The sequence below is a fragment of the Zootoca vivipara genome, chromosome 5, assembly GCF_963506605.1.
Source record: "Zootoca vivipara chromosome 5, rZooViv1.1, whole genome shotgun sequence".
Lineage (NCBI taxonomy): Eukaryota > Metazoa > Chordata > Lepidosauria > Squamata > Lacertidae > Zootoca > Zootoca vivipara.
Window position 1 is genome coordinate 64436722 of NC_083280.1, and position 144179 is coordinate 64580900.

The following is a 144179-nucleotide window of genomic DNA, read 5'->3' on the forward strand; positions in this document are numbered from 1 at the left end:
CTACCTGCATTTCCCAAATGATGAGATTATACTTCAAAAGACTGCACCATGTCTACTTGGATGTAAGCCCCAGTAAGTTCAATAGAGCTTGATCTCAGGTAAGTGTGTAGTCTAGGATTGCAGGCTGACACCCAAATTGAGACCTAAATCACCAATATAACAAATGAAGAGCCAAAAGTTGTTAAATTTCTTTCAGCTACAATACAGCACAATCATAAAACACTTGTAAAGGTAAAGGCGGTGAAGGGACCCCTGACCATTAGGTCCAGTCATGACCGACTCTGGGGTTGCAGCGCTCATCTCGTTATTGGCTGAGGGAGCCGGCGTACAGCTTCCAGGTCATGTGGCCAGCATGACAAAGCCGCTTCTGGCGAACCAGAGCAGCACATGGAAACGCCTTTTACCTTCTTGCTTGGAGCGGTACCTATTTATCTACTTGCACTTTGACGTGCTTTCAAACTGCTATGTTGGCAGGAGCTGGGACCGAGCAACGGAAGCTCACCCCATTGCGGGGATTTGAACCGCCAACCTTCTGATCGGCAAGCCCTAGGCTCTGTGTTTTAACCCACAGCGCCACCTGCGTCCCTAAAATACCTGTACTGAGTAGCAGAATATTTCCAGTTATCTGCACATTTCACCACTAGCAAATAATGCAGGCAGAATGCTTACTTGCTCATTGCTGTTATGCAGGTCAACAGCTAGAAAGAAAATGAAGATTAGTTCATAAAGCATGAACAACCCAATAGTAGGAAGAGAGAAAGAGGATGTGCAGAACAAAATGCTTACGTACCTTATCCATCTGTCACTACTCCTTTTGATGCTTGAAATACATGCACTGTGTTCACACTGCAGCAGGAAAATACTAGCTTGGTCTACAATTTAGGACAAAACTGCACATTACACCTACAGGTAAAGGCAGTGAAGGGACCCTTGACCATTAGGTCCAGTCGTGGACGACTCGGGTTGCAGAGCTCGCTTTATTGGCCGAGGGAGCCGACATACAGCTTCCGGGTCATGTGACCATGACTAAGCCGCTTCTGGCGAACCAGAGCAGCACACGGAAATGCCGTTTACCTTCCCACCGGAGCGGTACCTATTTATCTACTTGCAGTTCGAAAACACATTACACCTAGCTGGGCACAGTTTTTATTTTTCAGTGAGAAGCAGCCTCGGGAAACCAAATTTAAGGGAGGAAATGGCATTACAGAAAATGTTTCCCTGCTAAAAAGTTGGGTTTCTTTCCATCAGCAGGAGTAGGGAGGGATATTCGGAGCAAGAAAATAGCTGATGGAAAAGAATTAAGCAGCCTTCCTTGCCTCACGACTTCCCCACTTAACATTTAGCCCGCATGTCATTTAAAAAGAGAAAAAGCATCAGGGCAGTTGTTTATAATGTCTGCTTGGGCACTTAGGCCATACACATAAATTTTTGGTAGATGCTATGATGAATCCCTGTTGCTTTTGTGATACTAGGCCCAATACAGGAAGAGTAACCTTATAACTGTACAAACTATTGTGGTGTGGGGAATCTCAATGTAGGGGGGAGAGGGGAAAAATGTTAATTGCAGTCACTTTCTCATACCCCATTTAATAGACACATTAAATTTAAAAATGAACATAAAACGGTGGATTGTGCTTTGTGGGAGTAGATATCCATGCACCACTGTTTTTCAACACCTGCTTATAGTTTATATCAGATAGGTGATATAAGAACAGAACGATTGGCCTGATCTTTTTCTTTTTAAAAAAGGTTTATATATTGATACAATTAAAATACTTTTCTAGAATCAATTCAGATTCATGTCATTTTAGAAAAATCATCCATTTCCAATGAAAATATTGTACAATATTATACATAAACTCAAACCTTACAAACCATATTAACTACAGCCATAAACATGGAAGCAGTGGTCCTAGGATTCCAAAGTACAATGCTGTTCATTAATTGCTTCTTCATTCCTGGAAATCCAGCATCCACAATAAAAAGACCCACTTTATTTAAATTATTTGTAGACCAGGTCACTATTTCTTTCATGTATTTAGTTCCTTTATATAGATTGCAATGGTTTGTAATATACTTAGGAAACTGGCAATCCCTTTAAGTGTTTTGTGAAATCCAGGGCTCCTTGTGGAACAGGCCTTCCAAAATAAACCTTAAACAATTCATTCAAGTCTTCATTCAGAAATGATGCCTCTTGTGAAAATTTACCCTGAAATGAACAAGTGTTACAGCTTATGAAGTAAAATCAAAATGTTGCATTTTCAATCATTGTGTGTGATATAAGAGAATGGTGCAAGGCAGTACCTTTTTCCTGGGTGCCACTGATGCAACACGAGGATTAAAAGTCATTCCTTTCATACTGTAGGCCTCAAAAAGTTCTGTAGGCAACCTATGATGGATACAGGTTTCATTTTAATATACTATTTGCAAATAAATAAATAAATTGTGTCCTAAAGCAAGATTGGAAAAAACCAAAGACCCTAAATTTTTTGTATCTGTATTGGAGAGTTGAACAGCCCTGCTAAGCAACTTTAAAAATGCAAAAAAATGAGGCAAACTAAGAAATGAACACAAAAAAACTCACTGAACAGAATAATGGAGCAAGACTGAAGTCTTCTTATGCATGCAGACATTTCCCTCCTTTCCCATCACTAATACTGGAATCCAGGATTAGTGTATAAAACGCTTGACAGTAAACATTACACAGTTACATTTTTTAAAAAACTGTAAAAAAATTAAAAATTCATGTTCAAGCTAATATTAAACAGTAGTAATGTACTTTCCACTCAGAAAAAGAACTCAGTAACTGGATCCATCTACCAATGACAATTAGACATGGTAGCTAAGTAAAGCTTCCAGGTACAGGGGCAACTGGCCACTGAGTACCAGTTGCTGGGGAAAGAGCTATTGTGCACACCCAATGAGCATCTGACTGGGCACTGAGAGAAAAAGGTAACAGATCTTGTCCCATCCTTGTCAGGGGGGGAAGCAGACCCCTCCAGGGAGAAGGACTGGAGCTTCCGCTCCTCAGCTAGGGAGCGGATTTCAATCCTGCTCACCCCACAGCTGAACTTTGGCAAGACGTATCAGCCATGATGTCATCATCATGACCTCAGACAACTGATGAGGAGCTGCTGCTACCCCCTGTCAAAGTTGGGCCACAGGGTGTGGGGTGGAGATAAAGATCTGGCCACCAGGTCAAAAACTTCCCCCACCCCTGTATACATACGTAAGCTGATGAGTGTTTGGTTCTGTACCAGAAGACTGCAGGGTTTTCTCCGCTAAACTTCATTCATATAATTTATTAATTGCTTCCTGTGAAGCATTCCAAAGCAATATAATGATAAAAACAATTTCAAGTTCTATACGGATACAGACCAATACAAAATTCTTCACTGAGAAGGTTTGTGGGGAAAAGAAGGTCTTCAGCAGGAAATTGAAAAGATAATAGACAGTGCCTGTGTGACACATTACGGGAGGGAGCTCTAAGGAGGAGGTACCACCACACTAAAAGCCTTGCTCCTAAATTGTGATTTTGAATCTATACACACATTTTTCAAAGCAAACACATTTCTCTCACCTCCGACTAAATTCATGCCCAAGAGATTCTGATCCTTCTGCTGGAGCACCAGCAACAAGGTGAGCTGCAAATTTCTGAACGACTGGGTGATAATGTCTCTGTGGGTTAGGGAGAGAGCATTAATGAGACACTGGAGTGTAATTTTTTCTATATTAACGTAATGCATTTCACTATTTGAACAAAAGGTTACCAACAAAATTATATTCTCTCAGCTTTAGGAACAAAAACTCAATTGGATAAACATCCCATGAGATGCAAGACAATTATGACCGGGTAATTGTAAGCCTTTTCCAAGAAGAGAGCTAAAGCATCTAGCAGTGGGGATCAATGAAGTGGAGAAGATGGGAAGATGCTGGGTGGTTCGCATGCACCACTGCTCATTACTTTCTCAGTAAAGAAGATGAGGTAGGAAGAAGAAAAGTGCAAAGCAGAACGATGGCACTAAACAGCCTAATTAAAAGAGTGAAAGGGGTTACTGAAGTTCAAAATCAAAATCATTGCCACTGAAGAAAAATAGCAATATAAAAATGTTGTAAATAGAATTAGAATACTCAAGAACATTCATTCCTGTAGATTCTGACTTTAAAAAAATGTCTTCTGAACAGAAAAAGAGCTTCCTGGGTTACTAGTGTAGATTAAGGCAACAAGACATTAGCTTCCGTGACACTCACCCGCAGAGTATGCAGTTCCCACAGTGCCGTGTTCTGAGCATTACAGTACTCTGGTTCATCCAGCTCAGGATGGTAAAGTCCACTCCCTTGAGATTCATTGTCTAGGAGAAGGTCTGTCTTTGGGAAAGTCTTCAATACCATCCAAGAAAAGAAAAAAGAAAAAAAGAAGAGTCCCACGTGAAATGAAATATTACAAAGTTGTTACCATGTTTGCCTCAGAAAACAAAATTGCATCTCCCCGAAAAGATAACTACTGATGTAAGAAACTTAAGATCTCTGAATAGGTATATGGCCTAATGGAAAAAGTCTGTGTTTTCATTTAAAACAAAATGAACCAAATCTGGAGAACTCAAATCTGCTGTAATAGTTTTCAAAACATATTAAGAATATTTCACATGTGGACCATTTTGTTCATTGTGTTGGAAGGGGCATTTTATTTGTAGCCTACCTCAGGGTAGGTCGCAAGAAGAAGAAAAACCTACAAAAGTCAAATACAATTGCTGCCTTCTCACCGAATGCTAAAACCACAGTTTAGCATTAAATGGATGAGCCTCCACAAGTTGAAGCAAATGCAACTGGGAGCAGGACTTCTGCCAAACTGAGTATCAGTTTCAAACAAGTATTACATATGTGCTAGAGACCCTGGTTTAAAGAATTGGTTAGTTTAAAAAGCCAGTTTCAAATAACCCATGGTTTGAATTTGGCTTCTTAAGAAAGCTAGCTACTGTTTGTTTTAAACCAGGGTTGTATGAAATGCAATGTCAAGATTCTTTGAGAGCTAGGGAAGGGCACAAGCCCAATGTTTCATTCTTGCTCTGCCACATGGGGTTAAATCATGATTTAGTGCAAACTAGGCCAATATGTAAGAAATTCCGATTAACAACCAAACTATGTCATTTTAAGATCAGAATCCAAACACCATTTTCTAACTGCAGCAATTAAAACACCTGCATCTTAGTGGAAAAGCAATAATCAGCCTCACCACCCAAGTTCTTGAAATATAGTACAATTGTCTTTACTGAACCTGCCAGTCATCAAGCTTACAGCCCCTTTATACAAAGTATCTATAACAGACACCCCTCAGACTGTTATAGGCCAACTCCAGTGAAAAGGTGACCCTGATTCTCTGATTGACCGCATGGACTCAGTGGGAATTTCCTCTCTAAAACCTAAGTCCAATGCAATGAAAGAGCTAAGATGTTGATGCCCATAGAAGAAAGAATAACTGAAGAAACAAGGCAGGAAAGCTGGAGAATGTAAAGTAAAAACCCGGAAGACCCCAACATTGTTGAGATTTTTTTAAGGAAACCACTAAAATTGTTGAGGTTGAGGTTTTGTTTTTTGGAAAACCCAAAAGTCGTTGGGCTTTTTCTTTTCTTTTTACAAAAACACCTTTCAGAAATTCCCCCCGGATATTAATTCCGCCTTTGAAATTCCAGTAATGTCCAGGAAAATCGAGGCACATGGCAGCCCTAGGAGAATGCTGGAATAACTCCATCTTTTCTGTCAAGAATGAAAACTTGGCTTGGCACAGCTAAAAGTTAAATGGAACTCTCTATGCTGGTGTGTGTCTGCACACGTGTGTGTAGATTTGTGAAGGTATGACATGTTTTAAATATGATGTAGGAGTTTCAACAGAATGAGTTTGAAACATCCAACCGTTTTAGATCCCAGTAGGACTATAGCTAAAGGGTCTCATTAGCTATGTTTCTAAGAACTTACATGCATTAATGTTCTGTTGGTTGCCAAGATACCAATGCAGGAGTCTGGAAGGAGATGGAGGGCTACTGTGGAGAGGCGCTTTATGAAAGCAAGAGCTCTCTGCTGGGACACCTGCTTCCTACGTTTGGTGAGCATCGCATCCAGGCACTGCAGCACTATCGCAACATCTTCATTTGTAGCACCTTAAAACAACACGTGTAGTTCAAAACCCATTTGAATGCAGGAACATATTTCCAAAAGAACGCCAGAAATATTGAAGGCACTCGCTATTTCCCGATTGCACTTTTAGTTTATTCAAGAAAGATTCACCAATCAAGAATCACACCGGCTATTTAGCAAAGAAACACTGCTGAACACAGCTGAAACCCACTGATGGGTTATTTCTGCAGAGAAAATACAAAGACATACGATTTCACTCCATCTACCATAGAAGTATATAAAAGACAGTACTTGAGCTTTGTTATCATGAAAGCATTCTAATTGTCAGACCACCGTAGTCTGTGGTATTTAACAAGCAGCGCCAGTTCAAATATCCAAAACCCATTAAAGGAATTCTCAATTCTCACTTAAGAAATACCAACAATATTCAACACATTGAAATAATGAGTTACCTGCATGAAGTTTAAGTAGTATCTTGTAAAGGTGTGTGTAGAACTTCAAAGGGTCAATGTTAAGGACATCACCTACGCAAAATAATTCCAGTTAAGTAGGTTTTTTTGCTGTAACTGTAAAACAACTTACAGTACTTCCTCAAATGACTCTGCTTGTATATTTGTAACTAAAGCAATATATTACAGATTCAACCAGTCTCCAGCATGCACTTGGCTCCAGAGGAAACTAAATCCCAGAGCAGTGTTTTTCAAACTTGCGTCGTCAGCTGTTGTTGAACTACAACTCCCATCATCCCTGATCACTGGTCCTGTTAGCTAGGGGTGATGGGAGTTGTAGTCCAACAACAGCTGGAGACTCAAGTTTGAAAAACACTGCTCTGGGGTTTAGTTTCCTCTGGAGCTAAGTGCATGCTGGAGACTGGTTGAATCTGTGCAATATACTGCTTTAGTTACAAATATACAAGCAGAGTCAATTGGAAGAATTCAGATTCCTTAAAACAAACAGGCAACATTGATCCTGGTTCAGATCCAAAACAAAAAGTGTCGTCTCGCTGTCTCTCTAGTCCTTCCTCAAAGTCTATCACATTTCCTTGGATGGAACTTTTTGTTAAATCTTTGATCACTCAAGCCCATCAGACAAAACTAGCAATGGTCCCATTCACGCTAATCACAAAAGCAATGCAATATGAAAACTAAATTGTACCTTGACCAGACAAAATGTGGAAAGCAGAAAGAATACAGTGCAGACTCTCTCTGTGGCTTAACACCTAAAAAATAAAGGAAATGCATCAGAAAGCTATAGACCAAAAGTCTTGTATATCTTTAGACAAAGGATAAACTTACCCCTGAGACCATAAGAGAATGTAGAACAAGCAAAAGGTCATCAAAAAATTCCAAATTTATGAGGTGGGCGAACCTAAAATCAAGGAGTTAGATTTGTGAATTTACAGAAGATTTATCTGTTAAACTCAAAGCATGCCATTGCAATTATAGTTTGTTTTATAGTGCAACTATCTTAAGTAGTCTTCTCTTTTGCAGTATGATCATTAATTACACACTACTTGTAATCCAAAAAAGAACAGCATTCCTCCATCTGCCAGCTATCATTTTGAAAACAAAACAGGATGCTATACAAGCAATGCATGAAACAGATTAAATACATACCAAACTTTTTAGCAATGTTATTTTAGAACTGCATTGAATTTCAATTGCTTTTATTCTACCCTGATTTTTATTTAATTTTTCTGAGTAATTTAAAGCAAAGTGTTTAAACAAATTTAAGCACTGGGTTGCATTTAACTTAGTTCTACCCAGGGCCACATTATTTTCACACACTTTTCAATGAAAGTTTTTATGTTGATATAATGTGCCTTGTTAGGAACTTTTATAAAGAATGGTCACTCCAAAATTGCTTTGAAATTCTTACTTTGCAAGGCCTTCCAACACAGCAGGCAAAAGGGGAGACTTCTGTGCTTTTTTCAGTATTCGGAAGTAAGTTAAAAATACAATATTCAAGGTTTCTGTGTGCTGTAGAGAAAAGACACCCACAAATGAACACATATGGAACATTCCAAGTTCACTGTATTTAATTTCTGTTCACACTTGCCTGGATTTGAAAGCCATTAATCAAAACCCACTTTGAATTTCCTAGGATTACTTAATTGCTAGCAAGATCAGTTCCTAATTACTGGTTTGGATCATTATGAATCATACAAGGGATAGCTGTGGATAGAGACCACTATTGTAATATATAATGCCCTAAACCAGTAATTATTGAATTGCAAGGAAAAAACAGACCACTAGTCTGATATTGTACTATTTATACTCCCTCAACTATTGTACTGAGCAAAAACAACCAGTAATAATAATTAACCACAATGAGGGATAAATTTGTGCTTATAGTATCAGTCTTTTGTGTTTATATTGCATATAGCCCACCCACATTTTATGACTAGAAACTCATTTCTAAGCAACCACAGAACCAAAGCAACTGGAAACAAATATTAGAATTGGCAATTTCTGGTCTTATTTTACTTGGGCATAACACAAAACTCAACAGTACACCACACTCATGAATATATACTTACCAGTTTCAATTTTTTCTCTGTGCTTTCTGAGGCTTCTGCTTCTAAGAGTTCTCTTTCTAGTTTCTCTTCTGCTTTCTTCCACTGAAAATGTACAATGCTTTTAATAAGAAAACACAAGATTCTGGCAGAATTAAGAGAATTACTTTGCAGTTGTTGGGTCAGTAAAGATATAATGCCTCTGACCAGGAACATGCCGCATGCTCCTTCCTCCTCTTATGGATTATGAGTGGTCAGATAGTTACTTCTTCCTAGTACAGGCAACCTAATTGGCTTTTCATCAAATGCTTGCTCTCCAAACCAGAACTGCAAATTTGGATTGGAACGCTGGCCATGTTTGAAAAACTTCTAAACCACTGCTAGTTCCCAAAGAAGCTGGCTTATTTAGCACCTAACCACCATGATCTCCAACTTATACACAATGCTAAGTAGAGATTGAGGAAAACACAACCAAAACCATTATCCCAGTTATGTGGGAAGAAGTGAGTGTTAGGAGTTGTCCTACTCTTGTGTAGGATCCTGGCAGAGACACATGCCCGACTGGCATGTTCTCTCCCTCCTGGTCAATTGTTCAGGAGCTTCAAACGCTTTCTTCTGCCCAAACATCACAGCAACTGATGCCAACAGACATCAGCACACTCAGGGATCCAGAGAGTGTTCGCAGTTCATGTAACAGACCTCAGCAACTCAGCATTTGGCTAATCTACTTTAGTTACATATAAACACACACAGAGACCACTGCAACATGGCTCCCTCTCTCTCTAGCATCAGACAGCAAAGAGAAAGAACAAAGGACAATAGTCCCACTTCACAGAACACAGTAACACAAACATCCTGTCTCTGTCACTTCCCATTCTGTGGAATGAAAACATACACCATCATGTGATAGACAACAATCCCATGACTGCAGACACGGGAAATGAATCTCCAACAGTGAGGTGTGTGTGCGAGCCCAATGCTTTGCTCTGTCTCATGGAGGTTTGCCCATGTAGCTCTAAACCATGATTTTGATTATATGTGAACTGACCAGGATGTTGAAAGCAACATGAGAAACAGGGGTGGGACTATTTTCAGCTATACTAAAAGCCTTTCAGCAGCAAAAGCATGATGGGATCACTTTAACAAAAAAAATCTTCCCATACATAACCAGTAAGAAACAATCTGCAGATCTGTGTTTTGCAGTGTTCACATGGCCACAAAATGAAAGTCCTGAGACATGAACTCAAGAGCTAATTTAGGGGCACCCAAAAATTTCAGCAAGCTCAGCTGAGATTTATTGTTTTACACTTTCTCTCAAACAGCAGCTGCTTCCTTGCCAAAGTTTCAAAAGGAGCAAGTCATGAGGAACTGTTTTTTCAAAATCTCCTTGGACAATGGAACTCACTGGTTAGATATCTGGATCCAAGCCAGAAACAGTTCCATTTTCTAATAAAATTCAAATTATATGTGTACACTACAGCGTAAGAAGTACCTTTCTTTGCATCCTTGACAGATTTTTCCGTTTCTCTTGATAAGACATGAACCTCTTCTTAGGCGTGATGTCTTCTGCATCTTTTTTCACTTCTACTTCCTTAATTCTTAGGTGAATTAGTGTCATTAACACCTAAATATAATCCAGTAACATTTATTTCTCAAATTCATTAAACACACAGATCTTGCAAAACATAAAACTGCCTGAGACCATTTCTGTCTCTTTTATATACATGTACATAGATGCCATCCTTGCCAATAACTCATGAAGAATGGAAAGAGTAACACTGAGGGGACAATTGGTGTGGTTTTTGTTTGCGATAATATGCCATACTACTTCAACAAGGATAGAAAATATTAAAAGTCCATTTTTAACTATTGCTCCACACTGGAGAGGAAGGAGGGAAGGAACTTACCTCAGGTCTAACATCATAATTCCTGCTTTTCACAAGGCCAGAAATTACCTTCACCACACCAAGTGAAGCATAGCCAAGTTTATCCTGCTTGAAGAGGGTCTTTACTGCACCACAGCACATTTCAGAAATCTGGAAAGTTGGAAGTTTCAATAATCAGTTATCAGTGTTTATTCAACCAGCACTGCTTTCTGGATTTTAAAAAAAATGCAAAATGCCATGAACAAAGATTTTTACCCTTCCAGAAAGTGATTCATATTTACTTTGAAATGACATGCAATCTTTCAGTATACTATTAACCACTGTCATGCCTACCTGTTTTGAAGCATCGTTCATGAGTGGCACGATGAGTACAATAATATTATTGTGGAAGTTGAAGTAAGGCAGGGCCACCAACAGCTCACACAAGCACTTCACAGCAATCTCTGCAAGGCCTTTGTATGCTTTTAGTGAAATCACATTGCTTTTCTTCAGCTTCCTTTGCTTCCAATCTAAGTGAAATATTGCATAAAAGCCTGAGTATTTTGCCATCCCAGCTTCTGAAATTACTACTATTATTTCCATGTGGGGGGGGGGAATATATTACTTGCATATTTCCTGCCACAATGACACATAGGGCTTAAAATGAAAACACACACACAAAGCCATATCCTTAAAAAAAACAACTAGGAAAAATACTTTCCTAGCCCTGGAACTCAGGATCAAGAGTTGAGATTCTAGGGTTTAAACCAGGGATCTTCTCCATGCTTTGTGTTAGGGATACTACCAATAGCTGCTTATTTCCAACAACAAAATAATTTTAGCGCTCAACATTTAAGAGCATATCCCCATCCTCAGCCATCCACCCTGCCTGCTGTACCTTTCACAGATTGCTCCAGATTTTCCAAATAAAACTTGTACTGGCTGACAATGCCTTCTTCAAATTCTCTTAATTTCTGAGTTTCTTTTCTAACCTGTTGATAAACAAAGAAACAATGGAAAATATATTACCATAAATCTACTGGGTGACAACTGCAACACATTTTAAGTTTCAGAAGATGTCACCCTCTGCAGTATCTATTTTGAAGTCTTTTCAAGAAGTTATTTGGGGAAATTTGTTACCCAACAGTTTTGCGAGAAAAGTGTACTCTTCATTTTTGGTACCCCAAATGCCAACATTTCAACAACTAAGCTTAAAAACTGTGGGCTATTTTTAAGAAAAGAAATAATTTCGTAAGATAAAAACTCTTAATTTTTTCTTCCATTCATACAAGTTGTCTTACCCGCCCAACTTGACATTAAGCTACTCTGAAACATACTATAACCTCACCTTTGTGTTTTTCTCTTTCTCAGTTAAAGGTCTGATTTTGTAAGATGGAGTAATGTCTTTGAAAAGCTCCATCAGAGAAATCATCACCAGCTTTCGCACAATCACAGCCACATTGGGATCCTGTTCCATTAACATCGCACGCAACTCTTTCAGCTTCTTTATCTGCTCAAGCAAGGATGACATAACCATGAAATAGAATTGGCAAGTACAGGTAAACCAGACAAAATTTATGCATACCTGTACACTGTCATTGTAATGTGAGGAGCAACAACTACTGCCATCTTCAGAGAACATACACACAGAATTCAAGATCACAACACATTCTAGATACTCATATGGGTGCAAAGTATTTTAGTAACGCTCTATCTTTATGCCATCAATATCTGTGATATCACCCATTTTTCAAATGAAGCTTTAATGGATTTGTATCAAGTGAGGAGGTTCTAGGTTTTCAAAAAACTGAGGTCATGCCCCCACTGATTTTTGTTTTAGTTTGTGCGGTGGGGTTTTAGTTTAACCAAATAACTACACCTTCTGAGACAATATGAAAACTGCCAAGTCTACTTCCCAATGTACCCTGGAAAGAATAAAAGACACAGTCTCACAATTGGCAAGGACCAGTTTGTTTTCATCAGCAATCACAAAACAGTAATCACAGTGGCTACATTTCAAATGGAAAATACCTGGAACCCATGGGCTCTTCCTGTCTAAGCTTTTCAGTTTGCAGTTTCACACTGCCAACCTTTCCACTTCAGGGTATGAAAGCAGTTTTAATCTCCCCCCAGATATTTTTTTTTGGGGGGGGGGTGACAAGTCAAATTCTTAAATTGAAGTATAGTACTTACTGCCTGTGAAGCAGTTACAGAACATTGCTTTTAGGGAACAACCTCTCAAAGGATGGCAAAAACGTTGAAAGGAAAAAATAAAAGCAAGGTTAATGGTATTCATTTAATTCCATGCATAAAACTGTTTCAACAGCATCCAAGAGAAATACTGTAAAAAGAGCCTAAAGGAAAGGAAACTATCCCTTCCAATCCAGAAGGCAATCACACAAAATCTGTGAGATGGGAGCATGAACAACAGCACATAACCCGTGAGACCTCACTGTGCCAAGCCATTAAAAGCCAACATTTGTTTCCGCACTAAATATGATGCATCTGAATCTTTGGTGTGTAAAACTCATTCTCATTTTTTATGGCATGGCCAGTTTCAACTGAACTGAAATGTTACTTACATTATTTTCTGGGTCAGACAAGATGGCAGATGCTAAGGCAGCTATGTGCATCTTTTTCTCTTGTAGCTTCTTTTTCCTATGAACTAGCAGTTCTTCGGCAGTGAGAAGAGGTAATGGTTCTTCAAGAGCTGGTGAAAAAGAAAAAATGCTGTTCATGACTTAGAGCGGGGTTCCTCAACCTCGGCCCTCCAGATGTTGAGACAACAATTCCCATCATCCCTGACCACTGGTCCTGCTAGCTAGGGATCATGGGAGTTGTAGGCCAAAAACATCTGGAGGGCCGAGGTTGAGGAAGCCTGTCTTAGAGCATATGTGTGCATGTGTGTGTGTGCCTCCATACCAGAGCTGGAAAGGGTGGACATTTGAAATGGAGGCTAGAAACTTCTGTTGGCATCCTCATCAGCCCCTGCTCAAACCTTTATTCAGGAAAACAGACCTTTTAGGAGTTGGTTGGGTTTTTCAGGGGGTGGCATTCAGATGTATTCAGCCAAGACTTTCAAATAATAGTTTAGGTTTCTGTTCTCCTTTGTGAGCTACCCTAGTCAGGTTTCTGTTCAATTTAGGCTGACTCCGTAAATGCAACATCTGGAAACACTTTAAGAGTAATTCATTTCTTTGGCAGTATTATACTTATTTTAGTTGCACTATCCAGCAACTCAACAATGAGGACAAACCACAAAATGTTCTCTGAACCAATGAAGTAATTTACACTAATACACTTCAAGAACAGTGACACCATTTGAATGTCTATTAATATTTAATCTGTAAAAAAATCTTTTTTAAAAAAAAAGTCTTAAATACCTTGTGCCTCTTCCATTTCTTCTATTCCATCCTTTTCTTCCTCTTCCTCTTCCTCTTTAACTACAAGAAAGAGCAAGCTCTTTAAACATTCAGCATTGCAAATGATCTAGTTCTTAAATCAAACTGACAGCTTGCCTGGCAATCTTGATTGTGCCTCACCTGGCTTTTCCATGGTCTGTGGAATAATTCCACGTTTGTCTTTGATGGGAAGCAGATGAATAAGTTCTTTTTCAGGCTCAGTCTGCATGCGCCTTGGCTTTTTCTCATATTTCTCAATCACACTCTCATTCTTACGTTTCTTGGCATGAACAGGTTCGCTATACAGTGAAAGACTTGTCAGACTCTCATATGGATAATATATAACTCTTACATTTAAAAATATTATTTTCACAAACAGAACTACAAAGGAATAGTTACACTGAAAACATACGTAACAATTTTCTCTATAATGCCACTTAATTTGACTTTAAAAAAAGATTAAACTGGTCAAACTATCTGCCATTGAAGGCTTTTCCAAATGCTGTGGTTTACCAATGGGGACAAATGAAATTGTCACTGTCCAGACCCTTCTGCCTTATTAAGTGCTTCCATTACATTACAATTTCTACAAACAGCTAGCCCAAGCTTCTGCCAAGCAGAGATTCTTTTCACGGCAAGTAGAACAACAGCAGGTGCCTAACTGTGGGGTTTGTGATTCCATTAATATCACAGGTGCCCTGAACTTTAAAGAGCAATGGAATTCTTCTACAAACTACCCATGCTATTGTGAATGTACATCAAACTTCTGCCTTTGCCCCCCCTCCTTCCCTCCCATATGGAATATGTGAACTCATTCTCTGCAACACCTGAGCACATACTTAGAAGGGGATATTGCTTGGAATTGTAAAACACTCAAGCAGAGAAGAGTTAGTCATGCAGGAAAAAAGCCTATTCTGTTAAGGCCTTTTGTATTAAAGGTCTGGGGCAAACTTAGATTCAACATAAGCTGAATAAACTCTCAATGAACAAATAGACAACAGAAGTGCTGCAACGTCCGCTATTCCCTAGTTTGCAAACACCTACTTGGAAGAAAGATCTCGTGTTATAAAAGATGCCCTCTGAGCAAGTTCCTCCATTAATTTCATATCATCTTCATCCATCATATCAAGAGGAAGAGCTTCCTCTTCTTCTTCTTCCCTTTCTGCCAAGGCAAATAAAATCAGAATAACCTCAGAGGCACTGAGAAACACTACAAAAGGCAGGTGGAAATACCTTTTACTTTGATTTTCTTAAATGAGGGGCACAACTGTGGCACATTAGTTTAACGAGGGAGGAGAAAATAAAAGAACACTTGTGAGTAACAATTACCTTGCATGTACAGGGTGAGTCTTTTAAAAGAGGCATGGGGAACATGTGTATTCTGTATCCACGGGGCCTCTTTTAAAGGACTCCCCTGTATGTAGAATCCAAGTGTATTTTTCTGCCTCTATACTGCTCTCTGTGGAGCTCATGTGTGCCTGGTAAAATGTTGGTTTCTAATCATGGCTTCCAGGTAAACTATACTTCAGCTGTTCAGAAAATTCTGCAAGCTATGGTTTGCCTCAAACCTGGACCGGAGCATGGAAGGGAATGGCCATGTTCAAGAGGGAGCATGATCTCAATGTTCACTCACAAAATGCCAAAGATTAATTTGGCATTACATCTTTGCTTTGAGATTTGGCATTACATCATTGCTTAGCTCCTGAGTGATCACTTAAACCGAAGACAATGTGGACTTATGTATCATCAATGATATCAAGGATACCATCCACTGCAATACTACTTCACTCCACATAGCATTTCCACGTTCCCAAAGCAACAATATTTTGCAGTTTGAACACAGTCGCTGAAACAGAAGCACTCCTTGAGTAAAGACATCTGGATTTCATACAATTAACTGAGCAACTCTCAATTGTTGCACTAAAAATGGATTACCTTGGGAAAAAACTAGGTCTATTAAGACTATCTTTACTTACCTTTAGCCAATAATGTGATAACCCCAACTTTTAAATGAATAATTCAAAACATTACTCATAAGTGCTGTTATCTACCACAGGACTTCTGAATTGGATGGGCTAGAAATTTGAGTAGAATTAAACAACAACTACTAATCATAACAGCAAATTAATATTATACCTTGAAATGCCAAATATTGGAGCAAAAAAACAACAACCCAGAGAAGAGCTGGTTCTCATCATGCTCTATTTGTAAGTTACCCAGAGGTACCCAGCTGTCCAGGTGGAAACAGAATTATGCACTACATAAAAATCTACACATTAAAGCACAATCCTATACATGTGTATTAAAATTAAGTCCCATGGGATTGACTCCCAATGTAAGTTAGTATAGAATTCCAGCCTTCTTATAGCCCAAGCTTTTTTTGGACTCAAGCCCATTTTTTCAGATGCAATGGATAACCTGATGTATCAGAATCCCTGTTACTTACATTTATTCTATGGGTAAGGTAGCTTCATTTTGAGAATCACTGCTCAAAAATATAATCAGTCCCTAGAATTAGTTATCAAAATCAAAACATTATGAGAAAATGCTCTAGTAGGGTGGGGAACACCAAAAGATGGTGCAACTTCTGTAGGCTGCATCCAGCCTGTTAACTGCCAAGGTTTATTTCATTAACCTGTATCGCTCACATGCGAACTGCCTGATTTGAGATATGTATAACATTTTACAATATGAAAAGCACTTCATCACATAGTCACAATCTAAAAGGGGACCTCATATTTTGTGCCATAGTGAAAACCTCTGGGTACCATGGAAGCCTTTTACTATTATGTCCACACCACACACGCGCACACACCAGTCTCACCTGGATGCTTTTTCTTATTATCCTCCAAAGGCATTGGCTTCTTGGATACAGCATCTTTGACAGCTTGTCTGAGCTTCCTTTGTTCTTTTCGGTATTTCTTGGCAGTACTCTGCTGCTTGAACTGTTTGTTTTTTAACTTGTTGTCAAGTTTTATTTTACTTGTTTTCAATAGCTTGCGGAAGCTTGGAACCCGCTTTTTGTTTTTTCTCTGCAGGCGATAAGGGCTGAATTAGTTGACCGTACACATCTATCCATAATATTCCTAAGACCTTTTAAACTTAAGCCTTATAACATTTAAGCAGCAGCAGCAGCAGCAGCATAAATGACGACAGTTTTCTAAATGCTCGAGGTGGAAATATTAAGCTACCGTCACACGAGAAAGAAGAATTGGGATAGATGGAAGACATGCTATTAGGAATGAGTTTGATTAAGGCACAATATCTACTTTTAAGAACGCAATTGATTGATCTGGATTAAGAAAAATAAACAGAAATAAAGGCTAAGGAACCCTAGAGTAAAAAGCCAAATCATGCGAGCAAGATGATCTGCAAATAAAAAACAAAAGCTATCGCTGAAAATTCCAGTTTCCAAATCACACGCGCACCCCAGAGGAGCCACTCTGCACACCGATACGGTGCCTTTTTTACCCTGGGTCCCCAGCAGTTGCTGGACTACAACTCCCAGAATTCCCTGTCAGCTTTGCCAGCAGGGAGGGACGACGGGAGTTGTAGTCCAACAACATGTGAGGTTGAGGAGGGGGTTTAACGTTGACGACGAGGCTGTTCCCGGCCGCGCTCCCTCCATCAAACCCACCTGAACGAACCGCTACGGCGGCGGCGCCTTGCCATTTATCCCTCCGCTCCACCTACTGTTGCCCTAGCGCCGACCAGCAGCCCCGTCAGGATATCCCGAAGCTTCCTTCCCCCACACCCAAAGCAGCCGCCCGCCCCCCAAATCTCAATCCCCACCCCAATTCATTCTCTCTCTCTCTCTCTCTCTCTCTCTCACCGGCTTCATGGCAGCGGAAAGCAAGCAAGGAACACGCTCGGCTTCGGAGCAAACCAACACGCCTCAGCCACGCGAGGCGCCGGAAGTGGTTCTCTCTGGGCAATGAGGCCGGAAATGCCATCAGGAGGTCCGGCGGTTCTTAATTCCCCACAGCGACCTCTGTCGGAGAGGTGGAGGAAGGCAAACGGCATCTCTCCCTGCAAGCCCAGCGCCGGGAAGCGACCACTCTCACTTTCTCAGGGTTTTTATGAGCCTGCCTAAACCCACAGGAGCGGTGGGCGCACAAAGGCGTGGGTTAGGCTGAAATGGGGCTCGGTACCAGAATATATGGTCGCAAAGGGGAGAAGAGACATAAAATGAGACCAGGAGGAGCTTTCTGGGGTTTTTTTTTTGCTCAATTCCCATGCATGGACCATCGCTGGTTCCCTGGATGTAGCGGGGGGGGGGGGGGCAGCTTCACACCCACCCACCCCATCAAGTAAGTAAATAAAAATACTTAAGTAGAAATTGTAGAAAGATTTGGATATTTTTCCCCTGAGCACTCGGGGTCAAAAGAAATTTAGAACTTTTTGTCAAGACATTTCATTCTGAATCTGCTAGACAAGAGCCAGACTGAAGATGATGACAGTTGGGGTGCCTTGCCCCACCCCCCCACCCCAAATATAAATCCTGGCTACACCCATGACTGGTTCCCCCACTTAATCAAAACGGCAACATGGCTGAGGAAAGGTCGGCATCATCAAGGTGTATCTGCATTCCCCCCCCCCCAAGACAGACTTTAAGATGCCTAAACAAAAAAAGGTTAGGAAAAGATGAAGTTTAACGCCTCCTACCCCACCAGAAATTGTCCACTATCAAGCATTCTCAAATTGTGGCAGGCTTCATTTTTGTGCCTCTTAAAACAGAAAAAGCTTCCCCCATCTGCCAATAAATGGGACAATGAGGAGACTAGATCCAATACTTTCAGCAAAAAAAGTGGCTGCATCTGAAGGGGACAGAGAGCAGTTGTGATTGTGGAGGTGCACATTATCAAGGAAGAAAGCAAAGTTTATTTTAGGAGACAGCAGTGCGGTCCAATCTAGTGTTCACCTACATTTGTCCAGACATGTAGCCTGCCTGCTACAGCCTGATTGGCCCGGGTACAACATCTCACACGCGGCATTAGAAACCCAGAGATTTGCACATAGGGTTTTAAAACACGGATTTCACTTAACCAAAGGTCTTGAGTGCTTCCTTTTCCCCCCGTAGAAGGGGGTACAAAATAGCAGAGGGTAATGTGCTATGGCCTAAACCACTGAGCCTAGGGCTTGCTGATCGGAAGGTTGGCGGTTCAAATCCCCACGATGGGGTGAGCTCCCGTTGCTCGGGCCCAGTTCCTGCCCACCTAGCAGTTCAAAAGCACGTCAAAGTGCAAGTAGATAAATAGGTACCGCTTCGGCGAGAAGGTAAACGGTGTTTCCGTGCGCTGCTCTGGTTTGCCAGCAGCGGCTTAGTCATGCTGGCCACATGACCTGGAAAAACTGTCTGGACAAACGTCAGCTCCCCTGGCCAATAAAGCGAGATGAGCACCGCAACCCCAGAGTCGTTTGCAACTGGACTTAACTGTCAGGGGTCCTTTACCTTCCCCCCCTTTTTTTAAGGTGCTCACATGGATCCTATGCAGTCATGAATAAATTCTGTAGCAACAGTTTAAGCTTTAAAACAATTATAGGCAAATTACTTGCTTGGCATTTTCTAAGATTAGCAAAAACTGCTATAAGCAAGCATGTGGGTTTGATGCAGCTCAGCTCTCCGTGCCAATATCCTGAAAAATTACATGCTAAGCATTTAAGGGGGGTTTAGCCAGAAAGGGACATGTCAGAAAGCAATTACTATTGTACTTCAACTCAGCATTACATAGCAGAAAGGTGGGTTCTAGAATGCAGATGGCAACAAGTGGAATAATTTTCTTAAAATTGTTCTGCTCAGGTACCTATCACTGTTTTAAGCCTCAGCCTGCTTCAGATGAGCAGGTGGCCTAGGTTTTCACAAGAACACCGCTTTGGAATGAATTCACAGATCTTCCACCTATCAGACCTGGCTCATCTCATGCAACTCACTCATTCAATGGGTGTACTTATCAACGAACTTATCTCTCACAGTCCTGACCTCAGTTTCGGCTCCAAAGGCACAGCAGCAAAAGTGCCCTTCAATAGAACTACTCTCCATTTACATAAAACATCATAGAAAATCTAAGTGAAAATGCTTTGATTGCATACCCCATGTCTTCCACACTGAGGCTTGCCTTATTCAAGAACCTCAAATCATGGTGCCAGCATTCTCGGTGTATCCCATGTCAAGGCATCCAAACTCTGATAACCATGGGATAAAAAACGCAGAAATCAGTACTCTTTCCTAGTCTGTGTGGGGAATCTTGAAAAACCTGTTCATTTGTAATGATGCTATACAAATCTATCCGAATTTTTTTTTAAATTACTTTGCATTTGATGCTGTAGGCAGCTGCCTTAGGTTTGTACCAAACTACCACATTTAGGAACTAAATGGGACAGGTATTTGCATATGAAACAGGGATGGGTAAAAAAACAACAACCCTGCGGTTTATGTCTGAGCTCTGCTTCTCTGGGTTCTGCTTCTCTGCCAAGTCATTCCCTGGCACAGGGCCAACTGTTCAGCCACTCTGTTTAAGGAAAAATAGTTTTGCACAGACTTGTTCCAAATTGAGTTAATGTTTGTGAGAAGGATTGTAATTCCCTGTGAAGTTTCAACCAATCATAACCTTTTACCGAAAACTTTGTGAACTTTAAAATGTCACCCCTTAGAATCCCAGCTTCCATTATTGATGGGCTCATGATGTCTGAAAAATAAATCTGTAGAAGTTACTGAAGTTTCAGAAGTTTTCAATATCCCTTTGCATCTGAGCGGGAGAATTAAATGAAGAGACATCACTCATTCTGCTTACAAGTTTTATTTACATAGGAATAGTTACTAGTGGTCTTGAATGAAGGCAAAATACCTTCTATTTACAATTTATATACATGTGTATACTTGAAAAGTAAGAAAACTGTACAAGAGAACCCAAATAGAGGACATACACGGGAACCAAGTAAGTAAATACATAAGAAAAGAAAGACATTTAACTTCAAATTGTATGTTGTAAGTAATATAAAGTGTAGTTTTAAATCTGATAACGATACATAAATATTCCAACATACTGTAACCCAAATCTTTAAAACCGGTTCTGCAACTTCTTTTAACACTTGACAGCTGAAGTAGTCTCTCTTTTCTTTCAATTTTTTAATGCAATGATACATTTCCACTTCATTTCCACGTACGGGACCAGGTACAAAAAAAATAAATCATAATGCATTTTTATTTACATTAATACTATCAAAATGGATTTAGAAAGAACAAGCATTAGCTGCTCAGAGTTTAAGAGGTATCCTTTCCTTTCCATCTCCCTCCAGTTCAAATGTCATTTTTAAAATGTTTTGGAGTGTGAAGGAAGTTTAAGAGCTTCCATAGATCACATTTACAGTACAGTGCTGATGTTAGATGTGACTGACAGTATGGATTTAGGGTATTAATTATTGTACACATTGCAATTCAAAACTATTCCATTTTGCATTTAAGTGAGAAAGGTTTTAATATACAGGGACTCAAACTTTCACATTAACCTTGCTTAAAATGTGCAAAAGCATTTGTCACTAGCTTATTAATTATACTAGTGTTTATCATCAAGTATAAGTCACTTTGATTTAAAAAATAAATCAAGAACTGATCCGATTTTCATGGAATGGGAATCCATTTTTTCTGTAATGTAAGCAAGCTACCTACCAAGTACTTCAGGAAGCAAAATTCCAGAAACCCATCAGTTTCTTATACAAGCACACAGTTAAAATAGTTCTCTTAACCACTGCCACCTTTAGGCCAAAAGACTTTTTGCCAATGACTTTGCGGCAAGACTTGATGCAGCATACTGTACTCTGTTCCACCTTACATACATTCATTTAACCGAAGAGTGAAGCTGCAGTTTAAAAGGAGTTTAGCAAGACATATATAAAGCCTCCTATTATCTGGCATGTATACCAAAGCAAAAAAACTTATTTGGTCCTAAGAATTTCACTGGTTAATTTTGGAGGTATTTGTACCAAAATGTTTGGTTCAGGTAGCAGTTTCGGGGCCTTACTTTTTAAATGCCTGCTTTCCTCCCAAAGGTGCCTTTGTGATCATCATAAAAAAGGTATCCCTAAAAATTTAAAGTACCAACAAAAGTTATTACAAATTTTATTGCATTCAACTTTAAATATTAAATATGCATTAGCCACTTTCTCAGTTTCATAAGTTTTTTTATTGTTTTGCTTCCTGTGAAAAGTGCTCCTCCCACAAAAAAGCTCTTTAATACTGGCAACAGGGTGAACATTTCATCAAATTCCACCACTGTACTCAGTCAAATACTGTCTCTTCCTTAGGTCTTCCCAAGCTGCTTCTTCTTAGTGGTTTTCATTGATAAGATGTTTAGAATCCTTTAACAAGCAAGTGGTTTCTTTATTATTTCCAATAAACTTGAAATTAACTTTTTAGTGCTGGACTATGGTTTTTGTCTCCTTCTTTGCTATCCTTCATTAATGATGCAAACACCTGCAAATTGATTTTTAAGGCAAGTGTTAAAAATCAGAAATTATTCAATCTCTCATTAACTTTTATAAATACTGATTCCACATTGCAGGTTCTTTGCATCCATCATAATCACTGAAGATTATTTCATTCCCATTCCATCTCTTCCCCCCCCCCCGAGTAACCCAATATACAAAGTATCAATCCCCAAGTGATTAATGGAAAATAGGGAACGAAAAGGCACCATGACTCTTGAAAATGGTCTGCCTTATAAACACATGAAGCCCGTCTTTCTGCTCTTCAGTCAACAAGGGTTATCCACAATTTAAAACAACACAGCTAATTTTCCATTTTAGCCTACATAAGGGTTTAATATGGAAAGATACACTGTTCATTTTACACCACCTGCTCTTTTGGGACTCTTGTAGAGCAGGAGGCACACAAAGAAGGGCCTTAGATGACGATTGCGGGGTCAAGAATTTACAACAGAAATACTGCTGCACACTGTAGCTGTGTAGTAGTTCGCCATGGGGTTAAAATAGAAATGCTTTGAGTTTAAGGAAGTGTAGCTAAAGGTATTTCTCATTTAAGAAGAGTTCAGTACACCACCCATGAAGTAGCAGAACACTGCAGGGGCCTTGAATGGTTTCTCTCATCCTGACAGCAGCATCCCCCACTCCCCTCTGAAAATGACAGGTAGGCAAGTTGTACTGCCTCCCCATGCACCCAGCACATCTCCCCATGCACCCAGCACCAGGGCCCTCATGAGACCTTCCCAGAACCTGCTAAACAAAGCGGGAGATATTTAAGCCCTCTGTTTACCAGCCTCTGGGAAGACCCTGCAAGGCTCCTGAGATCTTGCGTGGGGGGCAAGGCCCACTCAGCACGGCGGCTTTGGACAGATACGAGATGCGGGGGTCCTGTTCCAGGGGCATTCCTGATTTTATGTGATTTTGCCTTTGCACACAGATCCCCAGAGCCTATCCCCCATGTAAGCTGTGTGCTTACTGTATTTCTGCTGGTTTAATATTATTTTATGTGTGTGTGTGTATGTAGAGAGAGAGAAAGTATGCTCATATATTTTAATTGTTTACTGCGTTTATTCTCACTAAGCTGTCCTAGGCAACATGTTTTTGAGGGGAGAAAATCAACAGCTAACATGACCCAATTCATTTATAATAAAAATTACGGGTAACACTTACCTGAGCCCATTTTTTGTTACTATTCTGCATCTGAATAGTTGTAATACAAGTAAAGAGCTTCTCCGATGTGATGTCTTCAGGTAGCTTTGTTAGAAACTGTGCTATATGAATGAAGTCCATCTGCAAGAGGATATCTTCATACAGCCGAAGAATTCCTAATCCAGTTCTGAACAAAAACTCTTCTCCGTCTCTACAAAAGACATCCCAGACGCGACAGGCCAGATCAAGGGGTAGTGACTTGCTGTACAGGGTGAAGATCCTGGGGGGTGGGTTTTTTTATTTTTGGAAATCAGAAGTATCAGGAACATGAGGACAAAGTACATGCCATCAATTTTGTGCAGTGAACTCTGAGCTCCTTCACTGTCAGTGGTATTTTATTTAGAAGTCCATTAATACTTTGGATCTGGGGAAGACACACCGATAGGTATCCCACTCACACAAGCTGACTCTGCAAAATTTCACTGATCTTCCCCCTCCCAATCCACTGCAGCCCCCCATACCAGGCTTTTCCTGGCTGAGGGAGCATGGTACAAGAAGCTGCAAGAGAAAAGGAGGGGTGGGAAAGCTATACTGCATGAGCAGGCATTCACTCGCGCAAGTTTGTTTAGACACCGACAATCACAGCTAGATGGGAATTATGTTCCCAACTTGCCCCAACAACTGCTCACCACCCCCACCCCCACAGAATGGAGGAATTTCTAGAGCGCGCCCATTATCTGTATTATCAAACTTTAGCTGCAAGTTTATCCATTTAACATGGAAAGCAAAACAGAACCTATTCAACCAATCTTCCAACTTACCAGTCTATCAAGTATATGTCAGGGGTAAGTTTGTAGGATTTAAAATGATGAAACAATTTGGGGAGGTTTTCCTCAAAAAATACTTCAAATGCTGCAAAGTACTTCAGCATCTGTAAAGAAAAAGAGAGAAAAAAACTAATAAAAGTCTGGTTCGGGGGACACCCACCCACGGGGTGCCATAAATAATGAAGCCTTCAAGGAAGCTATACCCTTGTCTACAGGACATATTCTGCTGGTTTTAGTGAAGAAAGTGCAGGTGTCTCATTTAAATAGTAAAACTTCCAGTGCAGTTGCTATGACAGCTGTAGTACAGTATCTGTACTTCTCCAGCAACAAATTTAGCCAACTACACTTACAACAGAAAAATGAGTTAGTCTGTCTCTTTTTCACTGCTATCTTTCCATCCTGGCAAAGCAAGAAATTGGCTGCAGGGTAGTCATTAGCCCATTGTTTCAAGAAAATGAATTATAGGAGAGGAAGCTACAAGAACCGAATTCTGAAAAGGGATGGTCAATTTTAACAAAAGAAATAGTTGCCGATTTAATTCGAGACACTAGTGGCAAGTATGAATGGAAAGCACTGTTCTTTAGGAAAGTAGAAATTCTGCTGGGTGTAGACTGACACCCATTTCCTGCCTGTTAAAAAGATTCTAGTAGTCAAAAAATGGTTTAAGTGAAATAGTAACAGAGACATTGGAAATTGTATATACCATGCTGTGATCCACGCGGAAAAAGGCCAACTGGCATGGCTTGTTCAGGAGGTTTGCAAAGGCAATGAACGCATCTGCCTCTTCCAGATTGAGAATAAGGACTGCAGCAATGAAAGACATTCCCTGGACCTTCAAAAAACAAAAGCAGTGAAAGTGCATTAAGTAAACAGTCTCATTTTTATATTAAGGTAGGGCTCTATAAGCTACAGTATTAGTAAAGGCTAGAAATCAACCAAATTTATTTACAGTTGTGACAAAAAAACAGGACAACTTGTTACAGAAATGCTAAATTCAGTACTTAATGAGCACATTTGCCAGTTATCATTCAAATGTTCAAAGCAGTTAAATGAATAGGGCAACTCAGACCTGCTTCAATCATTGAAGTTTCCACTCATAGATGTATGGGTGGAGTCTACAGCATCCTGGGGTAAGGCTGCTAATGTATTTTTATAGCTTCAGTAGGAAGAATTGGCAGGTGGTTACCAGACAAATATAAGGTGGTAAAGCCAACACATGAATAATCTACATTCAGGGATTTTCTCCCCTTGCTTTTCTAGGGGCTAATGCCATAGGGAAGGAACATCTATAGTAGAATTTGTAAGCTAAGTCCCAATCACATGTCAACAGGATTTACAGACCCATCTCTGCAGGCTACAGTTGAGCCATTACCTCTAGACCAGGGCTTGGAAACATTTTCCGCTCCAGGACAGATTCTTAGCTTCCCCACCCACAACAGGCTACATCACTATGTCAGGTAACAGCAAAGGGGCTTGTCATCAGCACCAAACAGCTAACCGGTACCAGAAGAGAGCTCTGCTTTGTCCATTTGCTGGTGCAGTTTGACTCCAAACCACATCTGCAAACAGACATTCATTCTCTGTGTACCAGCAAAGCTGTCCACACAGCTGGTCAGTAGAGGGAAAACATCCCTTTGCTGACACAGTTTGAATTTAAACCACAATTGTAAACATACAACTTCAAAGCACCAATCAGCTGAGTGATGCTATCAACAATACCTCCTTGTCAAAGAGATACTGGAAGTGTACTTCAAGCTCCTTCCTTCGCTGCGACACCACATCTGATGTCAGGTGTGGGGGCAGGTGGGTGTGTATTGAGGAACATGGTCCTGTGAGCCAGAGTAGGACCCCTGCCAGATCCAATTAGGCTCATTGGCTGGTGGTATCCCACCACTCCTCTAAATGCAACAGAGCAATTCAATTAGCTATCAAACTATCACCCATACATGCATTCCCATGCAGGATTTGAAATATAAGCAATGGATTATTGAAAGAATTAATGGAATCAGGTTTAGATAATAAAAACATGTGTTTTAAAACAGCTAATAAAAAGGAGTAATAAAATAAACATCAGGAAAGGAGGGATAGGAAGTCAAAAAGAAGTTATGTATGTACGTACATACGTACGTATGCATGTATTAAAAAAACTATCATAAGTGTTTTGAAGTATCTATGGAGACGTGTGTGTGTGTTAGCGCACGTACACACACGTGCGTGCAAATATGAAAGAGAGACCCACCTCTTCTACTGGTGCTACACAGTGAGATAGTTTACTCAGCGAAAACTATTCCTTTAAATGTCAAGCTAATATTTATATGAAACGTCATTATAATGCGAAGAACGGCAATGTTGTAAGGATACTTACATATCCTACATCTGGTCTGTAACATGTATATGCTCCCAGGACACTGTGCAAAAGATCATGATAAGGGCCACCCTGAAGTGAAAACAATGGAAAAACTATAAGTATATGTTAACATTTATTTTGTTTTTCTAGATATGTTTTGAATTCAGAAGACTATTTCCACTGGATCACAATATGTTCAATCTATACAAAGTTAGACATGGCCAGAATCTTGGCTATATATGTGTGACAGCAGCACTGAAACTCCTACACATACATTTGTTCCTGACTGCATGGAACTGTAACAGCTCTAAAAAGCTAAAAAAAACCACCTCCACCCATTACCTATGAACACATGTGCGAGCGAGCGCACATTTTCTCCATTCTATTGTACTACCTCCAAGCAAACAAGGGACAGTGAGCGAAAGAATGTCAACACTTAGGAATGCTGGCAGTCACCCCTGAGTGTGAACTTGGTTAGTAGTATCCCAGTTCCAAACTGTACAGACAAAGTGCATTGTTTTCTCCTAATGTTCTCTGGACTATACGTACTGCCAAGAGCTGTTTCAGTGCTGACAAAATGTTAACTCTGAATTCACAGTTGTGACCCAGCAAGCGTTTTTAGATGCGGAGAAAGCCTTGCATACAATGAATTGTGTATTTTATTCCACCACTATCACCCTGTCCCAGATTGTGAAAAAGTAATTTTAGACAGATTCTTGGTCGTTAATACTTTATTCCTCCTCCTCTTTTTAGTGGAGACATTAGGTCAGAGGTCACCGACATGCTGCCCACTGATACACTGTGCCCACCTGTACCTCCTACAGTACCCACGAAGTGTATCAGTAACTATCCCCTCAAATATCCACGAGACACTGTTTGGTCTTCCTGCTCAGTTCCTGCTTGCACTGACTCAGCTTCCCCTAAACTGAACACACTCCCTTAAACATGTCTGCATTTCCCTGGATGCCAGGATTTGACACCTACCCTCTCATCTGTTCTGAATAGAGATACAAACAGTTTCTCATTGTAAGCAACTGCAGCAGTGGTTGATATTTGCACACACACCCCGCCCCACTGATGAGGTGGCTGATTGGGGTGGGGGGGTATGACAGCACCACATTGGGGGGGCCTGTCCTTTCTTCTGTGCTTTTAAATGTGGCAGCCATTATGCCAAACTCCAGATAGAAGCCACTGCAGCTCAGAAAGGTTGGTGACGCTGCATTAGGTTATCATATAAATGAATATTACAGAAACTTTTTGCAATTTAGTAGTAGCAGGGTGAGGTTAACTAAACAAAACAGAAAGCCTCACACCTGAACGTTCATTATTTCCTCCTTTAGTACCTCATATATCAGAGCTGAAAATTCACTTTCAGGTTTGTAGGCTGTTCATTTAGGAATGCAAATTGGTTACGCAAACAAAGAAGGGAAACTATCCAGACACAAAGTTTCAGGTGATGCTTGAGCAAGGCAAACTAACTCTGCAATAGACAGCTCTCTGGGGTTTTTTATTCTGTCTAGTTAGAATGCACTTTCGGTTTCACCAGGAACAAAAGAGGAAGACCACTCAAAACTCTTGAGTAAACAGCTCCTATTTTAACTCTGGGGATTAAAAGCTTCTTTGGGTCAAGGGACCTGCTGTTTTGCTTGTTACACTGTAAAAGCATACACAGAGATGGAACTATATAAACAACTGTGTATAAGGACTTCTTCTTACATGGCATTATAGACTGGAATGCCAATACTGTACCAAAATTCCAAGTCCACAAATGTTAAGAGGGGCAGGCACTGTCGTTTTTCTATTAAAACATATGCAGAGGTCTGACATATACTTGAAAAGGGGGGCGGGTGAGTATATTTTTCTCTTATACTACACCATTCATTTAGTTATTTGAAATACTATCAAACAGCCCTCTGAAATCTGTTTTGTAAGATGCCATTTTTTTCATGTTTTTTAAAAGCCAAACACTTAACACTTGCAGATTTGTACGCTTGTCTTTCTGCCAGAGTATTGTTATTTGAACAGCCGTGGTACAGTACTGGCTTACCTTCCCAGTTGGCAGTGGTGAGCAAGCATAAACTCTAGCTGACCAGGTGATCTTTTGTTTGCATTATGCCGCACCCCCCAGAAACAATGGCTTAAGTCCTGTAAGACCTCCTATGTTTGCTCAGTGAATGAAGGCAACGAGGTTTGCAAGCTGCTTTTACATTCTATTGCTTTAGTTGGACACATCAATCAATCTCTCCCCAAACCCCAGCACTCGCCAGCCTAGAAAATGGATTTCAGCTTGCTTACTATAGCTGCTTTGCTCCCTCCTGCACTCCACCCTGGCAAGCACGTAAGGAAAGTCAAAGATCTAACTATTCGACTGCAGGGAAACAGATGCATAGACAGAACATTTGTTAACCTCGTCACGTAAAACACTCCCTCTAAGTATCATGCCAAGAAGATGAAGTTATAGAGTTTATACCTAAAACCCAAGTGCCTTTTCAAATTATTTTTGAGTCACACTACTATTAATGTAGCATCGAATTATTCAGCTGCATGAATCCATGGCAAAAAAATTCTATTAAAAACCCCCACAACCTTTCATTGACAGATTTTTTTTTAAAAAAGAAAATCTGCCACAGCTGGGAAAATGACCTCATGTTTAACATGTTTGTATGTGAACAAAGTCAAAAACATTTTACCTTCTGAAAAATATAGAGGGATGGAAATGTGCGGGATATATCCAATTTTATTAGCTCCAAACTAGCCTCCCGATCAGCAACTGATACTCCAGCATCTACAGAGATTAAAGCATGCAGATTTATATATATGTATATGTCTGTAGAGTTATTTATACAGTAACGTAAGACTATGGCCATCTTCTACATAGTCTGACTATTACTTCCAATCAGAAATTAAGAAAATACTAACTTAATTTACAGAAAGCAGGAAAAGGTGTAGAGAACAGGACAACTATTTCATTCAACTATCATTTTAACCTATGGGTTGTGCAAAAATAATTTTTAAAAGGTTTTAAGAGGTGATTTAAAAATAGTTTAACTCAACCGGGCAAGGATGTATTGCCACAGTCCTCCCATTTTGTCCCCTCACCTCCATTTCGTCTCAGAATTTCTATACTATAGTTGGCAAGGGCTTGGCAACCCAGGGCAAGGATGTCAGACTATCTGGACTGGGCACTACCCTCTATTGACCTGGGGAAAAGACTTCCTAGCCCTAAACGTCCAGGAGCTATAGACCTCTTGGACTCGCCAAGTCAAAAGCAACTGCATCCTAATTTAAATTTGGACAATACCCTGCTACTCATTAAACTGGCAATACAAAGATCATCATGCCCTTTTGATACAATGGAACCACACCATTCATTCCCTGTTTCAGAAAATAGCCAAAGCATATCCACCCTTTTTGTTCCTCTGGAAAACACCTTTCAGCAGACTTCCTGTTTCAATTTTACAAAACTAATTGTTTTTAGAATTCTGGGGAAAGGACATCTCCTGAGAGCAGCCCTGCAAGCAGACACAGTGTCCAACTCATTCTGGGAAGGTAAAAGCTTTACTGTGCAGTAAAAGCTCTATTGTGTCCTGTATTTTTACTTTACTCCACCAAGGATCATTCTCACCAGTCCTTCCTCTGTGATAGGGAAAAAACCTCACTTTCAGTAGTTCTCTTCCTCCCTTTCTGCCTGTTTTTTTTTTACTTGCTGCTTCTTCCTCTCCCTCATCCTTGCTCTGCCTCTACCCTCTCCCTTCAACTAGAACACAGTTGTGCAATTTGGGCTTGTGGTCACTTGTCTTATTCTTCTCCCTTCTCATTAGCCTTCAGCACTTGACTTGTGATTTGGGCATCATCATCATTTATTATCATCATTTAAAACTCCCTTTTTCAGGGTTACATCCTGAAGTCTCAGTTGTTTCCCACTCCTTATGGAGTGTTCCACTATTCAGGCCAAAGACCTACGCTTGTGCTCCTGTTTATTTTGCAAGCATGGTAGATTTTAGGCCAGCTCTTCCAGGCTGACAGCAGCCTGCTCTCCAGCACAAAGAGCTGGGGCCCATAGAGCAAACATATAGAGGGATGGAAATGTGCGGGATATATCAAATTTTATTAGCTCCAAACAATACTATATTCCCTCGTCCATCTATTGTTCCTGAAGGGGTTATTCCCCAAACATGAAATCAGGTTTCAGACCTCTTTAGAGACATACTGTACTTCCAAGCAAGTGTGCTAAGATATCATCACATCATAAATTTATATTGGAAAAGGGCTTCTCCCCTCACCCCTCTAATTTTGTACTGCTCATAAGGTTGGATCACAACTGGCCAGACTTACTCTGAACTGATATTGCCAGTTCTGTTTGTTAAATTGGTATCCTCCCCACAAACCTACAAATGCAGTTGTTAGTTGATGATAACATTAGCTTTCTATGTGCTAGTATGAAACGTTTGATCTTACAATGAATGATATAGTCCAAAGAAGACTGTGCTACATTTCTGAATGTGTCACTTGGCTAATCATGTGCATTCTACTTAGAAGAGTATAAAAGCAGCAACAGGTATCATGGTAACCTACCTTCTGCATCATTCTCAGCACCCATCTCCCCAAAACTCTTCCATCGTTCCTTGGCTCTAGATAAGAAGATTTCATAGAGTTCTGCAAAACAGACAGCAAAATGGAGCCAAAGGGCAAATTTACAGATAAGAACTTTATCTTTAGCTTGAGACATGAACAAGCCTTTTGGCTGCCTATATAGCCCCCGTTGTACACACAAACAAACCACTAGGTACTCCATTAACAAAATTTAACCAACTTCAAACCATGGCTTCATATTCCAGAACTGTTGAACATACATTCCTACTTAACATTAACCAGGAAAAAATTGTTAATGGAAGCTCATGTAAAAGGGCTTCATGCTCAGCTAAAATGCTCCTTGGTGTATCTGGGTATTAATCCAAGAGGTGATTGTCCAGACAGGTACACAGAGATCTAGGCATGCTCCATACAAAGATTTGTGAACTCTTAGAATCTTTACGTTGTTCCAGTTCTTAAACCAGCTATATTGATCTTTCTTGAAAGAGATGAAACTGAAACATGCTAAAATCTACTAACCAAGTGATCTCTTCCTAAAAAGAGTGAATCTTCTTGCATATTAAAAACAGTCTCTTGAACTAAAATATTTAGTCAAGTCCTGTTATTTAAAGGCTGTCCCCCCCCCCCAAAAAAAACCTATTAACAAGCTCTAGCTTTTTGAAAAGTATTTGACTGCAAGAAAAAGTTGTCTCTTTCATTATCATCTTTAAATGGCTTCAATTTAAAACACGTATTGGGAGACCATGCCAGTTTACCTTTCCTGTGCGAAGCAAAATAGATACATTTGTGAAATTCTGTGGCATAAATTAATCTCTTCTAAAAGCAACTTCTTTCTGCATCAATAAAAGCTATTGCAAACTTAGTGGAAGAAATGTTGGGTTATTTCTTGAGACCACCACCCTTCTGAGATAAGAGTTTGCATGTTTATAACACATACCAGGAGTAATATTCAGTTCATTTCCTACAGCAAGACTCCACACCTTCCCACGAACACTTGGTGGTAACCCTTGCCACCACAATTCTCGAACTCTCCTTGTAGAACGCCTTAAAAAGGAGAAGATGGGTTTTTTGTTTTGTTTTGTTAAGTACAGGTAATTTAGCTGCCATTCCTGGCATTTCCAGGTTGCCCCAGAAGCAAAGAACATCAGCAAGCTTTGGAAAGACAGTGTTTTCCCTTATGGAAGCCGGGTCACCTGAGAGGGCTACTGATACAGCTTTATCCCATTTAAGCCAACAGTGCCTTATGGTTTCTCCTAGATGCCACACCCAAGGAAACCCCCTGCCCCTGGAAGACTGCAACTTCGCACAGAGTGAGAATTTAGGCAAATTGCTAATGACAACAATTTATTAAAGAGATTACTGACTAGAAAAAGTAATTCTAGACCAGGGGTCAGCAAACTTTTTCAGCAGGGGGCCGGTCCACTGTCCCTCAGACCTTGTGGGGGGCCGGACTATATTTTGAAAAAAAATATGAACAAATTCCTATGCCCCACAAATAACCCAGAGATGCATTTTAAATAAAAGGACACATTCTACTCATGTAAAAACATGCTGATTCCTGGATCCCGCGGGCCGGATTTAGAAGGCGATTGGGCCGCATCCAGCCCCCGGGCCTTAGTTTGGGGAACCCTGTTCTAGACTATCATGAGCCCAAATACATGTTTGAGAACAGAAAGAAAAACATTCAAGGCTTTTGAGGGATATAAAAGCCTTGAAGCTTATATTTAATGCATTTTCATCCTGCTCCTCAGTCAAAAGGGCTTCCGTGGCAGCTAAAAAGTATCAGTAATAAGGCTCCTGATGTTACAAAGTCATCTATACTTACATGCTCTCCCAATTAGGCAGTATTTCATTGACCCAAATCACCATAGCGCTAGCTATGTTCTCCTCTTGCTTGAAGCGTTCTTTCATTATTTTCTTCCTTCTATGTGCGTCCTTAATTTCTATTAAATCCAGAATAGTCAGTAATTTTAATTTTAAAATGTAATTTTAAAATCAACATTTAAAAATTTATCAAGATAGAAAATGTTCTGGGGGTTACATTCTCCAGATTAAGTCACCTGCCAATTTTCTTGCATATCGGCGGTGTTGAGATTAGCTCTCGACAGAAATATGAATCTCCCAATACTGTCATTTCCCCATTTCCTCTTCCAAGTTTGCAAGACATAGTGGATGTCTGCAATTGTGTATATCTAGTAAGAGGAAGTAGGGCTGTACACTGACTAAGAAATGTCTCATATAATGTTTGAATAAGCTATTCTAGAGGAGCTTCATAAGAAAGCACTTGCTGCATGAACCATGACAAGCCAAGTTCGGACAGGTGTTATTGGATGACTAATTAAATCTCAGAAAACGGAGAGAGTTGTGTAATAGTGGGTTCTAAGGGAAATCAGAGAGAGCCAGTAGTTTGGAGCAGAGGCAAAATTACTGATTCCAAGTAGAATGACTGGAGTAACAAAGATTTTTATTTTTTAAGTAAGAGATTACATTTCCAACTCCAACATTTACCCCCCCCAAAAAAATAATAATCCACCTTCTCAAATACAATCAGTATATAGAGGCAAAGATGAAACACAACAGCAAGTCAGTTGTTTTAGTCTCCAATCCTGTATTTTCCTGTATCACGTTAGAATTTGTGATATTTATAGAATCGTAGAGTTGGAAGGGACCCCAAGGGTCATCTAGTTCAACCCTTGCAATGCAGGAAGCTCATGGAAATCTGCCTTGCTTTCAGGACTGTTTCAAATGTTACTGGTTTTTGTACACAGGTATGAGTGACCTCTACAATTTCTCCAAACCCAATTAATCCAGAGGGGTTCACTGAAACCCTGGTGTTGCTACTGCCTGCTTGGGACAGGGAGAATAGGAGGGGTAGGTCTTCCAAGTACCCACCACAATACAAGGCTGGGGGGTTGTGTTTGGCAAGGTAGGTCATGAGGTCTACAGATTTGATGTTAAGAAGTGTCTATACCACACTATACACCTTTATACTTTCCCTTACGTAAAGAATCCAATTCATGTAAGGAAAAAAAAGCAATTTTATTTGACAGGCTGTTAAAACAAATTGTTGACTGCACTGACCAGCTGACATAAAAAGCAAGTTGCCTTTGAGAAAATATTTTAATTGACGCTGGAGTGCTAATCTATTGCTATCATGGGTAAGCACTTGCAAGAGTGTAATAACGTTATGCACAAACATTAATAAACACGCAGAGTGTTATGGTTTCAACACCGGCACGAGCTCTGAGGGGTAGATAAGCAAATATGTCCTTTGTAAGGTCAAGGCCTAAAGTCTTTTAACTTGCACACAGTCTTGGTGCAGGATAACGACAGGATTTAGGCTGAAGATAGAATCCACTAAATGCCATCTGCTGAAATGCTGAAGTTGAAAAGGCAGTGATCACCTGCATTTCCATATACACTAACTGCACTGAATACCAGTTCAACAGTGTAATATAAACAAATGGCACATATCTAAATTGTGACCCTCTTTAGTGGAACATAAGCTACCAGGCCACTGCTTTGGCTTTTTCTGCCATGTTAAGCTGCAGAGGTGAGTGTAACAGTGAAATAGATGTGTTGTGTGTGTTAGAGAGAAATATCTAGCTGTGCGTGCTGTGTGTGTACACCCACAAAGCATTAATGAGTGTCTGTCTTCAGAATCCCAAGTACAAAGTAATGTATGGAAGTAATGTGAAAGTTTTAGTTCCACACAGAGTGTGCTAAAGTGTTATAATTGCAGCTATACTTTGAAGGACGAATTAACTTCATTTTAAGACTGTACCTCTGTGTTAAAAGAAAGAAAGAAGAGTTTTCTTTTAGTCCAGGATAATTTGCATTCTATTTTTTTATATTCCCACATTTTTGTTTTTAGAAAATAGCATTATGAGCAGTAAGACTAGCCATACCTCTCTTTTTTGCTTCTGCCACCATTTCATCATATTCTTGTCTGTGACGTAAAGCCTCTTCTACAGATTTTGCAGGAAGGTTCCTGGGGGGGGGGGGGAACGTAAGCAAAGGTAAGGCTAGATGAATCAAATTAAAGAGTTCTGTTTTATTTCATTTCTGATACAAGGGAATAAATTATTCCACTCTGCTTCCTCCCAACAGGACCTTCCCTTCTGAGCCTGCAAGATACCATAATTACCTTACTGAAGGAAAGATTTATGCCCAATATCTCAGGAGGCAGGCAGACTATAAATAAGGGAAAAGGTAAGACTGACCCACATTATACAATATTTATAGTACAAACCTTCATCGTTTGTTTCCGGGCATAATTCAAGTTGCTGGGATGGATCTAGGAAGTCATTTACAACTTGGGGCAAGGATATCTGAAGGGCTACCTGAATGAACATTTCTGTGCACCACAAAAAACCATATGATCTTCAGGAGGAGGTAGGCAAATCCTTCCAGGCATAACTTTGGTCATAACATGAAACTTGATACTCTGCTTTCAAAAGAACTCGTAGCAACTTACGATGGTCGATCCTCCAAAATAAGAGCAGTAGTTGAAAGTGGCTCAAATTCAAAGTGTCTACGTCTTGTCGCTTGGGGTGCAGGTTTACATGTTTTTCCTGTTCGTGCTTCATACTCCTAAACAAGATTGAATGATATTATTTTAGTTTATCCATAGATGGGACAAATGGCAACAATTTAAGCTTCTATCAATGAAGCTATGAGTTGCCTAGATAACAACAACTTCAGAGTCAGGTGAATATTGCTAGCAGTCATGAACAGTATCAGCTTGAGACTCAGGACAGAGTGAAAGGCGCTGCATCTAGTAATTGTGTTGTAACCAACACAAGCTAAAAGAGTAAATGTTCTGCAAATTACAGCTTGTGGAAAATCCATATAAAAGGCGGAAGCAAGGCAAGAGAAATAATCTGCTACTTATTGGAAGTTACTGGTCCCACTCTGATGTAACCTAGTGATAAACAATGGTTTACCGTTATGATTTGAAGTTCACAAGTTTCAACTAACCATAGTTAAGTTTGTCCTGATTTAGACATAACACTTAACTGTGTTTAGTCTAAAACAGAAGTAAGTGCATTTGAACTACAGTCATACCTCGGTTTATGTATGCCTCGGTTTGAGTATTTTCAGTTTAAGTACTCTGTGGACCTGTCTGGAACGGATAAATCCAATTTCCATTACGTTCAATGGGAAAGTTCGCTTCAGGTTAAGTACGGACTTCTGGAACCAATTACACTCATACCTTGGGTTAAGTACGCTTCAGTTAAAGTACTCCACGGACCGTCTGGAATGGATTAATCCACTTTCCATTACTTTCAATGGGAAAGTTCGCTTCAGGTTAAGTACGCTTCAGGTTAAGTACAGACTTCTGGAACCAATTGTGTTTGTAAACCGAGGTACCACTGTACTCTTCCCAATCACACAGGAAGGACAGAAGGGGGATGGTAAAGTCCACAAGCACAAGGCTTGCTATGGGCTCATTCCTGTAATGATAAACCATGTCTGAACGAAGCCACTGTCTTTACTATCTCAGTTGCCAGGAATATGGTAATCTGAATGTATACCACCACCCTGCTATCAGATAAAAATGTTGATCAACTTAGGTGTGATATAGCAGCTGTATTATACAGAAAATAATTATAAAGCATTTTTCTTCCTCACCTACACACACCCTTGCTGATTGTATTTAAAAGTGAGGTGAAACATTAATTGTGGCCAAACCATAGTCTAAAAGGTTTGTATCAAAGAACTGTACCCACAGTGGTTTTGAAGTAACGACTACACTAGAGGTTTGGCCACTCTTTAGTATAAAGGAGATCAGGGCAAAATACTGCCATATATTGAATCACGTCCCCGTCCCCGTCCCCCCAAAAATATCTCAAATATACTGCTAAATTTCACAGACCTAGCCCATTTCAAAACATAAAAAGCAACAAATCAGTTGAACTGAAAAAAATATGCTGTTCTAAATAACTGGATTTGCAGCAGCTACAGAGGTAAAAATTATATGCACAAAGAAGTACAAGCAAGTACACTAATTTCCTCATGAAAACTTTATCTTCGCCTTTAAAATGCATGACTAGAAACTAAGAAGAGCCCTCCTGGATCAGATCAAAGGTCATTTCGTCCAGCATCTGTTCTGACTGTGGCCAACCAGATAAAGCTCCTTAATTAATTTGATACACTTAAAATGTAAAAAAAAAAAAAGCCACCCCCCAAACCCTCAACTATTCAGAAATCCCTTCTACCAAAATATCGATACTATATGAGGGCCTAACAGAGTATGATCTTTCATAACATAATACTGTAAAAGCTTGGTGCCACGTTTTAAAAGGAGTTTGGCTATTTTGGACACCGTTTGCTAGCATTCAGAATCGGAGCAAGGCACAGGAGGCTTGTGGCTTTGCTTTTTCAAGCATGTTGGTTGTAGAACAAGAATACCACTTCATTTAAAGCATCCAATCATGGCAAGTTACTGTGGCATCAAATTCATCAGTTATGGTTTGGTCAGACAGGGTTGTATGGACTGCAGCACTTATTTGGCATCAACCCACAGCATTATTATTGCATTAGAGAATGCTGCTGGGACAGTTACAGCATAAATGAAAAGGCCACAGCATTTACATTACCATGTTTTTGGCACTACGTTAAATCCATTTATGGCAACTGCACAGATGATTTTTTTTAGCCTAACATAAATATTCAGAAATATAATTTACATATTTCAAACGTACCAAATATCCTAATCTCAATTACTTGGGATGAAATGACTCACTAGAATCAGCAAGATTCAATTCTGCCAAACATGGCTGGCGTTACCAGACACTACCCATAGTATTTCCAAGCTTGTCTTCACAACTACAAGGGCTAGAAGACTTCAACAGACCCACTATTGGGAGCTACAGTCCTCCAGACATGGGAAAGGTAACTGACCTTTGGATGTTTTCAGCAGGTCAAATTAAGAGGCTGTGAAAAGCATCTATTCAGAGAATGTTAGAAGCAATCAATACATTTTTATAAGTTATGCAATGGAGTGCAAAAAAGATAAATGCTGTGCCAGTGAACACATAAAAGTATAGATAGATGCTTGCCAGGCTTATTAGTCAGTTAGGGCTGTGTATACTTTATGCTGTTAAAAGGTTTGTGCCAAGATAATGCAAGATCTGCACCCTGCATAAATTCTGTTTGCTCACTCTGCTTAAATGTCTGCTAATCGTAGATAGTGGCAGGAAACTCTTCAGTACAATAAAGCTTCACCCTGTGACCATTAAAAGCCTTGCCCTAGAAACCCTACCCTGCCTCATCTGTTTTGGTTGTTGTTGTTTTAATTTTTACCAGGCACTACCCACAATATTTCCAAGTTTCTCTTTCCAGCCACAAAGACTAGAAATTATCAAGCTACTGAATTCTGGACCCAATACCAGTTTCTGTGCCCGCACAATGCAAACACCAGCTACACTCAGCCTTTGCTAAAGCACTTTTAGATAGGCTAGCTGAGACAGGTACCTCCTGCACACAGCAATTTCTTGACAATTGCTACTGTCTGTAAGACAGAAAATCAATTAAGAATGCCATTTTGGACACAAGTTTCCTTGTGCCAGTACTGAATGCATAAAGGGCAAGGAAGGGACGCAAGACTCTGAACACTTAACTCCTTGTTTATTTTGTGATGTGACAAACTGAAAGCAAGCTTGTTTGAATGCTTTGCCATTTGAGCAATAGTGTGCATTTCTGACTGTGTAAAATTTAAGTTAACACTGTTGCCCTGTGACTTGTTATTGGCTATAAACACCAGCCAAGGAGATATCAAATATGTTCATGAACCTCAACTGCCTGCGTAGCAATCATTTCGAGACAGTACTTTATGTGCATGAATCAAAAGTAAAAAATAAAATAACTATGTTCCTAACATTGAGTTTCTGGATTGCCAATTGACAAACCTTATTTGACATAATGTGAGGTATGGAAGGAATATCAGATAGATGAAATGCAGTGTCTCTTATGAAGATAACCATGCATGGCAAGAAACTGACTATACCTACCGTATGCCTTCCTTAGGGGAGCTTTTTCCAACCTGGTGGCCTCTAGAGACTTGGACTATAATAGTTCCATCATTCCTGACTTCGGTCATGCTGGTGGGAACTGATGGGAGTTGTGGCCCAACATATCTGGAGTGCCCCAGTTATTAACCATATCAGACTATTATGACAGCTCCAAAAATATGTAATGCATCGGTTTAAAGCATATCAATCACATGTTATATGTTTTCAGGGAGAAACACTAGTGTAACAGTGTAATCATTGCATAATGCGTGATGCTGCCCCAAATGTTCAGGTGAGAAGCATGTAACAGCATCCTAAGCAGCATTCCCGAACCTGGTGCCCTCCATATATTTTGAATTAAAGCTCCCATCAGTCCCAGCTTGAATGACCACTGGTGGGCACCAGGTTGGGGAAGCCTGATCTTAAAGCGCCCCAACTCCAATAATATTTTACTGGGTTGGGAATTTTTCTTCATTAGAACTTTAAACATCTGATAGTTCTATAAATATTCCCTGCTCCATCGCTTTTTCCTCTTGTGCTATGTCTATTAAATCATAACCTTTCAGGCAGCAACTCTCTTTAAAAAAAAGTGTGTGCTTTGTAAGCCTGATAAAATACTATTCCTGGCCCTTGCACTGAAGAAAAAAATAGATTCCTAGATACCCAGTCAACTGAACAGAGTTCTCCAACTCTGTCTAGTCTCTTGATAATTCCGACCATCCCCCCAATAAATTGAACCAGGATAATCTATAAATGGAGGTCCCAAGATAACTGAGGGAAGCAAAGAAGAAAACCCTTTGTCATAGTGTTGTGAAAGTGTATTTTAGAGTCTATCTCTGGTAGGGGCACCATGTCACTCACCCCCCCCTTTGCTGCAAGTAGCATCATTCTCTGGGATATGAAACAAAGACTGTGTTCAAATGAAGTGCAGAACCCACTACATGTTATATTCAACAAACTGAAACCCAAGTACTTCATTGTTCTTGACAAGTCTACCTTGCCACAAACAAAAAAGAACTCCAAACCTAAGGATTAGCTTGTTGTTGTTGTTCCAAGGTGGGTTACAATAATAAAAGCACAATGTTTTAAAACAGTTTAAAACAACTTAAAATTACAGAATAAGCTGGGTCCTAAAAATACATCAAATGCCAAAAGCCAGTGTATAGAGAGGTGCAGCGTTTTAAGTTCAGGAATTTGCATCAGAGAGAGGAGTTGTTGATACATTCTAGCAAAAGCAACTCGGAAGATATTAAAAAGCAAGCCTTATAAAGAGGTTTAAAGCAATTTGAAAAAGCATAGAGTGTGAATGGCAGCAGATATGGCAACAGACATACAATTACCCCAAGAAAGGGAAATTGGAGAGAATGAAAGATGAGAAAGCAGAGTCAGCCTATCAGCATTTCCCACTCTCTCTAAAGAAAACAGTATCATTTCCAGTGCTACAGATGATCAAGTTCCAATAGATTCAAGTGTCAGGATTCACAAGGCACCGCAACTCAATGCCATCCTGCCTCCCGCCCCCGCCCCCACAGCAACAAAACAAACAGAGGAGGGGGAAAGGGTGTTCCATTTTTTTAGGGTTAACATTTGCGCTTTTTTTTTAACCCTTAAGGTCTTAAGCAAATAATAATAATAATAATTCAAAGAAAGGCACTCAAATATTTTAAAGGCAGAAAAGCACCAAGATAAACAGGAAGAAAAGGGGGGAAAGGGACTAGCTCCAGCAATCTGAGCTCTCTTACATCTGCCAAAATATTCTTTTATTCTCTCAGCATGTGTCCAATTATGTTACTAACAGATGGGGATCCTGACACTTTGATGTAGTAGTGTATTTGACGAAGAGGAGAAAATAGGACTCCTATCTGACATGACCCCATTCAAATGCCAATATTCTTACTGCAGGCTGTTCCCTATTCAAAGCTACTAACAAATGAATACAGTAGTTAGAAACTAGGGGATTAAATGGTTGAAAGAGGAAATAACATCTAAATGACTCATTAGTCAAGATGGCCTGAAAATCGGCTTTTCAAATACATACTACTTTAGACTGGGTTGGGATTAAGGTTCAAGATACTAAGAGAATTTAGTTTAACATGTTAATAAGCAGTGATCTACAAGCACCCTGAGTTTTGAGTGAACAAGAGAACAGAGGGGTACACATTTTTTAAGTAGATCACACCCCCAATTTAGATGGCGTATTCATTATTTAATCATTTATCTAGAAAAGCACCAAGGCTTGTTGCTCATAGATAATAGTGGCAGAACAGAGAGAATAGCTGGCCTTAATACAATGGAAAAGTATTGCTCCGTGGATAAGAGCTTACTATGATTACAGCTAGTCAAGAAAAAAAACGAGTCCTTTGCTTTAAACGAAGTTCTCCTCGGACTATAATATAGCTGCAGCCTTTGCCAAGCTCAACTCTGGCATATTTTCCCTTCTCCAGTCCACTTGGAATGGCAACCTTTAACATTGGAAACTGTGAGAATTATTTAATTTCACTATACAGCCAGACGTCAGTGAAGTTGCTGAAAACATTTGTAGACTATTGCTTAAAAATTACTGAAAGCCACATGCTAAGTGAACAAGAATGAATATTTCATTCAACTGCAACAATTAATATGGATACATTTTCAAATGAAACAAACAAAACAAAGAAATTCATATCAAATTTGCAAACCGTGAACAAGGGAAATGAGTAAAACTTGCTTTTCAATAATGGTATTCAGTGACTTGATGAGTTAGTACTGTTAACTCATGCTACAATTATGTGATATGCCATCTAATTCAATGATTGCTAAAAAGATCCCATGCATGGCATATAATGTGATAGAAAAATATTAAATTTCATACCCCTGTGTTTAATAGATTGAGTGTAGATACTGATGCAACACTGCCAGAACTTTCATCCTAATGAGAAAAACAGAAGTAAATCCTTAGAGAAACAATTGACAACCATTAATATACAGCAACATGCATGCAAACTTTATGTTCTTTTTTACAGTTTGTATGGACCACCAGTGCGTACTGCTTTTTCAAGCCTGCTCATGTTCAATTCCAATGCAGACTGAGATTGAGGCACTGGACAGATTTAGGACATATACCCATACTCTATATTAAAAGCTAAATTTCAAAGCTTCTATCAGAAAACCACCGAAACTTTAAGGCACAGATTGTATAATATGTAAAGACGGCAAAAATAATAATCTATTACGGCCTTCATAACTATGTCATGCCCTAGCCAGCAGTCTTCAGATCTTCTCAATTAGAAAGTCCCGCTCTAAAAGGTTAACATTTGTGGAAACATACATTTGGCTTCTCTCTGGTATTTTTGATAATATTATCTGTAAATTCTACTAGTTTTAAATCTTTTTGGGGAGATGCATATGCTTTAGATAGCTAAAATGAATGGCCCCATGAGGACTAAGCAGGGAAGAAACTCGACAGGAAATTATCTGCATGTTTAAATCCAGATCTATCTTAGCATTCATTTCTGTTTATGAAGCATTTGGCACAGCAGTAAAGATGCATCAAGGGACCAATGTCCTAAACTAGCAGAGCAATTCAAACCTCCTTTGGGCCAGGCTGGCAGGGGCTGGATTGGACAAATGCACCTCCACCGAAATCAAACCCCTCCCAACAGTGCTGCTGGTCTTTTACCAGCCTTCCACTGGCCACTGCCTCTGGAGTGAAAGCAGTAGAGCTCCCCTTCCCAGGAGTGGGGAAAGGGCTGGCCTGGCCAGGATAAATTGCCATATTTTCCCATGTATAAGATGAGGTTTTTATATTAAAATTAATTCTTAAAAATTGAGAGTTGTCTTATACATGGATAGTGCAGAGGGGGATGTACAATTGGTGGCCACAAGCAGTGGGTTGCAATCAGCGAGCGGGTGGGGGATTGGATGGTGCAGCAAGGCCTGCTGGCGATTGGCGGCGGCTGGCAGTGAGCGGGCAGACGATCGGTGGCTTCGTAGAGGCGTTTGTTTGGCAGAGACAGTCAGGCGAGTCCCAAAAAATAGGGGGTCGTGTTATAGACGGAAAAATACGGTAGATCCCAAGAGCCATCCCTGCTGATGCCACATAGTGGCCTTGGGACCCATTTGGGCCTGATCACTGCTCCAGCTCCAGACTGGCACAGCAATCTGCCTGCTCGCCCCCATGCACAGCACAGCTGCAGGTGCAGTGGTGGTCTTGCCACTCCATAAAACCTGTTCGTGCCGGGGAGGGGTTTAGATTGCTCCCTATGTAACTAGCACAAAAACAGACTGCGTCACACCTGAAGCAGTACTGAAAAGGCTGTACAAATTGACTAATATTACATCATCATGTATCAGGAGGGGCAGAAACAGGGGCTACTGAGAATAGGATGTAAACCCTGCCAAACTAATAGCAATGTGACCAAACATATACTTCAAACCTAGAGAGGTTCCCCATGCCAGAGAAAGCAAATGATTTCGGTATGAACACTGGTTGGGAAATCAACTAGCAGCCTTCCAGGGCCCAGCAAATTTCTCTCCAGTTCCATTTGTCCTTGGGAGATCTAGTGACAGATCAGCCACCCACTATGGCAATATTATTCCAGAAAGTCTATGAACATGGGATAGGTAGTTTAACTAAGATACCAGGAATCTTGATAGCAAAAGCTCACGCACCAAGCACGCCAAGTTATCTATGAATCTTTTTCCATAACCTTGGAAGCACCTCTCTGATGGGATAAACATTTCCCCACATTGTGTCAGCGTAGTAGTAGGTTCTATTAGCAAGCAAGGAACTTTGTTAACTGGTTTAACATACTTAGTTGCTGGTTTTAACATACTTTCGCTGATCTTGCGGGCAATAAACCATGCTCACTTATAGGTAACAGATGTTACAGAATACCATAGGTCACAGGATCAATATGAATGTTCTAAACAATTTAATTGAAAAGTGTCAATTAACGTCACCTTTGCTGAGCTATTTTAGACGCTCCATGGAGCTTGTACTGAAAGACAGACTTTTTCTTCAAATAGCAAACCAATGTGTCCTTATCATGTAACTTTTTAGAAAAACCACTATTCAATAAACTCAAGCTCAAACCACCCTTGGACACCCTGCAGTGTTAGAAACTGAGCTATGAAAGCTAGGAGCTAAACAGCACCTTAAAGTTAGGTTATGGGCGCAACAATGGAATGTCCAGGTGCACTTTTTTATAACAAGAATATAAAGCTGAAAATGAATGAACTGCAGCTAAAATACTATGTTCATTTTTCACATGGTCCAGTCCTTCCCCTGACCACCCCCATATATTCTTAAGATGGTCTCTTCTCCAGTCTTCAGAGAGGAGCTGGACGTGGGGTGGCAGAAAAGGGTTTTAATCTGAAATCTTAGGGCACAGTATTGCGCCCAGAGCTCAGAAACTGCTCGTGCTAATGAAATTCCCTGTTGCAAAATGCGCCGAGAACAATGGAAATTTCGAACATTGACAGACACTCTGTCCAATTTCCTATGACTAGTACCATTCAACTGCTTTTAAACCAATTTCTAAGGAAGCCTGATACTCTAGAGATTGCTAAAGAACTTTAAAATTTCATACACATGTATAGTGAGAGATTACCGGGACAGTGAAAGAAATAAAAGGAAGTGGTGAGCAAAAAGGAGGAGAGAAAAGTCAAGCCGATTTTTTTAAAAAAGGGAAGTAAAATTGCTGATTTTAGGAGCTGCAATTATTCCCATCCCAAACAAAAACTGCTGAGGCACTTTAAAGAATGCAGTCTATCACATAAGTTTTTCAGATAGAGAAAAAAACATGAAACGTTGCTATTCATCACATATCTCAATCCATGCTGATGCCATGACAAGTATTTAGAAGTAACTGGTTGTATGCAGAAGAAGAAAAACGTATTCTTTTTTCTGCCGGATGATATACAATATTTTTTTTAAGGGCACAATCCTATGGACACAGGGAGGGATCTGAGCCCATAAAATTTCCAGATCTTTCTCTCTGCAGGCAAGTTACAACCAAAGAAATCTCTGATGCAGTTATTCTTCTGCCTTCAGTTCTCTGGCAGCAGGAGTAGGGATTTCAGGGGAGTGTTGGGGAAGCAATGCTATACTTGTCATCAGGGCCATCTTAAGCATATGCAGCACCGGGGTACAAATATCCACCCAGCGCCCCTAGGTTGTCCAAAGTTGTTGACCTTTTCTTAGGGAGAGAACTGCCAAACTTGTTGCGGTGCATACAACAGAATGCGTCATGCAGTGCCCACAACGTTACACAGCACTCCGGGCACAGCATTGAAATAGTTAGCCGCCATGCAGCTGGAGCAAGAGCTAACAGCCGAGCGGAGCAGGGCCCGTCAGAGCGCCGCAGGCTCTTCTGCTGCGGGCAGCTCGGTGCGAGTTCGAGGGCAAGCGTTGGAGTCCAGGGAAGAGCCGCCCGCAGTAGAAGAGCTCCGCTCGACTGTCAGCGGCTCGGCCCTGGACTCTCGGCCTGCCGCCCCGGAGCCGTGCATCCCTCGCACCAATGGTTAAGATGGCCCTGCTTATCATGTTGCTGGAGTAAGAGAAAACCAACGGGAAGCAAAGTTTTTAAAAGATGAAAGATACAGGGGGAAGGAAAATGCAGGTTGCAGATTACACACACGCGCGCGCGCACACACACACACACACACACATTTTGCTCCACTGGCACAGGCTTGGCAGATCTTCCACCTTTGCTCCCCCCTACCCAACCGTAACATTGCTCTACCTGATTCTTCAGTGGAGATCAAAATAGCTGCTTAGTCTCATGCAAAGTAGTGAGCGATACAGATGTTCCACTGGGCTTGCATTATTTTTTTCTTTGAACAACCTTTCTGACATTATCGCAAACTGTTCTTTGTTTTAAAAATTGTCATGCAGCACAGATGAGGAGGAAAGGAGAACAGACGAAATAAAAGGAGGAAGTGGGAATGGAGAAGTGATCAAAACTAATTTCATAGCAGTCTGGACCCTGACCATTATCCTGAAGTAAAGCAACTGAAACATGATCAGACCTCTGACATAACTGATTTTTCTGTAGCTTTGCTTGTAAACTTATAAGATTCCAAATCATAAACAGTGTAATCCTAAGCATGCCTTTTCGGAAGCAAGTCCTGTTGAATTCACTGGGGATTACCACTAAGTAAGTGTACCTAGGACTGCAGCCTTAATCAATGGTAATATGCTTTTTACCCTCGCTGATAGCTACTCTACAGGAAATTATTCACATTCCACAGAAGTGTCCTGCATTTTGATTCACTATTTTCTAAACACCAAACTATTTCTAGAAGTCAGCTGAATCCTTTCCCAGAACCCTGGAAGTCTCAGTAAGTCTGGATTGAAAGAGAATAAGTTACATAAGAGCAATTTCTCTGCCTCCAAAAGCAATGACTTTTGAGTTCGTTGTCATTGGGCTAAGTCACTTTCTAACTATACAAAGCATAAGGTACATGCTTAACTCTTTTAAGCCATGCATTCAGAAAATGCAATACTCCTGTTTAAAGAAAATATTAGAACAAAAGGAACAATATGCAAGTTAAAACATAAAACTTATTTACTATCTACTGTTTTTAACTACAAAAAATGCATTTCACATGTATGGTGCAGGAAAAAAATGCTGCTGCTGCTGCTTTTATTTATTTTTACCAATGACAGTATGTAGCCACATGTGTTGTGCCAGAGATTTAAAAATCCAGTTAACAAAATCCATCACAATGATAAATACATACAACTTCAATATCTGAAATATTAATTTCTACAACTAAAGCACTTCTGCATATAAGTTAATTTCATAGTGTCTGTATTCAGTTTCAGCTTTTAATCTTAGAATACCTTACTATATATAGATTTACTAGATTTAGGGTTCAAGTGCAAGGTAAATGGCTTGTTTATTCACAGAGAAATGAGACCATAGTATGAATAACGTATTGAGGTTAAAACTTCAAACGAAGCTATTAAAAATGGATGATGGGGAAATGGTTCAGAGAAAGATTCAAGTAAAATCTTCCGGCTTTCTCACAAGTGAAGATGCACTTTACCAATTGCTTTTATTCAGAATTAGATTTTTATTTCTTTTTTTAAAAAACAAAATGAACATTTACAACAGCACAACAATTGCTTTTAACAACCTAGCAGCCGAAAGCAAGTTGCATGTCTCAATGTTACACATCCAATACACAGTTGTTCAACAGCCAGATTTGCCTTAGTGTTGGATGGAAAGTAACACAGCAACACTGGTTTAAAAGTTGAAACACTGACTGGCAGTAGAGACCAAAAGCATGGATTTCATTCTCTCCATTACTGAAGTTCTATGCAAAGGTAAAAGAGACCTTGCTTCAACACAATAATGGATTATCTTCCTTTCAGGAATTGCAGACAAAGGATTGTATCCAACACTGTCTGAACATAAGTGGGATACCCACTTTCACAACAGAACTTCACTTTCCTCTCCTCCCCCTACAACCCCATGCTCACCCCCAAAATTTGCTACCAGTCACTCTGATGTCACAATGACATCATGTGACAGACATGATGACATCAAGTGCAGTGCTGAAGCACCTGACAATCAACTAGTTGCTGGGGGCTTTGGAACCTCTGGCCCACAGGCCAGATTTGCTCCACCACATCTTCCCATTTGGGCTACGGAGTCATTGATCCGCCCTTACCAGGGCAGGTGGGCATGGCTTGGTCAAAACAGCCTTGTGGGCCAAAAGGGAAGCCCTGGTGGGCCAAATATGTCTCACAAGTAGATACTCACTACACCAGGAAAGAGGAACAATTTTAATCAACACTGTAACCACTAAGCCATGAAGTACTGAATGAACATGGATATACCGTATGTGCCAGGCCCCAGAAACTATCAACAAGCAAGAGCTTGCATGTGTGAATGGGGTATCACAGGCAACAGCAAATAAAACCCATAGAGCAAGGGGTGCTGGACACCAATTCCCATCAACCGCAGCCAGCACGGCCAAAAGTAAGAGACAATGGGAGTTGGGAGTCCAGTGACATCTGAAAGGGCATGTAGTTTAAAGCCTACATGTAAAAAACTTACCACCATTTAGCACAGAGAGAGTGTGCGAGAGAGTTAATAATTGCTTTTCTGTGCAAGAATGAACCATAATGCAAAATGTCTGAGATAAAATACTGTAAATAACAAAGTCATATTTTTGGCTTCCTTCCAGACTGGGATCAGGAAGTTGTCAAGGGCTCTAGGTTCCATGAGAGCCAACTCATAGCTCATCAGTATCATCCACCAAACCCATATGAGAAATCTTGAATTTCTTGTGTGTCCTCTAACTGCTGCTGTGAGGTTAAGCTCACAATTAAACTGCAGTTAAATTTACTGGTTAGCCATTTTATCTTGCACTGCACTGCTGTTTTATTGTTTTGGTAGTTTTGTATTATTTGTAGCAATACCAGCCAGCCACTGAAGTGTGAGTTACAAGTTTCATAAACAAGCAGACTACTTGAGTTCTGCAACATGTTCAGCTGCAAATTATGAATATTTAGGACTGCCAAACACACACCACAGATATTTACTTCTGCCTAATAACAACCAGCATACACATCTACAAAGTTCCAGACAAAGTTCTTAACAGTCCAATCCCATCCAAAAACCCACTTTGTTCAATGGGATTTGATTCAAGATGAATATAAATGTGCCTAGTCTCTAAAACCAATACAATTCTGCAGTGCAAAAAGCACAGATTTTGGATTATGTTTCTAGGTTTCATAAAGACAATGAGAGTCACACTCAGAATGGGCAACACATTTGATTCCAATGGGTCCAAGTATAACTAACGTTGAATAGCATCCTCTGTTCTAGCAACTAGCTAAGATGCATGTTGCTTCAGGAAATATATTTATTTCAGAATAGGAAAGCTAATTTAAAGCCATTCTTTTCTTGCAGATTTAAATTACTTTGATTTAATATATTCTACCAATAGATCTCTTTAATGGACTATGTTCACACATGCAGCTACCAAGTAGGAACTGTGCAATGAAGTGTACATTTATGTAAGAACTTCCCTATCTATTTAAACTTAAATTGAAGCCATAATTTGAACCCCTGTCACATCATTTTATGCCTCATCTAACCCAAATTAGTTGTTCCCCACCTCCACGGGTACAGAACGTTTATTATTCTTATGCTTGTAGACTAAAAGATTTCTGGGGTTCTGAGTAAACTATTCAACTGCAAGTGGCTGCCACAAAGCAATAGCAACTTCTGTTTACATTTCCATCCATTTGTTAAGGTGAACATATACTCAAAACTATTCTTGAAAAAAGTTTCAGCTGAATTTTCTTTTAACTGTTTCAGGCAGTGCTTTTTTCAGGGGAGGGGGCCGCATACCCCTAAACATTTTGTGAATCTAAGTTTGGCCTCATTCAAAGGCAGTATTTCAACATGAGTAGGAAAATGAGAGTACCCCTAAACATTTTTTAGGAGGGGGAAGCACTGGTTTTAGGTACTGTGAGAACTCTTCAGGATTGAAGAGGAGAGTAAAAATGATTATCTTACTATATACAGGTGAAACTCGGAAAATTAGAATATCGTCAAAAAGTGCATTTATTTCAGTAATGCAACTTATAATTTTTTTATTTTAATTTTTACAAATGCTTTCTTTTGGAAATTCCACAGTAATAAAACAAATAGTTACAATAATACAAAAATAAACATCGCTATTACATTTCATTAATAACATTCCATTTATAATTGACCCGCCTAACGACAAATAATTACAATTACAACAAATAAAGGCTTGACATATCTTGCTTTGCATATCATGCATCTATCTCATATATTGGTTTCACCTTTTAAGTTGCATTACTGAAATAAATGCACTTTTTGACGATATTCTAATTTTCCCGAGTTTCACCTGCAATATTTTTGTAAGGAATAAAGTGGCCATGCTGTGAGTCACACGGCAACAGCAGGCAGATTCAGCCAGCAAAGCAGGCAGGCTGAGGGTGCGGGTGGCTGACCAGCACAGCGAGCAAGTGAGGGGGTAGGCAGGTAGCCCAGGAAGACCTTTCCATGCTCCTTGTGTCACCCACCCTTTCCTCTGCACCCAACAACAGGGGTCTGAACGTGCAAGCGGCCCAGTTGAGCAAGCAGCCAGCTAGAATGAGCAAGCAGGCAGGTCTTCCCATGCTCCCCGCCCTTCTTGCTGCCGCCGCCACCCACAATTCACGGAAACCTCCCCACTCCGCATCCGCAAATAACTTGCTCCAATCTCAAGATCCCACTGCTACTTGAAGAGAAGAGGGGAGAGAAGAAGAGAAACTCTCTTCTTCACCCTGCCTGCGCAACCACACACTTCATTCTGTCGGCTTCACAGAACATGGGGAGAAAGATTTTCCCGTCTTCATTCCCCTCTCCTCTGCAAGGGGCAGAGCAGCAGGATCTTGAGACTGGGGTGATCGGTGAAAGGGTGGGGAGGAGAGAGTTTCCAGCAGACTGTGGGGGAGAGGAGGGTTTGGGGCAAACAATGGGAGAGGAAGATTGGGGAATGGGGTGGCAGGTGGGGTGTTGAAGTAGCTGGGAGGGGTCTGGGAGGGCTGATGGACCTGTGAGGGATAGTGGGATTGGCAGGGTAGGCAAGCAACAGTAGCAGGAGTGGCAGTCCCTAGTAAATAAATTAACATTAAGCAGGACTACCTTACAGAAGTCTGCTCTATGAAATTCCAAGGACAAAATGCATATCAATTTACAGATACTCACCTGCTGAATTATCTTGGAGTCTTTCGGTAGGTTTTCTTTTGGTGGGACTTTTCCAAACAACTTCCAGCCAGGAGCACTGTGGACAGCAGGTTTGAGTTCCTTTGTCCTTTTAGCAAAGAAGTTCCTGTTTAAAAAAACAACAAATAAGTTTAAAATTGGAAGGTGTGTTTGCTGGAGTTGATGCCAACTTCTTAAACCTAAATATCAAGATTAACAGTTAATCACAGCTCCTTTCTACAGATTTTTTCCGGGGTGGTAAGGAGAGGGAAAGAGACTGCTATGTCAAAACTTATGAAACTAATATTTTTAAAACTTTCCCTTGGTCAGGCCTAGTTAACAGCACAGCACTTAGGAGGAGGCAGGTGACTGGGGGCTCCAGGTGAGCTGTGGAGAAGTAGTCAAGACACGACAGGAGAGCACCACATCAACTATCTTGCTCTGCAGCTGCAGCCCACGTCACACCAATGCTGCCATGTCAGAGGAGAGAGGTGGGTGGGTGGCCCAGGCAAGCCATGGAAGAACAAGTCTAAGGGGAGAAGAGTTTGGCATGCTGTAAGGGGAGGGGGGTTGGCGAGAAAACTGACCTAAGTCCCATCTCCTAGCCAAGTAATATTGGAGTAAGCAGTTACTCTTACTTTTTGGTCCACATTTGCAAAATACAGTAAAAGAAAGAATGGCCTCCCTGTTATAAACAAGCATTTGTATGTTAAAGATTTCTGATTTATAGCATCTTGCTGAAGGAAGGCCCTTTATTATTAAAGTGAGGCCTATTATCATTAAACAGAAATACTGATATTTCAATGTATTTTTATTTTTGCTTCAAAGTATACATTCTAGCAGAAAAAGGGCTAGGAAGACATACACAAATCAAAAACAAGTACCAGTTTGCCTAGCCAACTTTAAACAAGAAATATTTTTGGGACTAGATTCTGAAATTTGATTGTAGTTTCTGTAAGATTTAAATATGTGGGCATGGCAGCAAAAATAACCCATGCACAGTGGGTCCAGGTTCCAGGGAGAAACAGTAATCTAATGTTTGGCAAGTATTTACTGGTAGCACTTGTATCGACATGAAATTGAGCTTGTGTAATCAATATTATATGGTTATGTATCTTTAGTTGGCTACCTGGTTCTGCAAGGAAGCATTTATGCCTGGTGTGCAATTTCTCATTCGGCGTGAACAGCAACAGTATTCCCCCGCAGAGCACCCACAACTGTCTCCACCTGCCCCTACACTCTGGGCAAGAACATGAAGACTGAAAATGAGTGCTCTATCATGTTGTTAAAGAGACATCAGCCACTTAACTCAAAGAGGCTATGCTATGCACACAGCTTCCACAGTGCTGTCTTGTGTACATGAGTTCTACAGAAGCTGCTTGTGCCAACAACCATTTAACAGAAAAAGCCACAGCACATAGCAAATCCATTCTTCACAGTGCTACTTTATAAAGGCTACACATGAAGCACTCTCCTACTATTTAAGAGCCACTAGCTCTATGAATGTGCAGGCATGCACACATCCTTAGTACATCTCCATATTTAGCACAAAGCAATGCTTTGAATATGCCTGTTGTATTTGTCCATGGAGTTTTCTTGGCAGGAATACTGGAGTGGCTTGACAGTTCCTTCTCCAGGTGGATCATGTTTAGTCAAAACTCTCCACTATGACCTGTCCATCTTGGGTGGCCCTGCATGGCATAGCTCATAGCTTCTCTGAGTTATTCAAGCCCCTTCGCCACGACAAGGCATTGATCCATGAAGGGGTGCTCACTGAGTGCTCACTGGAAGGACAGATCGTGAAGCTGAGGCTCCAATACTTTGGCCACCTCATGAGAAGAGAAGAATCCTTGGAAAAGACCCTAATGTTGGGAAAGATTGAGGGCACTAGGAGAAGGGGACGACAGAGGACGAGATGGTTGGACAGTGTTCTCGAAGCTACGAACATGAGTTTGACCAAACTGCGGGAGGCAGTGCAAGACAGGCGTGCCTGGTGTGCTATGGTCCATGGGGTCACGAAGAGTCGGACACGACTAAACGACTAAACAACAACAACAACAATGCTTTGAATGCTGTGTGTGTGGTACACACAGCATCAATGAACTAGCATCAAGAAGTGGTGGCAGAGAAGCAAATATTCCCCTGGCTAGCAGTGTTAGAAACCGAGATATGAAAGCTAGGAGCTAAATGGCACCGTAAACCTAGGTTAAGGCCGCAACAACAGAATGTCTAGGAGCGCTTTTTTATAGCAAGAATACAAAGCTGAAAATGAATGAACAGCAGCTAAAATACTATGTTCATTTTTCACATGGTCTAGTCCTTCCCCTGCCCAACCCCCTAATATTCTTAAGAGGGTCTCTTCTCCGGTCTTCAGAGATGAGCTAGAATTGGGGAGCATAGCTTCCAAGTTATCCCTTTTTTTAAGGGATTTTCCCTTATGCTGAATAGGCTTCCTCGCGAGAAAAGGGAAAACTTGGCAGCTATGTTGGGGAGGCAGAAAAGGTTCCTCCTTTCCTTCCACTCTGCAGTTTTAATCTAAAATCTTAGCACAGTATTGCACCCAGAGCTCAGAAACTGCTTGTGTTAATTAAATTCCCTGTCACAAAATGCACCTAGAACAATGGGGAGTTTCGAACACTGCTTGCTAGTTATTCACATGGCTGGTGAACAAGTACTAGTTTTATGAACTATATTTCCTTTCCAACTGAGAACACAGGGATGTTCTTCTTGCTTCCTTTTTGTTGGCAAAAAATATGTAACACCTACAGAATAGTAGCATTAGCCTTCCTTCCATAATTTTATATGGGAAGGTGAAAATACACATTCCAGTTCTGTGGGAGGATGAATGTTTTAATGCAAAGAAGCAACCACAACAGAGAAGCCTGCCAAACAAGTCCATGAGAGGAATATCCCTCACTTCAAAAACCCCTAGACAGTGATGGGAAATCTCAGTCACCTACACAGAATACAAATGACAAACCTTGGTGAATCCATCCAATCTCAGCCTAGCTGTACAGTCCATATATTTTGCTCAGGGCTGGAAGCTCTAAAGTTGATGCAACAAATGCTGTTCTGCTCTTGTGAACATTTTATATTTGCATGGGCTCCAATGATTAAGCAGTTTTGATTTAACTATTTTAGTGTTTAATAGTAACTTAACTGGCATTTATACTAGGTAGAAAGAGGTGAACCAAGAAAGCATGGTTTTTTTCACCATCTATGAAAATGTAGGCACACCTTTGCCAATTCTGTAACATCAAAATACTGGCATGGCCTTTAAGAAACTTTCAACTAAAGATATCCTGCTCTAGCAGACGCAATGTCTAACATTTTAAAATTTTATAGAAAGAATCGCCATTGCATTGGCACATTAGTCACCCAACTAAGCAAGCAAAAAAAAAACCCTCCAATATTTCAGGTCCAAATAAAGCATTTTGTAGCACCTATAATGGGGTATCATCACCTATCAAAGTCAACCTGGCCACTTAAACAGCAACCAGCTGTGGCATCTCTGCATAGCCTTGGGTGTCAACACACCCCTCCCTTTACTTCTCTTCTCACTGGCAGCAGATATGAAGTCAGGGAAGGCTTTTGAGTGTGTATTAGAACATGGGAAGAGGGAAGGAAAGTGGAAAGGTGAAAAAGTATGCATAAGCAGCCATAATGGTGCTATATTGCTCTTTCCATGTAGACCAGTACTCTAAGCCATATCTAAGCTGCCAATCCAGGCACTGGAAAATGGACAGAAATCTTGATAGTGCAATGGATTATTTTTCCAGTTCAGTCATCACCATCTGCCCTGCCCCAAAGCTTCTAAGCCCCACAACACATATTACTTTGCCACTATGCAGATGAGGCAACATGTTAAACCCTGGAGATCACTTTGCAGGGAGAAAAGCTATGGTTTGGTGGGAAAGAATGACATGTCATGGAGGGGAGAATGAATTATATTCTGTTTTAACTGACCTATATATGAAATATTTAATGCTGTGCTCCTTTTGCAAACTTCTTGCATTCTGGGTTGTTGTTTTTACAGTGTAAGCCATCTTGAGGGGACTATTGGGGGGGGGGGGAAATCAACCCACTATTTTTTAAAAAAATAAATGTACAGGTTGACAATTTCTGCCACATTTAGGTGTTAGTCCCCAGCACCATGGAACTGCTTACATGTTTGTCATTAAGAAATCAGTAGAGCAAGTCACAGAATAACTCTAACCTGAACTCTTGAGTTTTGGTTCCAAAGGTACGAGTATTATGTCACACACACACACACACACACACACACACGGAACAAAGTCACCTTTTACACATTATAATGAAGCTATTTGAACTTTGTTTCACGAAGCTCAAGTAGTTCAGAGTGTTTTATTCTTGCTGTTAACAAAACTTCTGCTCCATCTAATCCAAGGTTATGAGCCAGAATTAACCTCCCACTCACTTGCCCTGGCAAGCACCTGCAAAGGAACCCTAACTACCGGGCACTTAAAATGTACATTGACCTAGGTTAGAATAAATGAGTGAAGCTGAATCTGCACCCATGGTTGTGGTTCTCTGTTATAGCAAGACCAGGTGTGCAGAACCTTTGGCCCTCCAGTGGTTGCAGAACTGCAACTCCTATCATCCCTGACTATCGGCCATGGTTGCTAGGGCTGATGGGAACCATAGTTGAGCAACATCTGGAGTGCCACAGATACCCCACACCTGTAATGGATTGAAGTCAAGAAGAGGAATAAGCAATGATATGTTCTCTGCTTCCAGGTCATGACCTGTGTTTAACAAAACATGGCACTAAACTGCCTGAATGTGCAGTTTAAATGTTATTTTTCCTAGTTCCCTGGCCTAGTTCTCAGGAAGGTGGTACGGCTATGTCTGAATGAACAGTTTGAGTGTGAGTGTGTGAGTGAGAGCGAGCGAGAGAGGGAGAGACAGACAGGCAGACATGACAGTATGCTTTTCCACGAAATATGTTTGTTCCACAAAGAAATCAAGTATGGGGGTGCGGGAGAGACTGTAGCCTAGCCCTCTCCAACATGCTGGTTTTCTATGTAGAGAGAACAATATCATACAGTTGTGGCATGTGGGGCAGAAGGAGAATATCTCCAAAGAGCACAGCAGTTGGGTATCTTCTGGGAAGCTTTGGAAGTCGAAGGAGAATCTTCAGGAAAAAAGGAAGATGATGTAGGCAGGGTCTGCTTGATGTAAAGAGTCTGCTTTATCTGCTGAATTTCCTTCTCGCACTGATACCCTTTAGGCTTGCCAATTAACTTGAAAAGCCGCAGTCTGTCTGCTCCTACACATTTAACAACCATAAATTATTATTGGGGGGGAACCAGGGGTAACATTAATAGGGGGTCGTGTTGATTCCCATGCCCTATGTCAGCCAATAAGCTGGTTGTTAAGATGTAGAAAAGAAAAAGCAGCTGCCAACAAGGGTTGGCAACCCTAATTTCACTTAACAGCCTTACAATAGGAATGTTGCAGGTCCATTTGTACCCTCTTAAATGGGGTGTTATTTCTTATTGATGAGGTTATTTCTTTCTCTCTTGCTTACTAAGGGCATTTGTATACCACGCTCTTCAGTCAGGAAGACTCCTAGAGTGGTTTGGATAGAGTCTGTTTAAACAAGACAGACCCTGCCTGCACTGCGGGCTGACAACCTAAAAGACATAACATACAAGGGAAAGAGGAAAAAGGCAAACTCAGCTGCCAATTCTTAAAATTTAATAATTCTTATAACCAGATGGAAACAGTTCAGACGCCTTTCGAAAGAGCTGATGGAATGAGTCCTGCTTCTCATCTCACTGAGTTTTCTCATTTTCAAGTTTGCCCAATAAGAGAATTGTCAACACAGCCTTCTCAAAACATAATAAAATGCAATTAACAAAAAGGGCCACCTGCTTAATAGATGCATTTAGGCAATATGGGTATGAAACAGTATGCTATCCTATGGTTAGTTTCAGCCTCATCACTACCTTGGAATTGGACGGCTGTCATTGTCAGAATAGTGGCTCTTACTCCCAGGTTTATCTGTTCACTGAAATAGACACATGGAGTCTGTCCAACTTAAGCTACCATTCCACATTACAAGTATCCAACTGGTAACAAATTGTTTTATTTTTTATTTTTTTAAAAGATGTATAAACTGCTATTTCACACAAAGAAATAGCAAAGCAGTTAACAATCAAAAATACATAAAACCAGTGCTTTTTTCTTTAAAAAAATGTTTAGGGGTATTCTCATTTTGACTCAAGAAAACCACCATTTTATAGTTCAAATCAGGAAAAAATAAATACAGTAAATGGAGAAAAGCACAAAGAAGTACAAAGATTCACAAAATGTTTAGGGGTATGCATGCCCCTGTATCCCCCCAGAAAAAAGCACTGCATAAAACCATACAGTAAAAACCATCACAGGTATTTTACCTTCTATTGTCTAACTCTAAAGGGAAACTTACACTGGTGCTTCTTGCATTACTTCTTTTCTTTCATCAGAGCTAAAAGGGAAACACAGGAAGAAGCCTAAAAAGTAGAAACACAGCAAAGAATTCTGTCCCTGCATTCAAACACTATCACTAAGAATTACTTGCAGAGACATTCCGTCAAAGTAAAAAGTGACAAAGAAGAGCTCTTAAGAATGCCCCTAATGCACCTCTAAAGCAATTAAGGTAGAAGCACTGCCTTTTCCAATGCACATCATAAGGAGGCATGGCTGGTTCTTCAGATGCAGTTAAGCTTTATATCACGTTAATAGGCCATCACTGCATCACAAAACAAAATTTTCATACATGATGAACCCATTTTGCTAAATTTTCCATGCTACCCTGAAAAAAGAAAGTGGATTCATGTCCTTAGATATCTGCAATTGTAAGCATGGTATCCAACAGCGTTAAGCAATTTTCAGCAGTTTGTTCTCCCCACACTGAAGCCTGCCACTTCATCCCCTATATCTGCTGCAGCGGAGGGCGAGGGGGGGGGAAGAGATGGGCATACAAATTGTGGAAGAAGAGTAAATGAGTGGTGAGCATCACAGGGACAATAAATAGTATATGACAGGCATCCCCAAACTTCGGCCAACCAGATGTTTTGGACTGCAATTCCCATGATCCCTGACCACTGGTCCTGTTAGCTAGGGATCATGGGAGTTGTAGGCCAAAACATCTGGAGGGCCGCAGTTTGGGGATGCCTGGTATATGACATCTTCAGACACTCCCATTGCTGTACTACAGTCACCAGCTACAGTCCTATGTATTGTTTCTACTTAACTGTGCACAGAACTAAAGACACAAATAACTTGCAGTTCTAGAGAAACAACTCTCACCAACACGTAACAGAGGTGTGGGGAACTTAGATCCAACAGATACCTGTCCCCTAACTCCCATCAACCTCAGTCAGCGTGGCCAATGGCCAGGATAAAGGGAGTTGTGGCTAAGCGACATCTGGGGGCTGCACAGGTTCCCCACACATCCTTTAAAAGTTACGCAGAAAATCAGAAAAGTTTGCAGAGTTGGGGGGGGGGCGACCTGGGGCCGGAAATATTTATAGCTCCTACTATTCACCCATACACATCAATTGAGTTTCTGGCAGGCCAGGGCATTTTCCAACATTCTGGATCAAGTTGAGACAAAGGTGAAAAGAATACTGTGACAGTCATTCAGCACACAGGTAAGTACTGCCTCCACATATAGGAAAGAGAAACATTTATACCAGGAGAAAGTTTTATCTATGAGCAATATGAGTTTAAATTTCACAACATTTAGTCTTTGCTACCAGAATTACACTAACAAAGTACAATAGCAGGGGACTACCAAGAAAATTAATTATGGCTTTTAGCCTCTATTTGTGCCATTCTAATTTGTTTTAATTGGGACAGAATTAGGTTCCCGAAGAACCACAACTACAAGCTAGAGCAAAGTGAAACATGCCACTGCACATTATACTACTTCAACATTCAAGTTTAACAACTTCTCAAGTAGATAATGTGGAGTATTATCCTCATACAAGCCTGTAGTTGAATGTGGAAAACAATTTCTCACCCATTCCATTTAAAGCAGGTAAGACTAGGTAAGACTATTTAGAACACGTCTGTGTATTTCTCTGTTGTCTTAGAGAACTAATAGATACAGTATATTTTTAAAAACTGAACAATGGGAAATGAAATATTTTGCATGCTGTACTCAGATGTTCTGGGGACACAGGTGGCGCTGTGGGTTAAACCAGAGCCTAGGGCTTGCCGATCAGAAGGTCGGCGGTTTGAATCCCCGCGACAGGGTGAGCTCCCATTGCTCGGTCCCAGCTCCTGCCAACCTAACAGTTCGAAAGCACGTTAAAGCTACAGCGGGAAGGTAAACGGTGTTTCCGTGTGCTGCTCTGGTTCACCAGAAGTGGCTTTGTCATGCTGGCCACATGACCTGGAAGCTGCATGCCGGCTCCCTCGGCCAATAACGCGAGATGAGCACTGCAACCCCAGAGTCGGTCACAACTGGACCTAATGGTCAGGGGTCCCTTTACCTTTACTCAGAAGTTCTACCATATTCAGCAGGGTTTGTTCCCTAGTAGGTGTGTTTAGGATTGAAGTCATAGTTACAGATTTCACAGTAATACAGGAAAAGTATAATAGCTAGTGTGAGGAAAACATATGATACATATTATGTTATCTTTGTTTGAAACGTTCTTCATGAGATGTCCAAAAAAGCACAGTGCAGCTTTTAACACTTATATTTAGCCACTTATGCTTTTCTTTACTCACCGGTCTTTTTTGTTCATACATTCAAAACCCCAATGTGCAGCCCTGTGTGATTAATACTGAATGTTCAATAAAAGTATTGAAAAGAAGCAGCTTTATGTCAAATCAGAAATCAAAAGTGTAAGCCAATTTAAAAAGTAAAAACACTTCTTCCTATTAGTGCTCACATGGCAGGATACTTTAAGTCCCACAACAATGATTTTCAGATATTCAAAATACAATACAGTGGTACCTTGGGTTAAGAACTTAATTCATTCTGGAGGTCCGTTCTTAACCTCAAACTGTTTTTAACCTGAGGTACCACTTTAGCTAATGGGTCCTCCCTCTGCCGCCATGCTATTTCTTTTCTCATCCTGAAGCAAAGTATTTAACCCGAGGTACTATTTCTGGGTTGGTGGAGTCTGTAACTTGAAGCGTCTATAACCTGAAGCGTCTGTAACCCGAGGTACCACTGTACTTAACCGTCTAGAAATCAAAATACAACGTCATTACTGAGACACAGTTGCCCCAAGTTTCTGAGCAAGATTCAACAGCTTTTTAAAATGTCAAATACTGAAATATAACTTATTTCATTGAGCCGTAATTTTAACATCCTAATTATTACGAGCCTCTGTACCAGGAATCCCAGTGCTTAATTAGTAATAGGATTGTGGCACAAAGCTCAAGTGTCTTTGGAACCTGAGACCCCTAAAGTTGCTGTAATGCAATTGCTAGGAAGAATGCTTGAGAGACACAGTCAATCTCCAGTGACAGAGAATTATTATCCACCACTAATACAACACATGAGTCAGAGATACCAGCTTCCAATACAGATTCCAGAATTCAGACTCAGCAGATATTTGGTAGGTTTGTTCCTCTATTTTCAGCTGTAAAACTGACCTAACCAAATGAATTAACCTAGATATATTTTATCTTCTTTAAAAGTCAGATCACCACTTACATTTATAAAATTCAGCAAGTATCAACATAGCTCCACCCATGCACAAGAGGGAGGTATCAAGGGACTCAGAAAAACCACACGGTTTGCAGAAGTACAAAACCTTTTAAAAAAAAACATGAGGTGGGAACCTCACAAACGGCTCAATAAGGACTAAGCACACTCAATGACCACAAAATTCTGCCTTGACTATTGAGGGGATAGGGGATAGAAAACGGAGGAGACAGAATAGAGTAGCTAGAATAATGAAAAGGAGTATTCCACACTACAGTACAATTATTTTGTTGCATGTCTCACTTACACAGAAGCACTGTCAGTGAATGATTTAACAAGCTATATAACTCAAGCAAATGTTTTCCTATTCTACATGTTAGTAGAAAGCTTCTGAACTACCATGTTTCCTCAGAGTTGACCAAAAAGCTCCAAAAGGAATGTGGTTGGCTGTAGGAAGAACAGTGATGCGAGAACATTTTGAATTGAAAGATGCTTCCTATACAAATTAGGGTAATTTGGATACGGTAATTTGCATCAGAGAATTACCCTAGCTGCCAAGCTTGCCTAATATTTATCTGTAGCTATGTCAGTTTCATTCTGTCAGTTTCACAAGCATCAAATCGTAAATTTGCTCCATGTTTATGGACTTTAAAAAAAACAACTCACATCATTTATATTGTACAAACCCTGGCTACAGCTCAAGGTTAGACATGGAGTGCAAGTTTTGGTTCAGGTCACATGCTAATTTTTTACTTAGCTTGGTGTTGTACAAACCTGGGGAAGAGCAAAGTGAGTGTACAGCCCTCTCTGGGTGTCTGGCTAATCTCAGTAAGCCATAGTTTAGTTTACTGTGTCATATGAACGAAGTCAGCATGTCACAACCATAAAAAGATAGCCATAAGAAAATGCAAAGAGCGTTCCAAGTTATTCCCAGAGATTCAATGGAAGATAGCCTCTCTATCTGTTCTATGAACAAAACTTGAAGCTACTTGTCATCATCACCTATATTTATAAAAAAGCCTTTTTAAAAGTGATGTTTTCCTATTGGAACTCGCCAGACCATGAAAAATTTGTTGAATACAAAATGAGGAATGAGAACAACCAACTTTTGCGATGCCTATAGAATCTTAAAGACCCAATATTAACACAGACTTTTGGTATCTGAGTAATTTCCCCAATAAATTCTAATCATAACTTTACTTATACTCAGGAAATGCAATCAGAAAACATCAATGAAGGATATTGAAGGAAGTACTAAAAAGCAGATCAGAACACAGTTTAGGAATAGCAACAGTACAATCCTACCACCACCTGTTAGGAGATAATGGCATCTAGGGAAATGTGCACTAGCACCTTCTTCTACTACACAAAGTTGTATTATGAAGTGGTGAGCATTTCAGTTCAAGCAGAGAGGAAAAGCCAAACAGTAATTAATACTAGAGTAGCTGTTCAAACACATTTGAGGTGTGGTGAGAGCCAAGCCAGAGAGAAACTAGAAAAACTTACCAGTAAATAACAGAATGACATTAAGAGTTACCCAACACAAGACCTACACACTATGATGCAGTGTTTACGATGTGCAACACTTTCACCAATCCTATCAGGGCAATGACATAACAGTTTGTAATCTGTGGGATATTCAATTGAGCTTGTCCATTTTAGCACCTCCCAGCCCTTTCAGTCATGCTAAGCTTGAGGGAACTAACCTGCACCCCATCAGATGCCTTACAAGTGTAACACAGAGACCACAGTATGTAGAAAAGACTAAGGTATCCCTAACATCATTTCACATAACACCAAAATGCTAAAATCAGCATCAAGCATCTGCCATAAACAACCAGTACTAAGACATAGTTTCAATATCCAGGAAGCAAATGATGCTTTTTGAAAACTGGCAGATAAGAGAACTGAAACCCCTTTGGAGAAATGAATAATTTAAAATGGTATATTACTTGCATTCCACTATAACAATCCCAATACACATCAAGTCTTCTATCATTGTGACTACCGTGTTTCTCATATTTTAAGACATGTCTTATATTCATTTTTACTCAAGAAAATAAGCCTATGGCTTATTTTCGGGGGTGTCTTATTTTTTGCTGAGCCCCGACTGAGCGGGAACCAGCAAAGGCAGCAGCCCGCCGCCGACTTGGAGCTCGATGCAAATCCGTTTGCTCTCCATGCACTGAGCAGTGGCCCTCTCCCTATCTTCCTTCCACCTCAGTCTCTTTAACTTCTGTTTGTTTCCTTCTCGATTTTTCCCCCTCTTCCCGCTCCCGTCCTTCCCTCCCAGCAGCGTACTCAGGCCGCCGCCAGAGCTAGAAAAGGGGGGGGTGCGCCTTCCCCGCCGCGCGGAACTACATCCCCCATCAGCCCCCGGGCTTCCCTCTTCCTGAGTGTCAGTTTCACGCTGCAGCCAGGGAATTTAAAACAAAAGAGACTTCTCTCGCTCTCCCTCCGCCCCTCTCCTGCTGTTGCCGTGATCACCTCGTCCTGCTCCTTGCCGGGCGCTCCCTTCACTGTGCCTTTTGCTGGCTTCTTCGTGCGCGCGGGAGTGACTTGGGGGCTTTTCCATCCCGCCGGATTTCCCCCCGCTCCTGCTTTTTTTTTTTTAAGCTGTCGGCTCCGCTCCCCCCCAACTAGCTCTCTCTTTCTTTCTCTCCATCTCCACACCCACTTCGGCGGCCAGGCGGGGTCTGCGCGACAGCACAGCAAGAGCATTTTAAAAAGAAAACGGGGAAAGAGAAGGGGATCTTTGTGTGCCCAAGAGCCACACTGGGCAGAAGGGATCAGGTTACAGCCAAGGAACCGAGCCAAGGAACCTTTGCCGGCTCCCGCGCGCTTTGCCGAGCTCCAGCGGAGCGGGAACTAGCAAAGGCAGCAGCCCACCGCCGGCTTGGAGCTCGGCAAAGCGCGCACTGCTGCCTTTGCTGGCTCCCGCTCTGTTGGAGCTCGGCAAAGCGCGCGCTGCTGCCCTTGCCGGGTCCCGCTGGGTCGGGACTTGGCGCGGAGTGCCCTGCCATACCAGCATGCCTTATTTTGGGGGGATGCCTTATATTTTTTTGCCTTCTGAAAATTGTGCCATGGCTTATTTTATAGGGACGTCTTAAAATATGAGAAACACGGTAGAGAAACCAGCTATGAAAAAAAGTCCAGGCTACAACATAGCCACAAAACCTTACTACATTATTGGCTAACAGTTGTTCAACTTGGAACATCTCATTTCTGCTTGCAGAAAAGAAAAGAAAAAAGAAAAAAAAGAATCAAAGTTGGCTTACAAAGGGAACATTATCTTTCCCATTATTATAAAAATAATAAAGTTAAGTTTTGAAATTCACATGCAGCAAAGATTATTGAGGGGAAATAATCCATTGCTATACAGCAAATTATGCACAAGGCAGGAAGTTATTAGAATGCCATTAGCATTTTAACTAGACAAAATAAGCATTGCTCCCAGTGGCTGCTCAACTGTTCTTGGATAGTCACTCCAGAAAAATGCAAAGGCACTAGAGAAGTCCAATCAAATATGTGCTAGTTATTTGGGCAAAAGATTCCTGCATTGCAGGGGGCTGGACTAGATGACCCTTGTGATCAGCTCTTGTGATTCTATGATTCTGTTTATCAAGGTGTATCCTTTAAAGATGCCACAAAGAACAGGGTACACTTGAGCAAGTACAGATACATTCCTCTTTTGTGACACCTGAGAACAATATTTTACTATAGAGCTGTATATAAATGTTTGTATCACTATGCTGAATTCTTTCCCTTTCTCTTCCAACTAGACAATTATTTAATCAAACATAGGAGAAAAGATGCAACAAGAGGCAGCTTTAGTATTCAATATGATATGTGTAGTAAAGCAAACAACTTGAGACTCAACTATTTAGCAGGACATCTTGCACAGAACACTATCACAATTTCTTGTTGACATGGTAGTCTTCAGGTAAGAAAATAGATTAGTGAAGCTGAAAAGCATAAAATGCTACTGCATGCTTAGTCAAATAGATTTGATTGAGTAGAGACAAAAGCATCATAGAAAATGTCATCTTTCATGTATGAGCATTAAATAAGATACCAAAAATAATTTTTATTACTACATCATTACATTCATACCTCACCTTTCCTTCAAGGAGTTCAAGGTGGTATAAAGAGTTATCCCACTTCTCCATTTTATCCTCAACAAGCATGCAAGGTAGGTTAGGCTGAGAAGTACTGCCTGGCCCAAGGTCACCCAGTGACCAGAGGTCACTAGGTGAACAGGGATTTGAGCCTGGGTCTCCCCTTTCTAGTCTAACACTAACCACTATGCCAGACTGACCACACTGGATTTAGGCTACCCATGAGCTCTGTAAGACAAGGGCAAATTCTCTCTGAAGGTTCTTTACACACACACACACCTCATCTTTAAAATCTTCTCATCAAAAACAGGTCCATCACAAAGGGTGCTTTAGCATACATTGGCAACGGCTACTTTCCTCTTCCAAAAGAGTTATCACAACCGTTTTAACTTTTAAAAAGGAGTTCTTGTTGCAGATCAGCTTCATAAGACTTAACGATATACCAAGCTACAATTATACTAGCCAGGGGAAGGGGGTGGGCAAAAAAGCACACCTGGGAAGTTCACCTGGGAGAGTCCGCTGCAGGTAATGGATCTGAAGGGATACAGAGTCAAGACACCTTGACCGTAATGGCCACAACTCTCAAATAAGAGGTTTAAGGTTTAAAATGACAGCTCCGGCACCGTTTCAAAGCATGCTTCCAGAGTGGGTGGGGATGGGGATTCCGGCTGGTTTCCTCGCCTATTAAGTTACAGTACAAGGTTACGCTCTCCTCCCGCATGCGGCACGCGCAGCCCCTTTTTCCCGCAGGAGTCCCGGGGAGCGGCCGCGTGAGTCACTCACCTCGTAAAGAATTCGGCGAAGCTGGAGCTGGCGAGGCCTCCCAGCCGCTTCGCCCGGTCCCCTTGCTCGGAGCCGGTGGCGGCGGCAGCAGCGGCGGCGGCAGCTGCATTGGCGCCGGAGGCGAGGGCGGGATGCGGCTGCTGCGGCTGCAAATGCTCCGGGGCGCTGCGTCGGCGGCTCACCTCGAAGGTGTTGCGGGAGTTGAGATTGATGTCCATGAAAGCCAGCGAGGGCAGGCAAGGGAGAGCCCTCGCCGACGGGGAGGCCAGGCTCTCCGCCTCCTCGGAAGCTGGAGAAGGGCTCCCTGAAGCGGACGACGACGACGAAGAGGGCGAGGGAGACATGGCCGGGGTGGCGGCGAGGCCGCAGCTCTTCAGCGACAGAGGCGGCGGCTCCTCCTCAAGAGCAACCGCGCTCTGGGCCACCGGCAGGAAAAAGGCGCAGCCGCCGTTGTGGAGCGTCGTGCTTTGCGAAGCCGGCGGCTCCGAGGGGCTCGACGTGCCCCCCTGAGGAGGCGGAGGAGGCGGCGACAGGAGGAAGCCGGCGTCCCCGTTGGTCATCCTCCCTGCGCCGCAGGCGTCCCCGTTGGGTGGCCTCTTGCCGGCCAGGTAGCAGCGCAGCCGGGCCCCGGGGCCCTCTCGGCTGCCGTCCGCTTCCGCGTCGTCGTCGTCGCTGCCGCCCTTCTCCTCCTCCTCCGGCGACGCCGCCTCCTCCTTCTCCCGGCCCGAGGGAAGCAAGGATGCGCCGCCCTGAGCTCCGGCATCCTCCGGCCCAACCATTTGCCGACGCAGAACCCCCGGGGAGCCAGCGGCGCGGCTGGGAGGGGGGAAGGGGAGCGGGGAAGGGCAGGGGGAGGAGGAGGAGGAGGCGGCCCGGCCCCTCACGGTGGCGCAGAGGGACCGACGGGGCGGGGCGCCGGCGGCTGCTAGTGCTGCTTCTGCGCTCCTTGGCTCCACCAGCCGGTACCGCTCAACGCAGCCGACTACGGTGAGGGTGGCGGCGGCGGCGGCAGGAGCGGCCTAAGGGGGCCCGGCACGCGCAGGCGCACGGGGGCCTCTCGGCGGTCATCGCCACCGACCATAGAGACGACGTTGCTGGTGCGGAAGTGGCGCCTTGTAAACATCCGGCCCTCTGACGCCTATGGCGGGCTGATGGAAGCCTCGCAGGTTTACCGTATATCATCTAAGCCTCCCGCCTATAACAAAGGGCGGTACGGTATTGTTACATATCCCTCTTGGTAACCAGCCTGTTGGGGCAGCTCAGCCAGCCTTGCCCTGCTTCCCGTATTCCACTCGCAGTGCGCGTGTGTAGCGGGGAGGGACACACACACAGCCGTCATTCTTTTTTTCAGTAACCCGGGTGACAGGCAAGGTGTCAGCTGCTTCTTAGTCTCCCTCTGCAGTTATCCAACCGTCGGAACAGCCCAATGATTTCAGTGTCGGGCATCACGTGCTACAGTATGGGGCTGGATCCAGACCCAGGTTACCTGAGCTTAAGCTGCCCTCGTAACCCTGCTTAACTCAACAGGACTTGCTTCTGAGTATAAGCACTGGTCGTTCCCACGGTCCCACCCGTGGAGTTTAAGAAATTAGTGACTTGCTCCACTAATTTCCTGTATAGCCTCACCTCAACTAAAAGTGCAAACCAGTGCCTGGAAGTCCTGCGTGTCCATAGAACAATAGGCATGCGTATAAAGGATTGCAGGCTTCGTCTGCATCCAGCCCAAGACACTTGCTCAAGCGTCTCCTGCTAACATCAAAAGGGCTTTTGTCTATGTAGGCAGTGAGGTGGTAAAATGCACTGTATCAGAACTCAAGTTGGGAGTTACAATTTTTGGATGCCCCCAGCCACCCTGTGTAATGAAATCCCCAGCAGTTTGAAACCAAAACTATTATTGTAAGGCTAAATAAAGGTTATAGCATAACCCTCTCCCTGCCTGTCTGGTTTTCTGCTTACAGGGAATATTTTGCTTTACACTGGAAGGAATCAAAACATGATCCCTCTTACCTTCATTCTGAATTACTTCATTCTGTCACATTGGCACAGTGAACTGAGCCCATTGGACCCAAGGAAAAGAAAGGGAAAATGTGCATACATCCCTTTGCCATGGGGATTTTAAACTTGCAATTCAGTCCTCTTTATTATATATATATATATATTTTCTAGAAGAATATTGCATTTGTAGTATAAAAGCAAATACTTTGGAGAAAGGGGCATTCTACTCAAGATAACAGACCAACATATAGTATAATTTTACACTGCAGGGAGTATCCTGTTGCAGAGAGGCCAAAACAAGTTTATCCTGTCTACAGCCAATCTTGTGTGACAAACTCAATGTCACCCTTATTTTGTTTACACTTCATCTAAGAACTTTTCTTATCCTGTGTTGCATCTCTTACATTGTCATTCAGGGGCCGTTTGGCTTTAATGTTACAGTGCACACTTTTTCCACAGGTTTATAACTCAGCCGTGAAAATACATTACAGAGTGAAACTTGTCATAGTATACCCCCATCTGGAAGTTAAATAGTCCACAGGTGATTTGGAAACATTCAGATAAAACTTCCAAAGGGCTAATCCTATTAGGCTGCAATCCTTTGCACAAACTTACCTGGGAGCGTGGAAGGCGAAATATGTCAATTTCAGTTTCCTGCAGTTTCTCATTTTCCCAGTCTTACCTTTGGTTATCCACATTTCCACATCAGTTCGCATTTTTTAAGATAAGTCCTCACTTCATCAGCACTTTAGTGCAAATGACACTTTTACAAAGCATTTCCCCTAATATGTGTTTTGGTAAGTTATTTTCACTAATGTGTGTATTTATAAGCACACATTAGTATGGATGGAAAACTGTGTTGCAAAATTCAGATAAGTGCAACTTATTGAAAAATGGTCATGTTTCAGTCTGTGTATTCCTTTGGAAGGTTCAAATTTCGTAAGTTCACCTTGAAATACAAATCGAATTGAAATTCCACACACACCTCATCCCTATATGGGTGTATCATTGAACTCAGTAGAACTTATATCTGAATGTATATACATAGGATTCCATTGTTAAGACCCATCTGCACCAAACGTATTTAACAGTCATGGCTTCTCACAAATAATCCTGGAACTAGTAGTTTGTTAAGGGTGCTGAGAGTTGTTGAGAGACCTTTATTCTCCTCACACAGCTGCAATTCCCAGAGAAAGGCTGCTGTGAACATCAATGACGATATATGTGAGAGTTTTTAACTGGGAGCTGTAAGTGGTGTTTGTGTAGATCTGATAATGCCAAGTTTGCAAGTTCAACCCCCATATAGGACAGTTGCATATTCCTGCATTTCAGGGGGTTGGACTAGATCAGGCATCCCCAAACTCGGCCCTCCAGATGTTTTGGTAATACAATTCCCAGCATCCCTGACCACTGGTCCTGTTAGCTAGGGATGGTGGGAGTTGTAGTCCCAAAACATATGGAGGGCTGAGTTTGGGGGCGCCTGGACTAGATGATCCTCAAGGTTCCTTCTAACTCTACAATTCTATCCTATTTTTACAGATCTGGAAATACCATACTCAGACTGCACATCAAACTGGAAGTGTGTCAAGAAAACTTACTCTCAGTAGACATTCATAGGATTGCACTGTTTACTGACAATTGCACTACCCGGTATACATTTAAAGCTTCTCTCCCTCTTCCCACCCCCCTTACACACACACCCATTTATCCATGATGTACCAAAATACATGCCAACCATTCTACAAATCATTCAAAGCCCACTTAACAGGCTAGATACACATTTAGTGCAAAAGGTCCTTGCTGGTGTCTACAGCCACTTGCTGCTGTGCACAACTACCCGGTAATTGTGTATGACGATAGTTAAGATCATCCCTGGATTTCCACTGAGCTTCTGCCCCTTCTTCCCTCTCCCTGAGACATTTTATAGCCTCCCTGTCTCCCCACCCTTCATTCTGCCTAAGGTACAGCAGTTGGGCTCCTTCCTGTTCCTCCCTTCTTCTCACATAGGTAAAGTCTCCAGGCAATGTCCAAATGTGTTCTCCTTAGGAGCCATTGCCTGGTTGGTGCCTACCAGGTCCTACTTAGATGGCCAGGTGACAACCCAGGAACCCTGGTGCCCCATCACACACTCAGATAAGAGCTCCTCCATCAAGCTGCCACTTCTTTCTCACTCAGAGCAGCTTATATTTAAAAGGGTACCCTTTGTCTTTCATAAACCTTTCCAAAAACAGTATTTCAGCAAAGCTAGCAGAGATATTGCTAGATGCCCACCTTGAATTACCAAAACCTATTGAGCTCATTTATTATTGATTGTTTTAATTACAATAGTGTCTGTAAGCAGGATCCAGTCCGCATTGTACAGTGATACCACCACACACACAGTTCCTATTTCATGGCTGGTAAAGTCAACAGTATTAAGTTCTCGCATGAATTTTAATTCCCTTCACGCTGCTCTCCTATGTGGCTTCCCTACTCTTCTTTATCCATTCTTTAAAATGGCAATGACCCAAAGGGAAGCCGGTGTTGTCTAGATAGCTGCTGGAACCATTTCTACCAAAGCTGTTTCCACCATGTCCTAAATTAGAAGCTGCCCTGCAGATAAGGAAACCTCACTGTTTTACTGGGAGCAGCAGCAGCAACTTACATATATGCAGTGCTATTTTTCTAGAAAAAGAGGTGCTGGTCTTCTTTCCATCGCTAGGCTAGTAAAATCCGGGCGATTGTTGTTCCATACATAAAAAGAAGACCAAGTCCCTACCAGAGAGGAGTGGCAAACCAAGCTGATGGACTATACCAAGATGGCAAAACTGACTGGTAAACTCAGAAACCAAGAGGATAAAAACCTTTATAAAAGAATGGAGAAAATTTATAAGCTATTTAGGAGACCACTGTAAGCAGATGGAAACATTAGCAGGATTTTGATTTCACTTGTAGTTAAAAAATTACCATGGATAATATGGTCTGATATGAAAGTTGGAGTATAGAGAAAAATATGCAGTATTAAATGTTCATAATGGGACCCTATGGAGGGGATGGGGGGAAGTCCTGAGATTTAGAGGAATCTCTTTATATGGATATACTTTTTTATTCTTTATAACTTTATATTTGTAAAACCAATAAAAATGATTTTTTTTAAAAAGAGGTGCTGGAACTCACCATGAACCCCTCCCTTGTTCTCTTATAATTGCAATGGCGACCACTGGAGAGGTGCCAGAATTGAGTTCTGGTGAGTTCCAGCTGGGGGGGAAAGCCCTGCATATATAGTTTCCAGAGGGGTACCCACGTGTTAGTCTGCTGCTGTAAAACCAGCAGAGATCCCCCGTCTGCACTATACATTTAAAGCAGCAGCATAACACTTTAAACAGTCATGGCTTCTGCTAAAGACGGGAACTGTAGTTTGCGGAGAATTGTCAGAAATCTCCCAACCATAGCTGTCAACCCTCCCATTTTTTGCAGGAAACCCCCTTATTTCAATCCGTTTCCCGCTGGCAGCCCGGATTGTAAAATATCCCGTAAATCTCCCGGATTTTAAAGGAAGCAGCTCCTCTCCCTCCCTGCCGGCCAGGGAGGCTCCACTCACCCCCCCCCCACGTGCGAGCAGCCAGCCGCCGCCCGGTAAAACACCTTGCTTGGCGGCTGGCTGCTCGCTCACTTGCCGAGTGCTGCCGGAAATCGCTTCTGCACATGCCCGGCATGTCTGGACATGCGCAGAAGCGATTTCCGGTGCCCCGGACATGTGCAGAGTCAGCACCGGAAATCACTTCTGCACATGCCCGGGCATGCGCAGAGGCAATTTCCGACAGCACTCGGCAAGTGATCCCTTATTTTTCAATCCTAAAGTTGACAGGTATGCCCCTGACACAGCTGTAATTCTCAGAGTAGTTTAACAACCAATCCTTCTGGTAATTGTATCTCTGTGAGATCATTCCACAGCCATGGAAACACCACTGAAAAATCTCCTCCATGGGGTACACCTCATTCAGAGCAGCAACCACTGAAAGAGCCTCGTCTGCCAGTTGGGATGGCCATTCATCCACTTTGCATACATCAATGTCAACGGCTGCCCCAGCTAGAAGGAGAATTGCCTCACAACAGCCACATAAAATTTCTGTTGGATCACAGCCTTGAAGGGAAGACAGACTCCAGATGCCAAAGAGTTACAGGAATACCGTCATTTCTCAAATAATGTATTATCTGTAAAGGCTATTTGTTATTGTCAGTTTCCTTCAAACCTAGTCTTTGCAGGACTTTTCCAGTACAAATAAAAAGCCCCCCTTAACATACAGGGACAGATGAATAAGTCTCAGAGGTTTCATTCCATTTCATTTTATCTATTTATTCAGAGCAAAATTGTATTAACGTAACAGTACTGTAAAGGCAAGTCTTTAAACTTTGCCAGATCTCCTATACTAATCACATGCTCCATGCCAAGTAATAAAAGGAAATAAAATTGTTTGCAGACTGGGGTAAGGGGGTGGGGATCAAAGAGTTCCTTTGTTCAGATAAAATGACTGCTCTCAATAATGTTAAATTCCGTGCCTCAAAGCACCCTGGAGAACTGCCTGGTTGTGAGCCGGGGCTCGATTCCCAGGCCTCTTTCACTATTCTGCATAAACAGCTGGATTGGATTGCTCAGCTCGACAGCAGCCTTGCAAAGCTCTGAACACGTGGGTGGCTCTGGTGCAGCACAGTGGCTGGGCAGCACATGACCTGTGAATCAGAAGTTCCCACTTCAAAGCTTGCTCAGCCCCTTAATTCACGTGAGTGCCCTGAAGCAAGCCGTCACAGCTGCTTCCAATCCCTACAAGTGATCCTGGGGTTGTCATTTTGGTAACAGGACTGTAGTACAATTTTTGAATATATTTTTATTTGATTTGAACACTAAAAAAAAAGCACTGTGTACGCACAGCTTTGTTACACTTTTACCCCATCTTTCCTCCAAATAACTCGGTACCAGCTACTAAAGGCACAGAAAGCTTAGCAAAATGTTTTCCCTTTTTTCATGTTTTCAAATTTATTAAACGGTCACAGACCAAATCAACTCAGACAACTATTCAACAAAGGATAACACAGAAATAAACAGAGGACAATTTCAATACGAATTAGTCCATAACAACACTTTAAAATTAAAGGACATAGATAAAAATAGATATTCGCATTCGCCTGCGTATTGACATTGGAAAGCTCTTGTTTCCTGCGTCTAATAGCAGAGACACAGAATTTGGCAACATTGATCGTAATTTCAGGGACCTTGCCTTCTACCAAGGCTCTCAGACGTTGGGGTTCTGGTTCATTTTTAAGCTTTTGTAAGGCTGGGGTGATTAAGGTCAGGCGTAGATCCTCGTAGAAACTGCAGTGCAGCAATACATGCAAATTTGTTTCCACTTCTGATGAGCCACACGGGCAAACGCGTGACTCATACGGTTTACCCTCATACCTGCCTAGCAACAGGGCGGAGGGCAACACATTAAATCTGGCCAAAGTAAAGGAATGTCTATACTTGGGTATTTGCAGTTTTGCCAGGTAATTTGCGGGTGAGAACCCTCTCCCAAAATCTCTTATTGTGGCATGTTTTTCCATTTTGCCCATATGACACTGCAGTTCCACGTCCCTAATACGTTGGTGCACTGTGGGGTTTGATTTCGTTTTAGTCCCACCAATTCACAGGCAATCCTTCGCCTTCTCTTTTATTGCCTTCAGCTGAGGAGTGGTTCTGGCACATGAGGAATGATCGCTCTGTTTGCATCAGCGTTGGGCAACAGGAAGAGCTTCCTCGTTGCATAAGGCAAAAGGACGCCTTCTTGCAAGATGAGTAGCTCATGAAGGCTTCTTTGAACTATTTGAACAAGGCAGCTGCTGCGTGCAGGAAGCAATTGGGGCCCGCTAGTTATACGGCCTCGTGCTTGGTGTCTACATCACAGCCAAATGTTCCTGGGGGAAGCGTGGCATCCAACCACCTAAGGGGAGCTTAGCTGAGCCACGCACTGAGATTGCACATGCATGCAGGCTGAATCAATCCAGCAGCTACCACGGAGAGGCACTTTCAAGAAATCTGTACAGGCTTATTCACACCTTTCTCACATGTGGGACACTCAATGATGAAACAATATCAAAACTAACAAACTGAAGTCTCTGAAAGTCCTTAAATGAATCACAGTGCCATACTTTACCCAGCAGAGAACAAGTTATGAAGCTTCGTATAATCAGCAAATGTCCAATTCTGATGTCTTTTTTCGAATAGATATAATTTACATGTGAATGCAAAATACTCTGGAACAGTGACTACATAATCGCATGAGCACTGTTCCAGAGTATTTTGCATTCGCATGTATATTATATCTATTCAGAAATAGATTGGTTAATGAAGAAATTACTGTACATATCTTTCTACTTACGAGAGTTGAACTAATTGGCTGATGAATAATTCAATTAAACAGTACTGTAGTTGTTATCCGGAAACACTGTTCAGCAGAGTTCAGAGTTGAACATCAGAATTGGACATTTGCTGATTGTACGAAGCTTCACAGCTTGTTCTCAACCGCGTAAAGTCTGGCACCGTGATTCATTTAATGACTTTCAGAGACTTTCATAGACTTCAGTTTGTTAGTTTTGATGTTTTGAATCATTCCATAAAGTTATTCACATTGTAATTGTTTCTGGCCATCGTGTTGCTTTTGATATTGCTAAACCAAGTTAATGGCATTTAGGCTTCCTCCACGTGAATAGGAGTTCACTTTTTGAATAATAAGAATTATATGTCACGGGGGGGGGTGTCAGGATTTTAGAGATGCGTCACGAAGAGTTGGACACAACTAAACGACTAAACAACAACAACAAGATGAGGCATGACCAAAAAAAAAGGGCTGGGGACCACTGATTTAGAGGATGGAGATAGCCCAAGCAATGTGAGACATGTGAGATGGGAAGAGGCAGAAATATGGTCCATTCCTACATCAGTAGAGGAACCACATGCAGGTAAAGGATGAACATATGACAATATTGCAATGTTGCTTTCTAAAACATGGGTACCACTTCCCAGCACGGAGTCATATAGGATGCTGCCTTATAGCAAGTCAAACCATTGGTCAGTCTTGTTCAGTATTGGCTACACCAGAAGTGTCATGTGACAGGGTGTCATGTGAACCTCTCTGTTGTTCTCAGTTGTGAAATAAATTATAATAAGCTGAGATGATGCAAAATGAGGGGGGATTTCAGGCCCTAGAAGTGTGTGGGGGGACAGTTTCAAGGGACACTTACTGTAGTTTTGTCACTGCAAAATGTTTTTTGTCCTTCTCTAGCTCTTTGGTGACTCCCTCAGAGGAGCAGCCTGTTTACAGTAACTAAGTGAAAAGGGAGACAAAAAGCAACATAAAACAAACAATGTAAAAGCAAAACACCGGTATATGTAGGTATATACTGCAGATATACTAGCCCTGAATATGAAATTCAATAATATACTTATCAGGTGGTTTAACTTTCTCCATGGGCGTGTAGCTGCGTAGCATGGGGGGCAGTTCCCCCCCCCCCAATAAAGTAGATGAATAAAAATACTTAACTGACCAACTGTGTCACAAATAACTCGGTTCTGTCCCGCCCCTCCAACATAAACCCTGGCTACTCCCATGACAGTCTCATGTTCTTCCACCACCAATGCCGTAAACATTGGACTATTTACCAGATAGGTAAATGTATGTCAGCTAAAACTATGCACTTTAATTTCAATAAACATGCATGGAACAAAAAATTCCATTGGTCTAAATCGAGGAACTGAAGGATGTATGGGAGAGACTTAGTTACTTGAGAATATTTTTTTATTTTCTAAGGTGAAATCCTACAGTAGAGACATTCACTTCTTCATAAGCATGTATTCACTTATTATTTCCATTTATTATCTGCCCTTCCTCCCCAACAAGACCACAGAGCAACTCGCAATTTCAAAAAAAACCAGTAAGAGCATTTTAAAGCAGCACTTCAACATATTTCAGACAACTGTTTTGAAAAAGCAGTTTAGCCACTTCATGAAAATGGTGGGCCAAATTCTGGATTGTTAAAAAAAGAAAGAAAGAATTTAAATGTTTCCTAAAAATGAGCACATATTTATTTAACTAAAATATTTATTCATTAGACTGCTGTTATTTTTTACTATTGCTCCATGCTCAAGCTGGAAACTGCACCCAATATCATATATAATTTCAAGGCTATTTTGCAACAGTCTATGTTAATGCCTAGTCAATTTTATAACTTTTTTTTTAAAAAAATAGAGATTACTCATACCAAATACACTTTTTCCTCCTTGCCTCTTGTATCTGTCCAAAATGATTTGCAGCTTCAGTTTGTCTTCTAACAAGACCAAGAGCAAGCGAGCATTAAAAAAAAAGAAAGAATTATTTTTGCTTAGACTACTAGAATATTAATTTAACAAGAGGGGAAGTGGTTTCGAGGGACAACCCTTCAGCCAGAATCGGGAGTTTTTCATAAAGCTGAGCACACCACCTAGTGGTAGCTTGTGAGATTTGCACTTTTCATTTTATCAGCATTTCTGCGTTTTCAACGCTGTCAAAGCTGCAGAAGGTATCAAATAGTAAAGAGAATAAAAATCAAAATTCGAGAATTTGTGCTTTATCCGTTTCCCCTGACATCACTTGGTTGAACAAAATGTTCATCTGCATGCATGCATTATACCTCCATTTACAGCTGTTCTGTGTTTTGAGGCAGGGGTGAGCACATGCTGTCTGGTGCTGAATTGCATTCAAAAACATCTGGAACGGACCAGGTTGGCAAAGGCTTTTTGGATCAGGATCAGGACATTAAATGGTTAATCCTGTCCTCTGTGGCTTCTCGTGACCCAAGCAATAGTCATGTAATAGTGGGTTGAGGTCCACCCATGAGATCCCACTCAGAGTATACCCATTGCAATGGGTGGTCTTGACTAGCTTGTGCCCATTAATTTAAATGAGTCTTCTGGGAGTAGAGCTTAGATCAGGCATCCCCAAACTTCGGCCCTCCAGATGTTTTGGACTACAATTCCCATCTTCCCCGACCTCTGGTCCTGTTAGCTAGGGATCATGGGAGTTGTAGGCCAAAACATCTGGAGGGCCGCAGTTTGGGGATGCCTGGCTTAGATACAACCCTTAGTTTTCTCTCTCCCACGTTCTTGATGGGAGTGGAAAAGGCAGGGCAGTTGCTGCAGGAGACCTATGAGTAATGATGAATGGTGAAAGTAGTTACCAGAAGAGGTGGAGACAGTGACCTAATTCTCGCTGAGGTAATAAACCTGTTTCTGTGGTCAGGTTCACTAGACATGCGTAGAAGTGACTTCCAGTGCCACCCGCGCCGCTGCTGATCCCACATTTTTCAGCGGGAGACTTGGCAGCTATGATTCTGGACACTTCCAGATTGTCACTATATTTCACTGGGATTTAATCACATACAACCATGTTTAGGGTGTGCAATAAAAATTTATTTGACCCTCTTGCACAACAAAACCACTCCTCTCCCCAAATGTAGGTCACTCTGCAGTAAGGAAAGTGATGAGAAAATGCATTGGAAAGTGTGGGATAGCAACTGCTTGGCACAATAACATATAACTTCCCAGCAAACAAATCAGAACATATCCTCAGGTCATCTGGACATGGTCTCTGATCGGTTATAATTGAGCACTCACGTTGCTCTGTGAAAATGACCTTTTTGCACAGAAGAACAATGCTCTTTCCCAATACACTTTCCTTGCATCTCCCAGTCCTAAAACAGCACTTAAATCTAAAATTAGAAGAAAGTTTAATTGAGCCATAACAAACCCATTGCTTTGCAAAGTAAATTCTTTGTGCTTAAATTTTCCCAGAACAGTGCTGCAGTCCGTATTATTAGTGTTTTCAGCAAAGCCTCATTTCCTGCATATTTAATACATTACGTTTGTGTTTCTGAGAGTACACAATATATCTAGCCTAACAGAAAACAAAAAACAAGAAACAGTTTATTCTTCTAAATTTGTTTGTTGTGATGTTATAAAAATATTTTATCATTTGTTTGTGTTTTTTAAAAATGCTTCTGATTAGATTTCAATAACATCTCACGAAATAAAAAGTAAAGGGGTTATAGACCTTAGATTAGGGTTGCATATTTAAGATTAAAAGAAATTAGGCCTTAGATTTGGAATGCACATTATATAAACCTCCTGGTTAGATGACAGCAATGCATTGCACTTGGGGCTGTCTTTGCAGATTGTCTTTGCAGATTGTCTGGAAAGTTTAGCTAGGTTAAAAAACGGCAGCATGAGGTTTGACTGGGACCAGGCACTATGAACACAAACCACCAGTTCGTTCTTGCGTTTACTGCTTCCAGGGAATGGCCTCCCTCTTGTGTGAAAACCTATTTTTTCCAAGCTTGTTTGGGAAAAATGGCAAGTTTTCTACAAGTCACATACAAAACAATTTAATTCATCCAGCAATGCTTGAAAGGTATCCACTATTCTGACGAGCAGAAATTTAGGAGGGGGTGGGGAGAGAATAATAACTTTCATAGCATTTTACCAGCATCTGTTGACATGGGAAAGACAACACACAAATGGAGATCATGACCAATTTTGGAACACTAAAGCTCAAACAAGGCTTCCTGCTTTGGATATTAGAGATTTATTTTGCACTTTGGAGCCACTGAAAACCAAAGCACAGGCCAGGAGTAGTGCAGCAGAATGGAGCAATGGGTCTGCTGCCACTTCTGAAGACCTGCCACTCACAACCAGCCAGGATAAAAGAGCAGAGCAAATATTTCCTACTTCCCTTTGCTGTGCCAGCTCTAGGCTGCTGCAGAAGAGGTTCTGGGATCAGTCCCCTCTCCAAAAAAATGGCCTTTCCATCTCTAGTCCATTAGTCCATCCATCTCCTAGTCTCCCCCCCCCCGTAATGCCCCCTTTGGGGTCACCCCATTTTGGCTGGCAGTGGCACTTTCAGCAGACTTTGGGGGGGGGAGGGGGTTATGTAGCCATGAAGCCATGACACCTCTGCCTCATCGTAACTCCCTCCAGCAGCACAGACCAGAGGTCAGGATTGCCCTCCACAATTTGCAACCATTGCAGTACAAAAACAGTTGTTTTTTAATCGTGTTGTCAGCAGTTCCCACACTCAAATTAAATCCAGCTGGCTTCTTATTTTAAAGTCAACAGTTTTTCACAAGATGTCATATCAGTTTCACAGCTCTAACTTTTTTTTTTTAGTTGTGGCTGTGTCTGCTTTAATCACCAAAAGGGGTGTGCTGGAAAGTGACAACTCAGACAGTATTTATTATAAAAGATAAGATATAAGATAAGATATAAGATATCTTTATTGTCATTGTCCCCTTGCGGGAACAACGAAATTACTCGGTTGCTACATCCACAAAAAGCTAATTAAAAACAGTAAATATACTACAAAATAACAAGTAAAATAAGATGACTTCAAAGTCCGGGCTTTCCATTTAAGGCCAAAATTGCTCTAGAGAAGAAACTGTTCCTGAGACGGCTCGTTCTTGCCTGCATTGTTCTATATCTCCGTCCCGATGGCAGGAGCTGAAAGAAATGGTGACCAGGGTGCGTTGGATCTCTTGATATATCTAGTGCTTTTCTATGGCACCTGGTGGTGTAAATTTGTTCTAAGGTGGTGAGTGAGCAGCCAATAATGCTCTCTGCTGTTTTAATAATTCTACACAGCCCTGCTCTGTCCTGGGAAGTACAGCTTCCGTACCACACACATAAACCATACGTGAGCACGCTCTGTATGGCACAGTGATAGAAGGCAAGCAGCAGCTTTTGTGGAAGATGGTTTTTCCTTAAAATTCTCAAAAAATACAGTCTCTGCTGCGCCTTCTTCACAAGCCCCCTTGTATTAACACTCCAGGATAGATCCTCCTGTAACTCAATGCCTAGAAATCTAAACGTTGTTACCCTCTCCACACAAATTCCGTCAATCAAGAGTGGCTGGACCTCGTTCTTCTGTCTCCTAAAGCCCACCACAAGCTCCTTAGTTTTCTTTGTGTTTATGAGCAAGTTGTTGACTCTGCACCACTCTGTCAGCCGCTCCACCTCATCTCTATACTCAGTTTCACCCTCCTTATCAGAGATGAGCCCGATCACGGTTGTGTCATCTGCAAATTTGACAACCCTATTTCTAGGGTGGGCAGCGACACAATCATATGTATAAAGAGTATAAAGGAGCGGACTAAGCACGCATCCTTGTGGTGTTCCTGTGTTAGTCCTAAGCATGTTTGACATATAAGGGCCCAACCGGACCCTCTGGGAGCGATCTGAGAGAAAGTCCAGTATCCACCCACAGAGTGATAGCGGGAGCCCCAGATTTCCCAATTTAGTTATCAGACGTCGCGGTAGAATGGTATTGAATGCCGAGCTGAAATCTACAAAAAGCAGTCTATAAATCTATAAATCTATAAAATCTATAAAAAGGTAAAGGACCCCTGGATGGGTTTTTGTACTTGTCTTTACCTATCTCCACTTTCCTCTGTTTTTGCATCTTAAGCTACATGATCAATGATGAATAAAACCACCGTCTTTTCTTTTCTTTTTTTTCTTTTTTTTCTTTCCTTTTTCTCCTTTCCCTTTTTTTTTCCTTTGGGAAAGGAGGATTAGAAATACGATATGAAAAATTGTAACAAACAAATGTAAATGTATATGTATATGTATGTATCTGTATATGTATACAAGCATGAAGAAAAATGTTCAGGTTTGGTGATGGGAAAAAACAAATAAACATCATTCCAAAAAAAACCAACCACCGTCTATGATGCAGTATTTTCTTATTTAGAAAATAAGTCTGATAATTATCCTCTTAAGTTTCCACAAATGTGGCCACAATTGCCACTGTTGTTGTTGTTTTATAATAAAAAATACATATTTTATTTCTATGTGATTTGACCACACCTATGATTTTAACGACGGTCTTCTGTATAGCAGGCAAAATTTCAACAGGTAAAGCTTCCTTGCTCGCAGGTTTTTCGTGTCAGTGAAAATTGCACCTACAGAATTTGTGCCTGTTAGCAGCTCAGCAGGGTGCAGTGGGGGGGGGTGCGGGGAGGCAGGAATGGAGGCACATCAGAGGGCACGACTGGCAGGACAAGAGAAGAAGCTATGGGGCGCGGGTAGGGGTCCGACGAAGAAGGACTGAACTGTGTACCATCAGTTCTGCTGAGCAGGCACAGCTGAGCCCTGGCATCTCTGCATAGCTGCCAAGTTTTCCTTTTTCTCACGAGGAAGCCTATTCAGCATAAGGGAATTTCCCTTAAAAAAGGGATAACTTGGCAGCTATGCATCTCTGACATTTTATCCATTCGTAAACCTTGGCTGAGTGAAGCGATCCCGAGCGAGCAGCGCAAGGGGTCCCCGCAAGACGACCGCCGATCAATTCACAGGATCGCGCGCACGGACCCCTCCGCACGTGCTTCCTTCTCGCCTCCTGCCGCCGCCGCGCACAAGACGTAGGGAACAGGCGTCCCAGTGCCGCCCCGACTGCCAAACCCAAACGGACAGATAGTGCTTTCTCTGCCCCAACGTCTCCTCCAGCACCGGAGGATGCCCAGAAGCCCGGGAAGCACAGACGACGCTTGGATCTGACCGCGAGAGGAAGGCAGCGAGCGAGCGGCGTCGGGGAACGTTTGCCCTCGGATCCGCGTTTATTCCAACCAGCCAGCCTGCCGCTAACCAAGATCTCTCTGTCCAGGCGCCGGTTGGCGCTGCGCGAAGCTCTTGATGCGCCCCGTCCAGGCTCAGGATCGAGCGCTTCCCCACGATGCCTGCGGGAGCCGCAGCCACGTCTTTGAAGCAGGCGAAGGGGCCGCGGGGACCCAGTTCACTGGGGCGCGCGGGTGGCGGCCATAAGAGACCCTCCTCGACGGCGGTCGGCGCTGGGAGCCCCTGGGCGCCCTCTGATGGAGAACGCCTCCAACGGCAGCCAGGGGCCCTTGGAGCCCCGGGTCCCTGGCGGGAATGGGGTGGTGCTAGGCGTCTGCTTGCTCTGGCTGCTGGTTTTGAGCACCTTGCTGGGCAACGCCCTGGTCTGCCTGGCCGTCGTCCGGTTTCGCCACCTGCGCGCCAAAGTCACCAACTGGTTCGTGCTGTCACTGGCCTCGTCTGACCTGTGTGTAGCGCTGCTGGTCATGCCCTGGCAGGCGGTCACTGAGGCAGTGGGCGGGGTGTGGCTCTTTGGCACCCGTTTCTGCGACATGTGGGTGGCCGCCGACATCATGTGCTCCACGGCCTCCATCCTCCATCTCTGCATCATAAGCCTTGACCGCTACTGGGCCATTGCCAGCCCCTTCCGGTACGAGCGGCGGATGACCTGGGGCCTGGCCTCCGCCATGATCGCCCTGGCCTGGACCCTCTCCGTCCTCATCTCCTTCATCCCTGTCCAGCTCCATTGGCACAGAGCCGAAGAGCAAGGGGGGGCTGACCCACAGTTGCTACGTTGTGACGCCCGACTCAATCCCACGTACGCCATCACCTCCTCCCTGGTCAGCTTCTACATCCCCGTGTCCATCATGATTGGCACTTACACAAGGATCTACTGCATCGCCCAGACTCAGATCCGCCGCATCTCGTCTCTGGAAAAGGCCGGAGGGCTGGGGTTTGCGCAAGGGAAAGAGCCTGCCTCTTCGCTGCGCAGCTCGCTCTGCAAGGAAACCAAGGTCCTCCAGACGTTGTCCATCATCGTGGGGGTATTTGTCTGCTGCTGGCTGCCTTTCTTTGTCCTTAACTGCCTGCTACCCTTTTGTGAACCGAGGCCAGGCAGCGGGGTTTCTGGGCAAGTTCTCTGTGTCAGCCAGACAACTTTCCGCATTTTCATGTGGCTTGGCTGGGCCAACTCCTCGGTCAACCCAGTAATCTATGCTTTCAATGCGGACTTTCGGAAGGCTTTCAGCAGCCTGTTGGGCTGCCACCGCCGCCCTTGTTGGGCTCCAGGCAGGTCTGCTGTGGAGAGAGTCAACCTGAGCCACGAGCTGGTCTCTTATCACCACGACTCCTCCTCCCACAAGAGTGGAGGAGAGCCAGTTCCATCGCCTCTCCCCACCATTGCTGCCTGGCATCGGTCCCTGCCCCACACAGTGAGCTCCCAAGGAGAAGGGGAGAGCAATGAAGGAACCTTGCCAGAGAAAGGGACGTTGTCCTCACGTCAGGCTGCTCAGAGGAGCAACAGCAAAAACCTTCACCTGCCAGCTTTGCTCCCCTCTGAATGTGAGGCTGATGTATCTTTGGAGACTCTTGATCCCTTTGCAGAGATTACTGGGCACTAGAATCTCCACTGCCACATCCCAGTGGTATGGCAAGTGCCTATGTGGATGGGACCATGCAGTGGCCACAAAGGAACACGATCACATAAGAAGAGTCCTGCTGGTTCAGACTGAAGGCGTATCTAGTCCAGCATTCTCTTTCCCCACAATGGCCGGCTAGATGTGAATAGGAAGCCCACAAGCAAGACACGAGGGCTTTCACTGTCTCCTACTGTTGTTCTCCAGTGACAGGTATTCAGAGGTGCACTGGCTCTGATTCTGGAGGTATCACTTGTTGTTGGCATCTGTTTGTCTTAGGAGACAATGTAAGAGTGCGCCTTCAGGGTAAAGTCAAACAGCTTTAGTCAAACAGAGTTACAGCGCCTGCTGTGGCTGTAGACATTGATATAGATAGGAGAGACATGTTTGATTGCAGCTGGGACAGATGAAGGTGTCCAGTTTTGCTTCTACAGGTGCACCTTGGGGTTTCTCCTCTCTGTGCTCCACCCAGCGGTCATTCCTCCTCTGGTCATTGCTATGGATACATGGCCAGTCTGTCTGTCTCTAGGGGTTCACTATTACATGTTTATTAGCCACTAATAGCTCTATCTGCCATGGGATCATGACCTAACTAAAACAGCCGGCCCCGATCACTTAGAACCCACCCATTGGCACCCAGCTCATATGGTTGCATCCAAAGAAGTTTTGCATGTTTGCTCAGAACAGAAGTCCTAGCGTGTGCAGTGGGTACTATGCCTAGGTAAGTGTGTAATGGTTTGGAGCCTTAAACATTACTCCTGTCCTGAGTCTGCAACGGTCTGCACGAAAGTTCTTTCCTGCATAACTGAGTAGCGATCTTCTAGTCTTTCTCTTAGGGTGTATCTAGAGGCAATGGTAAGACTGAAGGTTGATTGTCTAACACAGACTTCCTCAAACTCGGCCTTTCAGATGTTTTGAGACTACAGTTCCTATCATCCCTGACCACTGGTCCTGCTACCTAGGGATCATGGGAGTTGTAGGCCAAAAACATCTGGAGGGCCAAGTTTGAGCAAGCATGGTCTAACATAAGAGCCATGATTCCCAACTCTGTGATGTGAGAGGAGCTGAAAGAGATATTTAAAAAACTGAAGTATCTTAATGCATTCATCAGTCTTTGGAACAGGAAGCCCCCATGTGCAACACTTATCTGCTCCCCCTCTTTCACTCTGCCAAGATATTGGTGCTGACACCATCCTGATCAGTGGCAGAGGAACCCTCTCCGTCACCCGGGGCGGGGCGAACCACCCAGTGACGCATGTGCGATGTCCGTACGGACTGCGCACGCGCAGCAGCCTGTATGATCACCACGTGAGTGGCAGCCCATACATATGCCCGTATGGACACTGCGTCAGCGGCGCCCACACTGACTGCATGCACGGCCTCCATCACTCTACAGCTAAGGGAGGGAACAGGCCATCTTGTCAACCTCCCCGGGCGGTGCCCAAGGCGGCCTGCCCCCTCCCCCCCTTTGTACACCCCGATCCTGATTGCCCTAAGCACAGGGTAGGGAACGTGTGGCTCTACAGATGTTGCTTTCGATATTGTTGAACTGCAATTTCCACCCAAAAGTAACCAACCATCACCTGTGCATGTGCAACAGCTGTCTCAAGTGCACACACTTCAGTTTCACTGCAAAGTGAATGTGGCTCATGTTTGCAAATGGGATGGGAGCAAGATAGGTATGGATTTCGGCAAATGCCATGTGTACATGGCTTCAAGCAGCACCAGCAGTGGGAGTGTACTGGAGCTACAGTAAATGTGTAGAAGAGCCTAAGGCTTTGATGGCACTGTTAGTTCCTGTTGTCGCAGAGCAGCTGTAGAAGGGTGGACTGGACTGAGAAAAGTATTATCATCTGCTTCATTACCAGGGATGTGAAGACAGGTGGTTAATTGCATGTTTCTGTACATATATAAATATGTGCGTTGACATTATGGTAATGAGCTGTATAAATTATGCCCAGGCGCAGTGCAGTAATTATTTCACATCTTACTGTGCTGCCCACAACTTGACTGTCATTTGCAGCAAGGAATGTAATATTGGGCCAGCAAAATCTTAACACTTTTTCCTGGTTGTATTCAGATGAAACCCAATCAAGTCATTATGTAAGTAGTCAGTTGGATATATTTCACTAAATGTTTTATATAAATTATATAAGATTAAAATAACTTTGCAAAATTATTGCCTACCTCTGCAAAATTGGAAAAGATTGCTTTATGCATATTGCCAATTTTTCCATGAAATAAAGTAATGAATGCTGACTTAGCAACAAAGTTTTATATCTGTTGAGTATAATTCTATACAGTTGGCTGCAGTTTGAATGTATGTTTGTTTTCTCAGAAATGCAAGGAGCACTCAGATCACCAATACCCATTTTCTTGCAAAAACACTTAACTGAGGGTATGTACGCATTAGCGGCTTAAACACAACAAGGTCACACACACACACACACACACACACACACACTACATTTCCCATTACTCTTGGGGAAAACCATTACAATTAAAGCAGAATTTGATAGGTACAGTATACATTGGTTTGACACAAAATGGTTGAAATATAACAAGGTGAAAGCTAGTGTGGGGATACAGAATATTAATCACTATGGAGCGGGGGGGGGATTACAGTTCTTCCTGGATGAATGAAAGTGCCATGAACTTTGCTAGCTTTAGATACGACTGCCAGGTATTTCATATGCTCCCTTGGCCTGAAAGCCGAGATGAGTGATGCACCCCATAGTCAAATTCAACTGGACTTAACCGTCCAGGGGTCCTTTAGCTTTTACCTATAATTCTTCCAAATTAGTAGAACTGCAATTTTGAAAGTGAGCTCTACTTTGAGCAGAACTGAACTTACTATTATTATTACAGAAACAGAACTCTAGGAATAATTATCTAGACAGAGTTTCAATATGGGCCCCTGCTAGGTTATGTAGCAGTATGGCTCATTATACCGTTCCAAAATAGCAGTGATTCTTAAGAAGAAACTGTGATACATCCATCTGTTTCACTTGAGCTCCAGATGAACCTCTTGTCAAGAAACCTATCAACAGTTATGCCATCATATCCCAGTAGTCCCTCTCTCGGTCCCAAAGTGCATTTGAACATAAAGCAGATATGTGATATTAATTACTAAACCGAGCACAAAGATGACAACAACTGGGAGTAAAAACAAAAGTATTAAACAGTTCCCCTATCTGAGTTTTAGGGACATGAACTCATTGGCTGGATTATGTGACAACAGATCCTCACAGCTAGGAAATCTGTTGGGTAACTTTAGGTCAGTCATTGTCTCTTAGTCCATTTTACCCCACAGGGTTGTTCTTGTGAAGATAACAGGTGAGGAGAACACCACCCCAACCTCTTTTGGGAGAGAATAGGAGGGGGCGGGGAGAATAGGATACAATAATAGATATTTTTGTGGACGAAGGAGAGACCCACACTTGAAGGGGAGCACACACTTGCAGTTTTCCCTGTCGAGAGCCTGAGGGCCTGCCTCTTTCCACCTGGCCTAGGGCAGGGCCGGACTGGCCTCATAAGGACTGTTGCTGAGGCTGCTGCCCAGCAAGGACTGGGCTATTTGGGGGAAAGTTTTGTTGGGAGTTTTTGCTGTTGTCACTGATACTAATTGATATTAACTTTTTGAATCGTTATTTTTATGTGGAACTTTTTCAGTTTGGTTATGTAGTTTTTAATGTGTTTTATTTATTTTTATGACTACTTTGCTATGTTTGTAATTATGTACCGTAAATCTTTTCATATTGTAAGCTGCCTTGATCATTGTTTTAACTGTGGAAAGGCGGCATACAAATAAAATGATGGTGATGATGATGATGATTACCAAAAAAGAAAAGAAAGGAGAGTCCAATGAATGTTAAAACGCTCCCTACCCATGATCTGGATCAGGCTCCCATGCTGGCAATTTGAAGGAAAACAGAAGTCACATGTAGCTTCTCCCTGATCACCTTGATTGGGGTCTGAGCGTGCACAAACAGTACAACGGATATTTTGACACTGTGCCACATTGCACACCCTCAGTGGGATTCACCTGCAACCATGTAAGAACTGTCACTCCTTCCATCGCAAGGCACACATTTTTTCAGAGCAGACTTTGTGGTAAGCAATGAAAGAGTTTGCTGGCAGTTCTATTTGGTTTTTTTTTGCTAGAACATTTTTACTCCATTAATTCTGGCCGTCATATGATTCCCCACACCATAGCGAGCGTGTTTATATTTTGATCGATATCTTCACAGCTTGCGAGGTCTGTGGGAAGAAGAGAACAGGCTGTGAATATACCTCCACCTCCACATTTATCCCTGCATTCTCCCTGTTCCTGTCTCCTGATTCACCTTCACATATGTTCATCCTGGTCATGGAAATAAACTTCCTAGTTTCTCTACCAACTCAGCATTCCCATGCATTCTGACACCTGTGCATAGCTCCAGCAGCTGTCCTGAGCATCTATTTTGGTAGAAGGAAGAACATGCCTCAGCTGTCTAGATGGTGATGGTGATGATGAGGATGATATCACCTTGTGTGGTATGGAGAACCTGTGGCCAGCTGTTGTTGGAGCCAACTCCCATCAGCCACAGTCAGGGATGTTGGGAGTTCGCATCCAGAAAATCTGGAGAGCACTAGATTCCAAGCACGTGATTTAACACACAAACTATAATTCCCAGGATTATCTGAGGGAAGCTATGTCCTTTAAATGTGCATTAAATATATGCTGTGCAGAGCCTGAACACTTAGAGCAGCGAACAACTTCTCACAACCATTAATTTCAAGTAATCAGAGCAATCAGAGTCTCCCTGCTTATTTAACTTATATACAGAATTCATCATGCGAAAGGCTGGACTAGATGAATCCCAAACCGGAATTAAGATTGCTGGAAGAAATATCAACAACCTCAGATATGCAGATGACACAACCTTGATGGCAGAAAGCGAGGAGGAATTTTAAAGAACCTTTTAATGAGGGTGAAAGAGGAGAGCGCAAAATATGGTCTGAAGCTCAACATCAAAAAAACCAAGATCATGGCCACTGGTCCCATCACCTCCTGGCAAATAGAAGGGGAAGAAATGGAGGCAGTGAGAGATTTCACCTTCTTGGGCTCCTTGATCACTGCAGATGGTGACAGCAGTCACGAAATTAAAAGACGCCTGCTTCTTGGGAGAAAAGCAATGACAAACCTAGACAGCATCTTAAAAAGCAGAGACATCACCTTGCCGACAAAGGTCCCTATAGTTAAAGCTATGGTTTTCCCAGTAGTGATGTATGGAAGTGAGAGCTGGACCATAAAGAAGGCTGATCGCCGAAGAATTGATGCTTTTGAATTATGGTGCTGGAGGAGACTCTTGAGAGTCCCATGGACTGCAAGAAGATCAAACCTCTCCATTCTGAAGGAAATCAGTCCTGAGTGCTCCCTGGAAGGACAGATCGTGAAGCTGAGGCTCCAATACTTTGGCCACCTCATGAAAAGAGAAGATTCCCTGGAAAAGACCCTGATGTTGGGATAGATTGAGGGCACTAGGAGAAGGGGACGACAGAGGACAAGATGGTTGGACAGTGTTCTCGAAGCTACGAACATGAGTTTGACCAAACTGCGGGAGGCAGTGCAAGACAGGAGTGCCTGGCGTGCTATGGTCCATGGGGTCACGAAGAGTCCGACACGACTAAACGACTAAACAACAACAATCAGAGCACTCAATATTTCACATCTCATGCCCTTTTCAGATGTTCTGTATACCAGTACAGTATATGAAAAGACTCTTCAAAGAAAAAGGTGTAAGAAACCTCCCAGGAACCACTTTTCAGTAGCCCCTGCATTACACTATTAGAAGAGAAGGCACCCCTGCTTTTTTTTAAATGGCCACTAGGTGTCTCCTTTATGCTGAAAAATGGATGGTTGTCTCTAATTTGCTCTTTTGAATAGCTGATGAGACTATGAAAATAGCTCGTGCAGCCGTTGTATTAAATCTGCTGTGTTGCAAAAAAATGTAATTATTTGACAATATTTATTTAAAATATGTATACCTCTCTTTTCCATACACATTTGAAAGAAAATCTACAACTAACCTAAAACACCATAAAATTCAATTATGACTGACTTATAAGTAAACCATCAGTTCGGTCACTTCTAGCAAGTATGAAACTTTTAAAATTAAAGAAGAACTCTCCATCTCTCTCAAGCCGCCCTCCCCCTTTTCAAGGTCACTGACGTGCTACAAATGAGCAAAACACAGCTATGTATGGGCAGACTAGCACAATGTTTAATTGGCTAGCAACTTCAGCATGCTTATTTACGAGGCTGCATTGTAAAATAATAATAATAATATCAACTGCAGTAGAGATTATTTAAAAAAATACTTTAGCAGCCACTGAGCTTCAAGCTCTGTAGGCTTCCAACCTTTGCAACATAATCTTACATTTTGTGCGGCTGTGTTCCGTACAATTTAATTCAATTTGGTTGCAGTCATGTACCAGCAAAACAACGTCTTATGTACTCTCTCTCTCTAAAAGTGGTACAAACTTAAAGGGAGAGTTGATTTCATTGCTCCAAACTTTCGGCAGACAGTTTTCATTAAAGTTGTGTAGCTTTGGCTTCTTGACACTTAAATTCATTTTTGAGATGTTAAGCAACATTACAAAACAAATGGCTGTAGTCGAAGCAAAGGACACCGCTTTCGCCTACAAGGAGCAGAACCCACCATGGCCATCTTAATAGTAAGAACTATTTGAATGGGTACCGTGAATGAGAATTACTTTGCAATAGAGCTAATGCTGTAGAGTGATTCATTTGAACAGAGCAGATGTTGGGGGCCACTGTGAGAAGAGCAGTAACCAATTCTGCCAGTGAGTATTGGGATCATATTTACCTATTTAACTATTCAATACGTTGCCCATAAATACATAAAGAACAGAACATGATTGCTCTTTGTCAAGAGGTTTGTTTTTCAGGATTCTCCTCTCTCTCTCTCTCTCTCTCTCTCTCTCTCTCTCTCTCTCTCTCTCTCTCGTGTGTGTGTGTGTGTGTTTGCATGCATGCATAAGACTGGGGAGGGGCATCGGCTGTGGCTGGCCCCTACTGGACTGTTGATAACACATGCATGCTCTGTACAGTTCGAGACTACGTTACATGCAGGCTTGCAGTTTTCCTAGAGAGCTCTCTGCCTCTTGCAATGAACTGTAAGTATAACGGCCAGAAGGAGTTTGGGGGGGGGATCAGTACTGGAACTGTTTAATTTAGCTTGGTGACAAGTTTGGGGATCCTCCCATGCAATTTCTTTCGTGCTGCAATAAGCAAAAATATTTGTTTATGCAACCAGTGATCTCACATCCAAATTAACCAACAGATTCATTATGTCTTAAGAGCAGTACCAAACTGGAGAGATGGTTTTGCATTTGGAAAATGCATGAAAGAAAACCTGGAAAGCAGGAAAGAAACCGGGAGTTTTTGCAATGTCTTTGTTAAAAGCAGGTCGGTGGTGTGGAGAAGAGAGGAAGGCAGCAGTAGAAAAGAGCACTTCAACGAAACCTTGCTATCACCTTTCTCGCATCATAGAAAGAAATCTGATAGATTTCTAACAACACAATCTCATATGTGTTTACTCAGACGTAAGCCGATTGAGAACAACGGTGCTTACTCTGAATGCATCTTGAACGAATTTGTGTTTGTTTGTTAATGTTGTCAGGACATTTACTTTAACCACATGGATTGCACTCAAACAGAAATGAATGCAGCTCCTCTGTTGAATGTAGACGGGAGGCTTTTCTACTTAGGAGTGCCAAGTTTTTAGTCTTTCTCTGTGTAAAACAAAAGATGCAGAGAAGTTTTGCTTACTACCAAAATCCAGCACCATTGATATAACTGCATAACAGCTATTGGGTATCTCGGGGGGATGCTGTTAGGTATAGAAAATACCAGGTTGGCACAGATGCATAACAAACAACAAGTGTCTGCTTTGTCCAGAGGGGAGGTACTGGGAGGCATTACCAACTGCTGAGGGTCACACAGTGAGTTAAGAAGAATTTAATGCCAGTGAAAGTTTGAGAATTCGAGATAAGAAGAATACACTGCTTGCAATTAGCTATCACTGCTCATCTTTATCTGCCCAGTGTGTGTCCACAGCTGACCTATAACTCTCTCCTCTATAGGACTTTGGGAATGTAGAGGGCCCTTCACCTGAGATTCTATCACAGATGCTTTTGAATGATAAATGTCAACAGCTCCCCTGACTTCAGGAAATGAGGCTCCCCCAAACCCTTCCGCTCACCCTTCTCTTCCTGAGCTGCCTGGAAGGCACCACCGGCAGGAAGAGCAAAGAGAGCAGCGAAAAAGTGAAGCCCGCTTCCTCCCCATGGGCACAGTCTGGACAGTTCTCCACCCGTGACAAACACCTGTGCAGTTGGCAGGTGATCTCTGGCGAAGAAGCCACCGAACTCCTGCTCAGCTGCCACCAGCCTGGAGAGGAGGGTGGGAAGAGGCAGCAATGCGTCTACCGGGGCCAGCCAGAGCTATGCGCTGCCTACAGCTCCAAAGGCCGCCAGTTCTGGAAGCAGATCCTGGGCAAACTCCGCAAAAAGCAGCACCCATGCCAGGACAGCAGCCCGCTCAAATCCCGGCTTTGCAGTAGCAAGAAGGGGACATCTGAAGCGCAGCTACACCTGGTGCCCATCGCTCCTGGCACTGACGCCCCAGGGGCCACTGAGGGGACTGCTAAAAGTAGATCCAAGGGGAAAGGCCATGCCAAGGATGCGCCAGCCCCACAGAAGCCACCTCAGGCGCCCAGGAACAGGCCAATCAGCAGCCCAGCCAAGGCGGAGGCCCCAGTCAAGCGAAACAAAGAGGGGAAGAGGAAAGGAGGCCCCGGCTCCTCAGCAGCCCCAACCCAGCCCTCCAGCAGGCAGCCTACATCGGCCGCGGCAGGCACTGAGCAGCCCACAGAGCTCAACGCAGGCGTGGTCGAGGCCTACTGCGAAGAGAAGTGGCATTCGCTATGTAACTTCTTTGTGAATTTCTGGAACGGCTGAACCTGGAGAATTGGGAGAAGGGTGGGCTACGGGGTGGGGGGAGGCTTAAAGGCAAGGGGGGGTTAAAGGCAAAGTGTACAGCAGACAGCCTAGGTAGAGATAGTGTTGGAAGGAATGAAGGCAAATGGGGTGGTTTGGGACGAGGGCAAAATGGAGGCAGGGGGGAATAGGGTCAAGTGGGATGGGAGCTTTTGAGCGCCAACAGAGCGTGGGTGAAGATTTGGGGCAGTGAGGAAAGGGAGGCAGGCTGCGGTGGTTGTGCTTTTATGGGATGTATAACTTACTCATTCCTACTAATCCTGCAGCAGCTGCTAACCAAGAGGGTGTGCACTAGAAAAAGGTAGGTTAAGATGAAAGACATATTGTTCCTTCCATGCTAGATGTGCTCCAGCTGTTAAGTAAACTGTCCTGTTGCATCAGGTGGCTTCTTCCCTACCCACAATTAAGTAGCTAATTCTCAGTTAATAAAAGATATTTGGGTTTGCCATGTCTAAAAAATAATCGCAGGGTTCTTTCTCTAACAGAATAGATGCTACTGGGCGTAATTACTATGTTAATGATAATAATAAATGAAATTATTTTACAGCAACGTTTACTTGTTATTTCATTACACAGTGTCGAAGTCTCTGCTATCAATATCAATGCTATCACATTTTACAAACTTTTATTTATGTATTTTTTTAGTGTGTTTGTGTCCCTCCAAAGCAAGATGAAATGCAAGGCAACATAGCATACTTGAAGGTCCCAGCCAGCCTCTCATCCAGCCACTAACCAGACCAAAAACAGTTTAGTTCAGTAAAGTGGGTGCATGATGTGCCCTCACACCCCAGGAACATAGCTGTCAAGTTTTTCCTTTTCTCGCAAGGAAGCCTATTCATTATAAGGGAGGTTTGCTGAGCAGTCAGGTTATTAGCTCCCTACATCTTCACAGGACTTTCCTCAGTCCTGGGGAAACTGTGTATTGCACCCCCCAGTTTAAATTCCACTGTTCTAGCCTTCCATCTTAATGAATCTAGCCATTGATGCAGAGTGACATGGTTGAATTTATGTATCACCCTATTGTCAAATGCTTGAAATAGCTAAGAGCCCGTATTTATGGGTCAATAGAAGTGTCACCATAATAAGCTATTGCTTTCTGCGTTCCACCTGCCTTGCACTGTGGAGCCTCTGAGGAGTACTGAAGGAGACATTCGTTCTGTTAGGTAGGGTATGTTTTTTCTCCCACTCTCAGTCAGATTCTTCTTCTTCCACAGCATAATCGGCATAGCTGCCAAGTTATCCCTTTTTTAAAGGGATTTTCCCTTATGCTGAATAGGCTTCCTCGCGAGAAAAGGGAAAACTTGGCAGCTATGATAATCTGTCGAAATGTTCTTGAAGCACATTGTTTGTATCACAGTTGCTGGGACTTATGCCTAGAGCCATGGCAGCAATTTTATCAACAGACTGTTCTAACTTTTATCAGAGAGCTCTTGCTACTTCACATAGCCCATTTCACACTGGTTACATACAGCACAATAGTTTTGCTTATCATAATAGTTCCCACAGTCTATCCAAAGAATGTCAGTTTCTCTCAAGGGAAGCCTAGCAATTACATTTTAAACCTTGCCTTTGAAAAGCTTCTATCCAGTGGCAAATTCCAAGAGAGATCAAGCTCTCAGAATTTGCTTTCAATATTAAGGTTTGGGACTGTTCTGTACGTGCAGCTCTAGCACATGGTCAACTTTCCCTGAGACTACAGCACTGAACATTGCAAGCCGGGAGCTATCTACCCCCCCCCCTGTTTTGACTGGGAGAATGGTGCTTGCATTTACACCTATGTGCCAATTTTTCCTTTTCACTTAAGCAGGTGCTGAAGAACAAATACGAGGATGATAAACGAGAAGGTGTATTGCTTTCTAAAATAAAAGAACAATTGGGAAAATCTTGGAGGGTAAGGATGGTGATCTTTGTTCTAAAAGCCTTTCTGCGGCACCCCTGTGGGGATCAGTTATGTCACCCCTTATGTGCAGAGCTGGCAGCTCCTCACCCCTCCCTCCCTCAACCTCCTCTCTTCTCTCCTCTCCTTGAGAATCCTCTGGGCAGCTGCAGCTGCCACCTCTGGTCTCTGAGCTGCCCCCCCCCTTCCCAAGGAGAGGTGCCTCCTCACACTGCCCCACAGGGGCCTGGGAAGCACCCTGGCCAGCCCCAGAGGCACCATTCGCCTGGGGAGCTTGTAGGCAGGGATGCTGCAACAAACAGCTGTGCAAGCCTTTGGGAGGCAGAGATGTGAGAGGGCATTAGAGGAAGGGAGGGAAGGAAAGAGGGACAGAGGCCAGTGTTGCCCGAGGCACCCCTGACCATTGTTCAAGGCACCCCAGGGTGCCACGACACACTGGTTGAAAACCACTGCCCTAAGCATTTCACCTAGCACATTGTATTTCTTGGAAAGTACCATGTTCCAGTACTGCGGAGATACTTGTGCCTCTACAGAATCTTAAATGCTAAAGAATGAAGATGCTTGGAGGCTTCTGTGGAACATAAACTATTCCAGCTTCACAATACTACCACCACTTTGTGTAGACAGGCTGTACCCATGTGGGCACCCAGAGAAAGGCTCGAAATAGCTAAAAGTTTAGAAACTTTCACAAGGAAGCAGCCGCAGGCATGTATAAAGCTATGCAAATGGCTGCAGGAAGCTGTTGCTAGGTAACCTGGGTCTCCACATGAATAGTGAAGGATAACTGGGGCCTGTTTGCAGTTTGACGGTTGCAAACCCCAGAGATAGCTGGTCACGTGACACTGTTTAGGCAGCGCCCCCCCCCCTCCCCAAATCTTTGATCTATTTGTTCTTTTGTTCTTGGGAGCAAGAAGCACAATGGGAATGATTGGGCCGAGGCCCCACACTGGGTGCTGCTGAGGCACCAAAATGTTTGAATCAGAAAAGAGGATGGTGAAGAAGTTGCTGGAGCAGCAGTGAAGAGAGAGGGAGGGAGGGAGGGGGGGAGAGAGAGATGCTCATGGAAGAAGCAGCTTTTTTCACCTAAGGGAATTTATAGCTCTCATTTAAGTTCTCTTCAGGCTTTTAAATACCTCTACATTTCTCATCTTCTCCACCTCATAAGGCTGACTGTTTCAGGAGCTCTGACATGAAAAGAGTTTACATGAAATTAAGTGCCATTGTTAGTTTTGTTTACTCTTGCCTGTTTACTCTTGACCTCAGGGTTGTAGGTTTGAGCCCTACGGCGAACCAAAGATCCCTGGATTGCAGGGGGTTGCACTAGATGACCCTTGTGGTCCCTTCCAGCTCTACAATTCTATGATTTGATGATTTGATACACACGCCAGAGATGTGCTCCGCCATTTGTCTGAACATTGGAAATACTATCATGGGTGGGGGAACAGGGACACACACACACACACACACACACACCTACTGCTTTCAACATCCCTCTGTGCATCACATCTCATTCAGCCCCTGACCTTTCCATGTTGAGCAAGGGGGTTGTGTTTGCTTGACCTCCGTGGTATGTGGAGTGGGGAAGGTCTACTCCACAGTGAGTTTTCTCCTGCCATCTGCTTGCATGTAAGTTGAACCCTCCACACAGTCAGGAATCCTGATAAGGGGGGGAGGCAGATACCAGATTTTGGAGAGGCGTCTAGCCACCGCCAAGGGAACAAGGGTAGAAACCACCACCCTCAACCTTCCCTGAAAATCACAACAAAGTATTGGGACTATGATAAATGTGAAGATTTCTGGAGTGGGGCTTATGTGAGTGCCCTGTTAAGCCTTATTTCAGGATGCACCACAACTTTATGGCATTACATTTTCTCTCTCCGTTGTCGAGCAACAGGTGACACCACTGCAAGTTCCTCAGTCTATCTGTTACTTGCAGAATACAGAGAAAGTTGCAAAGTTAACATCACATTACATGGTTTCCCTAAGCTCCTGCACAAAAGAAGGGGATGATGAGACATGGGGGGGCTGTGATTTTTTGCAGGAGTTGCGCAACCAAATATAACATATTTGGACCAATGATGATAATGATGATAATAATAATAATAATAATTTATTATTTATAACCCGCCCATCTGGCTGGGTTTCCCCAGCCACTCTGGGCGGTTTCCAACCAGACATTAAAATACAATGATCTATTACACATTAAAAGCTTCCCTAAACAGGTAACTCAGATACAACTCAGACTCACTATGGAAGCTGTTTAGATGAAAGAAACATTTTGAAAACTTGCCCTTAGTTATGTAGTGAAGAACATTAGTTAAACTGATAGCTTAAGTATGCTCAATTACCAAAGTTAATTGAAACTGGTTGGAAAGTGATTCTTTCTGTCTTTTTTTACAAGCATGTTAAATGACCTGTGATTTTGGAAGAAGATGCGACAAAATCCAACCAACCCTTCAAAAGAATAGGAGCTTGACTTTTGACCATTGATATATTTTCTTTCTCACTCTTGTAGTAAATAAATTTGGTCTGAAGTGCAATACTGTAGTCCAAATTCATTTATACCAGTCTGACACAGATGGTACCTGCCTGGACAAAATTGTAGAAAAGTGGATCTGGTTGATTTCATATTTGAAAACAAACTTTAACTATATAATGTTCATGCATATAATGTGTTTAAATAATCATTTGCATAGTTATATTACTGTATAAAGAAAACTAAATTAAAATTATATATTGGTTCCCCCCCCCCAAAAAAAACCAAAAACAAAATCCAAGCCCTGATACAAAATCAGACCAGTAAGCTGAATTTTTAAATGTACAAGAGATTGCTTCTCATTTAACTTTGCTCTCTATTGCTCTGCGGCTGCTTTTCTGAAACACAGAACAGCGGGTGAGGGGGGGGGAGTATAAAACAATAGGCATTTCCATGGCAGGCATTCCTTACTAAAACAAGTTACTTCATTCATTTTGGATTTCTAAGGATTTTATGTTTAAACACCACCCAGGCTTTTCAGCTGGAAATGCTAGAGGCTGGAGCTAATTCTCTTGCCCCCCCCCCCCAATGTTTCATTCTTGAAAAGAATCTCCAAAGCAAGATCCTGTATAAAATATTAAACAGCTTTGGAAATAATCTGGCGTCTTAGAGCTTAGCCATTCCCCATCCACCCACCCCACTCTACGTGCCTTACTTGGTGAAAACACAGCACTGTACATCCCAAGCTACCCTCAGTTCAGGGCCAATGTTTCCTTCTTAATTGCTCTCAAGTGTTCACAAGGTTAATTATGCCTGTACCTTTGGGGGGGGAGAGGGAGAGAAGGGCAGGAGAGAGAAGGCTTGGCCACCCTTAACTCAGCCCACTTTCCTGAATAGAGGAAGTGGCGCGATGGCGATGGCGTGATCTTACTCATCAAGAGCCAGCCTTCCCACAGAACAAGACCCTCCCCTCCTGGAATGCACCAAGGCCCTTGTTGCAAGCACATTACATTCCACTTCGCTCACATACAGTTTTCAATGTGACAAAGGCCATGAGAATTTCCCAGGGCTGCAAAAAAACTCTGAGGGGAAAGGACAAATGCCACGTCAACCGCAATAGCTGCGTAGTACCTAGAAGGGAACATTATTCATGTCAGTGCTCTCAATTCAGCGACATTTCCCGCTGTGCGTTCTGTACTTGGGTATGTGGACATGAGTACAAGATTCCTAAACAGATGCCTTGCAGGAGTTGCAAAGCAGGTACATCCATGTAACTTAAAAGCTTTTCTGAATGAAAAAGCTGGATAGCTCAGTTGCTTAGAGCATGGTGCTGAGAACACCAAGGTTGCAGGTTTGAGCCCCATGTTGGACAGCTGCATGGGTTTGCACTGCAGGGGATTGTTGGACTAGAGGATCCTCAGGATTCCTTCCAACTCGTCGATTCTATGAAATACATGGAATCAGAAATCAGGAAAAGGCTGACTTATTATAGTAAAGGTAAAGGGACCCCTGACCATTAGGTCCAGTCGTGACCGACTCTGGGGTTGCGCGCTCATCTCGCATTATTGGCCGAGGGAGCCGGCGTATAGCTTCCAGGTCATAGTAGTAATCACCAAATTCAAAAAACAGAAGCTACAATCCATCTGTTCCAGAGACTTCCATGGAAATGAATGGGTTCCATGAGTTTGGGTAGAGTGATGCCACGAACTGGTTGGGCGCAGAGGAATGGTGGGAGGAATCATCTGGGGAAACCCCAAGGGAAGAAGCCTCAGAGCCCAGGGATTGGTGGTGGGACAAGGATGAGTGGTCACAGGGAGAAGAGGGAGAAGACTGGGAAGTCCAGAATCAGAGGCTGAAGCTGAAGCAGGAGAGTGGAATGAGGGAGGCCAAGAGACAGAGATGAGTCAGGCTGGGGAAGAGTCACAGGGATCTCTCCTCCTGCTGTGACAAGCTCCCCTCCTGCCTTGTCTCCCAGAACCAGAAGAGGCATGGAGGATGGAGGAGAAGTTGGCTGCATGCAGATGCAGTCTCTGATTGCTTGGGGAAAAGATCTGGAGAGGAGGGGACTTAGATAGCTGTGAAGCGGGGACTTTCAGTCTCAGCAACTGACTTTCATGGAAGAAAACCACTGAGAATGAGCTGCTCTGCTCATTAGGCCTGACACTCAACCAACACTGAACCATATCTGTGGGGATTGTTTTTCTTTTGCTAATGAAGAGTTAACTCCATTTTTGAACTGTGTGATTACTGACCAGCACACTCCTGTGACAAGAGCTTATGAACTGCAGTTACGGTTATCTGATGCAAGTATGTTTAATGAAAGGGGGGAAAGCAGACACAATTTGAGCACAGGACAGTCCAACATTTTCAGCTGTGAAATTTTGGAAGTAACTTCAGAGATGTGATGTTCTCCAAATCATGCTTTCCGTATGCAGTACTCAGTGGGATTTACTTCTAAGTAGACATGTATAGGACGCAGGTGGCGCTGTGGGTTAAACCACAGAGCCTAGAGCTTGCCGATCAGAAGGTCGGCGGTTCGAATCCCTGCCACGGGATGAGCTCCCGTTGCTTGGTCCCAGCTCCTGCCAACCTAGCAGTTCGAAAGCACATCAAAGTGCAAGTAGATAAATAGGTACCGCTACAGCGGGAAGGTAAACAGCGTTTCCGTGTGCTGCTCTGGTTCGCCAGAAGCGGCTTTGTCATGCTGGCCACATGACCTGGAAGCTGTACGCCGGCTCCCTCAGCCAATAATGCGAGATGAGCGCCGCAACCCCAGAGTCGGTCATGAGTCACGACTGGACGTAATGGTCAGGGGTCCCTTTACCTTTACCTTTAGACATGTATAGGATTTCTCTGTAAAGCAAATTTCTGGAGCTCAGGGGTAGGCAGGAGTGTTCATTCAAGTACTAATACAAGACAATAAAAACACATCCCTAGCTACATCTAATATAATGCAAAGAGAATGGAGAAGCTTTAATAATAAATAATTAATACATTGATAAATATGTAAACCAAGGACGAGTTTACATTTGAGGCAGCAGATCCAGATTCCTTCTATGAGACTGAGATTTATCAATACAGTTCCCTAACATACTGTTAGAACTGTGAGAATCATGGCAGCCTTGTGCCCATTATTATTATTATGGCTATGGTTATGATTAGGGCTTTCCCTTCGTCTTTCCACGTTCCCCAGATCTGCTCCAAGAGGTCCTTCTATCTACTCTGTGGGGCATATTTTGAAGGTGTGAGGAGGCTGCAGGAGAGATAAAGGGGAAGTTTTGTTGTGCTAGTGGCAGCCTGTTGCTTGAGCAGAACAGCAGCACGGGACAGAACTGTTTTTAAATTATTATTATTATTATTATTATTATTATTATTATTATTATTATTATTATTATTGTAATATCAAATAAAAGCCCTTTCATAATAGTGAATAAAATTGCTGCTCAGATTCTGCTGGGAGGAATTAACAAAAAGAAGCAAGAAAGTCACAGAGGAATATTGCTCATGCTGATTAGGCACAAAGATGTCAGAGATTTAGAAGTGAGCCACTGTCTCTGTCCAAGGAGGAATGGTGTAAAAAATATCTGCCTGCCTCTGCCCAGAGAGCAAAGGCCTCCCAGACACATCAGGCTGAGAGTTAACAGCTCTTTGAGATTCTGCTGTCTAATGTACCTTGGCATGAAATCGTAGCTTGCAATTCATCGCCCTTTTAATAGGAAAGGCAAGACCACAAGCAACTTTGAGGAGAGGGCGGGCGGGGTGGAGAGAGGGTTTCCTTTATCCCAAGGCAAGTTGTGTTTTCATTGGATCCGAGACCACATAGTGGGAGCATATTCCCCCCTCCTATGTGGTTCTCCTATTCTTTCGCAGCTATCCGCTGATATTTAGGCAAACCGAAGGGCCTATTGAAGATAAGGCATGATGTCATGCCTCCCAGAGAGGGACCAATAGGGACCCTGCTTTGGACCATAACAAAGACTGCTGTGCATATTGACAGCAATTCTGGAGGCTCTAGCGTTTAAATCAGCAACTCCCAAAGGAAATTCAGGAAATTCATGTATCTCCAGCTAGAGATATAACCAACTCCAGACTGAAGCCCTGGAGAGAGGCTACCGGTCAGTGTAGACAATACTGAGCTAGATGGACCGGTAATTTGACTCTGTGAAAGGCAAGTTCCTACGTGCTACCAGGCATGGGTGTTGTGGTTAAAGAAGGACATGATTCAGCTGCACACTGCTCCTTAATGAAGCCAAAGTGCAGAGAGAGAGAGTGATGCTAAAGCCAAGGTCACATATAGGAGGGCAGGGAAGGCATGGCACACTAGAACCAATGCAAAATTAGGACCAAAAGCAGGAGAAGTGAGAGATCAAAGTTCCTAGCTGTTAATTCATTATCCCATCCTTCCTCCAAGCTGTTCAGTGCAGTGTGGTGTGCGGCAATTATCTCATTTTATCCTCACAACAGCCCCCCCCCCCCCGTTCCTAGTATGTGACTTGCCCACACATTCTGAGCTGGTGAACTTAATGTTTCAGCAGGGAAACATTAAGTCTTTCTAATCCTATATATTCTACGCTACAGCTAGAGGCCCAAACAGTGGTGTATAGTGGTTAGAGTGCCAGACTAGGACTTGGGAGATTAGGTTCAAATTCCCTCTCAACCATGTAACTCACTGGGTGACCATGAGACAGTCGCTACCTCTCAGTCTAAGCTACCTCATAGGATTGTTGGGGCAATTAAATGAGTGGGAAGAACCATTGGAGAAAAAAGGTGGGATATAGACATAATAAATAAATATAACACCACCACTACCACCACCACCACATAGGACGCTGCCTGTAGTTACACTATAAGAAGTGAAGCGATGCGAAAGTTCAGACTTCCTGAAAGAGACCAATTTATCTTTGACCTGGAACAGGCATCCCCAAACTGTGGCCCTCCAGATGTTTTGGCCTACAACTCCCATGATCCCTAGCTAAGAGAACCCAGTGGTCAGGGATTATGGGAATTGTAGTCCAAAACATCTGGAGGGCTGAAGTTTGGGGATGCCTGACCTGGAAGGTGGGTTTTTTTATGTTAACCCCCTAGCTGCCTATGGACTGGGTTAATGGTTTCTCCACATGCTTAGAAAACATGTTAGCTTAAATCAGAGATTGGAACAGCTGTGCCCCCCCACCCCGATCTTGTTGGACTCCAATTCCCATGAGCCCCAGCCAGCATGCTGACCAATGGTCAGGGATTATGGGACTTGTAGACCAACAACATAGGACACACAGGTTCTTCATCTCCTGGTTGATACATTCCAGTATTCAGCTCCATCAACGAAAGAGTTATTGGGGGTGGGGGCAGAGGTTCAAATCAATTATACCAGAGGGGAAATTGAAAGAGACTCAAAATTGGTATGACCCAGAAGAAAACATGGTGTTTTTGATTAGAAGTGGGCCTGGGAATCTATTTTTTAAAGTAAGGTTTTATAGTATTATTTACCATTTGTACAGCACTTTCCCTAGGTGTTCAGAGTGGCTCACTTCATAGAACTAGCTAGTCTCTCAGGCCCTAGCAACAGCAATGACAATCATGTATTATGGGCCCTCTGTTAACAGAGTTGTAAGGCATGTGGTAACATGAAATGGGGCTTTGAAACCGGGATACTTCTGTGAAAATGTAGGGCTTCTTCATTTTTAATTCAGCAGTTAAGCGAAGAGCGGCAGGCGTAAAAAAAAAAACCCACGCTTCTGTCTGGAACTCGAAGGTGGCCTCTCCGTTATTTACTATCTTGGTAGGCAACAAAAGGATGTGAGAGGAGTTGCTGTGAGGAGGGAGTGGGAGAATGGGTGAAGAGGCAGGGAAGTGAGGCTGGGAAGCGTATTAAAATGAGCCAGGAAGACAATGCTAATGTGCTAAGTCAGAGCCATATGCAAATATATGCCTGTGCCCTAGAAAGTCTAATCCCATCAAGAATGCCCAGGACTTTAATTTGCCCATCTTTCACAACTCATAAATCTATCCTCCTCCCAAAGCCAGCCTGCCAAATGCCACGAGGAGGGGGCTGCTTTCAGGCTGGCAACTTCAGCGTGGCTGCCTGGATCACGCCTCAGTAAAGACTCATAAAGAGCTTTGTGTGGGGAGGACTTGGGAGCAGCTTCTCACATTTTGCCTCAATAGAGCCAAACAGTGGGAAACGTGAATGACGGATTGTCAGAACTGGTGGTCTCTCTTGTGCTGGCTTTGGCATACTGAGCTACGGGCTCGTTGTGCCGCCAGAGTTGTTGGGTTTTTCTGACAAGAATACTTGGACCTTTGATATACCTGTGGGTAGAAAACTTACACTTAAAAGACCCGAGTTTTTAAAAGTTCGTGTTAACTGTTAAATTGAAAGCTACTTGGTTTTCTAAGGTTGCAAATCCAAGTGTTTTGCACCAACATTAAGTGTTTTTAAAGCAAACAGGTGACAAAGAGCAGCCATGTGTTTCCCCCCCCTGAAATTAGCTTCCTGTACAATGAGTCTATTCTATGAGGTATAGCAGACCTCTGGAAGAATTGGCTAATTTCACATTATCCTTCATGTTATGATGGGGTGCTTATTCTGCTTGAACGGCGATAAGCATTATTTGTTCTGTCTTATCATAATCAAATTTTATTTGCCCTTTACAATGAGGCAGCTACCATAAGGTTATAACAATAAAATAAGGTAAAGGCAATTATAAAAACGAATGACACAAGTTACAGCCATAAAGCAAAATGTAAAAGCAATTAAAAGCAGTTTCGTATAGAAAACATTTAAAAACTATTCCAGATATCTTAAAAAAATAAAAATATGAACCACACCCATTTATTCTGATTGGGGACGTATATTAATGAATGCAGACATCCTCCTCACTATAATTTATTATTTCTACCCCGCCCATCTAGCTGGGGAAACCCAGCCACTCTGGGCGGCTTTCAACAGAACATTAAAAACAGAATAAAACTTCAAACATTATAAACTTCCCTAAACATACATTATTATACTTTGTTTCAAGCGGGGATAAGAGGGCAGGTGTCAGAACCAGCTGCATCATTAGGCAGCGAGAGGCAACTGCCTCAGGCACCACATGCTGTGGGTCAGGGAGCAGACAGGTCTTTGTGTGCCACAAGAAAAGCTTTGGTACCCCCACCCCCCGCTTGCCTTCCGGCTTCCTTTATCGTGGACATCACCTTGTCCCATCACCTTTGTTTGAAACAAATTTCAACTACCAGTCTGGTTGGTTTTTGTAGTTAGAAGTGGGGAAGCGCCATCTTCTCTTTTACCTCAGGCAAGCAACATGTTTTGGGTTAGCTGCATGGGGAAAGTGGGTTTTGACGAAGGGATTTATGGAAGGAAGTGGCAGCCCCACCTGAGCTTTTCTGGAAGAGGGTTCCAAAAAGAAGAGGCAAAGAAGGCTAGCAGGGTAGATGAAACTGAATTGTGACCTCAAAATACTATGGATGTTAAAGCTGGGCCACTGTGTCACGTGATGGCATGGGAGCTACAGAAGCACTGCTCTTTCCGGCGCCACGGGGTTAGCATGAGATGCTCTGTGCAAATGCAAGAGCAGATCAGGTGACACTGTGACTGGGAGCAGGGAAGTCACATCAAGGTCTCACCCTGATGACACGGGGAAGATCTGCCCTGCTGGAGCTCCCATGTTACTTGGAAAACACGAGCACCCAAAGCCTAACTGACCGTTTCCAGTAAACATGGCTGTTGCCCTTCCGTTCTTCGAAACGAGAAGCATCTTTCCTCTTTTGTCTGAGATAAGGTACGCTCTACAAATGCAACTACACAATAAGTAGCAGAGCTCCAGTCAGCCATTAAGAATTCAGTGTGCAGTTAACTTATAATAAATATAGTGGTCTACAGGTCTATTCAGAAGTCAGTCTCCTTGTATTTAAGGGGGTTTAGTCCCATATGGGCAGCCCACTAAGTTATTTTATGAAAGATGGGTATAAAATCAACAATAATGTTAACATTATTATTAATTTTAAAAAATCTTTAGCCTTTAAAAATCTTGTAATGTATACCAGTAGTTCTGCTGCTTGGGCAGAACACTGAAAAGTGGTAGGCTTTATTTCTTTTTACTGGACAATTAGGAGAAAATACTGACTCCTTCCTATTTTACCTATTAAAGTAAAACAGTAGAATAAAAGGACAAAATTATACTTTCTATAGTTCCTCCAGTGGCTACAGACCTAAGACAACTCTTATCAGCAGTCAATCCCCTGCACATTTGAATGTTGGGATCTAGTGCCCCCTAGTGCAAAAATAAAAAACACAAAAAGCTGTACTATTAAGAAGTGCTGGACATACAGAGTATAATTTCTGTATAAGTTATGTTTCTCCTGTGTGCGTGTCAGCTTTCTGAGGATTCTCCAGAACCAAGTATTTCTAGGAATGCTACGAAAGCAGCTACTGCGCAAGCGCTATTACAAATCACTTTTTGAGAGTGCAGGGAGTGTAGCAGCACTTATTAGAACGTCAGATGATGTTATAGCTGAAGTAATGTAAAACTTCCCATTCAGGCCTAAGTGTCTGAGGTTACTTTACATAGGTGAGCACGGAGAGCAAAGTAAGCTCACTCACACCGCCTAGGATATGGAAGCGTGAAGGAGGTTAATTACAATAATCACAATATTTAGTGTTGTTTGGCAAAAGTGAGTAACTTCTGAATAGAAATGTCCTTTTGTGTGACTGTGCCCATCCTACATAGCTGCCTTTGTGGTCCAAAGAGCAACTCAAAGATTGGGAAAACAAGATTATTTCTTTGTATAGCCAACTTTAGGGGGAGGTCACTTTAAATCTCATTCTTGAAGAACAAGGATTTCCAAAACAACTACTGTACTTCACTTGCTCCTGACAGTCCTGTTAGAATTAGTTTGCTTTCCCCTCTTCTACTGCAGAAATATGGGAGTAGGGCCAGGCCACAGCAATGCAGCCTTCAAGCAAGATAACAGGCAGTGAGTAATTATACCGTAATTTTCAAGTGAAGTTAACTTCAGAGTTTAAGGGAGGTGTGTGTGTGGGGGGGGGGATGTCTGCTGTTGGTGGGTCGCTGCCCTTTTTGCTACGCTTAATTGTAATGATGCAACCATACCAAAAAGTTTGTGAATGAAGTTTATTTGGGGTTGAATGGAATGGAATGTCGTACAATACAGGTAAGACACTTCAAGATGAGTAAAGCATTAATTGCACAGGAGGCTGGAATTTCACCTCAAGTCAACACAAGCAAAACCATTACTTCAGAAAAAGCAAGGTATGTCATGCAAAATTAAAAACAAAAAACCCCAATAACCATTCTAACCAATCTTATGGTACCATTTAAAATGCTACCCATACCACAATAATTTACATCACATTAAATAATCATTCACAAAGAATGAAGTATTTTCAGCAATGAAATGAATTATCTCAGTGCTTAAATGATAGTTAGCAGATTTTGCATGAACACTCGATCCAGCATTTAATTAAGCTAGCGAGTGGAAAACATGCAGTGATATAGTACCATACAAATCAAGACCCCTTTATATTCTTTGTATTGCTTGCAGGAGCAATCACATATAAGTGATATTTACTATATTTCCCACATGATTTTATAATTATCCATGCACTGACTTCATGTGCAATGCAATTGTTTCGGACTCAAGTCTCAAGTCCCCATATGAATCAGACAGTCCAAGCAGTCTTGGCAATCTCTCTTAAACCCTAATGTGATAATGATCCTCAATTAAATTACATTATGGGTCATAATGTTGAAGAACTCCCGTTGAAATGCTTAATTAAATAAGTGGACAAATGAAATGTGGGATTATATACATTTACTAAGAGATTTTGAAACAAATGGGTAATCCTAGATGGAACTGAAATAAGGAAAACAGATGTTAGGAGAGGGTGTGAAAAAGTTGGCAGTGCCTTGAGGTGGTGTGAGTACTTCCTTTTCTGCCTTTTGCCTCCAGTGACTTTCATGGGGAAACCCAGCTAACGTCTACAATAAGCAGAACAAGTCTTACAGGAAGTTGGTTAGCTAAACTATAGACAGCAGACTTCACTCACGGAGTCCTGCATGCAAAAGGAAATTTGATCTCATCGCATTTCTAGGCTTAGCTTTGTACTGCTAGAGGTATAGGGAGATAAAGATAGGCTCATTACAAAATATATTGTATTTGTATGAAATGGGTGCCCAAAGGTTTAACTGCACCATGTGTATAAAGTTTATTTACCTCCTTCAATAGAATCTATAGAGGAATTGGAATGTTCTGTTTCTCAGGAATGCATATATGACTTGACTGCTGGGGCATTTCCTCTACTAAACTCTGCTTACTTAGCTAAAATCATGTGTATGTTTCTATTTGATTGGCAAATTACATGGGGTTCCCAAATCTCATGGATAGTGAAATGCAGATGAGTAATGTAACATTTGGGTGGGGGAGAGAGAAATATTTGCATATGTTGTGGCTGTGAAACACTTTATATTACAAAACCAATGTAAATAAATACCAGGCTAGTAGAAAAGCTCTTATTTACAGGTTTTACAAATACAATTTTACTCAGTGTAAATGTAGTGTTTTAAAGAACACAGTATTCGTAAAATGAGTTCCTATATAGCAATACAATTTGTTAATATTTCACTGTAACAGCATATAGAAAACAAAGTTCAAGTTAATGTTTTATAATTTAGTACAGACAAACCCAGTATCACCTGGAATGAGATCTGTTAAAGTGCTGAAAAAAGGAAGTTTCTGAAATTTTAGAAAACTTACTATATATTTATTAAAGCTTTACTAAGTCAAAATGTTAGATTTTATTCACATTTTCCACCAGAATGGTGTGGGGGTAGGATACATTTTTTCAGCAATTCAGTGTACTCTTCATTTTGATCTCTGCAAAACATCTGGGGTTTCAAGTTTCTGTGGCAGTTTCAGGTTTCATAATCTGGTACGTAATCAAATATTCTGGATAGGCCTGAAATATAAAATTATGTTTATTATTCTCTGTCACCTGTAAGCATGTTATGGGAATAATGCATGTGATGAAAAATAATTGCTTATAGTAAGAACAAAATAGCTAAAAGTATAATGCATTTCTGAGCAAGTGAAGAACTCTCACGGCTTCAGGCTGCAATCTATGTGCTTTCTTGGGAGTTAACCCCACTGAAATCAATGGAACCCACTGGAGAGTAGACATGTGCAGGATTTTGTTGTAAAAAGCTATTTCTCTTATTAAACCAACTGGAAGGCAAGATATAAAAATTCAAGATGCCTATGAATACCAACCTTCAAATTTAAGGAAAACAGTGTTTGGAAATTGAAACTAAAAATACACTACCTGCTCTCCTCTGTAAATGACATATTCTGCTAAAGCTAGTCCATTTACACTAGGCCGCCCAGTAACTGAATGGTGTCCTGGAGGAGAATGAGCCATTTTCATTGCACTGAACTGTAGAAAAGACTTGCCCAATGTAACACGACAAAACAGCAACTGCCTATATTAAAGAAAACAAATCCTTTACTTATAAATGTGCAAAGGCAAAAATAAACAAGCAATTCCATTTCTTAATATGCAAATAAGGTTTACAAAAAGCATTACTTTTACTTGAGTATTATCCATATTCTCTTAATATTGAGTTTGATCCAAGAACACCAAGACCCCTATTTTTGTTCTCCACAATGTTCTCTCAGAAATTCTGATCACATAACAAAAATGTGTTAAAGCACATGATTAAAGAACACTATGTAGCTTAAAGGATATTGCCTTAGTTTTTCATAGAATTGTAGAGTTGGAAGGGACCATAAGGGTCACCTAGTCCAACCTCCTGTGATGCAGGAATATTTTTGCCCAACGTGTTTCTCGAACCCACAAACATGAGCTTAAGAGTCTCATGAATGAAAAGGCAACAAACTGCTAACGATCTGGCCAGGACTCCAACACAGACAAAACTTAAAAAGCAAATGCTTGCTAATATAAAGCCCACAATTTAAGGGCTCACTACAATCCATAAAACCATAAATGGGTGGCAGAAATGATATTCCAGCTACAATTTGGACAGGTGTGGAAAAAGTTGGTATCTTTACCCTTATCCCATACAGGTAGCAGGCCACTTTCTCCATGACATTTCATTGTAAAATTCGTAAGACGGTGCCCACAATCCAACACTGAACCAGGGATATTTTTGGTCTATTTTTTCCAGTGAACTTAAACTAGTTTTAGCTTTTACAGATTCTGACCAAAATTGGGTAATTAAAAGATCACCTATCCAATGTGGAGAAATTAATGTTCTTATGCGGCAGCAGACATACAAGGTTTTAATAGTCAATACTACTTTTTCCTCATTTGGCAAACATTCCTTGGTTGCAAGTAACATAATATTGCACCCATTTTGGGGGGTTGATAGCTGTGCAGATAGAGACACTAGGAACAAACAAGACAGAAACCTTCTACCTTGATTTTATAGATGTAAATGATGGATTGGATCCAGAGTCTGCAGAGGCAGAAGCAACTCAAACAACAGAACCCACCCTCCCTTCTCAGACCCACTGTAACTCTGTATCCTCTCTCCTGAGGGATGTGTCAGAAAAGTACCATATACATTCTCTAAATAAGCAATGATGAGTTCAACAAATTTTAGTACAATTCATTTAGTTCTGTTAGGTTGTTTATTTTATTGTCTGCCCTTCAGTGTAAGGTTCCAGAGTGGGTTAAAACAATGTAATCGCAAAGATTAAAAAACCAGGTCAAACAACCTTTACTACAACTTACCTATGGCAGACATAACAAGATCTGTCTTTGTGAATTGGGCAACCCGTGCCACCACCAATACCATACACATACTGGTTGCTTTTGGAGGAATTTTCAGCAAAATAAATTCCTGCTCCAAACATTCCGCCTATGTATGCATGCCTCTCGTCAAAACCTTTATGAATAATTGCATTCACAAAAGGGGAGCCTGCAAGTACATTATAATAAAAAGTGTTAGTCTTTATTATATATGTTCTTAGCACTGAATATTTTACCATCTTGTAAACAATACTCACCACTATCCAGGGAAATACTGTAGTGACAGTTTTATTACAGCAACACTATCCAACTGAATACATTAGGGGGAGGGGGAAGCAAAAAAAAGGGTGTGGAGGTACAAAATCAGGAGGCCCTTCTTGTTGCTTGTACAAATTTTGGCACCAAGCCTGGTTCATAAATCCCATTAATAGTGTTGCCACAATATCACATAGGAGAGGTTTGCTTTAGGCCTGCAAACACATCACCACTGTGCTATCTTGGGATGGTTTGACATTAAAGAAGGCATGACCGGCAACCAAAAATCCTGTTTCATGTAGGGATGCTGCAGTCAGTAGAAATGACCCTTGAGACTTACAAAGTAGATCTAGGATGCATTTATGTATTTCAGGCTGAAACTGTAAATTAACAGGATAGACAGGTGCCTGTAATTGATGATTGGCATGCTCACTGTGACAAACATCTTTTTGGGACAAAGTGCTTTTGCCCAGTCTCTTTGCTCACAATAATGGGCCTTTCACAATTACACTTGCTGGAAAACTATATACTCCACCTGCCTCTCCTTATTGCTTTTTGTGTTATCAAACTGAGGGAGAATATTTGGGGTGTGTGGGTGTATATAATAAACACACAATTATTAAATACCGGCAAACGAAAACTAAAAAGAGCATAATGAAAAGGCTAAAACAGCTGAGCATTAAAAACCAATATTTTTATGTTTATTCAGCTTTTTAGGCTTTTAATGCTCAATTGTAATGGAAATCTCAATGAAAAAATCAATACAGATTGTTCTTTATAATATAATCCCAGATTTGAGAAGAGACTTAAGCACGCAAGGTGATTTTTAGAGGTTTTTCGATTCTCCTCTTTTCCAGGCACTTAATGCTAACAGTATTGTACAAATACAATACCAGAACAATATTAACAATATGAAATTACATGGTAGCTACTGGTCAATAATATTTATGAGTTTTATAAGACTGTAATGCTAAACATTATTTGGAATTGAACTGTAGATCATTTCAAATCTCAGAATTAAAAAAAAAACCAGAGAACATTATAAATAGTAATGACTGGACATGAGAAAAAAATAATTTGAAATACCATGGAACAACATCCTTTCATTAGCATGATTATGGTTCTCTTCAGAAACTTCTTTCCTCCTGTGAGTGTATCTTTCCCAGAGCTTTTTGTTACATACTTTTTGTATCTAAAAGGACAGAAAATCCAGAATTCACAATTAGATTTCTTCAGTTGTCTGAAGTATAAGCTGTTTCCACAAATCTGCTTAGGAAAAGGAATTACAATTAAGAAATTCAACTTTATTGATTTTGCCCTGAATACAGAGAATTCTTTCTTTTCTCACTATAAATGCTAGTTAATAACGTCAAGATGCTTGCTTTATCATCTATCACATTGCTGTACAATATCATTGTGCCCCTATGTTGGACTAAATGGACCATTGGCCTGATCCAGCAGGCTCTTCTTCAGTTCTTCTGCATGTTAGTGAGGTAATAATGAGTTGTTTTCTGTAGCTCCAGAGAGCTGAACCTGAACCAAGGGGTTCAAATGACAAGAAAGGATATTTTGACTGAACATTAGGAAGAACTTTATTGACATCTCAGGAGACTTTTACAAAACACCCTTCTACCCTATCAGGGATGTTGTACAGTCAAACCTCGGTTTACGTCTACCTCTGTTTGCGACCGCTTTGGCGAGCGACCGCCGCGGACCCGGAAGTGTTTACATCCGGGTTCCGCGGCATCGGATGCGCAGACGCGATCTGTGCAGCTCGCGCATGCGCAGAAGTGCTCTATTAGCGCTTCGTACACACGCCGAAGCGTGCCTTCGGCGAGCGACCGCCTCCACAGAACGGATTGCGGTCGCAAACCGAGGTACCACTGTACAGTATTGTCAACTGGGGGAAGAAGCCCAGGGCCCCATTCAGCGGCTTATTACATTTTTAAGTGATAAAATACACAATACCATCTAAACAGCAGCCTCCCACCAACCCATGTAAGATCATATACATAGTTCAAGGTCTAAAATTGTATAATTGCTACACTGGGGATAGAGTAGTGGATAATTTTTTTTAAAAAAACAACAACAATATCACTGTGCTCCTCTTGCACATATTCTAACTGAACTGCCACTATCTGTACTTTTTGTATTTAATTTTTCTCTAACCACACTTCCTTACAACCCCCATGTGTGTCTGCATATATGTATGTGTGCGTATGCAAGCATGCATTTCAGGATTACACTTTAAGCATTTGATGAAACAGGGCTGTATCCAGCAAAGCTGTTCCATTAGTGTAAGGAGAATGGGTGGGTGGGAATCCCCAAGAACAGATTTAGGGTTGTATGTGGAGGGGGAAGAGAAGTTTCATTCACACTCAGAACTCCTTGGGCTAACAGAAGTATTTTACTGGAAATCACCCATGGCCTCTAGACCATGAAATCTTAGGCCATAATAACATTTGTTAATGCTACAACTCATCTTAGTTTTCTTCCCACCAAAGTGTTTCTATTTCTTTAACAGCCCACTGACAGCATTGTCAATAAACTGAAAGTTGCACATTTGTTTCTAATTAATTACAAATCCAGTTTTTGTTTCCTTGGCACAGTATATATTTCTACTTTCCAGATTGCACAATTAATTCAAGGCCAAGGGCAAGGGCTAGAACTGATAGCACAAACAATGACTTCTTGGTGAAAGAGACGCCAATTAGTTACCTTTAGGATGTTGTATCTGTTGAAAACCCCGCCAGCATGTCCACCATCTCTGTGCTCTCGAACAGTGCTCTGCATCTGAAGTGGAATAAACAAAGAATCTCTAACCATAACTTTTATTAGATTCCATTATGCTGAATAAAAAATTGCTTAGTGTCTTTGAATGCAAGGCAACTGCAACTGAGCTATGCTCCCACAAGGAAATTTATAATTATTTCCACAAACATAAGCAGAATTCAAATGGCAGGCTGCTTTAAAACTGGCTGTATAGAGCCACTTGTCACCACATTGAACCTCTAATCCCATCTTCACATGTCCTGATTTAAAGCAGGTATTATGTCGCTCTTTGAGCCCATGCACAGCAATTACATGTCCGCACTATGTTAGTTCAGAGTATTTGGAAAAGTCACAAGAATTGCTTGGCCTATCTTATCTCAAGTGATACTGTCTCCTCAGCTGGGGGCAATGATTAATAACAAAATTAAAAGACTTAACGTGAGGATGAGCACCATGTTTTTAACACTGAATCAGCTAAGGCTGAAAAAGGCTGAAAAATGAATTAAGTTTATTACATCTGATTACACAACAGTGAGTTTTTTTATATGGAATATGAATCAAAAGATATACCTCTTCTTCCACTGATTGAAACTCTTTATCATCAGGGGATAGGTCTATGAGTATTGTTCCACTACCTGAAGTATTCAAAGCTAGGTAGGGGTTAAGACCTATGAGAAAATGCAACAGGTAATATTTAGACACATGCAGCTCCATTAAAATATATATAATAGATAAGGTTGTAGTTTTAGAACTTCAGGGTTGTATCTAACAAAGCTGTTTTTAGTGCAAGGACTTTTGGTTGCACAATTAAACTTCCCCCTCTCTCTTCCCTCAATTTGTGCCTGAATCTGTCCTGGGTTTCCCCCCCCCAACCATCTGGAACAGGTTTTTGGGGAGTCTGTGCAAATTCTGTTGTACAAGCAAGAAGTCCTTGCGCTAATGGAACTACTTTGTTGGATACAAGCCACAGAATTCATATAATACATAATAATTTCTGCTTGCAAGGTTTCCTGGTTCCAATACTATAGAAAAATGAGCTTGCTAATAAATAAATAAATAAATTATTATTTGTACCCCACCCAGTGGTTTCCCCAGCCACTCTGGGCGGCTTCCAACAAAAATTTAAAATACATTAAAATGTCACATATTAAAAACTTCCCTGAACAGGGATATCACACACATGCTCTAAAAAACCCCAAAAACTTAGGATAATATTGAGCAGTATTAAGCCCACAGCTCCACATCAATATGTTCCCTTCCTCTTCTCCTCCACAACTTGCAACACAACCCCCAAAATTTGATCTGCAACATACCTTGTTGTCCCGAGATTAGTCTTTCAACTCCCTTAATTATTTTGTGTCTGTGCCCGTAAGCGTTAATACCAATTTCCTTTAATTCTTTGTGCCCCATTTCAACCAGTACATCTAATGTTATCTACAAAGAAAAGTAACATAAATGCAGTTTCACATTAAACTCAGATTAAGGCACAGATCTTCAGCATGGAAAACTTCATGTTGCTAAGAACTGAAGCTATTATGCGCGCGTGCACACACACGGAATTTAAAATTTCTCATTTTACATTTGCATCATGCAACTTGTTTCCCTAACAATAAGGCTACGCACCTGCTCTCTCTCAAATACGTCAATTAGATGTTCAAGTCCAAGATTTCTCACAAATTGATTTATGCTAAAATCAACACCTGAAACTGTATAGGAAAAGCAGACATTAGTTGCATATTAAAGGGGCTAAGAGTATTTCACCTTTTCTGCACATTCACAAGAGTATAAATTAGAAACAATCTTCTGGACATAGGTCCAACAACATTTGGGACATGCTGTGGCACACTTTACAAGTTCATGGCAAACCATAGCCACTGGTCTGCAGTAAGCATGCTGATTTTGCCTGCTGTGCTCCTTCCCACAAGAGAAACAAACCCACAATCTGTGGCTTAGTGTTAATATTATGAACAGCAAGTCAAGAACAAACTTTGGGTACAAATCATAGTTTGTCTGTAGTGAAACACATCCAAACTAGAATTTTCATTTAACACATCTAAGCTGGGGACTGTAGCAAAGTGGGCAAAATGACCTAATCCCAGTAAACTATTAACTATGGTTGACCCGTGAATGAAGACAATGTGTGTTTTAAGTATAAAATCAAAGTACTTGCTGACCTTATATTCTATATAATAATTTATATAATAATATTTTATTATTTGTACCCCGCCCATCTGGCTGAGTCTCCCCAGCCACTCAAATGGAAACATATTTAGCTCGATTTATTCTTAGGGAAATCTTCTCAACAAAAGTGGAAGTACAAAAAATTATTTCAGAAATAACTACAGGAATGGCACTGGGAGGTGTGAGAAACCCTTCGTAAATTTAACACACGTAAGCCTCACATTCAAGTAATCTTTCTACCATACGACTAAGCAAGTTGCCCTGAAAAAAATGTATTGGCATTTAAATATCTTAGAAACAGAAAAGATCATTTTTGGATATATCTATTTATCTAAAATCCAAATCACACATACAAGCCTATCACTGAATGACCTGCAGAGCACTACTGTGCCTAAAGTTACATCAGATTCTATCTATCTGCAATAATGAATCTGGTGTGGATAGGAATACCACTTGTAGCACCACTACTTGATGTTGTATGTGTGAACTGTCCTAATTCTTAATAAACTATCCACCCATCTGAGTAAGCCAATTCATCAGTAAAGGCAGGACTCACCTTCCTTCTTCTCCAAACCAGTGGCCCCATCAGCACTACTTGTACTAACAACTGAAAGTTCAGAAAAGCTACCAGACAAGTTGTCAAGGCTACTGGCAGCGGACAGATTAGAAGGGCTGGATGGAACAGAAGAAAGTGAATCTGCTGAAGATGCCGTGTTTTGAGATACATTTATAACCTGAGGTTTGTAACAAGATGGCAAGGCGGAAGGTGGCATGGCAGCTGCCAATAATGCACTAACATCATCTGCCTGAAAAGAATAATTTAAAAAATTAGAATATCATTAAGACATTTACAAATTTATCCAAACATAAATGAAGACAAGGTAACATTTACAGTAAGTGGCCTTTTACTTGAGCTATCCTAAAAAGCCAAATTTTCTTACATTCTGCTATTTACAAAGTATCACCAGATATATTATCTCTCTTATCCAGAGTTTGCTTCTACTGTATATAATTACAATGCAATGAAAGGGATGACCCTAGAGGCAAATCCTATATAAAAATCACTCATTTGCAGTGTAGCCCGCCTCACGCATTAAAAAGGTATAAAGACCTTTTTTTTTTATTTGGCAAACACTACTGCAGAAAGATTGACAATGCAGCCCTATACACACCTACTTAGAAGTCCCCTTAAGTTCAAGAGGATTACTTCCAGGAAAGCATGTTTATGATCCTAGCCTAAATATAAACTGCAAGCTCCTAGGGTGTCACAAGGTGCACAATGATGCTATTTTTAACATTATACTAAGTAAGAAATTTTGTGTTACGAGTTTTGGACCTAGACATTTTCAGTCACAAACTGTGAATGGCAGGTCTCTATCAATAGTTTAACTTGAAGACATAAAGTAGCCCAGAAAATACTAGGTAATAACATCAAGCAGTATGTTTGTAAATGAGCACAAATTCAATAACAATTTATCTCCTCTCTGACAAATGTACTTCCAAAAGCCACACCTAAACTAAATTCCTTGAGTCCATCTTCAGTCCCAACTTTGAGGAACTGCTTTTTAGCTTCCAGCCCACCATAACAACAACACACTTTTAATCTCTCAAATTTCATGTCTGGGTCAGGAGCCAGGAACTGAAGCTTAATGCAAACTTCTCAAAAAATCCCATCACTTACGGTGACTAGGTCTAAAGGCGTTTGTCCTTCCTGGTTTTTCAGAGTAGGATCAGCTCCATGTGCCAACAATAAGGCACAAAGCTGTGTCCTTCCTTTCTGGGCTGCTTCATGCAAAGGTGTGAAAGCCCATTTGTCCGTAGCATTTACACACGCATTATACTTTATAAGTAAAGCTGCTACATCTACATGCTGGAAAATAAAATACATTTATGTAGTGGAACCCTCGAGGGGGGGGGGGGAGTTTGCTGCAATTTTCCTTTGGATTTCCTAAATCCAAAATACATTCCATCAAAACAAAAGAGGGCAGTTCAAGTCTCGGTACTCCGCTATTGCACGCAGGTCAGCTCGCCCCACCCTGTTTTGTGTTTGCTCAGATAGCCACCCTGTCTTGGAAACTCTAATATGAGATATGATATTGCTAGAAATGCCTTTCTTATTCAACTGGTTGTCTCCATCTCTATACAAGGCGACTGTGGGGCCTGCTAGAGAAAGAGACAGCTTCTTGCCCAAGGCCATCAAATGACCTCAATACCAAGTTGAGATGTGAGCAGACAGCTTCTAGTTCATACTCCATGCTCTTAAACCCTAGCCCAGGCATCCCCAAACTGCGGCTCTCCAGATGTTTTGGCCTACAACTCCCATGATCCCTAGCTAACAGGACCAGTGGTTGGGGAAGATGGGAATTGTAGTCCAAAACATCTGGAGGGCCGAAGTTTGGAGATGCCTGCCCTAGCCCCATCTACATGTAATATTTTACCCATGTATGTAAACAACCAGCATGCTTAACAGCATTGCTGTTTTACAATACTGTGAGTATCACATAGCTATGGAGATTACCTGTTATGATGGTCACTAGAATGGGCAAGGTCTGGATAGTGCCTTTCCTAGGGAACATCATGCTGGGTAATCTCCATATCTAGGAAGCCCATGACAGTGTATACACTCAATCTTCGTACAAAGAACACTTGTTCTGCAAGAAATCAAATGTATTCATACACTTTCTGTGCTCAGGGCATTAGCAAAGTGTATAACTTGATTCAGAGAGCCACAATATAGATCTCATGAAACCTCTGTGATATTCTACTTCTGACCATCAGCCTAATTTGGAAACTATTCCTTCAAAGTGTTCTAGGATTATAGAGCAGATCACGAAATAAAATCTTGCCTTAAGTTTCTCACAATCTAAACTATCCTGGTTAGATTCCCTTCTTCGCTAGAGTTGCGCTAGTAACGAAAAACGTCCACCCTCACCCTCCAAAATCATCTGTGGCAAGCTGGTTTCGGAAGTACTGCTTCTAGTCTGTTAGCAGTGAAGTATGCCTCTATCCCATATATACTTTGGAGTGGGATTGGGGGGGGGGGAGACAATCAGAGCAGTAACAACAGAAGCTTTAACTACAAGTTCTCAATGCCGGTAGATAGGTGTAAAAATCAACAGCTTGAGTTGGAATTCACTGAAATTAAACATGCAAATACACGAGTTGAAACAGCATGAAGAGTGTGTGTGTGTGTGTGTGTGTGTGTGTGTGTGTGTGTGTGTGTATTACTCAATATTGTGTTATGAAAAGGGACTGTTTTCCACAAATATTATGAAGGTTAGAAAACCCTCATCCACCCTGGGCTGTATCCAGGTAAAAGACTGGGAGAGTGAACACACAATCCTGTATTTAAGCAAACACCAACAAACATTGATTTGTGCTTAAATAAATTTTAGATCTTCTGGTTCAATCATTCACTTCTTCCCATAGCGTCTAAAACAAGGGAAAGTAGATGTGGGCCTAAGTCCCATTCTAACTCCTATCCAAGTTCAGAGAGGGTAGAGAATATTGCCAGAACCATATGTTTTCTGTCAGAAAAAGAAATATACCACAAGGCATCATTTAAGAAACCACAGCGAAGCAATCATGTGTATTTAACACCCCAATTTTGGCAATCTCTGTGCAAGTTAAGAAAGGTGACTTTGATTATATCATGAACAAAGCTTCAGAAAAGGTTCACAGGGCATAAAGCAGATGCTATAAAATTCATGGTTTTAGAATTGATCTAGTTCAAATGTTTATGATATACTTACCCCATAGGATGCTGCATTGTGTAGAGGAATTAGACCCCCTTTATCTTGTGCATTTACATCAGCTCCATGCTGTAACAGATATTCTGCAACCTCCAAATTGTTGTAACCAGCTAGCAAGACAATAACATTTTTTATGGATTATCAAAAGGCACCTGAAAAATATTACTATAAATGTATCAACAAACTTCTTTTCCAGCTTACCTGAACCATAGAATTCTGAACTATTTTTTTTAATTGCAAAGTAAACATGGTTATATGTATACTCTGAGATGGAGAGGCCCAACTCCAAGACAAAACACAAGCCTCACATACATAGTCTTCCATGTTCAGCCTTGTGTGTGCGCGTCCATTCCCATGAGGTGCTGTTAGCAAGCTTACAAGGCTGAGATACTTGCATAGGCACCAGTCACTCTTGCTATTTTCTAGTATTCAGACAATTTTTCATTGGGTTGTGTGAGGGACAGGGGATATCGCGAAGTCCCTCCCCTCCTGAGTTCAAGCCAATCACCGAGCACAGGGGAAAGCAGAGAGAGTTCCGATTCCAGTAGGGAAGCAGGAAGTCGGGTCCGAGGCTCAGGCAAGGTAGAGGAGCCAGGGTCCCAGGCGGGACAGGAAGGGGCGAATAAGGGAGGGAGACCCATCCCCCCAACGCCAGAACTACGCAGAAAGAGGAGGGGAAAGAGGATGGGTCTGCCAAAGCTTTTGTGTTGGAGAAAGACGCGCCAAAAGCCATTAGGAGGTTCTGAAACCGACTGATCACATCACTCCGTGTAAATAGCAATGACTTTAGCACTGTAAATACGCAGCACCAATAAAAGAATAAAATGCAGAGCTGCGTAGCGTCGTTACTCTGAAGTAGTCCGCTCCGGCCACTGTGACAGCAACCTCCTAATCCTTTTTGGGCTACTTTGGAGTTGCCGGGATGAGCGTGTCAGAGGCGCAAGCAGCGTTTGAAAGCCTCAAGAGGGTGTTCGCCTCAGACCAGAACCTGTTCCACGTGGTTCAGGACGCGCCCCTACGCGTGGAGACAGATGCTTCTGATAAAGCTGTGGGCGCCATTTTGTTGCAACTGGACGCCAACAGAGAGTGGAGACCCTGTGCCTTCTTCTCCAGGAAGTTGACCCAGCCAGAGCGAAACTACACGGTGTTTGATCGGGAACTTCTTGCGATCCACGCTGCGTTCCAGCACTGGAGACACTTCCTGGTGGGCGCCAAGCACCCCATCCAGGTGTGCACAGACCACAAGAACCTGGAGTTCTGGAGAACTGCCAGGGTGCTCAACCAGCGGCAGATACGGTGGGCAGAGTTCTTCTCGAACTTCAACTTCTCCATACACTACATCCCGGGAGAGCAGAATGTCAGGGCGGATGCCCTCTCCCGCAAGCCAGAGTACATGGAGGAGGAGGCGCCACCGGCACCCAGGCACATCTTCCCCCCGTCAGCTTGGTCCTGCGGAGCAGCAGTGGTAAGCGAGGCAGAACTCACAGCACTGACGGCAGCGGATGAATTTGCCAACCGCATCTTCAGAGAACTGAGAAGGGGGGGGGAGCAGGCAAAAGACTTTGCAGAACGCAGGGGGCTGCTTTTCTACAAGGGTGCACTGTACCTGCCCACCACCCAGCTCAGACGTACGGTCCTCAAGCAGATGCACGACAACCCAACGGCGGGTCATTTTGGGAGGGATAAAACCACTCACCTAGTCATGAGACACTTCTGGTGGCCAGGGGTGCGGGAGGATGTGAGGGATTATGTAAGGGGCTGTGACACCTGCCAGCGGGCAAAGGTGGTCAGAGCGCCACCAGCAGGTTTGCTGGAGCCCTTAGCCACACCGCACAGGCCGTGGGAAGTAGTGTCCATGGACTTCATCACAGATCTGCCTTCTTCCAGGGGCAAGACCGCAGTGTTGGTGGTGGTGGACCTCATGTCCAAAATGTGCCACTTTATACCGTGTGCCAGGGCGGTCTCTGCAGAAGAGACAGCCAAACTGTTTGTGGATCACGTATTCAGACTGCATGGATTACCTTTAAGGGTTATTTCGGATCGTGGCCGCCAATTTGTTTCCAGGTTCTGGCGGCGGCTCATGAACCTCCTGCAGGTGGAGGTCAGCTTGTCGACGGCTAGACACCCGCAGACCAATGGACAGGCGGAGAGGGTCAACGCCATTCTGCAGCAGTACCTGAGATGCTACGTCAGCCAGCGGCAAACGGACTGGGTGGATCGCCTGCCACTGGCAGAATTTGCCTACAACAATGCGGTGCACGTCTCCACAGGGGTGTCGCCCTTTAAGGCCAATTACGGGCGTGACCTCAGATCTTTCCCAGAGAGGGAGGGGGAGGAGGAGGAGGAGGGCCCACAGGCTGAGGATTGGGCAGAGGAACTGGAGACGGTGCACCAGCAGCTCAGAGAACACTTGGAGAGAGCCAAGGAAGCGTACAAGAAGGGGGCAGATCGCCACAGGCGACCGGGGGAGGTCATTAGGGTGGGGGACAAAGTGTGGTTGTCCTCGGAGGGCCTTCCCATCAGAGGGCGATGCAAAAAGCTGGCGCCCAGAAGGTTGGGCCCCTTCCCGGTCACGCAACAGGTAAACCCGGTGGCATACAGGCTGGCACTGCCAGAGGACATGAGGGTGCACCCTGTGTTTCATAGATCGCTGCTGTCGCCGTACAGGGAAAGCAGCAGGCTCCGAGACAGCGAACAAACCCCTGAGGGAGGGGGGGAGAGGGAAGGCAGGGAGCAACTCAATGAGGCCACGGCCATCCTGGATTCAAGGTGGGGGGTGGGGGGACTGGAGTACCTCATGGCATGGGAGGATGCTCCACCGTCCCAGAATGAATGGGTCCCAGCCACTCAGATACAGGAGGAATTCCTGGTAGAAGAATTTCACGCCCTCTTTCCCCATAGACCCAAGCCCTGGCACATGGAAAGGGAGGGGGAGGGGGAGGAAGCACGGGAGAGCAGTTCACCATGGCGCTGGGAAGCGGAGTTTGAGGAACCAGAGGATGAGGTATGGGTGTCACCGAGATCCACCCAGTCAGAGGAAGGAGCAGATTGGCAGAACATTTTTACCCCCACCAGCTCTGACGCCACGGACTTTTTGGGATTCCCATCCTCCCAGGCGGAAGGGGGGGGCTTGCAGGACTGGGGGGAGGTGTTCACACCAACGGGCTCGGAAAGCACTGAGTTCTTAGGCTTCCAGTCGTCACCGACACCTGGGGGGGACCTGGGGAGGGGTGAAGGAGAGCTTGGGAGGGGGGTGGATGTGAGGGACAGGGGATATCGCGAAGTCCCTCCCCTCCTGAGTTCAAGCCAATCACCGAGCACAGGGGAAAGCAGAGAGAGTTCCGATTCCAGTAGGGAAGCAGGAAGTCGGGTCCGAGGCTCAGGCAAGGTAGAGGAGCCAGGGTCCCAGGCGGGACAGGAAGGGGCGAATAAGGGAGGGAGACCCATCCCCCCAACGCCAGAACTACGCAGAAAGAGGAGGGGAAAGAGGATGGGTCTGCCAAAGCTTTTGTGTTGGAGAAAGACGCGCCAAAAGCCATTAGGAGGTTCTGAAACCGACTGATCACATCACTCCGTGTAAATAGCAATGACTTTAGCACTGTAAATACGCAGCACCAATAAAAGAATAAAATGCAGAGCTGCGTAGCGTCGTTACTCTGAAGTAGTCCGCTCCGGCCACTGTGACAGGTTGTATCCAATCTCTCTTCCCCTGCCCCCTGCCCAGAGGTTCAGGGAAGCCCTCCTGAACAGTGTGGGCTGCACTGAGTGTGAGTGAAAGGTTGCCTAAAACAGGTGGGGTTTTTTGTAAGATCCCTCAACCCAAATTCAATTCCCTTAGTACAGAACAATACAGTCCATGTTTTTCCACTGGCCCTCCAATGCTCTGAAGAGATTTATTTTTTCAGGGTGAAGAGGAGTGCAAAGAAAAGAAAAGGGAAAGATTGGATGTAACCCATTGTAATTGTCTAAATAGCAATTTTTGAAGGTACAGAAGACTGCAGGGGGAAGGAAGTGAAAAAGCAAGATAAGCCTGAGGATCTGCCTTTGGCTTTTGCAACTCCTGACTACAATCCAATTACTTTAAATAACCCCTTTACAAGTTCTAGTCCAAGATAGATCCTTAACAAATGCATTAATATGGTAACACCAACCTGCCAAGTGGAGTGGAGTGGAGTGTCGGCCTTGTGTATCACGGCAATTTACATTATCAGGGGAGCACAATTTCTTCACCCGAGCCAAGCAGCCCTTTTTCGCAGCATCTAGCAAAGCTGCATCTCCTCTAAGGAGATCCTGAATATCTGTGTCACCATCTTTAACAAGGTCTAATGGTGTGTTTCCATCTCTGTTTTTCTTTGTGGGGTCAGCCCCATGCTATGTTGATAAGAAGAAAGAAAAAACCCAACACCACATCCATTAGCTTTCATAACTCAAGTAGAAACATATTTAAGATTTGTATCGTTGTCAGCAGATTATTTCTTTCTCTATTAACAAATATTCAAATATACTAAGAATTATCACCAGCAATATGGGTACCCCAAATAATGAGGCAAACCAAGGTGATTTGGGTTGTGGTTCCATGTTGCTGACTTGGGTCCTGTTATTAACAAGGCATCTTGAGGAGGCTAATGGACCCTCCAAGCATCCTCATTTCCCCCCCACCTCACAAAAGGTTAAATGCACCTTCCCTTTTCTGAGAAATGAAACCAAGCTGATTGGGGAAAAGCGGGGGGTGAGCGAGGTGGTGGGATCTTTCATTTTCATGGATAGGTCTAGCTTTTACTAATGTGTTTGACATTTTATTGCCTCACTATAGTATTGTGTTTTAAAGTTGTAAAGAGTCTTGCAACATTTTATATGAAAGTGCAGTATATAAAATAAGCAAACACATAAACTTTTAAAGGTTCATGCAGAAAGTCTGCCCAACATTTAACAGGCTTAATCCACTTAATTCCCCATTATAATCCATAGGAATGTAAGACAATTTCAGATTTAAAAGATCAGATTTTAACCCAAATAATGAATTGAATGGGAACGATATGGCACAGAAATTAAACACATTGGACTGCTTCTCAATGCAACAGACACAAGATGAATCTTGTGGTAGTTGCTCTAATATAGAACATGGGATAGTTTGAAACATTTCTTTAAACACAAATTGAATACAGTCATACCTCGGTTTAAGTATTTTCAGTTTAAGTACTCCGCGGACCTGTCTGGAAGGGATTAATCTACTTTCCATTACTTTCAATGGGAAAGTTCGCTTCAGGTTAAGTACGCTTCAGGTTAAGTACAGACTTCCGGAACCAACTGTGTTTGTAAACCAAGGTACCACTGTACCACTAAATGGAAATAAGCAAACTAACGAAACTGAAGCATGCTTCAGTTTTCCATGTGACGCACCTGTAGCAGAAGCTTACAAATCTCATATTTCCCTTTTGCAGCAGCTTCATGTAAAGGAGTAAACTTCCACAAATCAGCTACATTGACAACTGCACCATGTTTAACCAGCAGTTCAGCCACTTCATAGTGTCCGTAAGAACAAGCATTGTGCAAAGGGACAAGGCCTCTGAAAATATTAAGGAAAAACATCCATCAGTGTTTGCATCACTCGGCAGGGTGCCTTAATTTTGGCTAACATTTTCATTATCTTAAAAAAAAATACCTCGATTTTTAAATGACTGGCCTAAACCTACAGTTAAGTACAGTATAGCTACTATTAAAAACAAAATCATTTCATAAAAAATAAGTGCATGAAGAATTATGTGTTCATATGGGGATAAATAGAAAACTTAAGTCAACTAGATACATTTAATTCAAATAGCCTCCAGTTACAAAGCAGTCTTCCCCAACCTAGTGCCCTCCATATATTTTGAACTACAATTCTGATCAGCATAAACACCAGATTGGGGAAGGTCAATGCAGTGTATATATTTAGGGAAGTTTTTAATCTATGATATTTTAATGTATTTTGGTATTTGTTGGAAGCCGCCCAGAGTGGTGGGGGCCCAGAGTGGTGGGGGAAACCCAGACAAGATGGGCAGGGTATAAATAATTAATAACAATTATTATTATTATTATTATCATTATTATTATTATTATTATTATTATTATTATTATTATTATTTAAGGTCAACACAAAGATCATACAGTCATCAAAATTCTGTAATTTGTAAAGTTGAAGTCAGCTAGAAGCACCAGTTGTTGGGGTTTGCAAATATTAAGCTGTTGAAGGTATAGAGGGGGACTTGAATTCTAAGATTCCTAGACATTTAATACATGCTTGAGAGAACATTTACCCTGTGTGGTGGATAATGCCTTATCTATACACTGAAACTTAGATGACAAAAAGGTTATGGGTGTGTGTGTGGGGGGGGGGAATAAGCCATGATACCCTGTGGTACCTATTTTTTCTAGAAAAAAATATTTGAAGCATAGCCCCACCCAAAGCACTCTTGATCCTATACATGTGTCAGGCACTAACACAAGGAAGAATGGAGAATTGTCTTCCTCCCTCTGCTCCACTCCCTACATTCGCTATGAGCTATTTAATGGAATATTTACCCTTTGTCTTTTGCATGAACATCAGCACCATGCTGCAGAAGATACTCAACCACTGATACTCTGTTGTATCCTGCTGCAAAGTGAAGTGGAGTGGACTGGCGGCCTTCAATATCCCGGCAATTCACGCTCTGTACCGTACATAACTTCTAAGGAACACAACAGTTGAGACACATGTTACTTCAGCCAAATATTCAGCCAACTTTCCAAAACAAACAAACAAACAAAAAAGCAACTGTCTTGAAATCAGAACTTTTATATGATTTTGTATTTCAAAGCAATTAAAAGCTATCTAATTTTTCAATGTTTCCTCATCTCTGAAGACCTGAGAATAATCTTCACAAATTAGCCTGCAACGCTTATATAGGTCATATTTTTGAGAGAAAGAAAATCCACAATCTGTTTCTAAACTTACTTTTACTGTGTCCACATCACCTGCCTTTGCAGCTTCCAACAATTGCCGATCTGCTTCTGAGTTACCTAAAGGGACACCTTCTATAAAAATAAATGAGAATATAAATTACTTAACCAAGTTCAAAAAGCACAAAAGACAATAATAAATAGTCATTAATACTAACCCTTAGAGAAATACCATTTTGAGATCTCATAGTATACAAAAATATAACTATCCTAGACAAAAGGCTTGATTTACAATTTAACCAAACATACCAACTAAACTTTCAATTACCAGTTAGAGAAACTCAGGTACAACAGGTAGCTGCAGAACTATTATTAATGCAAAATTAGATATGCACTGTTGGAACTGAACCTGACATTTTTTTACTGAGACATAAGTATTTTCCATAATGAATTACAGTATGCAGCATTAACATACACAAACTGTCAGATAATTACCACCAACTGAATGACAAAGGTTCATGAAACAGCCAACTAAAGTTGCAACTGCAACACACAATCTTATACTGTAGACATAACTTTAGCAAGATGAAAGAAAGAAGGGAACCACCAGTCATTACGCTCTTCGTCTCTGAATTGGAAAAGGGGGTCACTTGAAGAAGAGTGACAACACTCCCCCACTTTAACACTGTTTAATAGCCTAGCCTGAAAAACCAAGGCCAACCATTTGTACCTATTCTAAGAAAACAGGCCACCATTAATTGCCCATGACATTTTTTCTGTTTTGAAGTTCCTTCAGCATGTTCCTCAGGTGGAGAAGAATCTGTGGGCGCAAGGGATGAAGGTTTCAGAATTAGTTTTAGCTTGTAGTGTAGCAAACATTTGCTGGTACTGCAAATCATACACATTAATTATTTTTCAGTTCCAACAGAAAAAAATTCTAAAGATTGCTTAAGTAGCCGGTACATCGACAAGGCAGAAGTGTTAAAAAATTACCTTGTAATAATTGCTGAACACTCTCATTTCCCATCTGAGAGGCTGTGAAACCCTGCAGTGACACAATTGATGGATCACACCCAGAGCTCAACAACAGGCGGCAGGTCTGCAGATGACCACAGTGTGCTGCTCTATGCAGAGATGTCTGCCCAAGGTTATCCAAAGCATTGACCTAGAGATAATCACAGAATGTTAAAAATATCATTAACATAACAGTGTGCAGAATACATTTTTCAAGAACAATTTGTAGGAATTCCACTTACAAAAATGAAAAAACTACAGTGTGGAATATTGGTTTGCAAAAACTACAGAGTCGAATATCTTGCCTGCAAAGCATCTTTATAGCAAAAATGGACTGTTTATCAAAAGTTCAAACATTCCCAAAAATCTTCATCTTAGTCTCTATATAATGCCAAGAATATAACAGTCAGGAAAATCACAAAAAGGTTACAAAATTTGCAGGTTTGCAATTCTCTACTTTATTATATATAAAAATATGCCTGATTACAGTTAAGTGCCTCATACCTTTGCTTCATGTTTCAGGGCTATTTCAACAACATCATTATGACCTTTTTCTGCTGCCACATGGAGAGGTGTCAGGAAGCTTCATTTAAAAAAAGTAACGACAGTTTCCACTGAGTTTTCTTAGACTGTTAATTGATAATTAGTATGCAAATACAATGGCTAGAGCATCAGTTTGCAACTGGGGAGAACTCCAATTATGCATTATTTATTTAAGTATTTATAAACAGCACTTCTCATAAAAATATAGCAAGGTGCTATACATTGATAAAAGCAACATTAAAATCATCTTTGTGTGGCCTTCAACAAGTCAATGGCCATATCTGCATGTCCTGTTAAAGTTTACCATAAAGTGCATAAACCAACAAGCTGCAGGAAAAAGCCTTGGGCCTTCTCCTCCTTCCATGCAAACAAGTAGTTCAGAAGCTTTTGCTTCTGTTTCAAGTTAATTACAGTTTGTCATGTTGTCTGCACCTGGAATTATGGCTGATGTTAACTATGGGCAGTTTCAACAAGATTGCTTCATAAACTATGGTCTGAAGTTGACTTGTTATGCAGTGAGCATTTTCTAAGGCAACTAAGTCTGCTCGCTAGAATGAACCAGAGACTTCACCTGTCTCCCTAGTTCTCATCTCAACATGGCCAGAAAGACTTTGGCAGCATTTAGATTCATTTTCTTCCAATCTTAACTTGTTCTGTTGTATGCGCCTACAATCATGGTTTATCACAAACTGGACAATTTCCAAACCACTAATGGAATGACTGTCCTGAGCTGCTTGGAAGCAGGGTGGAATTAAAAAAAAAAGAAATGAAAACTCACTCTTTTGTCTTTTCATTGATGTTGGCTCCTTTTCTTAAAAGCAGTTCACAGATTTGTTTTCTTTTAGGATATGGAGATGCAGCAGCACAGTGCTATTAAAAAATTGAAATCATTATATCATTTGCTTATCAGCTTATGGTGAAACCAAACCACATGAAAATATGTGACTTTCAAACCAAACCACATGGAAATATGGGAGTATTTTTTTCAGGCATAAGTGCTTGGGAGGAATGAATTTCATGGAGATTTCCTCTGGGAAGGGTTAAGCCTCCACCACTGCCATCTCCAGAAAAGAAAGGTCACACCCCCAACCAGCAATTAGGCTAGGAACAGCCTTGCATTAAAGCCAACTAGGAGGCTCTTTCCATGTTGAACTGCTGCACCAGCGACGGTTTTCAGAACTACCTTGAAAATGCTTCCCATGCAGCAATTAAGTTTGAAAAAAGTATAACTGTAATTTGGAGGGGTCATAGTGCTGGAAAAGGGGTGGGTTAACATACTCTCCCAGACTGAACCCTGTGGTAATTAAGACTTGAAAATTGTCTTCCATGGGCTCCAATGGGAGGCTGGTTTTAAGAATAACTGCTGCTTGCAGGGGAGCAGGGGACAAGGAAGGGTAGCCGAGGACCAGATGCGGAAGCCACACAGGCCCTACATCTGTTGTTCCCTTGATATACACCAGGTCTTAGTTGTTCCCTTCTTCTTAATCAGTATTTTAGATACGAAAGAAGTTCAAGGAACTATCAACAAATGGATTTGGATAAACTATCCCTAAAAAAACAGCAATGCATGTTAAACAGTATGGCCACTAAAGCTAGTTAAAGGGAGAATAGTTGCATGTCAACTTGCCTAATACACAACTTAAATATATATTCAACAAATTACCAAGGCAGTTTCGTGAGTCTGGGGATGTTTGAAATTTACAGTCTCAAGAGAAAGGTGCTTTTTTACACGAGCTGCATCAGATTCCCTTGCAGCATGTAGCAGTGAGTGACCTTTGAATTCATCTAGAAGAGAAAACAAGATTTCATGATAGGTCTCAAGTCATTATCACAGGTACATCTTATTGCTGCTAGGATAGAATTACTTTCAAACAAATACATACACTGTTCTGCATTAAAACACATTTGGAGAAATCATTAAGAATGCTTCCTCTAATTTCAAAAAGATAGTAAATTTGTCTTCTCACAGAATAATTATCATGCCTAGTCTTGAGGGGGGGGGGGAGATGCCTTTAAATGTCTTGATAGTAGAAACTTTTTAAAAAAATGTATGGAAGAGGGGCAGGGCCTTGCCTCTGATTTTGTGCATACTAGAGGACTCAGGGGAGAAGCAAGGGTGGTAGGAATCACAAATAATGACTGGCTACAAAGTGTGGGTCCCTACTGGAAACTGGAAAGAAAATGTTCATATCCATCAGTTCTTCTCAGTCAATCCCATCTCCTCTATACTCACATGCCAATCGTTCTTTTAACTGAGGTGTTGGGGCCAAGTCGATTGTACTTTTATTATGGCAATTTAACAGTGTAGGGTCAGCACCATAGCTCAGCAAGAGAGAACACACTTCCACTCTGTTCTTAGAAGCTGCTTCATGCAGAGGAGTAAACTGCCACAGATCCATTGCATTCACACTTGCTCCATGCTAGGAGAGGAAAGATAACTTGTGATTTTATGCTGGATAATACTAAACGAGAACAGTGATGTCATAGGGAAGACATCATCCATCTAGCATTACCCCATAAACACTCATATACAGAAGGTCAAGAACTCCAATGTTAGATTTGTAGTCCATCTTTCCTTCAAACAGTGACTGTTTAGCTTCATGGCAAGACTCATGCCTTTATTCATAAATGGTTTGAACTTAACTTGAGTTTCCTAAAAAAAAAAAACCAAGACCAATACTTCCAGGAACAATCTCAGAACACGCTGGGTAAGTGGTTGGTACAGCCAATATAATTACAGTAATTTCAGAATCCCAGTATCTTTATCTTGAATCACTCTCCTAATCCCATGTTTCTCTCATGAGACATTTTTATCAAAAGAAAAAATAGTACCGGTATTACTTGATCCCATACAGAAAGTCAAATGTAAATTTAGCATTTTCAGACATTCAAGCCCTAAACACAACCAGTCCAACATTTTCTTCCATAATTCCTTTTACCTAGTGCAATCTAAAATGGGTTATACATCAAATAATATGCATACTTCAATGCCCATTTTGAAAATCTAGGTGACAGGAAGTAATTTTCAAAATACCAAAACAGAAAGAAACAAAATTGCAATAATCTTCCCATAAAAATCACACACAATTAAGAAACTAACCTTTACTAGAAGTTCTGTTACTTCGTAATGTCCATAGGAGCAAGCATTGTGAAGAGGAACAAGATCTCTGTGGGGGGGAAATCCCAATAATTTAGCACATGAACACTGAAAAATCTCCTTCAGCAAATAAAATATTGTCAAACACCGTTCATTATTAGTATCAAACAGAAAGCCTAAACATTCATCTGACAAAATGAAAAACCAAACATTGGGGGGTGGGCGGGGAGGGGGAGCTCCTCTGTCATTGGGCTCAATGCTCTTCAAAAGTATAACAACTGGGTGGTCAAGTTATAGGAATTAAGTCCTACTGAAGTAAATAAATAATATTGTTGTTTTTAACTGGAGAGGTTCGATCAAGTTAAATTTGATTACAAAGAAAGTCAGTTAGCATTAGAGACAGCAATGTGGTAAAAAATAAATATTTGCAGATGATCAGCCTGTAATTGAAGGTAACAGACTGCATAATTAACTCACAAAATTTGAAGGAAAGCAACAGTTATAAAACCCCTGGATCGACTGAGTACAACATGTCGAAGGAAAGACTCTGCATGGTGCCCATGCAAGTCCATGTTAAAACATGCCCTTTTTTATTTAATCAAAAGCTTCATGTAATCATCTGATTAAAGCGCCAATCAGTCATTCCCTTCCCACATGATTGGAAATTACACGGGTAAGAGTAGAAGCAGTTGGCAAGAACTACCTCCTCCATGCTTCAGAAGACTGTGCTTCAATTCATGAAGGGGTGCACAAACGGGCTAAGATTATATGCCCCCCAAAGTGGGGCTTGCTAAGGCAGGGCCGGCTCGTCATAGACCCCCGGTGGCGCAGGGCACCATGGCGCCGGCCCGCCAGGAGGGCGCCGTGAGCTGCGCCCGCCCGCCTGCCCTCCGAGCAGCAGCGCCCCGCCCACCCGCGCCGGGAAACGGGGCGGAAGGGCGCCGGAGAGATCCGGCGCACCATGGCGACAGGGGCGCTTAAGACGGCGCTGTGCTAAGGCATCCCAACCCTTTCAAATGTCCAGGAGGGCTTCTGAATTTAGAATTTCTAAAGCCCCGGTTAAGATGGCCTATTCTTTGGACAAAGTGCCACAAGTTGTGGCATGCCCATTTCAGAGAAAAACTTACCCTTTATCCTTGGCATGTACGTCTGCTCCATGCTGCAGCAGGAGCTGCACAATCTTAACACGGTTATAGCCAGCTGCCAAGTGTAATGGAGTTGACTAGAAATAAAAGAATAAATAAATCTAACGGTTATATAAATAGAAGGAAATTTTCCATTAAAAGAATTATAATAAATCAGTTAAAGTATTCTACGTTATCTGTAGCATGACACTGGGGGCTGCAAAGGGAGGAGTGTCAGCAAAAAGTCACATCCTCTACTACCTGGCAGAAGGATATTTAGGAACATATATATAGAGAGCCTGCTGGATCGGATAAGTGGCCCATCTAGTCCAGCATCTTCATTTTCTGCTGGATCAAAGCCTTCCCTGATTATTCAGAGCTGCTCCTCCATGGAATGCTACCTCTGGATCCAACCCATAGATTTAGGAGGGCCTTTCTCATAATAGGTTAAATTTGAGTACAGCACAGTGAGCCAAAGAAAGAATGAGGTTTAATTTCCCACCTCCGTTCAAAGGCAAAAATTACTGCAATCTTTTCTCAAGCTAAACTAGTTACATAAATATATTTAAAGAGGACAGCATAATAAAGGGACAACAGATTTTGATTTCTGTCCACACCCCAGGCAAATATAATTTATAGAAAGTAATTAATGCTACCTAGCACACTAGTAATATTACTGATACAGCAGGAATTTTTGGCAAAGAAAACCAATGCATAACCTCTGTATTAGATTCCTTAGTAATGTTTTTTTTCTGACTGGCTTTCAAAAGTACAATTTTATTAAAAACCAAAGAACAACTGATATTGCCAAGACAGAACATCCATGGCTCTTTTGTTTCTACAGCCAGGCAACACACATAATATCAGAGTTCTACTTTAAGTAAACAATCTTGAATTAAAATATCGTTCAAAACCTTAACCAAAGAATACAATTTAATGTAAAGTGTGGTGGTTTTTTTAATCTAACATTTTAAAGTGGACATTTTAAAACAAAAATACCTTTCGGCCATCACTTGCATGACAGTTGACATTTAGTGGTGTGAGAAGAGCCATCAGTTTTTCTTCATTTCCACTCCTAAAAGGCAATGAAAGATTCCTGAACATTTGGCATGCATCTTTCTTTACTCAACTTACACAATACTGCAAAGCAACTGCAAACAGCTACCTGAATGCTTTGCAATTAAAAATGAAACTTTGGACTAGATTTTATTAGTGCAATGGTATTAGCTTACTGTGCTTCATATATCATATATTAAAATCCCTAATCACAGTTGCTAGCAACATATCTATTGGCATTTTATTGTAAGAACACTAGCGGTTGTATTCCAACGCTGCGAGAGCAGCATTCCATTCACATTTGATGTGTATGAAGACTCCAGCAAGAAGTGTAAAAGTTTGCCCATTTCATTGAAGAGTGAAATGTAGGAGGACACATAAGGCAGAGCTTTCTCCAACCCTCTAGAACAGGGATGTCCAACAGGTCGATCGGGATCAACTGGTCAATTGCTGGGAGGTTCTAGTCGATCGCAGGCTCCTTTTCCTTTGCTTTTGCCTAAGAGCACCTGGCCCCACACCCTCTCCCCTCGCTGCATTTTCTCTTGAATGGAAGACAGAGTTTTAGCTTTGAGGTGAGGCAGACTGCTTCCACAGCAATATTTTGGTGAGAGGCTAATCCCCCTCCCCCTAAAATTTTGCCAGCCCTCCCTGAACCCCACTAAAACAGAGAATTTCTCCTCTGTAAAAAAGCTCAACAGCTTTGACCTGAACCCCAATAGAACGGGGGTAGATCTGTGAGTAGATCATAGACTGTGAGTAGATCACAGTCTCCTGGAAGTTGGCCACTTGCCTTTTAGGAATGGGACTGAGATTAATATGGTGCCTCAGACAGGTTGTTTTCATGCTGGTTCCTTGTTTCATTAAAGGTATTGTTTTATTTGTCCGGGGGGCAATGCATTTTAGGTGGATTCTATCTTTGTCAAGACCAAATCCCCTGGGTGTGTGTGATTAATTTACCTGTTAAGAAGTTTGACCAGGGCCAACCTTTTGTTTAGGGCTTAGGCCATTATTATGAATTCCAGTACAGTACTGTAGCCACTGAAAAGAGTCAAGTAGAGTAGAGTATGTGTATGCAGGCCCTTCCTTGAATGTCATTCATGCACTGTCCCTGCCTCCCCCACCTTCACACACAGAGTGGATTCCCTGCATTGGAGAAGTATTGCCATTGCATGGAGAATGCCAGACATTAAGATCATGGTAATAATTTCCAATCCATAACTGACTTTAAGATCATGGTAATAATTTCCAATCCATAACTGTACACGAGAATAGCCTTTGTTATACAGAATATGAAAAAATCTTCAAACTGTCATTTTTTGGGTATTTTTGAAAGAGGCAGGACAGTAGATCCAGCTTACATCTTTTATTATTTCCTACCTGGCACTTTCCAAGAGTTCATCTTTCTTGTATTCACCTGAAAGTTAGCAAAAAGGAGATAGGATTTTTTATTTCAAATACAAATGTGTAAAACTTTTATAAAGCAAGGGATTCCCCCCCCCTGTATTTTTATCCTGTCCTCCCTCCCCAAATAGTATGCTGTCTTGCTAGAAACAAAATCTGATAAAGCAATATTCAATATACAATAATTAAAATTACAGTTATAAAGTCATCTACTTCCAAAGGCCTGGATGAATAAAAATGTACAGTATTCCTCTTCCTCTTACTGCACACAACACACAGGCACATGTGGAGAAAGTAACTCCTATAAGTACTTGGGACAAGGTCATTTACAGCTTTTACGAGCACCAACACCCTGAACTGGATCCAGTTTGATAATTTTAAAATACTGGGTGTGATGTAACTAGGCTTTAGAGTAGACCTGTTGAAATTGAATGACCTAACTTACCGTGTTTCTCAAAAAATAAGACATAGTCTTATATTTATTTTTCCTCAAAAAAACACACGGTGGCTTATTTTCAGGGGATGTCTTATTTTTTATTAAGTATGGTACAGTTTAACCTACAAGGTTAAACCGCCTATCACTATGGCTTATTTTCGGGGTATGGCTTATTTTCAGAGTATGGCTTATTTTCGGAGAAACATGGTAGTATGGTTTATTAATTTCAGTGGCCCTGCTCTCAGTAAAACTTAGCTGAATACCACCCCACTATTTTCTTTATAAAGTCAAAAACTGCTAAACATTCAGGCAAGCAGCAAAACCTATGGTATATACAAAATAAATTATGTCAATTTAGATAAATAGCACAGCTGGAATCAAACATTTAGCCCTCAAAATAAAAACAATACACTCTGAAACCAGCTACTAAACTTGCACAAGTAGCACTCTTTTCAAATATTACTTATTCTGCATGGTGGTAGGATAAACAAGCCATTATATTTGCTTTCCCATAGGAGTGGTAAAAAACAAATGGGCTGTTCCTTTACCAATCTTACAAAGTATTACTGAATTTTTTTCTTAGCAGGTATTCTCCAGTTAACAAAGAGTATTACTCTCGCCAAGCATAAGAAGAGCAATACCACCTTAGCAGCAAATAGTAGCCAAAACTTAAATCTTACAGATTACAAAAAGACAACATTTACCTGAGAGCACTGCTTTTGCTGATGGATCCGCCAAGTCCAATGCTGTTCTTCCATCTGTATTTCGGATAGCTGGATCAGCACCATGCTGTAACAGTACTAAAAGGAGGAAAAAAATAAAGCTTTCATCAGAACTTGACAAGGAAGTAGCTCAGCGGAGATGCTAAGGGATTAGATTCCCTAATCTAAAACTATAAAGTAAGAGTTAAGCTAAGAACCAAGTTAGAATTATCCTAAACTGATAATGAAACATAACCCTGAACATTTCAGTGTAAAAGGCTAGTTTCACTTGGGAAGTGTACACATATTTTCAAAAGCAGAAATACATACAGCAGAATCAAGCAAAGGTAGTCACAGAACTGGTCCCAAGAATGAAACAGAACAATTGGAAAATCATTGTGAAAACACAATTTTCATGCTTTCTTTTTCAGTCACAAGTACAATCTATGCCTGCACATACACTCCCTTTCCTTCCTTAATGCATGTACATACAGCAGAAAGCATGAGCTAGAACAGAGGGAAAGTGTTTCCTGTGTCTCTATCAGTCCCCCTTCTCCAACACAGTGCTCTAGAAGGAAATTAATGTGAGCGCTAAGTAAATCTCTCATGGAGCCCTAGGGTGGGAAAGCAGAAATGTATGGAAACATTTCAATGCACATATTCTGCATCTAGAAGGCAGGCTCCATCGGCCTTATAATAACAGCCACATTCACATGTAATTACAGTTTGATACTCCCCAATAAGCCACTATTAGCACTATTAGGTCTGGGGTATTGTTTAGGGGTTTTTGTTGGGGGATTTGTTGCTGTTATTGATATTATTTTTTGTATCTTTATTTTATATCTTATTGTTATGCTGTAATTATGTAATGAACATGGTCTGAACTATGGAAAGGCAGCATACAAATAAAATTATAGATGAATGGATGTAACAAGAACATACTCTGGCTTAAGGCTGGTTATATTATTGTTAATTGGATATATTATTGGATCCCTTCCAGTCGGGAATCAGGCCTCATCATGGGACTGAAACTGCCTTGCTCACACTGGCCGATGATCTCTGGCGGGCTAGGGACAAAGGTGAGAGCTGTGTCCTAGTTCTGCTGGATCTCTCAGCAGCTTTTGATACCATTGACCACAACATCCTTCTGGACCGTCTAGAGGGGCTGGGAGCTGGGGGCACTGTTATACAGTGGTCCTGCTCTTTCCTCCTGGGCCGTGTTCAGAAAGTGGTGGTGGGGGATGAGTGTTCAGACCCCTGGGCTCTCACTTGTGTGGTGTCTCAGGGTTCTGTCCTCTCCCCCATGCTTTTCAACATCTACATGCAGTCACTGGGAGAGATCATCAGGGGTTTGGGCTGGGTATTCATCAATATGTGGATGATACCCAGCTCTACCTCTTTTTCAAATCAGAACCAGTGAAGGTGGTGAAGGTCCTGTGTGAGTGTCTGAAGGCGGTTGGAGGATGGATGGCGGCTAACAGATTGAGGTTGAATCCTGACAAGACAGAAGTAATGTTTGTGGGGGACAGGAGGCGGGCAGGTGTGGAGGACTCCCTGGTCCTGAATAGGGTAACTGTGCCCCTGAAGGACCAGGTGCGCAGCCTGGGAGTCACTTTGGACTCGCAGCTGTCCATGGAGGTACAGGTCAATTCCGTGTCCAGGGCAGCTGTTTACCAGCTTCATCTGGTACGCAAGCTGAGACCCTATCTGTCTGTGGACTGCCTCGCCAGAATGGTGCATGCTCTGGTTTTCTCTCGCTTGGACTACTGCAATGCACTCTATGTGGGCTACCTTTGCAGGTGACCCGGAAACTACAACTAATCCAAAATGTGGCAGCTAGACTGGTGACTGGGAGGGCCACTGAAACCACATAACACAGGTCTTGAAAGACCTACATTGGCTCCCAGTACGTTTTCGAGCACAATTCAAAGTGTTGGTGCTGACCTTTAAAGCCCTAAATGGCCTCGGTCCAGTATATCTGAAGGAGTGTCTCCACCCCTATTGATCTACCCGACACTGAGGTCCAGCGCCGAAGGCCTTCTGGCAGTTCCCTCGCTGCGAGAAGCAAAGACTTTTAGAAGACATCTGAAGGCAGCCCTGTTTAGGGAAGTTTTTAATATTTGAAGGAATACTGTATTTTAATCTTTTGTTAGAAGCCATCCAGAGTGGCTGGGGAAGCCCAGCCAGATGGGTGGGGTATAAATAATAAATTGTTGTTGTTGTTGTTGTTATTTAGGCTTGTTATGTGCAAACATAGATAATGTCTCTGAATGTATGCAGACAGATCCTGTCCAACCAAGCTGGATACTATCCATAACCAGCTTTTCACAAAAATGAAAAATAAGAAAATTCATTTACATACTATCTATATAACAACCTACATTTTGAACAACTTGGTATTTCAGGGATAGTTGACTAGTTTATATTATTTTAATAAAGAACAATGTATCCTCATTTCTACAAGAAAGCCTCAGATTGTCTGAAAACTTGTTTTCCAATTTAAAAGATATGCATGATTGTGTCACTTTATATAAAAAAACCACTGGAGACAGTTTTAAACCAGTGGTTCTCATACCTTTGCCGCCCAGCCCCCATCATGCACTACTAAAAAATTGCCTGTGGATCACTTTCAGCTCTGGAACCATTGTCAAAACCAGCACCATATTATGAAAATCACAGGACCTAGGAGCTAGTTCAACAAACACAGCCCTGATGGTGATTGAACCACAAATGATCCAAAGACCACAAGTGTTTTCAAAAATTACCTATGCAGACATCAATTTTGCCCTTAATGGCAGCTTCATGAAGGGGGGTGTAGTTCCAATTATCCCGTGCGTTAGGATCTGCACCATGCCGCAAGAGAAGATTGACAACTTCAGCATGACCAAAAGAACAGGCATTATGAAGTGGAATGAGGCCCCCATCATCTCGTGCATGAACGTTACCACCACTCTGAAGCAAATATTCCACTACATCCCTTCGACCAAAACCTGAAACAAAAAAGTAGTTTTACATAGTCAGTCTTCAAAGGAAGAAAGCTAAAGCTAAGAAACAAAAATCTAACTTGCTAATCTTCCTTATATATTCCATGAGTGCTATAACTAGACAAGATGCCAAAGAACTGCTTCTGGCTAACCAAATAAAAGAAAGGCTGATGAACAGAACAGGAGACAGCTCCTATTTTGGAGATTTTAAATTTCCTGAAGTTTTGAAGTCTCCACATTTTCAAGAAATAAACAGAAATGGTGGTGGTGGGGAGAGTATACATTGTGTATTTTCTTATCAGTTCTAAGTATACATTCCCTAATTTTATTCAAACAGTATTTGCAAAAACACAATGTGTGCCCATAATCTTCTATATATATAAAATGCAAGTTGTCCCTGCGTCCAGTCCCTGTGTCCCGTTTTCGCGCTAATGCGCATGTGTCCCAGGAACACAGGGATTGGACCAGAGACTTGGAATGCACGCACGCACGCTCTCTCCCCCCAACCCCTCTGCCTACCGTTTGCGGACGCCAACCACTCGCTTCTAAGCAGCAGTGCGAGAAGGAGGAGGCTGCGGGATAGACCCGTGCACTTCTCTCTCTCTCTTTCTCTCTCTCTCGCACACACACACACAAACCGCCCACCCTTCGCCACAGCAAACCACCTCAGGCAGTCACTGGAGGGAAACGCAGCCGCAACTTTCCCCTCTCACGGCTGCTGCTTTTTCCCTTCTCTCTCTCTCTCTCTCTCTAAATGCAGAGTCGAAGAGGCAGGCCCCCTCCTCGGGGAGAGGAGAATTGCTCTCCCTCCCCCAATTAAACACCCATTACTACCGGTAACTCAAACATGGACCTGGGAAGGGAGGAAGGGGCGCCGAGGCAGGTCCGAGGTGCGCTCTTGGGAGACGGGGCAGCCCAGCAAGTTACATTTCCCTGCATGGAAATATTCCCCTTCCTGCCCCCATGAGGCTGCACCTGGCTTGGGAAGGGGAGGGTGGAAGGGAGGGCGGGGATCCAGCTGCTTTCAGCTTCCTTTGTCGCTTCCCCAGTGGGGCAGTTCTGCACCCTGCGAACAATCTAATCTGGTTGAAATGACTTCCCAAGACCACACAGCCTCACTTTGCCTGCTTTTGATGCATACCTAGAGTTAACAAGGCTCCTTAGAAGGAGAGTCCTTTTTCTGAGTACAGAAGCTGAACAGAATAAAACGCCCAGCGCTCTATATTAATACACACCAAGTCATGGATTATTAGCACCATTCCCAAACACATATGTTGGGGCAATTTAAACTAATAACTAATGTATGAGCATCTAAAAATACAAATATATAGGATATGCCAAATATCATATAGGATATGACAGATATTTCATAGCAAAAGAATGGATCTACATTATATTTGGTGCAAAATCTCCCATTCCAAAATGATGTAAAGTGATACCATTAATTTAAAGTAGTCCCAGTCAGTTTCATTCTTTCTCCTTCACAATCACTTACATTTGAGAGATTTGCTTTCCCCAATACCTTCCAATAATCCTACCACCTGTAATTAGGTGGGGGTGGAATCAATCTCTATATCTTTAATTGGAATGACATCCTTTCCATACCCACATAATGTCATAATATCGCCAACTGTAAGTGTGATCTTGAAAATATATTGCTCAACCTTAAAAGGGAAAACCCCAAATATCCACAGCCCTGTCATAAATCAGACCAGTGTAAATATTATATAGGTCCAATCCACTTGCTTCAAGGTCAGATTCTGATTTTTAAATTTATCCCCCTTTTTTTTAATGCAAAAAAATAAAGGAATCCTTTAAATGCTTCCCGTCATACCTGCTGCAATCACTGAACTCTTTTTATTTAGTTTTGTAAGGAAAAAAGGACTTTGAAGGACTAAGTACAAAATAATGTTAGCTAATTGGTTTCAGACTCCCTTACCTGACAATGCAGACAGGAACCTTGAACCTCTGCTGACTTGATCATTAAAACACATTAACGGTTAAGAAAAAATGCTTAAAGAAAAGCTTGGTTCCTTGCCTTGACTTACAAATGCCTCTTTACATGTTGTCTGATCTGAAGGATGCATTGACAGGCCAATGCTTCAAGAAGCCCTCTCTGGATTCGTCAAATGAATTCTAATATAATTGTCAACTTCTTGGGGGGGGGGGGAATATGACCTGGAAATCCAGGCTCTTCTGGATAACACATATTGCAATCAGTTTTGAGTCAGGATTTGGTTGCAAGACTGCTTTAGCTGTTCTCCGTCTCCTTCCTGTCGACAGCTGGGGGAGAGGAACGAAGGAGGAGAAAGCAGCCCTTTCTCCTCCTTCGTTCCTGTCCCCCTGCCGCCGACAGCAAGGACAGGTCCCAGGGGTCGGAGAAGCGCTTCTCCGAACCCCAGGATGTTCTAGCGCCCGTTTATTGAACGGGCTGAATTACACTAGTAAATAAATAAATTGGCAGTTGGACAATACCCTATTTAGTTCCAAACATCTGACATTTTGGTGGTTCAAATAAAGGTACAGGTATTGCCCAACTGTGGATTTTTAAAATGTTCCTTTCTGCATTAAACCTCCATTTTCTAACATTATATAGTAAACAAATGGAAGTTTTATCATTTGGACAGAGAAACAGTTGCCAGAGTCAGCATCATCAGTAAACAATACAGAATCCCAATACAGAAGCCCAGGGAACCATGGGCTAACTATACACAATGTCAACCTGGGATGGGTAGCCTTCAGGATATATGTTGCCTGGTGCAACATAGTGGCTATGGGGTGGAACTAGATTAACAAATGGTGACATAGGGTAGACCATTTGCACCTGACAATGTATACAGTAAATAAAAGATTAAGTCTACTGTATAGCTGAGTTACTATAGATCAGGGATTCTAAGACAAAATTCAAGCAATAGGCAGTAGAGCTGTAAAAAAAAACTAATTAATGCTTCTATTTTACAAGTAGGAAACATAGAAGCTGAGATAAATGATTAACAAAATGTCAGCCATCCCAGAGCTTAATTATTATTTTTTTAAAAAATCAAGTTTGCATACTAATATTCAATTCAGTCAGAAACCCTTCTATATCTATTGCAAATCATGCAGATCTACCTTCTGTCTGCTCCTGGCATAAGCGATGATCCATCTGTTATGCTGCTTCCAATTCTTAAAAAATACTATGATCTAACACAGGCATCCCCAAACTGCGGCCCTCCAGATGTTTTGGCCTACAACTCCCATGATCCCTAGCTAACAAGACCAGTGGTCGGGGAAGATGGGGATTGTAGTCCAAAACATCTGGAGGGCCGCAGTTTGGGGATGCCTGGTCTAACAGTATAGGATTTGAATGCACACGTCTGCAGTATACAGTTCACCCCATTCAGCAGGAGCCCTCAACCTTCAAGGTAGGTTTGAAGGGGATGCACGGGAGGTGAAAGCAAGCAAGTCAACTTTCACCAGCCCACATGGGCATGCTTTTCTCTGGAGTATCTATGGAAGATAAGCCACGGGATCCAAATCCAAGTGTTGGTTATACAAAACAAAGCCCTGAAGAGCTCGGGGCTAAAGTACTTGTAGGGATGCCTTCCCCTCAGTGGGTTCCCCCAGTGAGTATGGCTGAGGGTTGGCCTGTGGGCTGAAGGGATTTGTCTCTAGGTAGATTCAGCCTATGACAACCCCTTCTTGAACTTGCTCCTGCCCCAGCAATTAAGTTTATTCGTAAACCTAAATGCCACATGGGGGATTTCTTGATGGGGGTTGCAAGGGTTAGTCAGTCTCCCTCTCCTTGTGTGCTGCCCCCTCCTTAAATCACCTGGGGCCTACCGGTAGTTCGCATGTCAAATCACAGTTTTGTGCAAATGTAAACATGCTTCTGGAGAAAACCTTGTACCACTATTGTTCCTCCCTAGTATTTTAGGTTAATGCAGAACAACTGCTAAGCCAAAGTTTGGTTTAGTGTTCCATCCAAACCAGGCAACCTCCTCAACCACTACCTGTAAGTACAGTATAAGACAAATGACAAATGTTAAGGAGAGAGCTTAAATCACAAATCCAGGTTCAGATGACATGGTAAACCAAATCTTAACTGCTGTGCCACACTAACCTAAGAAACTGTGACCTTGGGAGGAGCAAAGGAAACACAGCCTCCTAGGGAGCCAGTATATTTGCATGTTTGTTACAAGCCATAGCAAGCCATAGCCATGGCTTGGTGTGATATGCAAATGTGGTCTGTTGCTGGTCTAGACATCATTTGGGGTTTTTTGATAGGATAAGTTTGCCTGTTCCTATCTGGGCAAATTAATGACAGTTCAGTAGTTTACCGTGCCAGATGGACTAAACAACTTAGGCATTAAGGCTACATGCAATCCAAAACAAACTTATCTGGAAGCAAGCCAAAATCAGTAGGCTTTGGAAAACCTGCATCTAAGAAGCTCCAGTCTCCTTTCCTCAGTTTGTCCATTTGGGCCAGCTCTAGCAACCTCAGGGTTGCAAACACCACCTAAGCCTTGGATCTGAAGAAGGCATCCTTGTGTGCAATTACAAGATGGAATCACAAAATAATTATCAACTCTGATGTGACATGTGCACATGTAAATTGTGACCAATGATTTCCAGGAACTTCTAAACACACACTTGCCTAATCACAACAACCCATCTATGTGCATGTTTTACACACAATGGGCTTCTTAATCTCCCTTGAGCAACATCACCTTCCTGAAAGCGCCCACAAAGCACAACGTGAACTGTTTACAGGATCACTCGTTTTAGCTCCGAGAGTGGATTGCAAACTTATTAACAAATTCACCATCAACGCGTTTCTTTCTCAAACTGGACACCTTTGGAATGCCAGGACTTGGCGAGTCCCGGTTTGCTTCCCCCCTTTGGACGCCACTTTTCAGGTATACAGCAGCCCTTCCGAGGAGACTCTGAAAACAATGCATCCCGCCCACGGAGCGGAAGGTCGGCCCACGCCACCACTTGTAGGCCTCCCTCGCTGTGGGGGGGGGGGAGTCTGGCTGCTCTTGGCTACGGTGGCCATTTAAACAGGAGCCCCCACAGGCTGCTTTCACGGACGGGGATCTCGTGAGCTCCTCCTGCATGGCCAGAGATCAGGGACCGGGGGGGGGGGCTTATAGGCTCCAAGAGGTCATTTCCACGAGGGAAACGTGCGCAGTCGTGGGGACACCCACCCGCCCACCAACTCCCTGAATGATTCCCCTTAAAGCCCCAAATAAACAAACAGCACCTTCCTCGGCGGAAGGGGTCCAACCCCACGGCCCTAAAGCCACTGTACCACGAACCCCCGTTCACATTCAGAGTCAGAGGCGGAGACGCCCGAGGCGGTGGCGGCGACCTGGCCACCCGCGAGTACCTGCGGCGAAATGGAGGGGGCTGGACTTCCTGCCGGCCGTGTCCCTGCTGTTCACGTTCTCGGGCCTCACCAGCCGCTTCACGCGCTCCACGTCGCCGTTCCGGCAGGATTCGAAGAGCTCCCGGGCCGGCTCCGACGACGACGAAGACGCCCCCCCGGCGCAGCACGGGGATAACAGCAACGGCGGCGGCGGCGGCAGCGCTTCCCCCAGGGGACCAGCCGCCGCTCCGCCCCGCCGCCCCGTCATGCCGGGGGCAAGAGCGAACTTCCTCCCGCGTTCGCCCTCAGAGCCCAACACCCGCCATAGGCGGCCCGAGCTCTCTCCGCGGAGAGCGGCGGGGGGAGGCGGCGGTGGCCGCCGCGGGGAGCAATTCGACGCCACCGTCGCCTCCGGCCGAGGCAGCCACTGAGGGGGAAGGAAGGCGGGACAGCCGAGGTGCGCGCGCAACGATGAAGGGGGGAGGCGGGAGGAGAGGCGCATGCGCGATGCGCGCGAGAGAACGGCCGGCGCGGCGGTTAGAGCAGCGGAGTGACGTAGGGGGAGCCGCGGTTGCTCCTGCGGTTGAAGCCCCGCCCCCCGCCCGCCCGGCTTCCTTGGGAGTCAGCTTCCCGTGGGTACCGCTGCTTGGCCAGACACGCGTTAGGAATAATGCAGTGCGCGGCTGAATACGGGATTGTAGCGTTGGAAGGGGTCCCCCCGAGGGTCATCAAGTCCAACCCCCCGCAATGCAGGAATCTCAACTAAAGCATCCTTGAGGGATGGCCATCCAATCTGCTTTAAAACCTCCAAGGAAGGAGAGTCCACAGCCTCTTGAGGGAGACCGCTGTACTGTTGACCAGCTCTTGCTGTCAGAAAGTACTTCCTGTTGTTTAGTCCTAATCTTCTTTGTTGTAACTTGAATGCATTGGTTCGAGTCCTACCCTCCAGAGCAGGAGCAAGCAAGCTTCCTCCTTCCTCCATGTGACAGACATTTAGCTATTCGAAGAGGGCTATTCTCTTTCCTCTGAGTTTTTTTCCAGGCTAAATATACCCAACTCCTTCAACCATTCCTCATAAGGCCTGGCTTCCTGTCATGAAGTCAGTACAGTATGAGAGTAAAGCTTCCTAGGCATCGCAGTGGAATTGTTTGGTACTGAGTGGCAGTGTTGGGCATGCCCACCATAGAAATTGGTGGCTTCAAGCACACCTGACACCAGCTGAGTGTAAAGTTGGGCTTCATCCCAGTGTCGGTGTCCTAGGCAAGTAGGATAACTGTTAGTTGGGACCCCCCTGCCCCATTGCTAATTTCGGTTTTCAAAAACATGCCTGGTAGAAAAAATGGCAAGCACAATTGATATGGCTCAATTCATTTTAAATTGCAAGATTTTGTAATACAACAATATTTGATTATCTTTCTCAATGCAAAGGAAAATGTTTCAGCACATGAAGCATGACTTGTGAACTGTGAT

The 144179-nt window shown here is 42.3% G+C and overlaps 5 protein-coding genes across 9 annotated transcripts; 2 read left to right on the forward strand and 3 right to left on the reverse strand.

Annotated features, from left to right (window-relative positions):
* Positions 1–272: 272 nt before the first annotated feature.
* NOC3L (NOC3 like DNA replication regulator) lies at positions 273–17868 on the reverse strand. The gene is made up of 21 exons (XM_035137903.2): positions 17746–17868; positions 16738–16945; positions 14958–15075; positions 14055–14212; positions 13896–13955; positions 13095–13222; positions 11861–12022; positions 11411–11504; positions 10867–11042; positions 10555–10683; positions 10140–10271; positions 8672–8752; positions 8011–8111; positions 7428–7500; positions 7288–7351; positions 6585–6656; positions 5974–6155; positions 4252–4380; positions 3581–3678; positions 2305–2389; positions 273–2209 (listed from the first exon to the last, which is right to left on the reverse strand). Exons 1-21 carry the CDS (start codon positions 17752–17754, stop codon positions 2078–2080), a joined length of 2391 nt encoding a protein of 796 aa, XP_034993794.2. The 5' UTR covers positions 17755–17868; the 3' UTR covers positions 273–2077.
* A 2823-nt stretch (positions 17869–20691) lies between these two features.
* TBC1D12 (TBC1 domain family member 12) lies at positions 20692–66770 on the reverse strand. Of its 3 annotated transcripts, none has more exons than XM_035137804.2 (14): positions 65617–66743; positions 51046–51169; positions 42174–42230; positions 35785–35900; positions 35216–35298; positions 33133–33250; positions 32245–32351; positions 31290–31370; positions 29405–29499; positions 26733–26804; positions 25071–25199; positions 24362–24471; positions 23562–23820; positions 20692–22383 (listed from the first exon to the last, which is right to left on the reverse strand). In XM_035137804.2, the coding sequence occupies exons 1-14, from the start codon at positions 66393–66395 to the stop codon at positions 22315–22317; spliced, it is 2199 nt and encodes a 732-aa protein (XP_034993695.1). In that variant the 5' UTR covers positions 66396–66743; the 3' UTR covers positions 20692–22314. The 3 variants fall into 3 exon arrangements, with proteins under 3 accessions (XP_034993695.1, XP_060130847.1, XP_034993696.1); XM_060274864.1 differs by lacking the exon at positions 65617–66743 and adding an exon at positions 57497–58104; XM_035137805.2 differs by lacking the exon at positions 42174–42230 and having other exon boundaries at positions 65617–66770.
* A 14752-nt stretch (positions 66771–81522) lies between these two features.
* Positions 81523–82884, forward strand: LOC118096469 (D(1) dopamine receptor-like). Its single transcript, XM_035138349.2, has one exon. It carries the CDS (start codon positions 81523–81525, stop codon positions 82882–82884), a length of 1362 nt encoding a protein of 453 aa, XP_034994240.2.
* Positions 82885–90018: 7134 nt separating this feature from the next.
* Positions 90019–92511, forward strand: FGFBP3 (fibroblast growth factor binding protein 3). Its single transcript, XM_035138244.2, has 2 exons — positions 90019–90081; positions 91051–92511. The coding sequence occupies exon 2, from the start codon at positions 91141–91143 to the stop codon at positions 91924–91926; it is 786 nt and encodes a 261-aa protein (XP_034994135.1). The 5' UTR covers positions 90019–90081; positions 91051–91140; the 3' UTR covers positions 91927–92511.
* Positions 92512–105455: 12944 nt separating this feature from the next.
* Positions 105456–143154, reverse strand: TNKS2 (tankyrase 2). 3 transcript variants are annotated; one of them, XM_035137784.2, is made up of 28 exons: positions 142731–143154; positions 137141–137365; positions 134379–134474; positions 133215–133251; positions 131781–131856; positions 130785–130879; positions 129661–129727; positions 128794–128980; positions 128224–128345; positions 127339–127430; positions 126522–126600; positions 125997–126168; positions 125734–125823; positions 125059–125138; positions 124647–124792; positions 123486–123651; positions 122237–122456; positions 118086–118195; positions 116015–116203; positions 114890–115139; positions 113776–113858; positions 113466–113586; positions 112723–112820; positions 112099–112173; positions 110467–110572; positions 109108–109294; positions 107677–107833; positions 105456–107313 (listed from the first exon to the last, which is right to left on the reverse strand). In XM_035137784.2, the coding sequence occupies exons 1-28, from the start codon at positions 142975–142977 to the stop codon at positions 107251–107253; spliced, it is 3636 nt and encodes a 1211-aa protein (XP_034993675.1). In that variant the 5' UTR covers positions 142978–143154; the 3' UTR covers positions 105456–107250. The 3 variants fall into 3 exon arrangements, with proteins under 3 accessions (XP_034993675.1, XP_034993677.1, XP_034993676.1); XM_035137786.2 differs by lacking the exon at positions 116015–116203; XM_035137785.2 differs by lacking the exon at positions 125734–125823 and having other exon boundaries at positions 142731–143153.
* Between the last annotated feature and the right edge of the window lie 1025 nt (positions 143155–144179).

Bases quoted from the DNA above. Each gene is read 5' to 3' on its own strand.
- NOC3L (XM_035137903.2), bottom strand. The intron at 12,023-13,094 runs GTAAGTAACATT...TTGCTTGAGCAG, and splicing joins TGTCTGACCCAGAAAATAAT to ATAAAGAAGCTGAAAGAGTT. The intron at 8,753-10,139 runs GTACTTCTTACG...GTACATTTTCAG, and splicing joins TGTCAAGGATGCAAAGAAAG to TGGAAGAAAGCAGAAGAGAA.
- TBC1D12 (XM_035137804.2), bottom strand. From the start codon at position 66,395: ATGGTTGGGCCGGAGGATGCCGGAGCTCAGGGCGGCGCATCCTTGCTT. The intron at 35,901-42,173 runs GTATGAAATTTA...AATCTTGTTTAG, and splicing joins TCAATCTATTAAACACAGGG to GAGTATGAAGCACGAACAGG. The intron at 22,384-23,561 runs GTAAGTGTTACC...ATCAATTTGCAG, and splicing joins GTAACAAAAAATGGGCTCAG to GTGTTTGCATCATTAATGAA.
- LOC118096469 (XM_035138349.2), top strand. From the start codon at position 81,523: ATGGAGAACGCCTCCAACGGCAGCCAGGGGCCCTTGGAGCCCCGGGTC.
- FGFBP3 (XM_035138244.2), top strand. From the start codon at position 91,141: ATGAGGCTCCCCCAAACCCTTCCGCTCACCCTTCTCTTCCTGAGCTGC.
- TNKS2 (XM_035137784.2), bottom strand. From the start codon at position 142,977: ATGACGGGGCGGCGGGGCGGAGCGGCGGCTGGTCCCCTGGGGGAAGCG. The intron at 129,728-130,784 runs GTAAGTTTTTCT...TCCCCCCCACAG, and splicing joins GTACATGCCAAGGATAAAGG to AGATCTTGTTCCTCTTCACA. The intron at 127,431-128,223 runs GTAATTTGTTGA...ATTTTTTAATAG, and splicing joins AGACTCACGAAACTGCCTTG to CACTGTGCTGCTGCATCTCC.